This window comes from Diceros bicornis, chromosome 17 (genome assembly GCF_020826845.1).
Source record: "Diceros bicornis minor isolate mBicDic1 chromosome 17, mDicBic1.mat.cur, whole genome shotgun sequence".
Classification (NCBI taxonomy): domain Eukaryota; kingdom Metazoa; phylum Chordata; class Mammalia; order Perissodactyla; family Rhinocerotidae; genus Diceros; species Diceros bicornis.
The window spans coordinates 52,545,761-52,677,402 of record NC_080756.1 but is presented as its reverse complement, the minus strand read 5'-3'; the positions used below and the strand labels follow the sequence as shown (position 1 = coordinate 52,677,402).

Sequence of the window (131,642 nt, the reverse complement as noted above, 5' to 3'; positions counted from 1 at the left end):
CACCTAGGGTGCAAATTTAACGAGGCCTCCAAAAAACTCAGTAGTCAAGATAAATAATATTTAATGACACATGTGAAAAATAAAAGTCAATGCAAAAAACTGCAGGATGCCTTTCAAAAGTTCTAAACTCTTCCTGAAATATTTATCCTCCAAAGAAAGTTGCAAAATATGGTAAATGGAATTGTAAATGTGGAAAATGTTCCTGATTAGTACAATAGAAAAAGCAAAGAGCTAAAGATGAATAGACTACTCTTAGCTTAGCTCTAAAGACACTCATGAATATAATAGAGTTTCCACATGAGCAAAAGAATTTGAAATCTGCCAGAATTATAGAAAGTGGAGAACTTGAACTTGTGGAATTTCCTATCTTTCTAAAGGATTTTCAGGCATAGATTCTTAGAACAGGACCTTCGATGTGACCAAGTTGGACATTCTCCCATTAAAGATGAGAAAAGAGAAACTCAGGGATTTCCTCAAAGTCACTTACTGTAATCATGGAAGAATTGTACCATGTGCTCAAATTACTGAACAGTGGAAGCAGTCTCCTGGCTTTCTACCCCAGAAGATAAAAAGCATTTATTCGTAGCAGAAAGTTTTCATTCTGTGACTGTCATAGAGGTACACACTTATTCCTTAAAAATGACTGACAATTATGAAGTGAGAAGTAAGCATATGTGAGAGTTGAATAACCCAAGAAGAAAAATATGAAGCTTATAATTTATGCATCTTTAAGATGACGTGGGAAAAACAAAAAGGGTTGCTGTGTTTAGAAACGTATGAACCATTATTATGAAAATATATCCAGTATTCTTGGTAGTAATACTCTGAACTTAAGAGTTAAGATTTCTAAGATATTTCTTCTTATTTTCTTGCAAGAATTTAATTTGTAGAGTGAAGCACCAATGATAACCCACCATTATTTAGAAGATGGATGTATTACCCTCCTAAAAAATTCTTAAAGCCTTGAGTATGATATATCTAGTCAATAAAACTGGCCTAGGTTGATGATACCCTTGTATGCACCCTTTAGTCATTCAATTAAAATGTTTTTTAACTATCTATTTGGTAACTAACAATCACTTTCTTTAAGCTATGACACTTGGTTCTGCCACATACTTCATGTAAATTTTTAGGATAAACACAATCTGCCAGAATTACGGAAGTGTCCTGGGTCATCTATATAAAATAGTGATTCTCAAGTTTTAGCGTATATAAGGGTCACCTGAAAACTTGTTAATAATGTAAAATCCTGCCACATATACTCCTTCCCTTCTCAAGATGTAGTTAGTTTGAGGTGAAGAATGTGCCAAAAAAATCATCCCAGGTAATTCAAATGGTTCATGGACCACACATAAAGAAATACTCACAAAGCAAGTGAAAAGTATAGGGATATTTTAGAAAGATCAATACAGCTGGACACCAACTTAGGATGATTTGACTTATAATTTTTTGACTTTACAATGGTGCAAAAGTGATACATATTTAGTAGAAACCATACTTTGAATTTTGATCTTTTCCTCGGCTAGTAATATGCAATACAATACTCTTTCCTGATGCTGGGCAGCGGCAGTGAGCTGCTGCTCCCAGTTAGCCACACAATCATGAGGGTAAACAAGCAATACACTTAGAACCATTCTGCACCCATACAACCATTCTGTTTTGCACTTTCAGCACAGTGTTCAACAAATTACATGTGATGTTCAACACTTTACTATAAAATAGGCTTTATAGTATATAATTTTGCCCAACTGTAGGCTAATGTAAGTGTTCTGAGCATGGTTAAGGTAGGCTAGGCTAAGCTATGATGTTCAGTAGGTTAGATGTGTTATATGCATATTTGACTTCTGATATTTTCAACTTACAATGAATTTACCAGGATATTCTTACTTACTCCATCGTAAGTTGAGGAAGATATGTAGAGTGAACAGAAGTCTGGTGATCTAATTAGGGGATTAAAATAGAGCTTTTAGTGCACTGAAGTTTAATTTCAAGTCATGAAACATGACTGCGACTACTAGGAATCCACAATGACCATATTAAAAATAATTTATTTGAGGTAAGGATGTTCCCTTCAAACAGAAGCTTGCAAAAGCCTGTAAGCTGCAAAAATATAAATTGGCTATAAACGTAAACCAAAGAAGAGTCTTTGCTTGTCCATATGTAGTATGAAACATATTGATCGACCGTTGATAGTTTGTTATAACCATCTTCATAATCATCTCCTATCACAAAAGACCCTTATTATATAATCATTATTGTATACACATAAATTAAAGCCTTCATGAGAATTTATGCCTGTAGAATTTTTATAGTTATCTTAACTGATTAATTTGATCATCTAATCACCTAGAAGACGTTTTTGCAACAAAGTATATCAGAATTCAGGAATATACTGTCACCAATATATATATATATTATGTATATAACATATATACTTATAATATTTATATAGAGAGAGAGAAAGAGAAAGATTATATATACACACAAACACACATAATATATATGATATTAAACCTAAAGATTTCAGAGGGTGAATAATTACAAGCAACCCTGAGATTTAGGATGTGGCAACAGTAGAAATAATTTTGAGTAGCTCAAGGAAGAACAAAGACATATTTTTGACTACATCACCTATTTGACATTGAGCTTTGCTAGGTTAAAAGTGGGAGTTGGAGTGAAGAGAAAAATAGAGTAAAATATAACAAAGTTACTTTTGAATGTGAGGAACTACAATAGAGGCTGGAAGATGACTACAACGTGGAGAAAAGAGTGATAAGAAAGTGATAAGAGAATCATTTTGTGCAAGAAGCTGAAAATACAAGAGGCAACATGTCTCTAATCATGAGACAAGAGAATCCACTCTAGGCTTAAAATAGAAAAGAAAATGGTGACTTCAGCAAGATGGCAGACTAGGAAGCTACAGGCCCTCCTTCTCCCACAGAGACACTGAGTTGACAACAATATATAGACCAGAATACCTCTGTAGGAGCTCTAGAGACCAGTTGAGAAGCTACAGTACCCAGGCCATTGTAAAACCAAGAAGGAATTCCAACAAAATAGGATAATTCCCAGCATTTGGTGCACCTGTTAGTGCCCCTTCCCTTACATGGCATAGTGTGGAGACATCAGGGGGAAACCCTATAAAGAGGGGATCCTCCTTTGAAATGGAAACAAAAGAACAGATTGTGCATCCAACATTCTGGATTGTCTGGGGCTACTCAAGGAACTGGTTTCTGTCTTACCTGACTTGGAGTGCTTGTGGGATGAATGCAAGTCTGGAAGCCACTGAAAACTTAGGTGAGCAGCACACAGAGCTACAGTTCTGCAGACAGACATGAGAGGAGCAAGAGCTAAAAAAGGTTTGAGAAGTCCTAGAACCTCCAGCTGGGCTGATGGGTGAAGAAGCCAGTACACAAAGACTGGTAGAGGTGGTTGTTTCTTCAAATGCCTAAATCCTACCAAAAAAAAAAAAAAAATACAAAGCATAAAAGAAACAAGGTAACATGGCCCAATCAAAGGAAAAAATAAAACTCCAGAAATTGACCCAAATGAACTTCAGATCTATGAGCTGAATTTAAAACAACTATTATAGCTATGTATGGTGACCTATGTTAACTAGATTTATTGTGGTGATCATTTCACAATGTATACAAATATCACATCTTTATGTTGTACACCTGACTAACAATGTTATATGTCAATTATACCTCAATAAGAAAAATAAAATGAAATAACTGTTATCAACATGCTCAGTGAGCTAAATGATAATATAGAAAGACAACTTAATGAAAAGAATACTATGAACAATTGTACACCAACAGATTGGATAACCGGGAGGAAATGGAGAAATTCCTAGAAATGTATAAGGCTGAATCATGAAGAAATAGAAAATATGAACAGATCAACAATGAATAAGATTGAAATAGTATTTTAAAAACTCCTAACAAAGAAAAGCCCAGGATCAGGTAGATTCACTGGAGGATTGTACCTAACGTTTAAAGACAAATTTACACCAGTTTTCCTAGAAATCTTCCAAAAAACTGAAGAGTATAGAAGATTTCCAAGCTCACTCTATAAGGCCAGCATTACCCTGATATCAAAGCCAGACAAAGACACTACAAGAAAAGAAAACTATAGACCAATATTCCTGATGAATATTGATGCAAAAATTTTCAATGAAGTACTAACAAACCAAATTCAATAGCACATTAAAAGGATTATAAATCATAACCGAGTGGATTTATTCCTGGAATAAATGGATGGTTCAACATAGGAAAATCAGTAAATGTAATACACTACATTAATAGAAAGAAGGACAAAAACCACATGGTGATCCCAACTGATGGCAGGAAAAAATCTGACAAAATTCAAAACTCTTTCACGGTAAAAACATGCAACAAAGTAGGAATAGAAGGAAACTACTTCAACACAATAAAGGCCATTTGTGAAAAGCTCACAGCTAACAGTATATTCAATGGTGAAAGACTGAAGGCTTTTTCTCTCAGATCAGGAAAAAGACAAGGATGTCTGCTCTCGCCACTTTTATCCAACATAGTATTAGAAGTCCTAGACAGAGCAATTAGACAGGAAAAAGAAATAAAGATCTCCAAATTGGGGAAAAAAAGAAGTAAAATTATCTCTGTTCAAAGTTGATATGATCTCATATGTAAAAAACCCTAAAGACTCCACACAAAAAAAAACTGTCAGAACTAATAAATGAATTCAGCTAAGCTGCAAGATACAAAGTCAACACACAGAAATCAGTTGCATTGTTATATACTAATGATGAAAATCTGGAGAGAAAGTGAAGAAAATAATTTCATTATTAACAGCATGGAAAAGAATAAAATACTTAGGAATAAACCTAATTGAGGAGGTAAAACACTAGTACACTGAAAACTACAAAACATTGCTGGAAGAAAGAAAGAAGATATAAATAAATGGAAAGAAATATCATGTCCATGGATTGGAAGACTTAATATTATTAAGATGTGCATACTACCCACAGTCATCTACGGATTCCATGAAATCCCTATTAAAATTCCAATGGCATTTTTTTCAGAAACAGAAAAAAATCATCCCCAAATTTACATGGAATCTGCAGGGACCTCAAATGGACAAAATAATTTTTAAAAAGAAGGGCAAAGTTGGACTACTCACACTTCCTGATTTCAAAACATATTATAAAACTACAGTAATCAAAACAGTGTGATACCAGTGTAAAGACACACAGATAGACCAATGAGGTAGAATATAAAGCTCAGAAATAAATCCCCATGTATACAGCATGTGATCGTCAACAGGGGTGCTGATACTACTCAATGAGGAAAAGACAGTCTCTTCAACAAATAATGTTGGGAAAACTAGACGTCTACACACAAAATAATGAAGTTAGACCCTTATCTTACATAATATACAAAAATAAACTCAAAATGGATTAAAGACCTTATATAAGACCTATAACTATAAAACTCCTAGAAGAAAACATATGGGAAAAGCTTTATGACATTGGACTTGGCAATGATCTCTTTTATATGATACCAAAAACACAGGCAACAAAAGCAAAAGTAGACAAATGGGACTACATCTAACTTAAAAACTTTTGAGCATCAAAGGACACAATCAACAGAGTGAAAAGTCAACCTATAGAATGAGAGAAAATATTTTCAAATTATGTGTCTGATAAAGGGTTAATATCCAGAATATATAAGGAACTTCTCTGACTCATCAACCAAAAACAAAGAAGCTGATTTAAAAAATGAGTAAAGGACTTGAATAGACATTTCTCTAAAGATGATATACAAATGGCCAATAAGCATATGAAAAGATGATCAACATCATTAATCATCTGAGAAATGCAAATCAAAACCATAATAAGATATCCCCTCACACCTGTTAGGATGAGTAATAAAAAAAAAAAAAAAAAAAAGAAAATACAAGTGTTGACAAGGATGTGGAGAAATTGAAACCCTTGGGCACTGTTGATGGGATTGTAAAGTGGTGCAACCACTATGGAAAACAATATAGAGGTTCCTCAAAATTTAAAGTTCCAACTACCATATGATCCAGTAATCCCACTTCTAGGTATATATTGGAAAGGATTAAAAGCAGTGTCTTGAAGAGATATTTGCATACCCATATTCATAGCAGCATTATTCACAATAGCCAAGAGTTGTAAGCAACCCAAAAATATCCATTAACAGATGAATGGATAAAGAAAATGTGGTATATACATACAATGGGATATTATTCAACCTTAAAAAGGAAGGAAATCTCGTCACATACTACAACATGGATGATTCTTGAGGATACTATGTTAAGCGAAATAAGCCAATTACAAAAAGACAAATAGCGTATTATTCCACTTATATAAGGTATCTAAAGTAGTAAAATTCATAGAAACAGAAAGTATACTACTGGTTCCTAGTGGCTGGGGGCAGGGGGAAAAGGGGAGTTGTTTACTAGGCATAGAGTTTCAGATTTGTGAGAGAAAAAAATTCTGGAGATCTGTTTCACAGCAATGTGAGTATAGTTAACACTACTGAACTGTACGCTTAACTGTTATCAAGGTAAATTGTATGTTATATATTTTTACCATAATAGAAAAAAGAAAAGTTGTGTAACTGGGAGAAAATTAGTATTCAGTAATGACAAATAAGGGAAGGGAGGGTATATTATCTGAAAATATTCAAGATGTAAGGACAATGTTTTCAATGGAATATCTTTCCTCTCTCCCACCCAGAGAATTGGAAAATGGTCAATTGTTGGAGGAATGTAGTGGGACAATGGAGATGGGGGAGGGAGTAAAAGTAGGGATTAAAAAATGTGCAGCAGCATCACCTCACTTATGTTCTACCTCATTTAGCATTGACAAGTGAACCTGTGCTCACCATTAACTAGCTTATTCAGATATGCAATTATAAACAAAATGATTCCTGCTAAACTTAAACAAACAATACTTACTGCCTTCTAACAAAATTTTAAAATATTAGAGAGTTAGGTATGGTTTCAGAGAATTAAGATAAATTCTAACCACTAAAGAACTCATCATTTGTCTATGGGTGGTTATCTCTTTGCTTGGGCTTCTCACTCGGTAGCATCCAGCTGTACTGCTTGAGTATCAATTTTTTTGTTTAATTCTCAGTACTTCGATGTTCTGTAAAAACAGATACAATTAATCCCTTCTTCCTCTCTGTTTCTGCAGATTTTGCATGCAAAATATATTTATAATTGATTTGCAATATGGTAATATCAATTTGTCTGTTTTTGCTGTTATGGAAATTTTCCCTTGAACCACGACTATTTTTGTAATGCCAGAGAATAATTACATGGGTATACATTGAAGGAATGAATGAATGTGTAATGTTCTTATTGTGCTTATCCTATGCTTCATATTTGCACTGGGGAACTGATACGGAACACTTCCTCTATTAGTTTGCTAGGGTTGCCATAAGAAAATACCACAGACTGGGTGACTTAAACAATAGATACTTATTTTCTCATAGTTCTGGTGGCTAGAAGTCCAAGATCAAGATGTCAGCAGGGTTAATTTCTTCTGAGGCCTCTTTCCTTGGTTGTAAATGGCTGCCTTCTCTCCCCATCTTCACGTGATCGTCTCTCTGTATGTGTCTGTGTCCTAATGACACCAGTCATATTGGATTACTGCTCACCCAAATGGCTGCATTTTAACCTAATTACCTCTTTAAAGAACCTGCCTCCAAATATAGTTGATTCTGAAGTACCGAGGCTAGGATTTGAACATATGAATATTTGGGGGTGGGGAGAACAATTCAACCCATATTTCCTAATGAATTTTCCACATTTAAGTCAGGCTAATGGTTATATTTGGCTGCAAAAGATACTTTTGTGTGCGTATGACTGGGTATTATAACTGAATTTGCTGTTGTTAATATAAGCAGATCATACCACACAAATTAATGATTCTAAACACCAACTGAACTTACTGATTAACACAAGCCCAAATATAAACTCTTCCAAAGAGTAAATGCACTTCCTATGGCTTGTTCCATAATGAATTATACCAATATTCAGAACATTTTCAACGTTACGGTAAGAAGAGATACCACAGAAATTTTTTGTGTTGAAGGTCAGAAATTTCCACTGCAAACAAAATTAGGTCAGTTGCCTTTATGCACAGGAAATACTTACCACAAATATTTCGCTAGAAACATTAAAATAGTTATAGTTCTGGTCAATCAGTGTGTCAGTGGCTCTGTTAGCATTTGCCTGAAGTCCAATCACTAAAATGCGAATCAATATTGTTAAAACTCACTTTTATAATCTAAGAATTGTGTTTATTTTTATAGTAGCACAGTTCTCTTATCATTTCTTTTGTCACAAACACATCAAACACAAAGGATGTAGATGGAGGATGAGGCAGCTGCTAAAAAACAAATTCTCCAAGTCCTTCTTTTATAAGGTGATATGATATCATGAGATTACTCCCATTTAGTCATTCAGTCTATATTCATAAATATAGAACATATTTCTATGTTAAATTCCATATTATTTGTTGGGAGGGTTATGTAAGTAAAATTTAAATATAAAATACAAATACACAATGCAAACTTAGCAACAAAAAATGTAAAGTACTATCTAGGTCTTCAGAAATAAAAAAATAAAGAGTTTGTAAATTCTCAACTAATGTTGTGTGGGTGGTTGTGGTTTTGGCGATGGTGCTGAAGATAAGAGAATTTATCTAAATTAAAAAAAATATTAAAGCAAGAGGCCAAGAAACTTGGATTTTGAACACCAAGCAAGGTAGAAAATTGTGTAGAACAATTCTCAATAAATATTTACAGTAAATGCATAAAAATCATGCATGCAAATTATCTGCAGCAACCTCAGATTACATCTTACCTCTGGGAGAGAGGAAAGGAGAAAAATGTCTTTAGCTGTATCTGTAAATTTTATTTCCTCATTTTTTAACTTGACAAGAAGGAAATAAAGGCAGAAGTGTTAATATGTGTTATGTATGTGCCCATCTTATTTTGAATCACTATTTATCTGAATTTTTTTACTTGAATATGTACTAATTTTATTTTCAATATCTTTAGTCATTTTCCTTACATGCATTTCATAATCAGCAATTTTTATTTTATACAAGCATCAATTTCAACTAATACATGATTTATCCCATTTATTTATGTTGATATCAGATTGTCCATAATTTTATCTCCTTATTTTGTGTGTATGTGTGTGTTATAGTTATTTTTTGCTATATGATCTATGTTTTCTTTGTTTGTATAGTAGGTTGGTGCACATCCTCCTTTTATAATCTTATTAATGTTTTAGTGGTAACTTTTTATTTATTATTTATTTATTTATTGGATGAAAATTTACATTGCTTTTATTCTGAGTGAGGCTGAATACCTGTTCAATGCTTTAGAGCCATCTGTAGATCCTTTTGATAAATTTTCTGTTTTCGTCATTTGACTATTTTTATATTGAATTGTTAGAGGTTTTCTTAATGAATATTAACTTCTTAACATACTAAAGAAATCAGCCCTTTTAACCCAAATTTATTTGTAATAGTTATTTTGTATGCGCTCAAACAGTTAAAGGATGTTATTACTTGACTCAAGTTCATTCAGTACCTCTCTTCCAGTTTATAACCTTCATATCAGAGATCAGCAGATAGCAGGTTGATGGGTCAAATCCATCCTTCCACCTGTTTTTTTGTAGCCTGCAATAAAAATGTTTTTTTATTTTTAGATTTTTAATGATTGAAAAAATCGAAAGAGGAGTATTTCATAATATATGAGATTTATATATAATTGAAATGTAAATGTCCATAAAGAAAGTTTTTATATTGGAGTTTTTTTATCAAGATATAATTTAAAGTGTGCAATATGTTGATTTGATAATTTGTATATTGCAATATGATTACCCCCATAGTGTTAGCACTTCCATCATGTCACATAATTATCATTTCATTTTTGTGGTGAGAATATTTTAGATCTAGTCTCTTTTCAAATTTGAAGCATATAATGCAGTATTGTAACTACAATCACAATGCTGTGCATTAGATCTCCAGAAGTTATTTATCTTCTAACTGCAAGTTTGTAAACTTTGACTAACATGTCCCCAATTCCTCAAATCCCAGCCCCTCATAGCCACCATTCTACTCTCTGTTTCTATGAGTTTGGCTTCTTTAGATTCCAATAGGGGTGATATCGTACAGTATTCGTCTTTCTGTCTGACTTATCTAACTTAACATAATGTCCTCAAGGTGCATCCATGTTGTTGCAAATGGCAGGATTTCCTTCTTTCTCATGGCTGAATAATATTCCATTTTATATATATAAACCACATCTTCTTTATCCATTTATCCATTGATGGACATTTAGGTTGTTTCCATATCTTGGCTATTGTGAATAATGATGTATAAACATGGGAGTACAGATGTCTTGCCCCCCACCCCAGTTTTATTGAGATATAATTGACATATAACATTGTATTAGTTTAAGGTATATAACATAATGATTTCATATATGTATATATTGTGAAATGATTACCACAATGAGTTTAGTTAACATACATCACCTCACATAATTATAAATTATTTTTCTTGTGATGAGAACTTTTAAGATCTACTCTCTTAACAACATTCAAATACACAGTATAGTATTGTTAACCACAGTTACCATGCTGTACATTACATACCCAGAATTTATTTATTTTATAACTGGAAGTTGTTACCTTTTGACCACTTTCACCTATTTCTCCCACTCACATCCCCTGCCTCTGGCAACCACCAATCTGTTCTCTGTTTCTATGAATTCAGTTTTTTTTTAGATTCCACATATAAGTGAGATCATACAGTATTTGTCTTTCTTGGACTGAATTCCTTAGCACAATGCCCTCAAGGTCCATCCATGTTGTTGCAAATGGTAGGACTTCCATCTTTTTATGACTAAATAATATACCATTATCTATCATCTATCTATCTATCTATCTATCTATCTATCTATCTATCTATCTATCTATCTATCTATCTATATCATCACATTTTCTTTATCCATTCATTTGTTGATGGACATTTAAGCTGTTTGCCTGTTTTGGCTGTTGTGAATAATGCTCTAATGAACACGTGGGTGCAGCTATCTCTTCAAAATAATGATTTCTTTTTCTTGAAAATATACCCCAAAATGGGATGGCTGGATCATATGGTAGTTCTATTTTTAATTTTTTGAGGAACCTCCATACTGTTTTCTGTAGTGGCTGAACCATTTTACATTCTCACTAATAGTGCACAAGAGTTCTCTTTTTCTCCACACCATCGCCAACACATTATTTCTTGACTTTTTGATGATAGCCATTTTAACAGATGTGAAGTGATATCTCATTCTGGTTTTGATTCACATTTCCTTGATGATTAGTGATATCGAATATATTTTTATGTACCTGTTGGACATTTGTATGCCTTCTTTGGAAAAGTATTCATTCAGTTCCTCTGCCTATTTTTTAATCAGATTGTTTGGATTTTTGTTATTGAATTGTATGAAGTTTTTAATGTATTTTGGATATTAGTCTCATTAAATAGTTTACAAACATTTTTTTTCCCATTTTGTACATAACTTTTCATTTTATTGACTGTTTCTTTTGCTGTGCAGATATTTCTAGTCTGACTTGTTGATTTTTTCATTGTTGCTTGTACTTTTGGTGTCATATCCAAAATACCATTGCCAAAATCAATATCAAGGAGTTTTTCCTCTATGTTTTCTTCTATTAGTTTTACAATTTCAGGTCTTATGTTTAAGCCTTTAATCCATCTTGAGTTAATTTTTGTGAGTGTATATGATAAGGGTGCAATTTAATTTTAATTTTGTATGTGACTATCCAGTTTTCCTAGTACCATTTATTGAAGAGACTATCCTTTCCCCATTGCATTTTCTTGGCTCCCTTGTCAAACATCAGCTTATATTATGCGGGGAGGGAGTATTTCTGGGATTTCAATTTTGTTCCATTGCTCTATGTGCCTATTTTTATGCCAGTACCATACTTGTTTGATTACTATAGCTTTATAGTATAGTTTGAAATAGGAATTGATGTCTCCAGCTTTGTTCTTCTTTCTCAGGATTATTTTGGTTATTAGGGTTTTTTTATGGTTCCATACAAATTTTAGGATTTTTTTCTATTTCTGTGAAAAATGTCCTTGGAATTTTGATAGGGATTGTATTAGATCTATAGATGGCTTTGGGTATTATGGACATTTTAAAAATATTAATTCTTATGATCCATGAAAATGGGATATCTTTCCATTTATTTGTGTCTTCTTCAATTTCTTTCATCAAAGTCTTATAGTTTTCATTGAATAGGTATTTCACTTCCTTGGTTAAATTTAGTCCTAAATATTTTATTGTTTTTGATGTTATTATACATGGGATTGGTTTCTTTATTCCTTTTTCAGATATTTCATTTTCTGTGTATAGAAATGCAACTGATTTCCATATTTTGATTTTATATCCTACAACTTTACTGAATTCACTGATTAATTCCAATAGTTTTTTTGGTTGAGTTTTTAGGATTTTCTATATATAAGACCATACAATCTACAAACAAAGACAATTTCACTTCTTCCTTTCAGACGTGGATGTCTTTTATTTTTTTATCTTGCCTAATAGTTCTAGCTAGGACTTCCAGTACTAAGTTGAATAAGAGTGGTCAGAGTGGACACACTTGTCTTGTTCCTGATCTTAGGGGAAAATCTTTCAACCTTTCACTCTAGAGTATGATGTTAGCTATGGGCTTGTACATGGCCTTTATTATATTGAGATATCTTCCTTCTATAGCCAATTTGTTAAGGGTTTTGATCATGAAAGAATGTTATATTTTGTCAGCTGCTTTTTCTCCATCTAGTGAGACGATCATATGATATCTACCTTTCATTCTATTAATGTGCTGTATCATATTTATTGATTTGCATATGTTGAGCCATCCTTGCATCTCAGGGATAAATCCTGCTTGATAATGGTGTATGATCCTTTGAATGTACTGTGGAATTCAGTTTGCTAATATTTGGTTGATAATTTTTGCATCTATATTCATCAGGAATATTGGTCAACAGTTTTCTTGTAGTGTCCTTTTCTGGCTTTGATATCAGGGTATTGCTGACCTCATGAAATGAGATTGAGAATGTTCCCTCCTCTTCAATTATTTAGAAGAATTTGAGAAGGATTGACATTAAATCTTCTTTAAATGTTTGGTAGAATTCACCAGAGAAACCATTTGGTCCTGGGCTTTTCTGTGTTGGGAGGTTTTTGATTACTGATATAATCACTTCATTCACCATTAGTCTGTCCAGATTTTCTATTTCTTTGTGATTAAGTCTTGGTAGTGTGTATGTTTCTAGGAATTTATCCATTTCTTTTCGGTTATCCAATTTGCTGGTATATTCATAGTATTCTCTTATGATTCTTATATTTCTGTGGTTTCAGTGGTAATGTCTTCTTTTTCATTTCTGATTTTATTTATTGAATCTTCTCTCTTTTTTTTGGTTAATCTAGCTAAAGGATTGTCTGCTTTATCTTTTAAAAAACAGCTATTATGTTTCTTTATCTTTTCTATTGTTCTTATGGCCTCTATTTCATTTATTTCCACTCTCATCTTGGTTATTTTCTTCCTTTTCTAACCTTGGCCTTAGTTTGTTCTTTTTTTCTAGTTCCTTGAGATATAAAGTTACGTTGTTTATTTAAGATCTTTCTTTTTTCTTAATATGTGCATCTATCACTATAAACTTCCCTCTAAGAACTGTTTTTGCAGCATACCATTGATTTTTGTGTGTTGTGTTTTCATTTTAATTTGTGTCAAGGTTTTTAAAATTTCTCTTTTGATTTCTTTTTTGACCCATTCGTTGTTTAGGAGTGTGTTGTTTAATTCCACATTTGCAATTTTTTCAGCTTTCCTCAGGCTGTTGATTTCTATTTTCATACTATTGTGGTCATAAAAGATACTTGGTAAGTTTTCAATCTTCTTAAATTTGCTGAGACTTGTTTTGTGTCCTGTTATCTGATCTACGCTGGAGAATGCCCTGTGTGCACTTGATAATGTGTGTTCTGCTGCTGTTGGATAGAATGCTCTATAAGCGTCTGTTAGGTCCACTTGGTCTGATGTATGGTCCAAGTCCAACGTTTCCTTGTTGATTTTCTGTCTGGATGATCTATGCATTGCTGAAAGTGAGGTACTGAAGTTCCCTACTATTATTGTATTGTTGTCTATTTCCCCCTTCAGATCTGTTAGTACTTGCGTAATATATTTAGGTGTTCCTATGTTGGGTGCGTATACATTTATAATTGTTAGATCTTCTTGAGGAGTTGACCCCTTTTTCATTATATAATGACCTTCTTTGTCTCCTGTTAATGTTTTTGGCTTAAAGTCTATTTTCCGGTATAAGTGTAGCTACCTCTTCTTTCTTTTGGTTTATACTTTAATGGCATATCTTTTTCCATCCTTTCACTTTGAGTTTGTGTCCTTAAAGTGAAAGGGAGTGTTTGTAGGCAGCATACAATTGGGTTCTATTTTTCACCCATCCAGCCACTCTGCGCCTTTTGATTGGAGAATTTCAATCCATTTACCTTTAAAGTAATTATTGATATGTAAGGACTTAGTAATGTCATCTTATGAGTTGATTTCTGGCTGTTTTGTAACTCCATTGTCCTTTGTTTCTCTCTCTTGCTGCCTACCTTTGTGAATTGGTAGTTTTCCATTGTGTTATGCTCTGATTTCCTTCTCTTTATCTTTTGTGAATCTACTATAGATTTTTGCTTTGTGGTTGCCACGAGGCTTACATAAAACATCTTGCAGAAAAATAGTCAATTTTATGATGATAGCAACTTAGATTGCATACAAAAATCGTATGTTTTAGCCTCCCTTTTATGTTTCTAATGTCACAATTTACCTCTTTTTATATTTTGTATTTGCTAAGTAATTATTGTAGCTATAGTTAATTTTAATACTTTTTCCCTTTAGCCGTCATAATATAGTTAAGTGGTTAACACACCATCATATTACAGAATTAGAGTTTTTTGAATCTAATTATATATTTGACTTATCAGTGTGTTGTATATTTTAGTACATTTTCATGTTACTAATTAGCATCTTTTCATTTCAGCTTGAAGAATTTCTTTCAGCATTTCTTCTGAGGCAAGTCTAGTGTTGAACTCACTTAGCTTTTGTTTGTCTGAGAAAGTCTTTATTTATCCATTTCTGAAGGATAATTTTGCCAGATTGAGTATTCTTGGCTGGCAATTTTTCTTTTTCAACACTTTGAATGTATTACTCCACTCTATCCTGACATGTAAGGTTTATGCTGAGAAATCTGCTGATAACCTAACGGAGGTTTCTTTGTAGGTTTCAGTCTTTTATTTTTTATTCCTTTCTGCTTTTAGGATTCTCTTTGTTTTTGATTTTTGACAGTTTCATTATGTGTCTTGGAGAAGATGACTTTGAATTGAAATAATGGGGTTATCTATTATCTTCATGAATGTGGATGTCCAAATCTCTCCCCAGGTTTGGAAAGTTCTCAGCCATTAATGCTTCAAATAAGCCTCTCCTCTCTTCCCCTTCTGGAACTCTAATGATTGATATTGGTTCTTTTGGTGGTTTCCCATAGATCATGTAGGCTCTCTTTGCTCCTTTATATTATTTTTGCTTTGCTCTCTTATGACTAGTTTATTTCAAAGTTCCTAACCTCTAACTCACTGATTCTGTCTTCTGTCTGTCTGTTCTGCTATTGATGCTCTATATTGTATTCTTCATTTTATTCATTGAATTCTTCAGCTCCAGAAATTCCGTTTCATTCTTTTTTATGATTTCTATCTCTTTGCTAAATTTCTAGTTTTGTTCATGTATTGTTTTCTTACTTTCACTGAATTGTCTTTCTGTGTTTTCTTGCAGCTCGTTGAATTTCCTCAAAATAACTATTTTGAGGGGCCAGCCTGATGGTGTAGCAGTTGAGGTCACGTGTTCTGCTTTGGCGGCCCAGGGTTCACTGGGTTGGATCCTGAGTGCAGACCTACTCACCACTCATCAAGTCATGCTGAGGTGGCGTCCCACATAGAAGAACTAGAAGAACCTACAACTAGGATATACAACTACGTGCTGGGGCTTTGGGGAGAAAAAAAAGAAAAAGAGGAAGATTGGCAACAGATGTTACTGCAGGGCCAATCTTTCTCAAAAAACAAAAAAGGGTATTTTGAATTCTTTATCTGGTAAATTGCTGTGTCTTTGGGTTTGGTTATTAAAGGATTACTATAAACTTTTGCTGATGTCATATGTCTTTGATTCTTCATGTCCATTGGAGTTTTGCATTACTGTTTTCACATTTGAAATAGCAGTCAGCTCCTCCAAACTTTACTAGCTGCCTTCAGCTTGAGCCGTAGCATTACCTTCAGGAAAAGAAAAGAAAGGTACCAACAGCTGTCTTGGTGTGTTGTAAGATTGAGAAAAGATATACAAGCTTAAAAATTCTGCCAAAAGAGAGAGCAAGAAGTATGGAGCAGGTATACCCACACAGGGTTGGAGAAAGTCTTAGAATATAAGCAGGTCCAACAATAACGTATTCTTTACTTTCTTTTAAGCCCTCACTAATAGCATCCACAAAGTCTGGATTTCTACTAAAAATATGTTCCAGGGAATTTGGGCATTCTCTAACACGCTCCTCAAAAATCCTTCCAGTATCCGTCTATTCCCAGTTCCAAAACTACTCCCACATTTTTAGATATTTGTTGTGGCAACACATCCTTGCTACCTACTAAAATATGTAATAATTATCTATTGCTGTGTAACAAATTACCCCAACCACAGCATAATGAAAACAAAAAATTTATTATCTCAGTTTCTATGGCTCAGGAATCTAGGCACAGAGTAGTTGGGTGCCTCTGACTCAGGATCTTTTACAAGTCTGTAATCAAGGTGTTGACCAGGGTTAGTGATATCAAGGTTGACTGGAAAAGGATCTGGTGCCAGGCCCACTCATATGGAAGTCAGCTGGCCTCAAGGGGCCAGGCACATCACTTCTTTGCCAGTGGGACACTCCATGGGGCTATTCACAACATGGCAGCTTGCTTTTCCTAGAGAGAGGGCTCTTATAGTATTATGGGTTGAATCGTGTCCCTCAAAAAGATATTTGAATTCCTAATCCCCAGTACCTCAGAATATGATGTCATTCAGGAATGAGGTTATTGTAGATATAATTCATTAAGATGAGGTCATACTAGAGTAAGGTGGGCCCTTCATCCACTATGACTGGTGTCCTTATAAGAAGAGGGAAATTGGGACACTGACACAGACACAGAGGGAAGAACACCATGTGATGACTGAGGCAGAGATTGCAGTTATGCAGGTATAAGCCAAGGAATGCCAAGGATTCCTGGTGACCCCAGAATTTAAGAGAAAGGCATGGAACAGATTCTCTTCTAGATCCTTCAAGAGAGCATAACCTTCCTAATAACTTGATTTCAGAATTTTGTCCTCCAGAACTGTGAGAAAATAAATTTCTGTTGTTTTAAGCTGCCTAGTTTGTGGTAATTTGTTACGGCAGCCCTAAGAATCAGAGAGAGAGAGAGAGGTTGAGAGAGAGATTGAGAGAGAGAGAGAGAACAAGACAGAAGACACAGTCTCCTTTAACCTAATCTCAAAAGTGACATTCATGATTTTAGCCGACAAGGGGACAATATTACACAATGGTATGAATACCAGGATGCTAGGACAATTCCAGACCATCTTAGAGGGTACATATCTACATCTCTCATAAGATTGTTGAGGATAGGAATCAAGTTTATTCAACTATATATACACTGTTGCCTAAAATAATGGTTGGCAGATATACTATATTCTTAATGATGTTTTGATGTTCATTAATTGAACAGAATAGAATTTGCAAAATTAAATATTATCTACTTTCATAGTCAGAATAGTCTATAACACTGACCTAAAAACTCCCTCTATCAGTCAAAACAGTCTAAATTATGCTGTGACTCTGTGGTTTCATAGAACTGCAAGTCAGGCTAAATTTAGACATTTTTCGCATATTTTAGGTCTTATGAAAACATGCCCTCACTGTAAATATTGTTAGAATTTTCTCATAGATCTTGAAACCACATCAGATATTTTCAGAACTTGAGAAATAAATGCTGTCTTAGTTGAGATGTTTATCTCTTTGATAAGTGAGAAATAGAAGCCTTTCAACTGTTAAACCTGGTAGCAACTAATAATCTCCACTTCCAATATTTATTTTTTTCTCATGCTTCATGTCCATTAAGAGTTAACTGGAAGTTCTGCTTTGCATCTACCTCACTCCAGGAACCAAGGGCACAGAGAAGGTACCATCGAGGATGCTGCTGTCTACTATGGTAGGGGGAAAGAATATGTGGCAAATTACGCTTGGGTTTAAAACTTCCAACAGTAACATACATTGCCCACATTTCATTGACTGAAACAAGTCATATGGCCATGACTGAGTTCAAGGAGGCAGAGAAGTGTAATCCTACCATGCCCCTGGAAAGACGAAAACCAGAATATATTTGTAAACAGAACTAATACTACTAACACTCCCAGAGAACCTTTCAGACTCTAGAGCAATATAATCTTTAATACTTCAGAGTGTATGCTCAATGACAGCAATTTTAACCATACAAATAACATAATCTATGTGGTATCTATGAAACAAATAAGGAGAAAGGGATCTTTGTCCATATTGTTTATATTTGGGTCTAACGGTCTGAAAATTTTTAAGATTCTTGACGTCTTACCAATTGCTTTCCAGAAAGGTTGTGTCAATTTAATTTCATGCCAATTATGCATAAAAGTGCCAAGCCTCACCTATCCTTGACACCCCCAAATATTTTCTCTTTGTCTCTCTAATTTATTAGCTAATTTGATAGGTGAACATTGTATTTACTTATTTTTGTATTTTACTCTAGTTCCTTAGTCCTTTTTTTTCCAGGGCAAACTCATACATACTTTTGGTTCGAATGTACTAAGCCAGCCCACGGCAAAAAAGTGAGCATAGCTTTGGAGTCAGACCCACAGAACTATGCTTGAATCTTAGGTTTCAGTTAGTAGTTGAAATATATTGGGTCCTCCGGCTATCAGTTTGTGTCAACTCTAGAATCAAGATATGGATTCAAGTCCTAGCTTTCCCATTTACTTATTTTGTTGCCTTGGATAAGATATATAACCCTTTCAAACTTGTTTCTTAATCAGTACAATGTGGAGATAATGGTGCTTTGTGGAGACTGAGACAACATATGAAACAGGTTTAACAGAGCCTCTGGCTGGTGGTAGGCTCACTCCATGGTAGGCTCAATATATGTTGCCTACCCTGTCTATGTTAGATAGTCACTATAAAAATAAAGAATAAGTTATGCATACAAACTATATACAGCATTCTTTAGTCATTCAAAAAAGTATTATTTAAAAAAGTGCTATTATTTACTTTAAGTAATTTGTGAAGTACAAAGGAAAATCATTATTCTATATGTAAGACTTTTGACCTGGAAGGGGTTCTTATTTTCAGTTTTACACAAGAAGCACTAAACCTTATCACAGGGCATAAGGCCACATCAGAGCAGTCAACAACTTGATTTTTGTCTGTATGATTTGGAGGTAGGTAGTAAAGTGGACATATTATCCTGGACACTAAAATTCCTGCCTTCTCATGTGACCTGTTCCGCACAGATATTACCCCATGAACACCATCCCATGAACTCTTAATTCCCTCTACCTACTCTTCAAGTGAGTTTCCCTTTACCCGCCTCCCAGATATACCTCCCAGGAGGGAGGGATGAACCCTGAGCTGCTAACCGTCCTTCCTCACCTAACTCACTTTTCTAAAAAAACTCTTTTCCAAATTAGTCACTTCCCAGGTCTGTCTCAGTCACTTTCAAAGCCACTAAGTTGCTCCCTCGCCCTTTCACCAATACCAGGCTCAGAAGAAGTGGAGTTTTAGGAAGAAATATTCCTTGGGCTTTGAAGAAATCTGAGTAGAGATTCTTAAATCCACCCCAGGTAAGTGATCTGCATCCCTTCTTGTGCCTGAGTTTTGAGTAGTTAGGGTGGGGGGTGGGGGAGGGTGATGGGACCTGAAAACAAGAGCTGCTTTCTCTTGGGGGCTGGTTTCCCTCTTTAAGTTGTGTGGCACCCCCTTCCTTACCCAAAGCAAACTTCCCCTGATAACTCCCCTCCCCTACCTCCTGCTCTGGGAGAGGACTCTTCTAAGGACTGTGGGAACCTGCCCCTTTTACTAACCTGGAAGTGAGTGTTTCTGATTACATGCCAGGGCTGGAAGTTGCTGGAAGGTCCCACCACCAGTAGCTTAAGCCTTACCTGGGAGATAGTTAGAAATGCAGAACCTTGGGGCCCACCCTAGACTCAGTGAATTTGAATCTGCAGTTTAGCAAGATCTCCAGGGAGATTCATAGATGCATTACACTTTTGGAACCGCTGTAATGACACAGCTCCCTGATCAGTTATTTTCAAGTTTTCGTTCCAACATGCCCCTGGCTGCCTGTGTTGGGGAGAGGGTGGGGCGGACAGAAGACGCACATTGGTGCTGCTCATTAAGAGTTTGCACTGGATGTTTGTCTGCACATTTGAGAGTATTTGTACATAAAGAAATGGAGTAGTGATTGCTAGAATGAAACTTCTTTTGTAACTGCTCTAAAAGCCCGTGTACTTTTTATCTGTATGAGTTAATTTGCTAACAGTTCCCACCAGAGGGCGCTGCAACATCTTTCTTTTTTATTCTTAAAACTTCTGTATATGTACTGAAGTCAGAAAGTTATGGTAACTTTCTGACATAACATAAAGCATTAATTTAATAATGCTTAAATCCACATTATTTCATTTGATGTATCAATACCTGTGTTATCCAGGTATTATTTTCTTAACTTTATAGGTGAGTAAAGAGCAAGACTAAACTTCTGGTTCCTAACTCCAAAACCTGAGTTCTTTCTGCAACCTACAGTACCACTTGTTGCCGTTAGAGTACTAGAAACATCAAATTATATAGAGAAAAAAGAACTAACACAAAATTTTGCCTACCTCACAGTTTTGCCTAAGGCTGGCCATAGTACTTTAAAAGGTAGCTCTGCTCCTGGTGAAGTACTCTGGTTAAATTTAAGTGGATTAAAACAATATTTATTGGGTTGCTTTGGTACGTGTCTGTTAACTGTTTGCAACACAAAACGTAATCCATATTGTCTAGACTTTGCAAATTTAAATAAAATATTTTATTAGGTCTTCTGCTAGAAATTCAGAGGGTGAGTGAATATCAAGGTATCTCTGAACAAGATTTATATATATATATATATATAAAATATGATGACCTGGCCGGCCTTAATGTCTCCCTCAGCTTGTATAAACTTTAGACAGATTTCCTCCTGACTATGGGCCCCTGATCTCTCTTTCCTTATGTTACCGGGTCGGCTGGCTGGTTTTTCCAGGTTCTTGTTTGCAAAGAATTTGTGATCCAACACACAAAGATGAGCTCAAAGCAAGAAGGGATTTATTTGCAAGGCGAAAGTACATTCCAAGAGAGGGAGCGGGCAGGCTCGAGGTGAGCGTCTGCGCTGAGGTTTGGGTGGCTTGTGGATTATATAGGTTTTTATATAATATATAGTTCATTTGTGAGGAGGAGAAAAGAAGGGAGTTTTAAGGGATTCTACCCATTAGCTTGTTGTCCCCTCCTCCACGTCGGGAGGGGGAGTTTTTCTCCTTAGATGGTCTTTCGTGGAACTGTCATGGCTTCTATCCCCCGCAAGGGGGCTAAAACCTCAATGTAAAATTATTATGGTTAAGCAAAATGAGGGTGAAGTCAGGGCGCAGAAGGTGAAAGACAGCTCCGTGCAAAAGCGCTGCAAAACAGGACGTTGTGGGTGTTGAGGGCAGGCCATCCGAGGAGGTTTCTTCTTTTGTGGCTTTGTCAGCTTTTATCCCACCCCCTGCTCATGTCTGACTTACCTACCTACCTACAACACTTAGAGCATTTAATTTAGAACCCTAGCCATTGTAAATTCTTTCTGCGCCTCTGAGATGTAAATCTCCCAGACTCTTGCCAGTTTTACAACCCAGGAATGTCTTTCTCAAGGACCTGTAAGCCATCCCTTTGAAATATAATCAAAAAGAAAGATAGTTCCCCTGTCTCCCAGTTTCAGTGGGAAAGTAGCAGACTAATTTCCATATGTGCCAACGAGTCATTATTGTTTCACTTTGTTAAACACTGTCGTCTTTTAAGATATGTATATATATAGGATACATATGGCTGCTTTATATTTTGCGCTGCCTTTGTTTACTCCTGTAAAGGTAAAGTTTTGTTTGCTTTACCAGCTGCTATAATTTGGATGGTCAGTGTACTATTGTTACCTCTAACCCGGTGTCTTCAAGAAAAGGTTGTCAGTTGCGCTTGCTCATGGTCCTACCCCTGACCTTCTCCTTCACAACCTCTGTTGTCAGGGCACAGCCACGAGGCCGCCCCTGCTGCTGCTGTTTGTTTATCCCACAGCTGATTCTGATACACAAAGTTGGGAACCACTGCTTTGTAAGCTGTGCTGTGTTATAAAATAAACATCTTTAAAATTATATTTACCCTTCAGCAAGGGTAGATGGACAGATGGATAAAAACCAGCAGCCACCCTGAAACTGACCAAGCCTCGCCACAAGACCCACGCCTGCGACCTTTGCCTTATTTTTAATGCAAAGATCTCTGGGGGAGGAGCTTAGGCCTTATTATGTGGAAGCATGTTCTCCAACTGAGCCTGTGCAAGCGAATACCCGCCTCTCGCTTTTGAATATTCATTCCCAACCAAATAAAAGTCCTTGCTTTCCTTTGTCCGGGAAGTCATGACTTTGGACACGATTCCTCATCGCCTCCTATTTGCTGTAAATATACTTTATGAGACAACTTCTGCTGGGGTAGAGTCTTATTTCACTCACCAGGAGGCAAGCCCACTTGGTTTGGTATCAGATTCACATGAAATTTTAAGAAATAACAGAGAAACCCTTATAACCTTTAGTTAGTTTCCCCCAAGGGTAAATGTTTGATTATAAAAACTACCTTAACTAGGAGCTCCAGAGAGGGAGCAGAGAAGTGCGGACACAGGGGTCTCGGGGCTGCAGACCTCTCTGCTGCTCGCCAGGCCCGCGCCCTCCCAGTGGCGTCAGAGTTCTTCAGTCCCTGACCCGCTCACCGTCTGCGGAACTCCGCCAGGCCCCGGCTCCGCGGCTGCCAGGTCTCAACCTCCTGCCCAGTCCAGTTCTGGAGGAAGCGGCCACACCCCGCAGCCAGTGCCAGCGCCCAGGACGGCGGCGCCAGCCGGGGGCCCAGCAGAAGCAATTCATTTTCTGCCTTTCCATGCCACACCCAGGCCTGGTCTTTCTGGTGACTAGCCCTTGTTCAGGAGCCCACTCAGATCACCTCAGTAGAACAAAAGATACTCCTAGTGCTCTTATCACTTAGGAATTTACAAGGGTTTGAGGAGTCTGTGCCAGGAACCAAAGGAAGATATATATACGTATATATGTTCTATTATCTCACAATTTATTGGAGGGAACCAGGCCACCATTTAGTCTATGGCTAGTCGTTCCCCACTACTGAGGCAAGATGTTCTGAGTACTCATGAAATGCCCCATAAATGATGAGGTTTTCCAGTCTGGCTGGTTCTGAACATGCACTATTCCCATCTGGATGGGAACTCTGGATACTGTGTCCTCTAATCATCTCATGTTTTTCTCCTCCATCTTCTGGTAGTTTCCTCGTATACGTACTACTGAATACTCAAAGGGGCACTCTGTAGATCTCAAGTTCTCTCTCTGTACATCTTTCTCCTTTCTGATACTCTGAGGTTTGCTTACTCCTCTCACTGAATCTATTGGCATTTGCTCGGATTTCTACTTCTTAATCTACGCCTACAAAACTCTCTGAGCAGTAAGCTGAAGCAATTGTAAAGATCACCAATTTTTTTTTTCCAGAAGATCACTGCCCTTCATTGTGTGATGGCCAGTGTCTTGAAAAGGATTTTTTCATATATTTTATCTTTTTTTTTCTTTTTTAGTTGATTAAGGCAGAAGAATAAATCTGGTCCCTGTTATTCTATTTTGACAGGGGACAGAAGTCTGCGGAGTTGATCTTTCTAAGTTAAAAACACTTTGTATTTTAAAATTCTAAAACATTTATCAGCTTCACTTATTTTATTTATAGCCCACTTAACTTTACATGATATTCTCTATATTTTTCTGGAGTGTGCTTTCTCTCAGGGTCAGAGACTTGTCCTTTGTACATGGTTGAGGCTTAGGAAATATTAATGGTCTGACATATTTCTACAATCCACTTATACCGAGTGAATCTCATTTTAGGAAAGCATTCATTTAATCATGGAGCGGCTGGCTTTTACAAAGAAGATTCGGCAAGAATACAAATTCACAATTGCTTTCGCTTTCCAGTTCCTGCTTCTGGTATGTTTGTTTCAAATAGTACAGAGGATTTGTCATTCTGCTAAGCAGCAGAATGGCGGAGGCTTCACTGAAAATACTGCAGGCAGACCTTATTTTCAGAGATGACATGGAGAAAGGAGGATCTGGTAAGGTAAAACTGGTGAAATTTAAAAAAACTGAAAGGGAGGAGGGTAGCTTTTCTTCAACTGAAGCATGTTGGAAACTGCATTTCAGGAGTGTTAGCACTTCACAGTCAATCTCCACAGAGGGAGATATGTTTTGAGGGACTAGAGGTGGGTGGGAGGATAGGTGTATAATTGTTACGTTAGTTATTATATTACTGTGTGTGTTACTTAAGCATTTCTGGGGCAGGAGAAATGAACAGTGAATTAGATTACAAGAGGATAAGGGGAAAATGTTCTTTGTGTTTGTATTGGTAGTTCTAATATTTTTCACAGGTCCCTGGCAACTTGCACTGTGGCAAGTCACATTATGATTTTAAATAACAGCTCATTTATATCCCAGAGTGGTGACAAACCCAGACTCCAACAATTTTGTAATACATATACTAACAAAAGTTGCCTGAAAAAACTGGGACTTTTGGTGTATAGATCCTTTGTAATTTAAAAACAGATGTGATGGGTCATGGTGGGAGTGGGAGGCTGAACCAAACCACCAGCAAATCCCTTAGCATTTTTGGTTATAACAAATTTGATAAGAAAGAAGAAGAACATACTGGATGCATGTTTGTACTTAGTCCAGCAGAAAGGATATCTTTTTCTGAACCTCTTATTTTCTGCTTTTTAAAAAGCATGTATTTCATTCTTTTTCTTCTTTTCTTCTTCTCTCTCTCTGAATTTTATTTTTAATTTGCAGAACTGGATATTGGATCTCTGAAAAACAGTGTTTATATTTAATGAAAAGAAAAGTTTTTAAATGTTAATGTTTACCAGCTAAGCCAAGTGCTTACAAAGCTGAAACTATTCAACCAATCTGAAAGTTACACTTGTTAACACTGCCCAATCAGAATGTTACACATTGCAATTATGAAACCTGTTTTGAAATGCCAACGGTTTTATAAATTAAAATATTTACAAAATATAAAATATTACAAAATATATTTTGTAAATATTTTGGATTATGAAACTAAAAATTAAAATTAGACTAGTAATATGGTTAATATCTTTGTTCTTCTAAGAGATAATTCCTAATACCATTTTTCAACTAGAAATTTGTAGGTTATTGTGTTCAGAGTATAGTATAAGAGTCATATGAATTTGGAGGGAGACTGAAAGAGGACACACTATAAGAAAGGTAGAAGAAAAATAAGTAAGCCAGAGTGAGAAATGGAGCATGATACAAGGGAGGATGTTAGTAGCAGGAGCTAGCTTTAGAGAAATAAAGGAGAAGAGAAAAGGAGGCTTTTAGAAGATTAGTAAAACAGGCAAATAGGGGATTTATTGGGGAGATTTCAGGGGAGATTCACATCTTACCCTTCTAACAATGAAAAAGTCATGAAAGTCATGATATATGGAGTTTTTAAGACACTTTTGCTTTAATGCAGAAAGAAAGAATGAAAGTTGAGATTTTTATATGGAGCCAAAATCCAATTGTCATTGTATACTGTTTAAGACAATCCAATCCTACGGTTCTTCTTCTCTGCCTAGAATTTAAACTGCGGCTCCCTGTTATGCAGGGGGATATACATGAAATGAGTGAAATGTAGTGGTTAAAAAAAAGTCAGTAGGAACTTTTTTTAAGTATAATTTACACTCAGTAAAATTCATTCTTTTGATGTACATTTCTGTGAGTTTTGACAAACACATACAATCATGTAACCACTATCACAATCAAGATACAGAGTAGTTCCTCCCTCTCCCACTTTGAATATATCATTCCAGTCTCTCCTAGTCTGGAGGTTTCTGCTGAAAAATACACTGATAGCCTTGTGGGGGATCCATTATATGTGAGAAATTTGTTTTCTCTTGCTGCTTTTAAATTTCTCTGTCTTTGATTTTAGACAGTTTTATTATTGTGTGTCTTGGAGAAGATCATTTGGGGTTGAAATTTTTGGGTGATCTGTTAGCTTTATGAACTTAGATATGTAAGTCTTTCCCCAGATTTGGGAAGTTCTCAGCCATTATTTCTTTAAATAAGCTTTCTATTTCCTTTCTCCCTCTCTTCTCCTTCTGGGAGTCCAGTAATGGATAGATTATTTCTTTTAATGGTGTCCTATAATTCATATAGGCTTTCTTCATGAATCTTTTTCATTTTGCTCCTCTGACTGTATGATTTCAAAAGATCTGTCTTCTACTTCACTAGTTCTTTCTTCTGCTTGCTCGAGTCTACTTGATTGCATTGAATTCTTCAGTTTAATCATTGTAATCTTCAACTCTAAGATTTCTGCTTGATTTATTTTAGTGGTTTCTATTTCTTTGTTGAACTTCTTATTTTGTTCACACGTTGTTTTCCTAATTTCATTTAGTTGTCTATCTGTGTTTTCTTGTAGTTGACTGAATTTCTTTAAAAGGATTATTCTGAATTCTTTGTCAGACAGTTCATAGATCTCCATTTCCTTAAGGTCCATCATTGGAATTTTATTAGTTTCCTTTGGAGGTGGTGTCATGTTTCCTTGATTATTTATAATCCTTGTGGTCTTGTGTTGCTTTCTGCATTTGAGGAGGTAGGAACCTATCCAGTCCTTACAGAAGGGCTTTGGAAGGCAAAGCCCTTCACTAGTCAGCCTGTCCAGAGATTTTGGGTGGGCAGTGTAGTACTATTCATGGGTGGGCTTGCTGTTGGAGTCCTTGGGCAGCCTGATGCTGAGAATAGTCAAAAGCCTGGGGCAGCAGTGTTTAATCTGGTGCTGGGCTCCACAGGGACCTTGGGTCATAGCTACCCCCTGGAGCCTAGGTTCATGGGTGTTCATTGGGAGCTTGAGTTCACAGGAGTCACCCAGGGCCACGGGGGCCAACTAGTGCTGGGATGTGCCAGGAGCCTTTTAAGGCCACCTATTTGCTGGAGCCCACTGGGAGCTGCCTGGTGACACAGGATCTGTGAAGTGCTGGAGTGAACTGGGAACGTGGGTTCATGGGAGCCCACCAGGAGTCTGTTGCCACAGACCAGAAGCCTGGGGCCACTGGAGCGACCTGGGTCCATGGGAGCCTGCAGGTGATCAAGTGGATCAGGGGCCTGGGTTCATGGGAGCCCGTTAGGACCCTGAAGCTACGGAAGCTACCTGGAGCCATGAGGGCTCCCTGTGGGCCCTCTGTGGCCACTGAGCCACCTGAAGCTGCTGGAGCTAGCAGGCACCCAGGTGGGCCAGGAGCCTAAGTTCACAGATGCCCTCCAAGAGCCTGGGCCTGAGGAAGCTGCCTGGAGCCATGGGGCCGGCCTGGGACCGCTAGAGCCGGCAGGTTCCAGGGTGAGCTAGGGTCTGATTTCATGGGAGCCTTCCTGGAGCCTGGTGCCATGGGAACTGCCTGGGGCTGTGGGAGCCAGCAGGCACTAGAAGCCTGGATTCACAGGGCCCCTGGGTCTGCTGGAGCTGCCTGGAGCCACTAGAGCTGTCAGTTGCCTGGTGCAATGAGGGCCTGGGTTCTCGGGAGCCTGAGGTAGCCCTGCCACGGAAGCTGCCTAGAGTCATGGATAATATCTGGGGCCTCTGGATTAGGCAGGCACTGGGATAAGCTGATTTCTTGATTCATGGGAGTCTACACGGGAGCCACAGGAGCTGCCTGGGGTTGCTGGAACCAGCAGGCACCTGGATGAAAGGAAGCCTAGGTTCCCAGGAGCCTGCCAGGAGACTGATGGTACAGGATTCACATGGGTCACTGGAACTGGCAGACACTGGGGTGAGGAGGGGTCTCTGGGTTAGTGGGAGCCCACAAGGAGCCACCTAGGACTGCAAGAGTCAGCCTGGTGCTCGAGCAAGCCAGCTCTGGGGTCTGTAATCAAGTCAGGCGCTCATTTGGCTTTCCTTTTCCCGTGAGGGTAGTGTTTCTCTTCGTTGTGGGCTTCCCAGTCTTGGGGGATGGATATTGGAGCCTGGATTCCCAGAGTCTACCAGAAACCTGGTGTCACAGGAGCCAGCTGGGACTGTTAAAGTTGGCAGGTGCAGGGGTGAGACAGAGGCCTGGGTTCCCAAGAGCCCACAGGAAGCCCTGCTGTGGAAGCTGCCTGGGGCTGGTGGATCTGCCTAGGGCCACTGGAGTAGGCAGCCCTGAGATGAGGTGTGTGGGGAGGGCCTGGAGTCCTTGGCTCTTGTGAAGGTATTTTTGTGTGCAGATAGTTGTTTAAATTGATGTCTGGGGGTGGGGGGGTACGCGTTAACGTCACTTCTATAAGCACATTTGTTTCTTTCCAATCCAAATGCTTTTTGTTTCTTTTTCTTGCCTTATTGCCCCTGATAGAACCTCCAGTAAAATGTGAAATTGGAGTGGTGAGACCAGACATCCTTGCCTTATTCCTGATCTTTCACCTTTGTTCCTGAAGCATTCACTCTTGCACCATTAAGCATAATGCTAGCTGTACTTTTTCTGTAGGTGACTTTTTTGATTGGGTTAAGAAGAATCATTCAATTCCTAATTTTGGGGATTTGTTATCATGCATGAATATTAAATTTTTACATGCTTTTTCTGTATTTATTGAGATGATCATATACTTTCTCTTCTCTTATTCTGTTAATATGATGAATTACATGATTCATTTTCTCATACCTCTCTTAGTACTTCTAATCAGATCTCTTATTTATGGAGGTAAATCTGGATTGTTTGTATGTTTTCTTTTTCATCCTGATTTCTACTCCTTTTGTTTCTTACTTTTTCATTAACTTTTCTTTCAATAACTAGAAGATTCTCTAGGTGCAAAAGTTCAGTTTCTCTTATCTCTGGCCCTCTTTGGGCCATACCTATTATTTCTGGACCAGGACCTTTTGTGAAAGTGGTTGGAGGTAAGGGAGTTGAGGTACAGCTGACCTTAGAGGTTGATTCTGTGATAAAGTTAAGTTTTGTTTTCTAAGGCCTTCATAAGATTGAAATTATGACATTTGTATTTTATAGGTAAAACTCTTCAAAGAAAATGTCTAAAAATAATATTTCCTGTAACCCTTGCCAAGATTTATTGTTGCTTCGCCCTTATTATAGTCCTACTTGCAAGTGTGATTTTGCTGTCTGTTGCTTTGGCAGGTAAGTTACTTGTTCTCCAAACGTTACAACGTTCTCCACACATTTATGTTATCAATAAATATTTATTGAGCTCCATTACCAGTTCCAGGTACTGTGTGAAGTGCTTGAGGTATATTAGCGAACAAAACACACAAAAATCCCTGCTCCTGGGAACTCATATTCTACCAGGAAGACCCAGATACTATACTAAATGAAAGTAGGGGTGGGGCAGGTTTCAGTATACAGATAGTGGCCAAAGTAAGCCTCCTTGAGAAGATCACCTTTCGGCAAACTTTTGAAGGAGATGAAGGAGCCATGTGGCTACCTGGGGAAAGCTTTCCAGGGAGAGAGAACAAGCAGAGCCAAGGAGGAGCAAGTAGAGTAGATTCCTAAGGAGAAATCTCCCTGGTATTTTTGAGGAACAACAAGGAGGCTGCTGTAGCTAAAGCAAAGTGAGAATAAGGAAGTGTAATAGGATGGGGGCAGGGAGGTAATAGCCTTGTTAATCATTTAAAGACTTTAGCTTTTACTTTGAGTACAGTAGCAAAGATCAGGAAGAGGGAAGTTGTAGGAGAGAATGTCATGATCTGACTTTCGTTGTAGAATAATCATTTTGACTGCTATGTTGAGAATAGATTTTTAGAAGACAAGGGTAGAATGAAAGAGACTATTACGGCAATTCTGTAGAAATCTAGGTGAGAGATGATGACAGCTTCGACCTGATGAGAATGGTGGAGGCGGGGCAGAGTGGTCAGATTCTGGATATTTTGAAAGTTGAGTCAAGAGTGTTTCATAGCAGATTGGATATAAAGTTTTAGAAAGAGAAAAGTCAAAGAAAACTCAAAGGATTTTCTTCTGAGCCATTGCAAAATGTAATTGCCATCCTTGGTAGGAGAAAGGCTGTGGGTGTAGGAGTTCCATCTATGGAGCTACTACTTCCTGACATATCCTAATCAGAACTGCCATTTTGTTAAAGAAATACTCAGGTGAGATCTGAGTTTTTATCTTCTACTTACACAGATTGAGAATATACAAAAATATAGGAGAATCATATACTTAAAAAAATTCCTTTGTCTATAGAGACAACAGGTTCTTAGCATTGCTTGGCACACTAAGGTCTGTTCAGGAAGAAATAACATCATATTAGTATATAACTATTATGTATATTCTGATTATATTAGTGATTTTCAAAAGCTGTTTGTTTCTATAACTCCTAAATGTGACCTAAACATTTTGAAAACTAAACGTGCCCTGGCAAATTTTTGTGTTTTCATATAACATTTTTCATCAGAGATTTAAATAGTTGCAAATGATGTAATTTCCAACTCATTGTAAATGTTGGCATTTTAAAATTAATCTGTTATATTGTTCTTTTAAATGTATCTCTTGCAATCTGAATTCTGTTGTGATTTGATACCCACCATTATCCATTTAAAAAAAATACATGCACAAAAACTTTCTTAATCTTGGAAAATTTTGCTTTGTCTTCTTCAAATGCTTGTTTATATATTGTATTTCTACTTGAGAATTTTATCACCGTATAATATGTAATATCTTTGTATCCTTAAAAGTCATTTATCTTTTGTTATTTAATATATTTTTACATTTTTTTGCCATAAAATATTTATATATATTGAAATTTAATAAAAAAATCGTATAACCATAAACCTCTCTTAAAATAATTTCTTCTGGATTAAGTTAAAATTATGATTTTTAGTAATACTCAATATTTTAAAGTGACATATATTACAAATTTTGATAATTATCAAAATAAAAGTAAATGTATATATTTATTAATAAATTATAAAATGTGTGTTAATCTATATCTTGCTCTGAATAGTTTTCCATAATGTGGTGTCTGTCACATATAGCTAAAATTATGAGTTATTAGTTGGGGAGTATGACAAAAGCATGCTAATTCTTCAGTAAATGCCTACACATAGTGTACTTAACTGTACTAGTTGTTTTTTGGTATAATTAAACCAGAATAAATCTCAGAGATAACTCCATTAATAAAGCTAGACATCATGATGAAATTTTTCCTATGATTATAATGAAAGAGATGGTCTAATCTACTAATCTCCCCCACTTCAAAAAGAAAACAAACAACTTAATTGGTCTAGCAGTAAGCATCAAATTTTATTTTTTGTTAATAACAGAAAGAACATATTAAATATTTTATATGAGAACATAAGGTGAGAATTATAATTGGAGTAAATATTTCGTGATATTATTTGATAAAATTAACTTTAATACCTGAAAACAGTTCAGTTATATAAAAAGAAGCAGTGATAGTACATTTTTAGCTATTTGCTTTCACTACTTTCAACCCCGTGACTTACCCTAGGGGTAAGGATTGAGAATAGCTGTAAACAAATTGCTTCCTTTAAATATAAGGGGAACTAAAAGTCATCTTTAGTGTTCCGTATTTCTTACCAAATGTGTTTTTGTTTTGCCTTTCGCAAGACTTTCCAAGAAGCAATGCAGTTTTTCTTATGTTATGTTAAGATGTTATGTTAAGAGAGGAAAAGGTTAGGTTATAAAACAAAAATGTCTAATCTTCCCATAGCCTACATTCTGTAATCTTGCTGGTTTTAGAACAAGGACCAAAATATTTTTTATACATATTTAACAGAAATACATATAAAACAGAAAACTATAGGAAGTCCTACATTGTATTTTTGGTACCCAAATCAATATTTGAATTGTGTTATGTTTTGTTGACTGGAAGGTTTTGTACCCCCTAAGAAATGTACCATAGTAAAATCTAGGACAGCTAAGGAGTTTGCCTTTCTTTTGTCAAGAGGAAGAAGGGCTACTATTAAAGAGGCTGTGGGAAAGGAAGAATCTATGATACTAGAAAAGAGTCCTACTGTACTATGGAAGTTAAATGCTGTAGAAATTAACTTCCTTAAAACCATTAGTGTCCATGTACCCCTCAGAAAGTCAAGTGCCCAGGTGCCTGTTTGAAGACTGATGACTATTGTGCTTAGGATAAGACTCTTAGTGATGAGTTAGGAAAGCAGCAATCTAACGTACATACTTCGAAACTGACCTCAGGATGGTAAGTAGAAAAATAGATTAAAAGGATGAGAAAACTTATTTATTATAATTCATTGTGGTTGTCCAACTTTTAGTGAGAGAGGCGACACCAGTCCTAGAGTTCCCTGTGTGCGCTGCCTGCCCAAAACAATGGATTGGGTTTGGAAGTAAATGTTTTTATTTTTCTGAAGAGACAAGGAATTGGACATTCAGCCAAACTTTCTGTGCCTCATTAGAAGCTTGTCTTGCTCAGTTTGAAAACCTGGAGGAACTGGTAAGAAATGTTTTTGGTTTATGTTCTTTACTGAATACTCAGCCCCCTGAGAAAGGGAGGCTGTGTAGGGTTAAAGCTGAAAGATGAGGAAGGATCCCCTTCCAGGCAGACTCGGGGGTATGGGATGCAGATTAGTGCATAACATTTGTTGGGGATGTATTCTCTGCCTGGAACCCTGTCAGACATTTTAGATACATTCTTTCATATAATCCTGGTAGTTAACCTGCAAGATTAGATGAATTGTTCCCATTGTACAAAGAAATATGGTAGTCATATAATTTATCATCTAAATTGGGGCATTTTGGGGATGATAGTGACAATATTAATATAATGCTGGAACAACAGGCATAATCTGGGACTTTCCCAGTCAAATGGGGATTGTGGTCACTTTAAATAAAGTAATTTAGGATCAGAGACATTGAATGACTTAAGCTGAGAATTGGGGGATAGTCTAACTCCAAAGTTTAAGCTTCGCAATTATACCATGCTGCCATCCAAAAAGAGAAGGCTGTAGGGAAGAGAGATTCAAGAGTGATATGAGAGAAAGAGACACATGTTTTCATTTTCCGTGTTTTATAACAGAATTTCCTGAAAAGATACAAAGGCCCTTCTGACCACTGGATTGGCCTTAGCAGAGAATCATCACGTCACGTTTGGAAATGGACAGACAACAGTGAATATAACGTCTCGTACGTTTTGAGAATTCTTTTCCTTCTACTGTGTTTATGTGTGGTTATGTATGTGAGTTGTGTTTCTGAGACAATAAATTTAATTTCATGGAAAGCCTACTGCACTATGAGGGAAGAAATATAAATCTTTTTTATACTCTTCCATTTATTAGCTGTACCTTTAGAAAAACTTTGCTTACTGATTTCAGTTGGAATCTTTAACATGATGATATTTGACATAGTTCTTATACTTTCATCCACTGATTTAAACTTTGTTGAAATCCCTATTTAGAGTGTAGAGAGAACAGCTGATGCACGGCAGGGGCTCTAAAATCCTAGACATCCACTGAAGAACTGATATGCACAAGATTCTTAAGTCCACTCTTCTAGCTGCTGCGTCAATTCATAGAAGGAAGGTCTCCAGCAAACATATGGAAATCTCTCGTATCGTTTTATCTCCAGAAAGAAGGAACTTAGTAACGGTTCCTTGCATTGCGAACATTTTAGTGGGGGTATTTTGATTGTAGTCATTACATCGGAGCAGATAAAATGTAGGGGCTCAATCACTCCCATCAATCAAAGCTAAGTAAGCCCTTTTAGGATTTTGCAAGTAAGTAAATAGTTTTATTTTAACATATTGATGAAACAGTTCAGGAGAATACTGAAAATAATCTTCACTGAAGGCTACTGATGACAGCAGTTCGTTTGTCAACAACAGCAATCACTAGTTAAGTACCTAATCAACAACATAACAGAGTTTGGTATAGATGAATGAAAACTTGTGATATTCAAGCAGGGATCTTCAGAACATAAAAGGAACTAAATACAGAAATATTATATGTTACTAAGAAGCTATATTAATGATAAATTTTTACTTTCCTCTTAATTCACATTAAAAAAACCTGGAGTGGGGCTGCTGAAGATTATAGTGGAGGAATGAACATAGATGTCCGACCTATGAATTTTTAATATTTTTGTTTTTGGTTTTAGGTGTGTTATCAAAGGAACTGGAGAATGTGCCTACCTGAATGACAATGGGATCAGTAGTGCCAGGACCTACGCAGACAGGAAATGGATTTGTAGCAAGCCAAATCATACCTCTAAGTGCCAACATATTTCAAGCCCTTTTTAGCAATAGAAAAGATGCATTGTAAATTGTTATATACAGTTGCTGCTCCACTGCTTGATCTACCAAAAACATTACTAGTATGCATTCATAATATTTGTTGACAGTAAAGATGCAAACTCTCATGGAGTGTATAATACAGGGATTTGGAAGAGCATGATTCTAAATTAAACAGGTATTGAATGGCATTTATATTTTGAACACAGAGTATAATCAGTGAACTCCTCTTTCCCTATACAGATCTTCCTTTCTTTGCATACATGGAACCGTAAAAATGACCATGCTAGCTGGAACCATGCAAAACGATTTTAATAACCAAGGAGAAAATAACAATTGGCCTGTGACCTTTAAAAAATTTATTAGCACATTCAAAATTCTATTACTGCCAGTTACAAATATATAGGAAAATTTGAAAGTACTAAAACTAATATTTATTTTGTACTCTGTATTTTAAAACATAGAAACACTGACAAAGTGCTTTTTACATTTTAATTCTCAGTGTTTATGTTTTAAATTACAGTGCACTAAATAGATATTATACCTATGAACAAATACCATTCTTTATTTTACCCTTTATTGGATTTAAAATTCTGCTTTTATCCCAGATTAAATCACAAATAATTAATTACTTGAACTCTTTAAGCATTCAATACCAAATTTCAGAACTGTTTATATACTATTGAGTTTTAGAAACAAAATGTTTTCAAGTTTTATAGCATTAGCTACACTGTACTGATGAGTCCCAAAAAGGACGAAATAGCAATTTACAATGTATCTTTTCTGTGTGTACTTCTATTTCTCCTACTTGTAATTCTGTTAAATTTTATTGTATGTAATTTTTTCATGTACAATTTTGTGGCCAGTTTGCTTAAAAACATGTGTAGTCCTTTGTACTATGGAATATGCTTAATATCTTCTGAGTTTCTTGGCTTTAAGTCAAGGAAAGTGTAGCAATGACACAAACTCTCCCCAAAATAACCTGGAAACATTTGAGATGAAGAGTATCTATTCTGTAACACAGCAATGATGCAAATTATATTTAAACACATTTGAGGTCATCATTCATTATACTAATGTTATGATTAAGAGATAAATAAACTGGAAATAGATTTTGATGTTGTTCAGTGGAAATGAATGTACAATATATGTACAGCTGTTATTTTTCAATGTGTGAAATAGATTTAGTGCAGGTGTTTAAATCTTTTCAGTGGGAATCCCATTTGGGATGTTTAATTTTGCAGATTGGATGCTTTTAATATTTTAGTCAGAACTAGAATTGGGATTCTAGTGTCTCTCAGAATACGATGTAATGACCAGAGAGAACATTGAGACCTCAAGAGCAGAGATAACCAAAAAATAGGTGAAGAACAAGAAAGAGAAGGACACAAAGTAATAAAAAATAGAAAAAGAGAAAAGGCAGGACAAAAGAAGTGAACTTAGGTTAGATTTATCACAACAGGAATTCAGATGGAAAATGTGAGTGGGATCACAATTTCTGGTGGGATAAGCTGGGGTAGACTCATCTCTCCCTGATCTTCATCTGAAAACAGCACAAGGAACAACCAGTGGAGAATTTTTAAAGATGATAAGATGAAGGTGAGCTGGTTTGGGACCTCAGGACTAGAGAACTAACACGGTGGCAGGGCATCTCAAGTCCTCTTCCCGCTACACCCAAAAGAAGGTTACTATGACTCGATATTTCTTGACCCTCAATCTAACAATAAAAGGCAACCCAGGTAGATTCTTTCCTCACCCTGATTGGTGGCTTCCCACTGACAAACTAGGTGAGTCCAGCAGCACCAGCAAAGGGGATCCATTGGGACCCCCACTGACAATAAGCAGCCAAGGAAAGCACTCCTCCTTCCAGACCTGAGACTCCCCTCTACCACTTAAAGACACCACATGGTCAGGAAGACCAGCAGGGATGAACCCACCTAACAAGCACACTATCCAGGAAGCTTCCTTCATCTTTGTGGGCTGGAGACTCCCTTCTTCCACCTAGATGCATGAGGCTGAGCAACTTGGGAAAACGTGTTCTGCCCCCTCAAGCAGCACCGGCAAAGACCAGGGGAGTCCCTGCAGTACCAGATAAACCAAGAAGACCAAGATAACACTGTAAAGGCTCTGAAAATTAGAGTGTCTTTGGAACTATAGATCACCAAAGTAGGCCAGAACTTGCATGCTAAATCTAAATAGGGTGACTGCCCACTAAAAGAAAAATAAATAAATACTTTCCAGAGTCTCCAAACATAATAGCAAAATGTCTAGGATACAATAGAAAAACCACCCATCATATCAAGAACCAGGGAAACAACTTGACAAAAACTCCTAGAAAATTAAGAATGGGGGGAAGCACCTCAAAGCGATAAAAAGTATCTACAGAAAACATATAGCTAACCTCATATTTAATGGGGAAAGACTAAATGATTTCTCCCTAATATCTAGAACAAGGTATTATGTCCTCTCTTGCCACCAGTATTCAACATCATACTGGAAGTTCTAGGCAGTGCTAGAACAAAAATAGACAAAAATAGATAAATAAATAAGACATACAGATTAGAAAGGAAGAAATAAAACTGCCTCTATTTGCAGATCCCAAGACTGTCTATGTAGAAAACCCACAAAATATAAAAAACGAAACAAAAATCTTCTAGAACTAATAAGTGAGTTCAGCAAAGTTGTAGGTTACATGTTCGACACACAAAAACTAATCACCTTTCTATATAGTACCAACAATTAACATGTGGAAACAAAAACACAATAGCATCTATAACCATTCCAAAGAAAGTAAAATACTTACATATAAAATTAAATATATTCAGGATATGAATGTGGAAATTTTAAAATGCTGATAAAAAAATGAAAGAAAACCTAGATAAATGGAGGTACAAACTGTGTTCATAAATTTGAAGACTTAACATAGTGAAAATATTCCCAAAGTGATCTATAGATTTAATGCATTTTCTATCAAAATCTCAGAAAGATTTTTGTAGACATAGACTATAGACAAACTTATTCTAGAATTCAAATGGAAAGGCACAGGCCCTAGACTAGCTAAAACAATCTTGAAAAAGAACAAAGTGGGAGGAATTATTCTATATGATGTTAAGGCTTACTATATTGCTAAAGTAATCAAAATAATGTTGGCAGAATGCTGGACACGTAGATTAATACAACAAAATAGAGAACCCATGAGTAGACCTACATGAATATGACTGAGTTTTCACAAAGGTACAAAAGCAATTCAGTAAATGATACTGGAGCACTTGGACATCCACTGACAAAAAAATGAACCTCAACCTAAACCTTACATCTTAAACAAATATTAAGTCCAAAGGGACCATAGGCTTAAGTCTAAAACATAAAACTAGAAAAAAAACCATAGGAGAAAAATTTTTGGATATAGAGCTAGGCATGAATTCTTAAACCTGACACCAAAAGAAAAAATTGATAATCTGAACCTCATCAAAACCAAAAACTTTTATTCCATGTAATACCCTGTTAAGACAGTGAAAAGACAAGCTAGGGACTAGGAGGAAAATTTGCACACCAGATACCTGAAAAAGGACTAGTATCACTATATAAAGAACTCTCAACACTCAACAATAAAAAAATCAATTAGAAAATGGATGCAGTGACTATTTTTTTATCGCGGTCATAATAGTTTATAACATTGTGAAATTTCAGTTGTTCATTATTATATATTAGTCACCATACAAATGTGCCCCTTCACCCCTTGTGCCAACTCCTAACACCCTTCCACCCTGGTAACCAGTAAACTGTTCTCTTTGTCTGTGTGTTAGTTTGCCTTCCACATATGAATGAAATCATCTGGTGTGGGTCTTTCTCTGTCTGGCTTATTTTGCTTAACATAATATCCTCAAGGTCCATGTATGTTGTTGCGAATGGGATGATTTTTCCTTTTTTTAATGGCTGAGTAGTATTTCATTGTATATCTATATATATCACATCTTCTTTATCCAATCATCAGTTGATGGGCATTTGGGTTACTTCCACTTCTTGGTTATAGTGAATAATGCTGCAATGAACATAGGGATGCATAAGTCTCTTCAAACTGTTGATTTCAAGTTCTTTGGATAAATACTCAGTAGTGGGATAGCTGGGTCATATAGTAGTTCTATTTTAATCTTTTGAGAAATCGCCATACTGTTTTCCATAGTGGCTGCACCAGTTTGCATTCCCACTAGCAGTGTATGAGAGTTCCGTTTTCTCCACATCCTCTCCAACATTTGTTATTTTTTGTCATGGTGATTATAGACATTCTAATAGGTGTAAGGTGATATCTTAGTGTAGAGTTGATTTGCATTTCACTGATGATTAGTGATGTTGAACATCTTTTCATGTGCCTCTTGTCCATCTGTATATCTTCTTTGGGAAAATGTCTGTTCATATCCTCTGCCCATTTTTTGATCCGGTTGTTTGTTATTTTGTTGTTGAGTTGTGTGTGTTCTTTATATATTTTGGAGATTAACCCTTTGTCAGACACATGATTTACAAATATTTTCTCCCAGCTGGTGGGTTGTCTTTTTGTTTTGTTCCTGGTTTCCTTTGTCTTGCAGAAACTCTTTAGTCTGATGAAGTCCCATTTGTTTATTTTTTCTTTTGTTTCCCTTGTCCCACTAGACATCATATTTGAAAAGATCCTTCTAAGACTGATGTCAAAGAGTGTACTGCCTATATTTTCTTCTAGGAATTTTATGGTTATAGGTCTTACCTTCAAGTCTTTGATCCATTTTGAGTTAATTTTTGTGTATGGCAAAAGATAATGGTCTACTTTCATTCTTTTGCATGTGGCTGTCCAGTTTTCCCAGCACCACTTATTGAAGAGACTTTCCTTTCTCCATTGTATGTCCTTAGCTCTTTTGTCAAAGATTAGCTGTCCGTAGATGTGTAGTTTTATTTCTGGGCTTTCAATTCTGTCCCATTGATCTGTGTGTCTGTTTTTGTACCAGTACCATGCTGTTTTGATTACTATAGCTTTGTGGTATATTTTGAAGACAGGGATTGTGATTTCTCCAGCTATGTTCTTTTTTCTCATATTACTTTAGCTATTTGGGGTCTTTTGTTGTCCCATCTGAATTTTAGGATTCTTTGTTCTATTTCTGTGAAGAACATCATTGGGATTCTGATTGGGATTGCATTGAATCTGTGGATTGCTTTAGGTAGTATGGACATTTTAACTATTTATTCTTCTAATACAAGTGCATGGAATATTTTTCCGTTTCATGTCGTTGATTTCTTTCAATAATGTCCTATAGTTTTCATTGTATAGGTCTTTCATCTCCTTGGTTAAATTTATTCCTAGATATTTTATTCTTTTTGCTGCAATTGTAAGTGAGATTGTATTCCTGAATTCTCTTTCTGTTAGTTTGTTATTAGAGTATAGAAATGCAACTGATTTTTGTAACTTGGTTTTGTACCCTGCGACTTTATTGTAGTTGATTATTTCTAATAGTTTTCTGAGGGATTCTTAAGGGTTTTCTATATATAAAATCATATCATCTGCAAACAGCAAGAGTTTCACTTCTTCATTTCCTTATTTGGATTCCTTTTATTTCTTTTTCTTGCCTAATTGCTCTGGCCAAGACCTCCAGTACTATGTTCCATAGGAGTGGCGAGAGTGGGCACCCTTGTCTTGTTCCTGTTCTCAGAGGGATGGCTTTCAGTTTCTCCCTGTTGACTATGATGTTGGCTGTGGGTTTGTCATAAATGACCTTTATTATGTTGAGGTACTTTCCTTCTCTACCCATTTTATTGAGAGTTTTTATCATAAATGGATGTTGGATCTTGTCAAATGCTTTCTTTGCATCTATTGAGATGATCATGTGATTTTTATTCCTCATTTTGTTAATGTGGTATATCACATTGATTGATTTGTGAATGTTGAACCATCCCTGTGTCCCTGGTGTACATCCCACTTGATCATGGTGTATGATCTTTTTAATATATTGCTGTATTTGGTTTGCCAACATTTTGTTGAGGATTTTTGCATTGATATTCATCAGAGATATTGGCCTATAATTTTCCTTCTTTTTGTTGCCCTTGTCTAGCTTTGGTATCAAAGTGATGTTGGCCTCGTAGAATGTGTTAGGAAGTGTTCCATTTTCTTCAATTTTTTGGAATAGTTTGAGGAGGATAGGTGCTAAATCCTCTTTGAATATTTGGTGGAATTCTTCAGAGAAGACATCTGGTCCTAAATTTTTATTTTTCGGGAGGTTTTTGATTACTGTTTCAATCTCTTCATTTGTGATTGGTCTGTTCAGATTCTCTATTTCTTCTTGATTCAGTTTTGGGAGGTTGTATGAGTCTAAGAATCCATTTCTTCTAAATTGTCCAATTTGTTGGCATATAGTTTTTCATAGTATTCTCTTATAATCCTTTGTATTTCTGTGATATTTGTTGTAATTTCTCCTCCTTCATTTCTAATTTTATTTATATGAGCATTCTGTCTTTTTTTCTTAGTGAGTCTGGCTAAGGTTTTGTCAATTTTGTTTATCTTCTCAAAGAACCAGCTCTTTGTTTCATTGATCCTTTCTACTGTTTTTTTTTTCTTTCAATTTTATTTTTTTCTGCTCCGGTTTTTATTATTTCCCCCCTTCTGCTGACTTTGGGCTTTCTTTGTTCTTCTCTTTCTAGTTCTGTTAGGTGTAGTTTAAGATTACTTATTTGAAATTTTTCTTTTCTGTTAAGGTGGATCTGTATTGCTATGAATTCCCCCCTTAGGACTGCTTTTGCTGCATCCCATATGAGTTGTTATGGTGTATTTTCATTTTCATTTGTCTCTAGGTATTTCTTGATTTCTCCTTTGATTTCTTCAATGATCCATTGGTTGTTTGGTAGCATGTTGTTTAGTCTTCACATATTTGTGACTTTCTCAGATTTTTTCTCATAGTTGATTTCTGGTTTCATAGCATTGTGTTAGGAAAAGATGCTGATATGATTTTAATCTTCTTAAATTTTAATCTTAAATCTTAAAATAAATAGCCTTAATAGGCTAGCCTTGTTTCCCTACATATGGTGTGTCCTTGAGAATGTTCCATGTGAACTTGAGAAGAATGGGTATTCTGCTGTTTTTGGATGGAGTGTTCTATATATATCTCTTAAGTCTGTCTGGTCTAGTTTTTCATTGAAATCTAGTATTTCCTTGAAATCCACTAATCCACTTTCTATCTGGATGATCTATCCATTGATGTAAGTGGGGTGTTAAGTTCCCCTCCTATTACTGTGCTGTTGTTAATATCTCCTTTTAGGTTTGTTAATGGTTGCTTTATGTACTTTGATGCTCCTGTGTTGGGTGCACATATGTTTATAAGTGTTCTGTCTTCTTGGTGGAGTGTCCCTTTTATCGTTATATACTGCCCCTTTTTGTGTCTCATTACCTGTTTTATCTTGAAGTCTACTTTGTCTGATATAAGTATGGCAACACCTGCTTTCTTTTGTTTGCCATTAGCTTGGAGATTGTCTTCCCTCCCTTCACTCTGAGCCTGTATTTGTCTTTAGAGCTGAGATATGTTTCCTTGAGGCAGCATATTGTTGGGTCTTGTTTTTTAATCCATTCTGCCACTCTGTGTCTTTTGATTAGAGAATTCAATCCATTTGCATTTAGAGTGATTATTGATATACGAAGGGTTAATGCTATCATTTTATCACTTGTTTTCCGATTCTTCTGCATTTCCCTTGTTTCTCATCCTGTGTATTTCAGACTACCAATTCAGTTTGGTAGTTCTCTATGATAGTTTTCTTAGTTTTCTATTTATTTATCATTTGTGTCTCTGTTCAGATTATTTGTTTAATAGTTACCATGAGGTTTGTATAAAAAATCTCGTAGAGGAGGGCTGGCCCCATGGTGGAGCAGTTGGGTGTGCGTGCTCTGCTGCTGGTTGCCTGGGTTTAGATCTCGGGCACTCTTTGATGCACCGCTTGTCGGGCCATGCTGTGGAGGCGTCCCATATAAAGTGGAGGAAGATGCGCACAGATCTTAGCCCAGGACCAGTCTTCCTCAGCAAAAAGAGGAGGATTGGCATGGATGTTAGCTCAGGGCTGATCTTCCTCACAAAATAAATAAACTAATAAATTAATAAATTAATAAATAATAAAAAATCTCATAGATGAGATAGTCTATTTTCTGATAGCCTCTTATTTCCTTAGGTTAAGCTGATTCCATCCCTTTCCCCTTCACCTTCTAAGTTATTATTGCCACAACTTATTCCATCTTATGTTGTGAGTTTGTGGTTAAAATGATGAGATTCTATTTACTTTTGATGTTTTTCTTCCCTTTATCTTTAATGTTATAATTAAGTGTTTGCTAACCTGTTCTGATATAGAGCTGCAATTTTCTGATTTTGTCTACCTATTTATCTCCTTGCTCAAGTCTTTGTAACCCCCTTTTTTTTCAGGTGTGAGGGCCTTTTAGAGAATTTCTTGTATGACAATGGACTTTTGTTTATATGGGAAAGTTTTTCTTTCTCAATTGTATCTGAAGGATATTTTCACTGGATAGAGTATTCTTGGCTGAAAGCTTTTGTCTTTCAGAATTTTAAATATATCATTCCACTCTCTCCTAGCCTGAAAGGTTTCTGCTGAGAAATCCTCTGAAAGCCTGATAGGGGTTCCTTTGTAAGTTATTTTCTTCTGCTTTACTGCCCTTAATATTTTTCTTTATCATTGACTTTTGGCGGCCTTACTATTATATGCCTTGGAGAAGGTCTTTTTACATTGATATAATTAGGAGTTCTAATTGCTTCCTTCACTTGTATTTCCAGCTCCTTCCCCAGGTTTGGGAAGCTCTCAACTATTATATCTTTGAACAAGATTTCTGCTCCATTCTCCTTCTCTTCTCCCTTTGGAATAGCTATAATCCTTGTGTTGCATTTCCTAATTGAGTCAGATATTTCTCAGAGAATTTCTTCATTTCTTCTTAGTCTTAATTCTCTCTCCTCCTCCATATGGAGCATTTCTATATTTCTGTACTCTAGACTGCTGATTCTCTCCTCCATAATATCAGCTCTGTTATCCAGGGAGTCCAGATTTTTCTTTATCTCATCCATTGTGTTTTTCATCTCCTACATCAATTCTAAGGGGAGATTCTAAGGGAAGAGCTCACTCTGCCTTGATGCTCACGTCACTTTCCTGCAGTGAGTATTTTAAGAAAGATTTTATTTTTTTAGAGAAGTTTTGGGTTTACTACAAAATTCAGAGGAAAGTACAGAGATTTCCCTCTCAATTTTGTTGTAAACTCAAAACTTCTCTAAAAAAATAAAATGAACCTACATTGACACATTGTAATCACCCAAAGTCTATAGTTACCTTAGGTTCATTCTTGTATTGTATATTCTATGGTTTTGCACAGAAGTATAATGACATATATGCATAATTATAAAGTCATACAGAATATTTCCACTGCCCTAAGAATCCTCTTTGCTCTGCTAATTTATCTCCTCCATCCCCTCACCCGTATAACTTCTGATCTTGTTATTGCCTCCATAGTTTTGCCTTTTCCAAAATGTCATATAGTTGGAATCATACAGCCTATTCAGATTGACTTCTTTCACTTGGTAATATGTATTTAAGGTTCCTGCATGTCTTTTCATGGCTTGATAGCTCATATCATTTTTTTTTTTTTTGGCTTTCATAACCTCAACCCTTTGACCTCTTTATTTATTTTTCCAGCTAGTCCCACCTCTTTTTTTTTTTTTATTGTGGTAACATTGGTTTAGAACATTGTATAAATTTCAGGTGTACATGATTATGCTTCTATTTCTGCATAGATTACATCATGTTCACCACCCAAATGCTAATTACAATCCGTCACCACACACATGTGCCTAATCATCCCTTTCGCCCTCCTCCCTCCCTTCTTCACCTCTGGTAACCACCAATCCAATCTCTGTCTCTATGTGTTTGTTTGTTGGTGTTTTTATCTTCTACTTTTGAGTGAGATCATATAGTATTTGACTTTGTCCCTCTGACTTAGCTTAGCATAATACCCTCAAGGTCCATCCATGTTGTCACAAATGGCTGGATTTCATCGTTTCCTATGGCTGAGTTGTATTCCATTGTGTATATATACCACATCTTCTTTATCCGTTCATCCCTTGGTGGGCACTTAGGTTGCTTCCAAGTCTTGGCTATTGTGAATAATGCTGCAGTGAACACAGGGGTGCATGTATCTTTACGCATTGGTGTTTTCATGTTCTTTGGATAAATACCCAGCAGTGGAATAGCTGGATCATATGGTAGTTCTATTCTTAATTTTTTGAGGAATCTCCATATTGTTTTCCATAGTGGCTGCACCAGTTTGCAGTCCCACCAGCAGTGTATGAGAGTTCCCTTCTCTCCACATCCTCTGCAACACTTGTTGTTTGCTGTCTTGTTAATTATAGCCATTCTGAAGGGTGTGAGGTGATATCTCACTGTAGTTTTGATTTGCATTTCCCTGACAGTTAATGATGTTGAACATCTTTTCATGTGCCTATTTGCCATCTGTATATCTTCTTTAGAGAAATGTCTGTTCAGGTCTTTTGTCCATTTTTTAATAGGGTTGTTAGTTTTTTTGTTGTTGAGATGTATGAGTTCTTTATATATTTTTGAGATTAAGCCCTTATCAGATGTATGGTTTGCAAATATCTTCTCCCAACTGTTAGGTTGTCTTTTTGTTTTGTTGATGGTTTCCTTTGCTGTGCAGAAGGTTTTTAGTTTGATGTAGTCCCATTTGTTTATTTTTGCTATTGTTTCTCTTGCCCTGTCAGACACAGTGCTTGAAAATGTCTTGCTATGACCAATGTTGAAGAGCATACTCCTTATGTTTTCTTCTAGAATTTTCATGGTTTCAGGTCTTACATTCAAGTCTTTAATCCATTTTGAGTTAATTTTTGTGTATGGTGTAAGATAATGGTCTACTTTCATTTTTTTGCATGTGGCTGTCCAGTTTTCCCAACACCATTTGTTGAAGAGTCTTTCCTTTCTCCATTGTATGTTCTTGGCTCCTTTGTCGAAAATTCATTTCCTTTAAGCTTTGAATAATATTTCTTTTTCTGAATGTTCCACAGTTTACTTATCCATTCATCCACTGAAGGACATATTGATTGCTTCCAAATTTTGGCACTCATGTATAAAGCTGCTAAAAACATCTTTGTGAGGTTTTTATGTGGGTGTAAGTTTCCAAACCCTTTGGGTCAATACCAAGGAGTGCAACTGCTGAATCATGTGGTACAAGTATATTCAATTTTGTAGGAAATCACCAAACTCTTTCCAAAATGATGATATCATTTTGCAATCACACCAGCAATGTGTGAGAGTTCCTGTTGCTCCATATCATTGCAAGTATTTGGTGGTGTTAGTGTTCCGGATTCTGGCCATTCTAACAGGTGTCTAGTGGTATCCCATTGCTGTTCTAATTTGTACTTCCCTGATGACATATGATGTGGAATATCTTTTCATGTGCTTATTTGCCATCTGTATATCTTCTTTGGTGAAGTGTCTGTTAAGGTCTTTGGCTCATTCTTTAATTGGGTTGTTTATTTTCCTGTTGTTGAGTTTTAGGAGTTCTTTTTATATTTTGGATGACAGTCTTTTATTAGATGTGTCTTTTGCAAATATTTTCTCCCAGTTTGTGACTTGTCTTCTAATTCTCTCGATATTTCTTTTCACAAAGCAGAAGTCTTTAATTTTAATGAAGTCCAGCTTATCCATTATTTCTTTCAGGTATCATGTCTTTGATGTATCTAAAAGACATCGCCATACCCCAGGTCATCTAGGTTTTTTCCTATGTTATCTTCTAGAAGTTTTACAGTTTTGCACTTTACCTTTAGGTTTATGATCCATTTGAGTTAATTTTTGTGAAGGGTATAGGTCAGTGTCTAGATTCTTTCTTTTTTTTTTTTTTTGCATGTGGATTTTTTTTGTTCCAGAACCATTTGTTGAAGAGACTGTCTTTGCTTCATTGTATTGCCTTTGCTCCTTTGTCAAAGATCGGTTGGCTATATTTATGGTGGTCTATTTCTGGGCTCTCTATTCTGTTCTATTGATCTATTTGTCTGTTCTTTCACCAATACCATACTGTCTTGATTACTGTGGCCATACAGTAAGTCTTGAAGTCAGGTAGGGTCAGTCTTCCAATTTTCTTCTTCTTTAATATTGTATCAACTATTCTGGGTCCTTTGCCTCCCCATATAAACTTTAGAATTTAGTTTGTCAACATCCAGGTTTTGATCAGGATTATATTGAATCTATAAATCAAGTTGGGAAGAACTGACATCTTGACAATATTGAGTCTTCTCATCCACGAACATAGAATATCTCTCCATTTATTTAGTTCTTTGATTTTTTGTTCATCAGAGTTTTGTACTTTTTCACATATAGGATTTGTACATATTTTGTTAGATTTATACCTAAGTATTTAATTTTTTAGGGTACTAATATAAATAGTATTTTGTTTTAGATTTCACATTCTGCTTGTTCATTGTTGGTGTATGGGAAAGCAATTTACTTTAATATAGCCTCCTTCAACTCCCAGACATAGGGCTAATATCATGTGGCTCAAAGTCCCAACCCTTTACTCACCTGGTTATTTTTTCTTCTGTGGCTAGCCTCACTTTAGCATAAACTGTATAACCAGGATGCTTCTATTACTTCGGATCTTCCAAAGGTTTAGAGGTTATTTCCCAGGAGGTGGGGCAAAGGCTAGACATCTTTTTGGGTAGTTAATTCTTCACTACATAATGGACAAAAGACATGAGCAGATGTGAACAGAAGAGAAAATACAGACGACAAGCCCAAGGAAAGAGTTCAACATCATTAGCCATAGAGAAATGCAAATTAAAACCACAATGATATATAACTATATACCTGCCAGAATTACTGAAAAAGAGCGGCAACACTAAATTCTTTTTTTTTTTTTTAAAGATTTTACTTATTTATTTATTTTCCCCAAAGCCCCAGTAGATAGTTGTATGTCACAGTTGCACATCCTTCTAGTTGCTGTATGTGGGACGCAGCCTCAGCATGGCGGGAGAAGCGATGCGTCGGTGCGCGCCCGGGATCCTAACCCTGGCTACCAGCAGCAGAGCGCGCGCACTTAACCACTAAGCCACGGGGCCGGCCCTTGCAACACTAAATTCTGATGAGGATGCAGAGAAACTGGATCGTACATTGCTGGTGAGAATATAAAATGTTATAGACGTTCTGAAAAACAGATTGACAGTTTCATTTTTTTTATTGTAGTAATAACACTTAACAGATCTCCCCTTTTTACAGATTTTTAAGTGTACAATATAGTATGGTTATCTATAGGCACAATGTTGTACAGCATATCTCTAAAACTTATTTATCTTCCGTAACTGAAATTTTATACATGTTAATTAGCAACTCTCCATTCTTCCCTCCTCCCAACTTCTGGAAATCAACATCCTGATCTTTTCTTCTATCAGTTCAATTATTTTAGATACCTCATATAAGTGGAATCATGCGGTATTAGTCCTTCTGTGACTGGGTTATTTCATTTAGCATAATGTCCTCAAGATGCATCCATATTGTTGCATATTGCAGGATTTCCTTCTTTTCTAAGGCTGAATAATATTCCATTGTATGTATGTACAACATTTTAAACCGTTATGCTCATCCAAACCTCCATCTTTGTTCTTAGTGACCCCCAGGAGTTTAGAGTACTCCAGGTCCCATCAAGATTAGCATGTGCTGGGCCTTGTTAGCTCTCTGACATAGGCAAGTTAGAAGCCAGGCCCTTGCGTAGCAGCCAGAATATTTGTGGTTTGAGTGTGGTCCAACTCTTTCTAATGAGAAGCTGGGAGTGGCCTTTATTGCCTTCTCACTCTGCACTGAGCTGAGGGAGGAGCTATGAGAAGTGCACTCAGGCTCATTTAAAACTTCCCTTTTGTTCTCTGTAGTCCCCAGGGGATTAGTCTATGCCCAGCCTTGTCAGCTCTTTAAGACATACAATTTAGAAGATAGTTCCTCAGGTAGCAACTGGAAAAGTTGGGATACTAGATATGCTGTCCAAACTCTTTACTCCTCAGGGATACTCTGGGAGCTGGGCATCCTTCCTGATTATATGGCACGTATGGGGGATGGGGAGTATGACGAAAGAGTGTTGTCAGCTTTTTCTACCAGTTTCCATCTAGGCAATTTCACACTCACCCAGGATGCAGGAGCTGCTCAGCCAGTTTCTAGATTTCTCATAAAGGGAATTAATCTATATGTTACTGTTGAATTGGTATATCTGTGGTGGGGAAGAGTCCAGAGCCTCCTATTCTGCCATTTTGTTGTGACTCTGAGAGTTTCTTTTAAAACTAAACATGCAGCTTTATTTGTAGTACCCCAAACCTGTAAAAAACCAGATATCCTGCAATGGGTTAATGATTATACAAACACTGTTACAACCATACAGTAGAATACTACTCAGCAACAGAAAAGGAATGGACTATTGATACATGCAATAACTTGGTTGAATCTCAAGGGAATTATGTTAAATCAAAAAAGCCAATCACAAAAGGTTATATAATATATGATTTCATTTATATAATATTCTTGAAATGACAACATTATAGAGATAGACAGAAGGTTCTGGGGGTGGATGAGGGGAGAGAAAAGGAGAGTATGGCTGTAAAGGAGCTACAGGACAGATCCATGTGGTGATAGAATGGTTCTGTATCATGACTGTGTCAATGTCATCATCTTGGTTGTGATATCATAGTGTACTTTTTAAGATGTTGCCGCTGGGGAAAACTGGGTACAGGGGACATGGGGTCTTTCTGTAATATTTCTTACAACTGCATGTGAATCTATAATGATCTGAAAAATTTAATTAAAAAATAAAAGCTATACTAGATGAAGCAAAAACTAATTCATCCCTTTCATGCACACAGAGTCAGAACCCACTACATAAATTTAAGGGTCAAGTGCAACATAAAAATGTGGACAGCCTTGTTTAAAAATTATTAATAATTTCAATACACTGATGGTAGGTTATTAAACCAAGTGTGGGGCCCTCTTGAGCATGCAAAACCGTGCTACTGGACAGACTGCATGTCCATATGCTGGTCCTGCACGTAGAATCATTTTTTGCCCAGTCACCACTCACTAGTCACTGCTCATGCTCAGCGCTTTTGCTTCTTGAAGCGGGTACTTTTCTCTGCTGGGCTACTTAATAGTAGTTGCTTTGCTTAGCGGGCTTCACTCATTTCTCTTAGATCCTTTTCATGATGCACTAGGATGAAACATACCATTTCTCTTACTCTTGAAGAAACATTGATATTCAGAATATTTAAACCCAGGCACTGGCCAATCAGAACAGTGTCTGGCCAGTGTTGTACCTTCGGGGGAACCAGTTTTATCTGAGCTCCAGAGCGAAAGGTTGCGGGTATTCTCCAAATCAAAGCTTCGTCAGGAAGGTTTTAGAGACTAAAGTTCATGATATGTCCTTAAACAGGTGTGAATTATTAGTAACTGAATAATAACTATGTTAACAGCTGAAGTTTGGACACCTTTACCTAAATCATAGATTTAATTCTTCAGAACAAGGCTGTCACCATATAGATCTAAAGAATGAGAGAACTTAATTAATATGCTATAATAATTTGTATAATAAATTATCACAAATTAGCAGTTTAAAAACAACAGAAATTATTATCTTACAGTTCTGGAGGTCAGAGGTTGAAAACAGATCTGATTGAGCAAAAATTAAGATGTTGGTAGAGCTGAGCTCCTTTTGTGCTCTAGGGGAGAATCTGTTTCCTTGCCTTTTACAGCTGCTATAGGCCACTTGTATTGCTTGGCTTGTGGCCTCTTGCTGCACCTTCAAAGTGAGCAGCATAACATCTTCAAATCTCTCTCAGACTGTGATACTGCTGCCTTCCTCTAATAAGGACTCGTGATTAAATTGGGCCCACCCAGAAAATCCAGGATAAATCTAGGATAATCTCCTATCTCAAGATTCTTAACTTAACCATATCTTCAAAGACTTTTTTTTCATGAAAGGTAACATATCCACAGGTATTAGGGATTAAGACACGGCATCTTTGGAGGCCATTATTCTGCCTACCACGTATGTGTAAAGTCAAACTACCAGGCTACAAGAAGCATATTTGGGTTGGGCTTTTTTTGCTCCAAAGGCCATGTTCCTTCACATTATAGTATACTGCCTTTTTTATTCCTTTCTCACGGAATACATCTACTATCCATTCTGCTGTCAAAGGCAGAAAGGCCCAACGGAAGTGGGGCAGAGGTCAGTTAGGAGTAAATAATTTTCATGACTTTTTGCTGTTTCCTGTAACTTTGAGCTGTTCCAGTAAAAAAAAAATCCAAGAGCATAACTTTTGTATTAGTTACTTAAGATAGTCACTTCTATTGAGTAGTAACGGGTACCCTGAAGGAGTTTTTTCCTTTCCTTTCACATCCAGTCAATTAGTCACTCATTTCTGTCTCTTAAATATAGACCCAATTTTAACAATCTCTTTTTGGAAAAGAAAAAAAATCCTTTTGTTGAGTGAAATTAAAAGAACACTCTCTCTGTGTACTCACTCCCCTCACACTGCAACACCCCAGGGACCATGTAAACACATTTCACTGCATCTTACATATAGCATCAGCTGCTGACATAGGGTTGCCTAAGAAAGCAAACAGGATGACATGGCTTAGAAGTTATGAAATTCACATAGTTTAATATAAAGCCCTGTGTTAATTGGAAAGTTATTCTCTCACACTTCTCCTTTCACAGTTTGTGCTCAAGTCCTCTTAAATTTCAGGTTGTTTCCCAACTATACCATATATTCTCTTCTCTTTGGGCGTCAATAAATGCAGTTTTCTTCAACTGGAACCCTTCTCCCTCCATCTCAAATGCCTCACTTTTCTAGTTAACTCCTACTCAATTTTTCAGTTCATAAATTCAGTTAATACTTCCTTGAGAAAACTTTCCCTGAGATATGTATCCTCATTAAGTGCTTTCATAAAACTTATTTTACTGCCTTTTGCAACTTGTTACAATGAATCATGTATACCATTGGCTTTGTGGGTTCCTATTAAGTTCGTCAAAGGAAAGTACTATATCTTGCTCATTATTGTATACTCAGAGCACATCTGGCACCGTGGTTGAAGGTAGGAGGCTTTGAAAATACATGGCAAACGGCAAATGAGTATCCACGTCATTATGTCTCCAGGCACTTGTTTTTAAGTTTCCTTTTCTCGGAACCAGGAGCAGTTATAAGATTGTAGAAACTGAAAGAGTTGATATAAATAGACCATGTGACTAACCAACCACAAATGCCAAATGTGTCAACACTTGTTTTTACTGATTACTCAGAGCCTTAAGATTTCAAATTATTTTTCAAATAAGTCATTTAGTTGTAGACTTTATCACTAACTGTGTGAACTTGGGGAAATTACTCACTCCCTCACCCAAAGAGTTCATCTTAAAACAAAAGTAATAATATCAGCCTCATTATCTCGTTGTACCAATTAAATGAGTGCATATTTAAATCTTCTATCATAGTAAGTGATAATAAACTGTAGTTTTATGTTATCGTGCCACGATAATAATAGTAAAAGTAATCTTATTAGTTCTGCCACCTGTGTTGGAATTCCAAGATGATGGGAAATTTATCAAGGTTTATTTCTTGTCCTCTTTAAACTGACAACAAAATCATAAAAGAATGTCAAGAGGATAAATCTGAAAGTTCATATCCACTGCTGTCTATGATAATACAAGTTGAGAGATACCAAGCTCATCTGAGAACAGCTAGAAGAGCCAGATTTTTTCTTTTTTTAACCTCTTTTAACACATTGGAGAGCTTTGAAGGTAATGGGAGGAGCAGCAAATATTCTAGAAGGGGGACCACAGAGAAGTGAGTCAACATTTTAGAAGCCACTATTCTCCAAGAGGCATCTCAGCAATTGGTCACATGCTAAGAACCCGGGCAGAGGCCATGGCTAACCGGCCCTCTCCTAGGAGAGATACAGATCTGTGCCAATGCACTTGAAGGGTCAAAATCCCAAACAGAAGGGAGGGCCAAAGAAGTGAGATCAATGCTTTTCCCTCAAGCCATTTGCCAAATTATTGAAACTTCACAGGGAAAGAGACTAAGAAGAAAACTGAAAAGCAGAGTGGAGTTTGGACAGTCATGTGCTGTTGAAAGAAAAATTCAGATTCGGGCTCTGACAAGGAGAAGGAGCTTTAGTAAAAATCCGGGCTCTCAGATGGAATTAGTAGAGGGCTTCACCTTAGGTGCTAGGACAAACAAGCATTACATTGACGACATTTAAGCAAAAATTCCCTTATTGTACCAAGAGGTAAAACAAATAAACAGACAAATATAAATAAATAAGCAACAGACACACAGACGACCCAGGTATTAGAATTATCAAACTCAAACTTCAGAATCACTGCAATTAACGTGTTCTGGAGAATAGTTGACAAAAATGAAGGGTTTCACCAGTGAAGTAGAATCTCTAAATAAAAATCAAATGGAAACTTTATAATTGAAAAATGCAATAGGAATTGATGATGAAATAGATAGGTTTAAAATCAGATTGATCTCAGCAGAAGAAAGGATTAGTGAAATGGAAGATAGTTCAGCAAAAAATCCAGACTGAAGTACAGACAGTCAATACAGAAAATACCATACAAGATATAAGGACAATGATAGAAAGATCTAATGCAAGTGCCGTTGGGCGCTGAGAAGTGGAAAAACAGGAGAAAGGAAGAAAGTAATACTTTAAGAGATAATGGCCAAGAAATTTTCAAGTGAGACTAAAGACATCAAGCTACAAGTTCAAGAAGCCCAGCAAATTTTAATCAAGATAGATTTTAAAAATTACACCTAGGAAAATCATAGTAAAACTGCTGCAAACGAAGGCAAAGTTGAAAAGATAAAGCAGTAAAAAGAAGGAGGAATAGTAAGAATGACCTGTGCCTTTATAATGGAAATAATGGGAGCCAGAAGACCAGGAAATGACATTTTTTAAAGTGGTGAAAGAAATCAACAGAAAACCTAGATTTTTAAAACCGATGAAGATATGTTTCAGAGATCCAGTCAGCACAAAGACATTTCAAGATTTATCACCATCCGTCTGGCTGCATGCCCAGTTGGGTAAGCAGTGTGGGGTGAGCAGTTGCAGAAAGACGGAGGAAAAGACCCAGAGATGGCAAACAAGACATCTAGGTTTATTGGGAGTTATAGGGAATGTCCAGTGGTGGCTGGCTGCATGGAAGTGTGCACCACAACCGCCGGTGGGGAGAGGGTCGTTTATATAGGCAGGAGCACAACGGCTATATGCTTGTCAAGAGGCTCTGTCCCTGGTACAGCCAGCATTCCTGAGAACAATAGCTCCTGTGGAGGGGCTTTGTGTTCCTTTAAGACGCAGTGTTCTTTGAGTGAGATAAGATAAGATCCTGGCTGGCCAGGCTCTGGATCGTTACAAATCCCAGCAACTGGGCGTCCTGCCAGAAGGTTGGCGTCCTGCCCAGAAGGTTGGCGTCCTGCCCAGAAGAGAGTCAGAAGTACACATGGTTCTTAAAGGTTACACAGGCTAGTGCCCCTACACCACCGAGCCTACACTGAAAGAAATATTAAAAGGAGTTCCTCAAGCAGAAGGAAAACGATTCCAGATGGAAACATGGAAATGCAGAAAAGAAATGAAGAGCCATGGAAAGGGTAATATAAATGAATGTTGATTCTACAAAACAATAATAAAAATACCTTGAGAAGTGTAAAAATGAAACTAGAATCAAATTCATAACATCAATAAAAAATTGGGAAAGAAGTAATTTGTGTTAAAGCACTCTAGGGTCCTAGTATTTCTTGGGAGTGGTAAAGTGCTAAGATATATTAGAGAACATGAAGTCAAGGATACTATTTTAATCTTAGAATAATCACTAAAGCAATAGTAAAATAATGGTGAGCTGGTTGACATAGAGAACATGCTAACCAATAATGAGAATACACATTTTTTTCTAGGGGATTTGAAATGCCTAGTAAAATTGATTACATTCTAGGCTATAAAGCAAGTTTTAATATATTTTAAGGGATTGAAATAATTCAAAGTATTTTTACCAACCGCAGTGGACTTAAGATAGATATCAGCAATGAAAAGATAATTTAATAATTCAAATATTTGAGAGTTAAACAATACACTTCTAGATAACCCCTTGCCCCAAAATAGAAATTAAAAATATTTTAAGTGGATAAAATAAAAACAAGATACAGTTGAACCTCATTATTCATAATTGTATTGAAAATTCACCTATTGGCTAAAATTTATTTGTAACTCCAGAATCAATACTTGGGATGCTTTTGTAGTCATGTGAGGATGCATGCAGAGCAGTGAAACATTTGTCTCTCAACAAGCACTTTCCCAGTTGAGGTTGAACACGATAATGCTCCCCTTCTCAGTTCAGCCCTCATTCTGTAAATAGTTGTCCTTTTTGCCATCAAGTTAGTGCCATATTTTTTTTTCTTTTTCATTTTTGTGCTTTTTGTTGGTGATTTCACTATTTACAATGGTCCACAAGCATGGGGCTGAAGTGCTGTCTAGTGTTCCTAAATGAAAGACAACTATGATATGCCTTATGGAGGAAATATGTGTGTTACAGAAGCTTTGTTCAGGTGTGAGTGAGTTCTAGTGCTGTTGGCCGTGAGTTCAATGTTAATGAATTAACAATATATGTTAAATAAGGTGTCCTTAAACAGAAACACACATAAAGCAAGGTCATGTATCGATTGGTTGATAAAGACTCTGTGACTAGAGGATCATGGGAACCTAACCCTGTATTTCTTCTAGGAGTAATGGCTCAATATTCATTAATTCAGTGTTCTTGGAAATTTTATAGAACATATCTACCACAAATAATGACAATCAACCTATATCAAAACTTGCAGGATTTAATTAATATTGTGCCTATAAAGAACTTTATAACCTTAAATGCACATATTGGTAAAGGAGAAAGGATGAAAATCAATGAGCAAACTGTCTATCTCAAAAAGTGAGATAAAAAAGAGCAAACCGAGGGGCCGTCCTGATGGCATAGCCGTTAAGTTCACGTGCTCCGCTTTGGCGGCCCAGGGTTCACAGGTTCGGATCCCGGCATGGACCATTGCACTGCTGTCAAGCCATGCTGTGGCGATGTCCCATGTAAAGTGGAGGAAGATGGGCAAGGATGTTAACCCAGGGCCAATCTTCCTCAGCAAAAAGAGGAGGATTGGCAACAGAGGTTAGCTCAGGGATAATCTTCCTCACACATGCACAAAAAATAAAAATAAATAAATAAAACAGCAAATTGAACCCCCCAAAAAACAAAGAGGAAAATTTAAAGATCAGAAATTAAGACGATAAAAAAGATATGCAATAGAGAGAATTAACCAAAGAAAAAACTGGTTCTTTGAAAAAATAAATGAAATGGAAAAATTAATAAATCTACTAAAGCTCAGTATAAGCAAACCCTATCACTCAGCAGTTCCCCTCCCTCAGTATACACTCAACAGAAAGGTGTACATATGTTCACCAAAAAAACTTGCACACAAGTGTTCATAGCTGCTTTTTCCTAATAGCCAGAAAATAGAAGCAACCCAAATGCCCATTAATAGCAGACAAATACCCAGATAAATAATGGATAAGTAAATCTACTCAGCAATAAACATTAACAAACTACTGCTATGCCTAACAACACAGATAACTCACAGACATTGTGTTGAGAGACAGAATCCAGACACAAAAGATAGCATGTTGTATAATTCTATCTATATACAGTCCAAGACTAGCCAAAAATAATTTCTGGGGTCACAAGTTAGGACAGTGATTATACTTGGGGGTAATGAGTGTGACAGGGCACAAGGAGGACATATATGTTTTATATCTTGATCTGGGCACTTGTTATACTGCGTGTCAAATTTTAAAACATTTGTTCACTTATGATTTATGCACATTTCTTTAAGTTATATTTTACTAAAAAGTCTCCTTACAGAAGTTTATAAACAAGAAAGAGATAAATCTGCTAAGATGCTACTGTTAGTGAAGAGTCTCCTGGCTACTAATATTCCAGTGGGAGCACCTTTTTCAGCCAGAGTTTATATAAGAACTACATATTTTTCATGTCCATTTTTTAATAACATCGAGTTTGGGGAGCAGCTTTTGTAACAGCAACTTCTTGAAATATCTCAAAAAGTTCTAGAGTAGCTGGAGTTGTAGCCAAATTAGTAATGGCACTGCAACAAACCTGTAATTTCCAGAGCAGAGGAGAAAGATTTCTCTTGGGTCATTCATGCGGCAAAGGGCCACCAGTGAGTGAGGGAGGATGGAGACAGAGGCAGCTGCTGTGAGGGAGTTGAGTCTGTTGAGTCTGTTCACTCTTATTTTTAGTTTAATCATCACTCTACTACAGAGTCATTTTCTGACTCCTCCACACGAGGTTAGATTTCTCATTCTTGATGTTGTCACAATGACTTTTCTGTATGTGTCTTATAGGTCAATGATAAAACAGACTACTCAAGCATGCTGAGACTTAAGAAGTCTTTAGATAAAGACACTGCTTGTACCTCTTGAAAATGTTTTTTTGAAGGAGAGTGAGCTCTTGGGAATGAATTTTGAGATTAGAGTTGCCGTTCTTTTTATTTGTCTAATAGTCACTTCCTCTGAGAACCATCTCATTCCTCTCAATAAATTCTTATTTTCTTTGCTTAAATTAACAAGCATTTTTTTGTCTTACAACAAAAGTACTATTAGCGAATTAGCTTCAATGTCTACTAAAAAATCCTTACAAACACCAGTCTATTCTTTTAGCTTATGACTCTGTGGCCGTTTGCTTCACAGTGTTTCTCTTTCACTCCTACTCATATGTGGCTTAAAAGTTTGACATTTTTGGTTATTGAGGAAGTCTTAAAGAAAATTTTGCTGGTTTTTCTTTTTCAGATCGTTCTTGGAGTTGAGAATTCTTGTTGACTGTGGTTTCACTTGCTCATGAAAACTGAAGGCAAAATGTATAATACTAACAATGTGGAACAAGATTTCATACCAGGTGAATTTCTGGCAAATCGAGGTAGGAAGCTGGGCTGTATGGAGTGAGTGTGGGACCTGGGTGGTAAGGTATTGGTAGTGATGGGATCCAGTTCCTACACAGGAAAAATGGTAACAGATAAAGAGTTTTCAAGGATGAGAGATGGAGTGCTAGAGGTCATAAATTGGTTTATAGTTTGTGTAAAAATATGCACGTACTTAAATATTTGTCCTAACAAATAAGAAGAGGGAAATATTAGAGAAAGATGTAAGAGAACGGGATCAGGTTAAACTTATGATTGAGAATAAAAATGATTAATTTCACTGAAAAGAGCAATACAAACCATAAAGCATCACACAGATGCAAAGTATTGTCTTTCTTAAATAATACAGGAAATCAAGGAAGCTCATAGGAGAGAAAAAAATAAAAAGTGAGTAAAGGACATTTACAAATAAAAAAAGTAAACAGAAGTCCAAGGAAAAACTTAGTGGAGTGTTCGAATGGAATTATCTTACATTGGATGTAGTGTAAAAAGAAAAAAATATAAACATAAAAATATATATTTAAAATATTTTAATATTTAATTTAAATTTAAATTTATTTTTTAATTAAAATGTTTTAAATATAAAAAGAAAAATCACATATATAATATCTTATGTATTATATATTTATATGAAGCTTGAAATTTAAAAGAAACCTCTTGTATGTGAGAATTAATATGATGATTTAGTAAGTAAAAAAAAGATGATTTTGTACCAGTTGGGGAAAATTAAGGTGTCATAATTTAAGACTGAAAAAAATTTTTTGTCCTTGACAAAAATGGCAATGAATTTAGAAAGAAGGCAACTGAGATGAGGAAAAGATGATTTCTTATTCTTGTTAAATGACTTCCTTTATTTCTTCATTCATTTGGTATTTTGGGTATTTTCATACTAGCTGCTTTAAAATATTTTTCAGATGATTCCAACATCTGTGTCATCTCACCATTGGCTTCTGTAGCTTGTCTTTTCCCATACAAGTTGAAATTTTCATGTTTATTCATATGCTGAATAATTTTGGATTGTATTTTGGACATTTTGAGTAAATATTTTGTTACGACTCTTGACTTTGTTTAAATTTGGGGGGGTATATTGACACTTTTGGTTTTAGAGGCAATCACTCTGACCAGGTTCAGGCCTTCTTCTGTGGGCTCTGGTTCCAAAGTCAGTTTCATGTTCAGAGCCTTTGCAGTGTTCCTCTTTCTCTCATGTGCATCAACCAGTGCTCTAGGATCTGGACCTGGGCAATGTTCTACTCATTAGTTTAGGTCTCAGTATCTTTGGCAGTTTACTTAGGGTCAAATCTAGGCATGCACGGCTTGTGGGGTGGTGGGAGGGTGAGTCAAAGAGTTCACAAATAAGATTCAGTTCCCTTTCCAAAGTTTCTCTTTTTCCACCTTCTGCCTAATACTTAATGGTTCCCAGGGGCTTCTCTTTTCCATTCTCCAACCAGAAGACTCTAGTTACCCTGTTCTCATGTGCACTTCTGCAATTGTGGCTGCATCTGTAAGCCCATGTGACAGGAGAAAAAAGAAAAAAAGCAAGAGATTTGGCCTCACACTCTTAGAACCACAGCTCTGCTGAATGAAGAGGACAGTGCACCTCCCTCAAGGTTTTGGCTATTAGGTGTTGTCATAGTTTCCAGTGCCACTGCCATCATGAAATTGCCTGAGGTTTGAAGTGCACAAGAATGGAGAAGAGAGAGAGAAAAATGTGAGGTATTTTCATACTCTCTCTCTGTGTTAGGAGTTTACTTTCCCGCTCCTTAAACCAGAGCTAGAGTGCTTCTCCTGGAGCTCTCTCTGTTTGTGCCTTGATGGGTGCTCAATTCTAGGTTTCTGGGTACATTAAGTTTAGGGCATTGATATGGGCATGAGGAGAGCTAAATTCAACACTGATTTGATGGTACCTTGAATTCTGGTGTTCTTCATAGAATTGCTGCTACTATATAGTTTCCAGGGTCCTCAAATAGCTGTTCTCTGCATTCTGTCTAGATTTTACAGTGCATTCAGTGGGAGAGACAGGATGTGGCGTGCTAACTCCACTTCCATGGAACCAGGATTACCCATTCATTGGGTATTTATTGAGCACTTTCTTTATCGGCACTGATGATGCTGGAGATACAATGGCAAGCAAAAAGACAAGGTTCTGTCCCTTACAGAACATACAATAAAATGACACAAGGTTTTTATTAATCATCTTTTCTTTTATATCCCAGCCTATTTTGCCTTTGGTCTATGCTTTTTCAACTCAGGCCCTCAGAAATGCTCATAGATGCCTACAATTTATAGTTTAGGCTTAACCTGAGACCTCTGTTCTGTCCTGTACTATAAGGTATATCAATTTAGCACCAGGGCCTAACAGAGAAAACTATCTTCTAAAGGACTTTATATTTCTGGTCTAGCATGTAAGGCGTTTGGAAGTCATTGCTCTCATCTATAAAACAAGAAAAAAACTGGAAAACTGAAAATCCACATCTTTTCTTAGATCCATCAGAGAACTGTGGTTACATGGAAAACCACTACTCCAAAATTGAAGAGAGATACAGAGACCCACAACTTATCAGAGCAGGGAAAAAGAGGGACATTACATAATAATAAAAAGATTAATTCTCCAAGAAGACATAATGATTATAAATGTATATGTGCCTAACAACAGAGTGTCAAAATACGTGAGGCAAAAGCTGAAGGAGAAATAGATGAATCTGCAAGGAGAAATAGATGAATCCACCACTATAGCTGAAGACTTCAATACCCTCTATCAGAAATGAACAGATCCAGCAGGCAGAAAATCATAAGGACGTAGTTGAACTAACAGCACCATCAACTGGATATAATGTAATCGACATCTACAGACTACTTCATCTAACAACAGTGGAATACACATTGGTCTCAAGGTTATATTGAACATCCACCAAGTTAGACCACATTCTTGGCCATAGAGCACACCTTAAAAACATGAAAAAAATAGAAATCACACAATGTATGCTCTCAGACCATAATGGAATTAAACTAAAAGTTAATAACAGAAAGATAGCTGAAAAATCCAACATACTTGGAGATTTAACATGTTTATAAATAATATATGAATCAAAGAAGAAATTCCAAGAAAATTAAAACACCTTTCAAACTAAATGAAAATAAAAATACAACATCAAAATTTGTGGAATACAATGAAAGCAGTACTTAGAGGAAATTTATAGCATTGAATGCATATATTAGAAAAGAATAAACCTCTAAAATCAATCATCTAAGCTTTAACCTTAGGAAAATAGAAAAAGAAGGGGAAATTAAATAGAAGGTAAGCAGAAGAAGAAAAATAATAAAAATTTGAGCAGAAATCAATGAAATTAATGTCAGAAATTAATAGAGATAATCAATAAAACCAAAAGCTGGTTCTTTGAAAGATCAATATAATTGAGAAGACTCTAGCCAGCTAAATAAGGAAAGAATAGAGAAGACGCAAATTAATCATATCAGAAATTAATGAGGTGACATCACTATAGAAACCACGGACATCAAAAGGATAGTAAAGGAAAACTATTAACAACCCTAAGCCTATAAATTCAATAATTTAGACAAAATGGACCAATTCCTTGAAAGACACAATCTGCCAAAACTCACACAATAAGAAATAGACAATCTGAATAAGCCTATACCTGTTAAAGAAATTGAATCAATACTTAATAACCTTCTAAAACAGAAAGCAATAGGCCCAGGTGGTTTCATTGGTAAATTCTCTCAAACATTTGAGGAGAATATTATACCAATTCTGTACAAACTCTTCCAGAAAATAGAAGCAGAGGGAATACTTTCTAACTCATTCTATGAGGCTGGCATTATGCTAACATAAAAACCAGACAATGACATTACCAGAAAAGAAAGCTACAGACCAATATCTCTTATAAACATACATTAAAAAATCACCAATAAAATATTAGCAACTCAAATCCAATAATACATAAAAAGAATTATATGCTACCATCATTGGGATTTATCGCATATATGCAAGGACATTTCAACATTTGAAAATTCATTAATGTAATCCATTAGGCTAAAGAACAAAAATCCTGTGATCATATCAATGATGCAGAGAAAGCATTTGACAAAATTTAACACCCACTCATGGTAAAAACTTAGAAAACTAGGAATAGAGGGAAACCTTCTCAAATTTATTAAGAACATCTAAAAATACATCTATGGCTATCATCATACTTAATGGTAAGAAACTAGGTGCTTTCCCACTAAGATCAGGAACAAGGCAAGGATGTCTGCTCTCACCATTTGTATTCAACATTGTATTCGAAGACCTACCTAATGTAATAAGACAAGAAAAGATGTATAGATTGGGAAGGAAGAAATAAAACTGTTTTTATTCACAAATGATATCACTGTCTATGTAGAAAATCCTAAAGAATCAACAACAACAAAAAAACTCCTGGAGCTAAGAATTGAGTATAGCAAATTTTCAGGATACAAGGTTAATATACAAAAGAGTAATTAAATTAAAGACACAATGGAATTTTAAATTAAAGACACAATGCCAGTTACATTAGCACTAAAACAAATAAATTCTTGGATAAATTTAACAAAATATATATAAGATTTTATGAGGAAAACTATAAAACTTTGATGACAGAAATAAGTGAAGATCTAAATGGAGATATATTCCATGAACATGGATAGAAAGACTCAATATTGTCAAGATGTTAATTCTTCCCAACTTAATCTATTGGTTCAATTCAATCCCAATCAAAATCCCAGCAAGTTATTTTGCATATATCTACAAACTGATTCTGAAGCATACAGAAAGGCAAAAGACCCAGAATAACCAACACGATATTGAAGAATGAAGTTGGAGGATTGATGCTACTTGACTTCAAGACTTACTATAAAGCTACAGTGATTAAGACTGTGTGGTATTGGTGAAAGAATAGAGAGATCAGTGGAAGAGAAAAGAGACCCCAGAAGTAGATTCATTCATAGTCAACTGATTTTGATAAAGGAGCAAAGGCAATGGAGAAATATTAGTCTTTTCAACAAATGGTGCTGGAACAACTGGACATCCATATGCAAAGAATAAATCTAGACCCAGATCTTACACAAAAATTAAAATGGGTCAAAGATATAAATGTGAAATACAAATCTATAAAATTCCTAGAAGATAACATAGTAGAAATTTTAGGTGATCCTGGGTTTGGTGATGACTCTTTAATACAATGCTAAAAGCATTATCTATGAAAGAAAAAAATTAGTAAATTGGACTTCATTAAAATTAAAAAACTTCTGCTGTGTAAAAGACACCATTAAGAGAATGAAAAGACCGGGGAAAATCTGCAAAACATATATATGATAAAGGACTCTTATCCAAAATAGATAAAGAATGCTTAAACTCAACAGTAAGAAAACAAAAGCCCAATTAAAAAATGGATAAAAGATCTGAACTGACACCTCACCACAGAAGATATACAGAATGCAAATAAGCACATTATGTTCAATGTCATACATCATTAGGGGATTATAAATTAAACAACAATGTGATAGTGCTACATGCCTGTTAGAATGACTGAAATCCAAAACACTGACAACACCAAATGCTCGTGATGATGTAGAGCAACAGAAACTGTCATTCATTGCTGGTGAAGCGCAAAATAGTACGGTCACTTTGGAAGACAGTTTGGCAGTGTTTTACAAAACTAAACATAACGCTTACCATATGATCCAGCAATCACACTCCTTGGTATTCATTCATATGAATTGAAAACTACAACCACACAAAAAATCTGAACATGAATATTTATAGCAGCTTTTTTTATAATTGCCAAACCTGGGAGCAATCAAGATGTCCTTCAATAGGTGAATTCATAAACTGGTACATCTATACCCAGGTTATTATTAAGTGATAAAAAGAAATGAGCTATCAAGCCACAAAAACATATGAAGGAATCTTAAACGTTTAGTGCTAAGAGAGACAAGCTAATCTGAAAACGCTACCTTTGACAGAGAAGGAAGCCTACTATCCCGCTCAGAAGCCCTCCATGTAGTCTCTGCTGTTTGCTTTTCTCTCCTCCTAAGAATAACACTAATTCGACTTTTATGGTAATCATTTTCCTGCTTTAGTTTTGCCTTTTTAAAAAAATGCCTTTTAAATCCCTTTTAATCAATCGCTTGATCACTTTTTACAACTTACTTTACATTTTTTTTTTAAGGAATCAAGATAATTTATTATGTGGAATTTTCAACAGTCCGGATTTTGTTGATTTCGTCCGTGTAGTTTAATTGACATGATTCTCTCTCTCTTATATTTCTAGTAAATTGGTAGCTGGATCTGAAGGTTTAATCGGATTTGTATTTATTTTTTGGGAGCAGTGCAAGGTTACTTCATGTGTTGTATGCTCAGGATCAGTTTTAACTTGTGTGAACAATTTAACTCTGGAGACAGAATTTGAAATTCATAGCATGACAGGCCAATTGCTCCCTCTGGTGAAAAGGAAGAGATTAAGCGGAAGTAACATTTTGATGGTTAATGGTTAACGTTTCTAGTAGTCTGATGTTTGTATTTAATGTAAAAAGTAATGTCTTTCAATAATTTTTCCAGGTTATCTGCCTTCAAAAAAGCATTCCAGTAAAGTTATCCCAAATCTGCTCTTGGTTTTGGTCATGTGTCTAATAATAGCGTGTGGAGCGACTACTGCTTTGTTAGGTAAGTGAATTATAATCTTTGTTAATCTAGAGAATTCCACTTAGCAAAAGAAGAGAAGACTTCTTGGTAATTTTTCTGTTCTTTACGCTTCCTAGTAATTTTTTTTAATTTCACTAATTGAGTTAAACTCCAGTAACCATATAAGAGGGATCTAAAAATTTAATTGTGTAAGATAGGGGTCACGTTATTGCAAGTTTAATGGAATGACCAGAGGCTGCAGAAGGTAGAAACCAATTACTAGTCATATTATGCTTTAATTTATATTATTGCTAGGCTGTTTATCATGTGGTTTTACTGTATATATACATTTTTTCTCTCAGAAATTACATTTTCAAAGAAAATTACTTCAAAGTCATTATGCGTAGGTACTGATGGAGGTCATGTCAAAGTAGAGCAGTAGCAGCCTATGTATATGATTTATGAAATTGTATTTATGCTGAATATTGGACAAGAATTCAGTATGTATTTTTTAAACAGTATATTCTTTTAACAATATACAATCTGAGATGATAGTCAAAAGAAGAGAGGACCAAAAAAAAACATGGTGGCTTACAAAACATGGTCTTCTTTGACCCCTCAATAATCCTGAGATGAGTGAATTAGACTGTGGGGTTGCTCTTTTCTGTCTTGCTCTAGAATATCTTTGGCTTCTGCAGGATGTCACTATTAAGCCTGGGTTTCCTGAAGGAAAGGAAAAGAGTGCACTGAGGAGGGATGTGCTACATTTTAAGGCCTAGAACAGAAAGTGGCATACATCCCTTCCACCTGAATTTCATTTGTGGAAATTTAGTAACCAAGCCACACATAAATGAAAAGAAGTATGGGAAATGTGAATTTTCCCAAGTTCTGCTAACTTGTTATGGAAGGAGAAAAAAACAGATTTTGATAGACAACTTTAGTCTCTTCCAAAATCACATATAATTTTAAACTCTAATCATCTTCAAACTTTCCATAAATTCCCAGGAGAAGTAAAGACCTGCTTTTTGAAATAAGAAAAAGTCACCTCCACTAATTCACCATCCAGTGATCATGGTCTTATTTCTCTTTCTCTCATTCCATTCTACTATATGGAGACAAAAATATTTATTAACAAAAGACATTCAGAAACAGATATTAGGTCAAGAACTTGTAAACATTGATTATGAATGTAATTTAAAAAGAAAGCTCAGGAAATAACTGTAAGTAAGAAATTAAAAATTATCATAATCTACTGTACTGAGTATATCATTCCAGATCTTCCTTCTATGTTTTAGACTTGGTGGGGGCGCTTTTTCCTGTACTTTTTTTGATGTAGTAAAACATGCGTAACATAAAAATGACCATTTTAAGTGTGCAATCTAATTGCTTTAAGTATAGTTACCATATTGTCTAACCATAACCCCTATTCAGGTCCAGAAATTTTTCATCATTCCAGCAGAAAGTCTGTACCCATTAAACAAACCATCAATTCCCATTCCCCTCCTGCTTCAGCCCCTGGTAATCATTATTCTACTCTATATCTAATATTTTCTAATGTTTCTTGTGATTTCCTCTTTGATTCTTTGGTTATTTAAGAGTGTGTTGTTTAATTTCCTCATGCATGTGAACACTCCAGTTTTCCTTCTGCTATTGATATCTAGTTTCACTCTATCATGATCAGAAAATATACTTTGTCTGATTTAAATCTTTAAAAATTTCTTAAGATTTGTTTTATAGCCTAACATATGGTCTATCCTAGGAAATGTTCCATGTGCACTTAAAAAAAAAAAAGTGTGTTCTGCAGCTGTCCAGTGGAATGTTCTGTGTATGTCTGTTAGGACTAATTGGTCCATAGTATTGTTCAAGATCTCTATGTCTTTATCAATATTCTGTCTAGTTGTTCTATCCATTATTGAAAATGTGATATTGAAGTCTCCTACTATTATTGTGTTGCTGTCTATTTGTTTATTCAATTTTGTCAGTGTTGGCTTCAATATTTTAGAGCCCTGATATTTGATGTATATATGTATATGGTTGTTATGTCGTCTTGGTGACTTGATCTTTTTATCAATATATAATGTTCTTCTTTTTCTCCTGTAACAGTTTTTGACTTAAAGTGTATTTTCACTGATATTAGTATGGCAACCCCAGTTCTATTTGTGTGGAATATCTTCTTCCATCCTTTTACTTTGAATCTGTTTGTGTCTTTGGATCTAAAGTGAATCTCTTATAGAGATTGTGGTTTCTTTTTTTTTTTAAATCCATTCTACCAACCTATACCTTTTGATTGGAGAATTTAATCTCTTTACATTTAAAGTAATTACTGATAAGGAGAACTTACTTTAGCCATTTAGCCATCTTGTAATTTGTTTTCTGTATGTCTTAAAACTTTTTTCTTTCATTCCTTCAATTTCTGCTTTCTTTAGTGATTAGTTGATTGTGACACATTTTGATTCTCTTTTAATTTAATTGTCACACTTTATGTTATTGAAGTTATAAACTACATCTTTATACATTGTATTTTGAATGACATAGATTTATAAATTTTTATGCATTTATCTTTTGAATCCTGTAGAAAATAAAAAGTGGACTTACAAACCAAAATTACAATAGTATTGGATTTTATAATTGTCCATGCATTTACTTTTACTGGAGATCTTTACATCTTCATATGGATTCTAGTTTCTGCCTAGTGTTCTTTCATTTCAGCCTGAAGTATTCCCTTTAGCATTTTTTTGTAGGGCAGGTCTAGTGGTAGTCAACTCTCCCAGCTTTTGCTTGTCTGTAAATATCTTAATTTCTCTCTCAATTTTGTAGGACACTTTTGCTAGCTATAGAATTTTTGTGCCCCTTATTTTCTTTTAGCACTTTAGCTATGTCATCTCACTGCCTTCTGACCACCAAAGTTTGTGTTGAGAACTTGTCTGACAATCTTATTGAAGACCCCTTGTACATGGTGAATCATTTCTCTCTTGCTAAGTTAAGATTCTCTCTTCGTCTTTGACTTGACAGTTTGATTAAAATTTGTCTCAGTGTGAGTTTTGTTGTATTTATCCTACTTGGAGTTGGTTGTGTTTTGGATTTGTAGGTTCATGTATTTCATCAAATTTGGGAAGTTTTCAGCCATTATTTTTTCTAATAATTTCTCTTTCACTTTCTCTCTCTCCTCTTCTTCTGAGACTCCTATGATGCATATGTTGGTTTGCTTGATGGTTTCCAACAAGTCCCTTAGTCTCTTCACTTTTCTTCATTTTTTTTTTCTCTCTCCCTAAGACTTGATAATTTCAATTGTCCATTCTTCAAGTTCACTGAATCTTTTTTCTGCTGCTTAGATCTGTTGTTGAATCCGGCTAGTGAAATTTTCATTTTAGTTATTATACTTTTCAGCTCCAGAATTTGTTTGATTCCTTTTTATAATTTCTATCTTTTTTGATATTTTCATTTTGTTCATGTATGTTTTTCCTGATTTCCTTTAGTCTTTGTCCATGTTTTCACTTAACTCTTTTAGCATATTTAAGAGAGTTGATTCAAATACTATATCTAGTAAGTCAGATGTCTGGGCTTCCACAGAGGCAATTTCTGTCAATTTATTTTTTACTTTTGAATGGGCTATAATTTCCTGTTTTTTTGTATTCCCTGTAACTTTTTGTTGAAAATTGGGTATTTAAAAAAAAATCCCACCTCTCCCAGGCTTTGCAGATTGGTAGCCTTTCATCATTTATCTTGGATTTTCTGAGCCTAGGAATCAAGGTGAAGTGAAAGTTCAAGGTTTTTTCCAGGTCTTTTCTGATTGTGCATCTTTCCTGGGCCTATATGTGGCTTTCTAAATTCCCCCATATGCATAATTGCTTTTGAGTGTTAATTTTCCAAAGAGTCTCAATCTAGTTTCTCCTCAGGATCTCAGATGGTCTATTGTATTTCTCCACCTGCATTCTCTTGTCCCAGGCATTTATGGGTCTGTAATTCCCTTGCAGCTTTCACAAACAGTGCCTGTTGCTTTTTCTGTTTGATGCCCAGGTTAGGCAAAACAGAGACCAGTCCTTCAGGCCACACCCAGATTGGTTAGAACATTGCAAAAAGCTCTGCTCTCTCCATTTTGAAGGAAGGAACAGGGAACTGGTCTACCTCATTCTTCATGCCACCCTAGTCAGAGGGTATTGCAAGGGTGAATAAAAATACCACAAAATTTTCCTACCATTTGAAGATGGCTTTTTCTTGATTGAGTGTTTGCTTGGTTTTTGTAAACCTTTGACTATTTTCCAGAGGTCTTATAAGATTAGTTCAGCCAATTTCTTGGGTTTTTTTTGTTTTTTATAAAATGTTTTTGTGGAGGAATGAGGGCTTGGAGCTTGCTGGTCCACCATTTTGCTGCCTTCCAGTCCCAGGGGGCTGCTTTTTAGGAAGATACGCAAGTGCACACTCCCTGCAACTGTTTCTCTTTTTTGCTACAGTAATTTGTAAGAATTGCTATGATTAAAAAAGTCTATTGGATTAATATATAGTTTTATCAGGAAAAGGTCTGCTGTTGAGGTATAGCCCAGACAAACTTACGTGTCCCAGGAAACAGTGATAGTTCACACTAGGTCAGACTCCTTGATAAGTCTTGATATTAGTAGAATAATACAGAAAAGTGTAACCTTATAATTTAAAACAAAATTAATGATTTAATTCAAACACAGGTAATAACTTATTGAAACATATGCTCATTTCTGCCTATATTTTTATGTCTTTTCTCATCCTCACCACATCTAAATATATACTTGTTCATTCCTTATCAAATTTCTCTTAGGTCACCAAGTTGCCAGCCAAATTATAAATTCGTCAGAGTATAGAGTTTAAGAGCATAGATTTGAGTGTAGATTCTGGACTTAGACTGCTTGGGCTTGAATTCCAGATCTTTTACTTGTGAGGCTTTCTAACTTTGGACAACTCTAATAACTTTTCCATTCTTCAGTTTACTCAAAGTTGCAATGATTAAATGAATTTGCATATGGTTAAACTTGGACAACATTTGGAGCACAGTAAGTATATAGTGAATATCATTATTTGTCAGAAAATTGAAATTATTTTCAGTTAAAATATAATATTACAGCTATAAGCATATTGCTAAAAAAGTCAAAATTTTCTAAAATCACATGAGTTCATAATGTAGTGAAATTTGATGAAAATCAGAAATGGTTAAATAATTGTCCCAAAGTTATATATTTCATATATAGCATAGACAAGATTCTGACTCATTATTTTGAATTGACCAGAATTTACTCCCTTTTAAAGCAAATATATTTTCAGACAAATTTATAAAGTGCTTCTATTTTTTAGGAATAATATATTAATTAATACTGGTTGCACCCTTTGAATTCTTGTAGCATTATTTATTTTTTATTTACTTATTTATTTTTTTTTGAGAAAGATTAGCCCTGAGCTAACATTCATGCCCATCTTCCTTTCCTTTATATGGGACACTGCCACAGCATGGCTTGACAAGTGCTGTGTTGGTCCGTGCCAAGGATCTGCACCTGTGAACCCCTGGCAGCTGAAGTGGAGCACGCGAACTTAACTGCTACACCACCGGGCTGGCCTCCTGTAATTATTTATTTTTTTGTGTATCTTTTATGTTTGCTCTTACCAACTTGAGGGAAAAATATTATTTTTTCTGTATCCTTAGGCCTTAGCCCATTACCTGGTACAGAGTAAATGTTCACTAAATGATCACTGATTGAAAAAGTTTCTAATAGTTTATCTATTTAAATATCTAGGATTCATTTTCCAATTTTCCAACTTCTCTAACCATACTAACCATACTAAAATTTTGAATAGAGACTTTTCCTTCTACAAGTTAGAAAGGGATTGTAGTTGAGTGGTTAGGCACATACGTATTACACCACCAAACTATCTGTGTTCAAATCCCAAATCTGCAAATATCTGCTGTGCAACTTTGGGAAAATTCCTTCACCTCCTGTTCTTAATTTCTTCATCTGTCAAATGGGCATGATAAATCCACCTGATATAGTTGTTATGAGGATAAATAAGCTAATATAAAGTACATAGACCCATGCTGGGTATCTAATAATATATTTAAAAGACAATTTTTATGATTTTATGCTTTGGTTTTCTTTTGTATGTTCTATAAGACCATTATAGCTGATGTCTGGCAGGCAAATTTTCCAATCTTGTGTAGACTATACTATTTATTTATTTTTGTTCTTAATTTCTCATATTATTTTGACTGAAAACTTATTTTGGGACCTATGGTACAAACCACTCAGCATGATATGTCATGTAAATAACTTTCTAATAGTCCCTACCTTTACCTGTGACTTTTGCCCTTATTCAGCCATACTGTAAGTTTTGAAATCTGTGACTTTGCCTTCTGGTGTCAGTAAGAGATTATACAGGATTTCTTAGTTGAAAAGGTTCTGCTTTTCAGTATCTGGGTTGCAAAAGGCCATTAGCAGACAAGAGGCAAAAAACTTACCCTTAGCTCTATAGTGGAAAAGTAACGGAACAAGTAATTGCAAATTTAGTGTATTAAAATGCTATTAAGATTAAATAACTTGATGCATATATAGTTATTCGACCGTACCTGATAAAAATAAAGCCTTCAAAAACTATTTGCTGCTGTTTTTATTACCATAATCAACATTACCACCACCATTATCATCCTTAGTGGAAACGTTATAAGGTTACAGATAAAGAAAAGATAGAAGAGGTAATAATTAACCTATCATGGTCACCCTTGGTTTAAAGATTTCTCAGCGTGATATTTGCTCGAGATCAACCCTGGACAGAAACCCTGAGCAGAGTGATTACTCATCACTTTCTCTACCTAAACTGAACTTTGCAAAACAAATATCATGAAGAGAGAAGACTTGTTTGGATTTGGTCAAGATGTTAGTCATCTGGTATATGCAGCAGTCTCTTGTCTTGTCTGTCCTAGCTAAGGACAAAGATGTGATTTTACTTCCACAACACACATGCTGCATGAATAAGAGCAGATCAGACGGTTGGGGATGGGGAGAGAGGGAGAGAGAGAGAATGTTTTTTTGTTTGATAGATATAGCCAGTTTTCTTAGACAACAGATTCTTTCTTGGATCACATATCCTGGAAGCAACTTAGCTGTGAAGATGCCCTTGTAGCTTGAAACATGCTTGTACTACATCTGACATAAACTAACCTATGACACAAAAAACTACAAGGACATGTCTCTCAATTCTACCCCAATCTGGCCTCAAAGCCAACCCCCAGTTACCACATCCACAGGCAATATCATAACCGAGGCTTCAAATTCTGCTTACAAATCTTAGAGTTAGCCGTAATTGAACTATTCCATGCTCTAGGAGATCCTCATTTCTCTTGTAATATTTTTATGATTCCACAGAGGATGGTCTATTCTTGCCATTCTGTAACCAAAAATAAAATATCTTATACATTGATGAAGCAAAAATAAATTGTTAAGGTTGTAGAGATTTAAATCAACAGTACCTATTTAATAAAGGAAAAAAGGACAAACTGGAAGGAGGCAATTTTTTCTGTTGTAAATACCTCAATATTAATCAAAAAATGTTTTTTGAAACACATTTTAAATCTATAGCCCTCATTTCTTTAAATAATCATAAGAACTTAATCGATACTTGTGACTGCCTTCCTTCGTTACCTATACTGCATTTCTCTTCCTTTCAACTAGCACTTTAACTGGAAAAGATTCCTCATGAGGAGTCAATAGCTACAGTCATCTTCTAATGTGGCCCTCGTCTTTAAACTGGTTGATATAGAAGCAGAGATGGAACAGTAGGTATGCACAGATTTGGAGAAAGGCAGTCTGCCTTCAGGTATAGTCCTAGAAATTATACACCATCTCTGATAGGTATAAGTTGGTATCCTGCTTGTGGTGGGTCCCTTAGAATACATATTTTCCTGGTGTTATGTGATTAGACATTCAGAATACATAAATGATTATCCATAGCCAGAAGTTGTTTCTGATAGGAGGCAAATCTAAGGGGTCTCCATGGAAATTATGCTACGATTACACAATTCCTTACCTGCCACAGACACTGTCAAAGCTGTCAAGTTGAAACAGTCTTTCACAAATACTTCAAAACAGTCACTTGCTAGCAGCTCAGTAAAGACCATCTGGAAAGACTTTCCTTGCTCTGAATTCCACTTGAAGAGAGCATCTCTCCTGGTTGTATGGGAAGTGTATCAAAAAAGCCTGACCAATGGAGTATTGTTGGCTTCAAAATATAGAGAGCCTCACAAAATTTCTTTAGTTGAAAGAAGCTCCTTAGTAGAAGGCAGCTCAGGGTACAACTACTTATTTCATCTTCATGGGACTATTTACACATGTATCTGACCATTTCTTTTCAAGAAACTTTACTCACAGAAGGTATCTACACCTTATCCCTCATTTTATTTACTAAGGCTTCTAGAGCACTTGAAGAACTATCTGTTCTCTAAGGCTGACCAAATGTTGCTATTGATGTATCTGATATTTTAAAGAAATGTGGCATTGCTGAAATCCAAGCAGAAAGGTACTTGATTCAGAGTTTAAGGCATTATTAACTCCTTCTTCAGCTCATCCACTACTTAAGGCATTAGAGTGAACCTCAGCTTTGCCATTTACTATGTAATGTATGCAACAACTTTCAGCATCATATTCTTCATTTAAAAAGTGAGGATAATACATTTAGTATTTCACAAGACTATTGGGAAATGTATTAGAAAGTACTTGGTAATGTAGGGGATCAGAATTTGCCACTCCAAAATGTGTCTCTGGCATGAGGATTATTTTGGGCTGGTTACTTTTAAAAACTGCAGACAGAGGAAATGCTCTGAAAACCAATTAAAAGTAGAAGTTACCCTTTGTAAGAGACATTTACATTGTAAGGGAAATTTCCATTTGCAAAGGAATCTCCTTCTCTGTACCAGGAAAAAGGGCAGATGACTTTATCTCTAGAAACTCTTATCAATGTGGAAGGTGAAGATTTACATCTATATAATAATCTTATTCTTGTTTACTGTGCTTTTTTGGTAATCTTCCCTAACTGACTCCCTCCACTCCCAACATCCTCCTTTGTCTTTAGCTGAAGATGGTATTTAAGATGAGATCCTCCACCATTTTGACAAGTTGCTCAGTTTTCCTGAGTCTCTCCTATGTATACATGTTATAAAGCTTTGTTTGATTTTCTCCTGTTATTCTGTCTCATGTCAATTTAATTAGTAGCCCAGTCAGAAGGACCCAGAGTGGGTAGAGGATATGTCTTCCTCCTCTACAGTAATATATATAGGAAAATATAAAAGTAAGTTTTTTTATTTTCAGTAACTAGAACTATATGCAATGAAAAGCCATCAGAATGTCTTGAAGCTGCTTGCCCAGAAAGCTGGATTGGTTTCCAAAGAAAATGTTTCTACTTCTCTGATGACACCAAGAATTGGACATTCAGCCAGAGGTTTTGTGACTCACAAGGTGCAAATCTTGTTCAGGTTGAAACTCTCCAGGAATTGGTAAGAAAATAGTTCTTGCTAGGATAAAAAATTTGGCTCTATGAAGACACTATGTCATTCTATGTGAGAGTGTCTAAGATACAGGTTTAGACACTTGCCAGGCATTGATTTTTCAGCATAAAGAGAGGGGAATCCAGCAGGTGCTACATTCTGCAGTGGGCTATTTGCAGTTACCTTAACATTCATAGCAGGAAGATAGCCAGTGCCTTCTTTGACTTATCAGCAGGAACTGTGAAAATGGAGATCAGAAAATTAAAGGTGGAAACATAATTTTAAATTTGCACGAAGTTAATAACATCGCTTCAAAATAAATCATGTAGGAGTGACGTCTGAGAAGTTGGTGGAATGGAAAGCTCCTGAAATCTGTACCTCCACCTAAACAACTATTGATCTTGCAGAAACTCTCTAAAGTAACTAATTTGAAACTCGGGAGTCTAGCTGAACATTTGCAGCATCCAAAGGAGTACTTGATGAAGAGGTCAATAAATTTCAGTTAATTTCATTGAATCTCAGCCTTCCCACTCGGTAGTGGCTACTATTCCCCACACCCCACCATGGCAGGGAGTATGGGGACTACTTTTCATGTTCCTGCTATAGATTACTGGAGCCAGAGTGGGCAATAAAAACCTTGTTCTCCAAATATTGGGGTTATATGTTGTTATTCTAATTGCTACTTTTCATTGCTGAGGGGCAGGCAAGGAGGCAGGCTGCCATTTTTTTCAACCCCCACCAACTGAAGTGCCTTTTGTGGGATTTAAAGGAACAGCACTTGGTTTTTCTCCTTTTGGGAACTAGGAATTTAAGAAAATCTTTGGCAGATAACTGGCTGATCACAGAGATAACAGAACAGATATTTCAGTGACCACACAAAACAGGGAATACACATTATGCAAAAATAGTTCAGAAAAGTCACAAATAAATGGCTCCATACCTCAATAATCAAAATTCAACAATCTCTGAAAAGCAGGAGAATTAGATTCCCAGAGTTACCACAACAAAATACTCATAATGTCCAGTTCTCAACAAAAAATTACAAAACATACAAAGGAATAGGAAGGTATAGCCCATTCACAGGAAAAGATGTCTGACAGAAACTTTCCCTGAGGGAGGATTGACATTGGAATTATTAGTCAAAGATGTTAAATCTACTGTCTTAAATATGTTCAGTGAGCTAAAGGTAATAATAGACATAAATCTAAAAGAAATCAGGAAAATAATATAGAAATAAAATGAGAATATCAATAAAGAGGTAGAAATTATAAAATGGAACCAAATAGAAATTCCCGAGCTGAAAAGTACAATAACTGAAATGAAAAGCTCACCAGAAGGGTCAACAGTGTATTTGAACAAGATGAAGAAAGGACCAGCAGCCTTGAAGATAAGAAAATTGAAAGTATCCAATCTGAAGAACAGAAAGGAAAAAGAATGAAGATAAATGAACATATCATGAAGGAACTATAGTAAACCATCAAGTAGACTAACATACCAATTATAGAAATCCCAGAAGAAAAAGAGAGACAGGAGTAGAAAAAACACTTAAAGAAATAATGGCTGAAAACTTCCCAAATTTGAGGAAAGAGATGAATATACATGTCCAAGAGGCTCAAACAAATTCCAGTCAACATAAACTCAAAGAGAACCACATTAAGACAAATTAGATTCAAGCTGTTGAAACCCACAGAGAAGTCTGAAAGCAGCAAGAGAGAAGCAACTGGTCATGTACTTGTGAGCCTTAATAAGATTAACAGCTGATTTACCCTGAGATACCATGGAAGCCAGAGAGCAGTAGGATGTCATGTTTAAAGACCTGAAATAAAAAACTGTTAATCAAAAATTCTGACAAATGTTATTGCAATAAAAAAGTAAATTAATTATAAAACAAAAAAGAATTCTGTATTTCGCAAAACTGTCCTTCAGAATGAAAGAGAAATTAAGACATTTCTAGATAAACAGCAACTGAGGGAGTTTCTTACTGGTAGACTTATCCTACAAGCAATTATAAAGGCTAAAATTAAAGTACATTAGACAGTAACTCAGAGTCAAAAGAACAAAGAACACTCATAAAGGTTACCACATAGATAAATATACAAGTCAGAATTATTGTACTTTTAGTTTAGTTTGTAACTTCTCTATTTTCATATATAATTTAACAGGCAAATTCGTAAAACAATAATTATAAATCTATGTGAATGGACATAAAATGCATAAATATGTAATCTATGACAATAATATAAAGAGAGATAGTTGGAAATGTATGGGGCAAAATGTTTGTATACTATTGAAATCAAGTTCATATTATAAACTAGGTTGTTAAAAGTTTAAGGTATTAATTGCAATCCCCAAGGTCTCCACTAGTAAAACTACTAAAAAATATATACAAAAGGAAAGAAGAAAGAAATTAAAATGGTACATTACCAAAAAATCAACTAAATACAAAAGAATGCAGTGATACAGGAATTGAAGAATAAAAATCATATAAGATATATAGAAAACAAATAGACAAATGGCAGAAGTAAGTCCTTCTTTGTTAGTAATCACATTAAATATAAATGTATGAAACTATTCTATGAAAAGGCAAAACCTAGAGAATTGATTAAAAAAAAACAGAATCCACCTATAAGCTCTCTACAAGAGATTCACCTTAGATATAAGGACACAGAAGTTGAAAATAAGAGGATTGAAAAAGATTCCATGCCAAGTAACCGAAAGAGAGCTGGGTGGCTACATCCTTGTCAGACTTGTAGACTAAAGCAAAAAAGTTTACAAGAGACAAAGAAGGATATTACATCTTAATAAAAGTTTTGGTATAGCAAGAAGATCTAATAATTATAAACATATGTTTACCTAATAACACAACCCCCAAATAGATGAAGAAACATTTGAAAGAACTGAAATAAAAAATAGAGAGTTCTACAATAATAGTTGGAGACTTCAATACTTTACTTTCAATAATGGATAGAGTAACAATAAGGAAAGAGAGGTCTTGAACTGCACTCTAAACCAATTAGACCTAATAGACATATGTAGAATACTACACTCAACAACAGGAGAATACATATTCTTCTCAAGTGCACATGGACCATTCTCCAGGATGGACCATATGATAAGCCACAAAACAAGTCAATAAATTTGAAAAGATTGAAATCATACAAAGTTCCTTTTGCAATTATAGTGGAATAAAACTAGAAATCAATAACAAGGAAAACTGAAAACTTCACAAATGTGCAGAACTTAAACAACTCACTCTTAAACATCCAATGATAAAAAAAAAAGAAAAGAAAAAATCCCAAGGGAAATTAGAAAATCCTTGAGACAAATAAAATGAAAGCATAACATATCAAAACTTAAGGTATGCAGTGAAAGCAGTAATAAGAGGCAAATTTACAGCTGTAAATGCATAGCCTTAAAAAGAAGAAATCTCTCAAATCAATAACCCAATTGTGTACCTCAAGGAACTAAAAAAAGAAAAGTAAAAATAAAAGTCATCTTTATGACTTCAAAAAAAGTAAAGATTTTCCTAAGAAGTTACTAAATCCACTAATCATAAATGAAAATTATGCATTTAATTATATTAAAATTAATACCTATAATCATAAAAAGACACTATAAGTGTTGACAAGTGTAGCAAAGGAAACTGGTCCACACTGCTGCTATAAGTGTAATTTGGTACAATTACATTAGAAAAGTGTTTGGTATCATTTGGTAAAGCTGACAATAAGCATGCACTGCGGCCTAATACAGTCGTCCCTCAGTATCCACAGGAGATTTGTTCCAGGACCTCCCATGGATGCTCGAGTCCCTTATATAATAAGGAGTAGTATTTGCATATAACCTCTGCACATCCTCTCGTATACTTTAAATCGTCTCTAGATTACTTCTAATACCCAATGCAATGTAAATGCTATGCAGATAGTTATTATACTGTATTGTTTAGGGAATAATGACAAGAAAAAGACGTCTGTACATGTTCAGTACAGATGCAACCATTGTAGGCCTTTCGATCTGTGGTTGCTTGAATCTGTGGAAGTGGAACCCGTGAACATGGAGAGCCAACTGTAATTCTATTGCAGGACAGGTTCCAAGAATGTCATAATAGCATTCATAATAATTTGAAACTTGAAACAACCCTAGGGTCAACCAATAGTAGAATAGATAAACAAATTGTGGCATAATAATATAAAGGGGTACTACGCTGAAATAAAAGCAAAGTTATCAAGTATTTCTCTCAGTTTTGATCTTCTCTATGTATGTATGATAATAAAGCATACCTATCTTCTATGTATTATTACACAATACAAAATTAAAAAGAAGAAAATTACAAGAGCAGTTAAGACTATAGCATAGATGCAACATTTCTTCAGGGAGAGGCTAATGACAGAATAATGAATATCATCCTTGTGTTTTCTGAAAGGAGTTTCTATTGAGGTATAAAGGCCCCTCTGACCACTGGATTGGGTTGAGCAGAGAACAAGGCCAATCTTGGAAATGGACAGATGGCACTGAATGGACCAGATGGTAAGTTTTGAAAACATGGCAGCAATATTTGTATTTGAATTTACTTTGCATGAAACCTAGTGTTCTTCAGTTATATACTCTAAAAATTATTTTAAGATTAGTCATAAAGAAAGACAGTGCCAACTTGTATGTTGCAAAGGTTTTGCAAGCTCCTTGAATCAACCCACAGCCTATCACAGGAGGCATGGTGAGGTAGAATGACTAAGAACTTGATTCCAGCCTCATCTATGTCATTTACCAACTCTTTTGCTTTGAGCACAGCACACATCTTTATCTAAGTTTCTTACCCCTATAACAAAATCAATGGTACTTGCCCTATTGATTTCACAGAGTAGATGTGAGGGCCAGAGGTTTTGATGTATATGACTGTACTTTTCAAACTTTAAAATATTATATAAATGCAAATTAAATTACTATATACAACTACCATTGCATCAATCTTCAGCCATTTACAGGGGGATTATGAGTGATGGTAATAATACTTATTATTTACAACAAGATCATAGTTACAATGTTTAGGACAGGTAAAGTTTGACATTGTTGAGTTTACTTTCAATTGTATATGCATAAGATCTTTATATTACCGAAAAGATTTTGAATAATGCTGGGAAAGTTGGATTCAGACAATTTCACTAAATCACTGCTTGTCTGAGGACATTTTCATTTTTGATGATAAAGTAGTCAACATTGGAAAGATAACTTTATTTAGTGAAAAGGGCACTGGACTGGACATTGGTAAGTTTGAAATCTAGTTCTTACTCATTAGCTTTTTGAACTCTGACAGATAGTAAATTTTAGGAATCAAAGAGAACTTATATTTACACATTGTTGTATCTGCAGTGCCTAGCACATTGTGCATGCTTCATAAATATTTAGAATTAACCTCTATTTCTTCCTTTACAATACTGAAAAAGTAATATTAACTCCTTCTAATCCTCAAAGGGTTTTAAGGATCAAATACATTGTTAACTCTCCAGTTGTTGAAAACTGTTCATCACTATAAAAATGAAAAATATTATATTTATTAAGGCCTAGTATATTTCAACAATTAGCAATCATATCAGACTATCGCAATTTCATCAAGTAATAAGGAGACATTGACAATCTGAATGCTGACCCAAATGTCTGTGTCAGGCCATTTAAACTTGGCTGAATAGCACTGTAGTTTCAGGGAAACTACGAAACTAGCAGGGAAGTAGGAAGACTATGACGAAACATGGGGCTTAGAAAAAGCTGCTGAGGTCTTCAGTTATTTAAGGAAGCAGAATACTGCTGACACTGTGGAGAGAAAACAGATGTCTGACCTCTTCTATCAGCCAAGTGAGGCTTGGGATGTAGTTGAAATAAAACTATGCTTATGGACACAAAATAGTTTTGATTTACTGTCCCTATAGCTGATTTATTGTATCTCCAGCTAATCAAAGCCCATTGACTCGTTACTGATCAATACATAAGGCAGGAGAAAATCAGGGCCTAAGAACAACAGAAATTATCTGTAACATAGCAGCATTTTTTCACTCTTTTCTTTCCCAAAGAGAAGAAGGTGGAAATAGCCTAGGCCCTGCTGTTTTATCGATCCAGGTATGAATCCTAGTTTTACTTGTTATAGGATCTTGGGGAATTCAGTTTCTTTAGCTATAAAAAGGGATAATAATACATATCTCACAGGGTAATTTTTAAGGTTAAAGGGATGATACATATAATGCATCTTATATTGAGAAGCTGAAATAATGTTGGTTTCCTTATTTTCTCATCTTTATTCTCTCTGTTTTTGAAGAAGTGTCCAGTAGCCAACTGATTGATTCTGCTTCTTCTATTGCAGTTTTCCAATCACAGGAGGAGGGGAGTGTGCCTATTTGAATGATAAAGGTGCCAGTAGTGCCAGGCGCTACACGGAGAGGAAGTGGATTTGTTCCAAACCGGACACCTATGCCCAGATGAGGAGTCAAAGCCCTAACTGATATATGTATATGTATATGTATATATGTGTGTATATATATATATACATATATATATATATGTATATATATATATAATTTATATACGAGGGAGGGGAGACAAGAAGAAGACTTGTATTTCACTGAAGTGGAATCAAAAGATTGTACAATGAAATATTATTCACAAAATTATTTCTAGTATAATTCTGAGTAAACACCTTGACAGGCAATAAACATCAAATATGTTACAGTTACCTCTTGTTCCTTAGGGTTAATTCCAATTACGTAAAAGAGAATTGGCATTCTGTTTTCAGTAATTGCTCTTTTGAAATTAGTGTTTTACCACAATATGTGTGAAAATACTTTTAAAACTGTAAAGTGGCATATTATTAAAATATACCTAAATCAAACTAAAACATAATTCATTTTCTACTTTGTAGTATGTAGAATCAGATTGACATATGAAATGTGATATTTTATACCTTTGAAATCTTTAGAGGGATAGATGTTTCCAAAACTCAAAACTACTATTGAGAGACTGAAACACTGACCAATGTTAAAATTCTATTATCATGTGCAAGAAATATCAGAAATCAAAAATAGTAGCCTCTGGTAAGGCAAGAAGTAAGGAGGCCTGTCACTTTCTATACTACTGTGTAACTTATTTTTTTTAAATAAGTATGTACATGTACTTGCTATGTATATTTTTTTAAAAAAAGGAAAAATAGAAATTTTTACTAATTTAAAATCCATAGGTATCTGATTTCTTGGCTGTGCTAAGGTAAAATTCGATAGTACCAAAATAAACCTGTTTAGTGAAACTAAAGTATGTTTAATGAATTGGCTCTTGTCAATAATCACATATTTTCTGTTAAAAAAATTCCACAATTCAGCAGATACATGTGGCCCTTAATTCTGTGTTGAACATTAAAATATCAGGGTCATAGTTCAGAAATACATTCTCAGGTATTTGCCTTTTATCAACACTTTCTTTTGTTTTTGTATCAAAATCTGGTCACCAATGAGGGCTCACTTTAAATATATATATATCTCAGTAAGATCACCATATATCAAACAGTCAAGGCAATCTAATTTTCCTACAAGCCTAGTGTGACAGAGCTCCTCAACACATAAACTTTATAAAAATGTTTTTTTTCCTGAGATCTGGTATTTCATACAAGTGAGCCAACATTATATTATTCTAACAAAGCTCTCTTTTAGCTCTATTCTATTTGTTTATGGAAAACTAATAAAGAAAAATACATTCATTTTGGGCTTCAGATCTTAGCCTCTAGCTGAAGAAATTACGGAATCTTTATGGTATGGTGGTCGGTTACACAGTCTGTGGGCCACAGATTTAGCTACCACTGCCTACCTGTGTACACTCTGAGTGGAGAGTGGCTGCTTCCAGTTCTCTTGAGTATGTGTCAGGTTACAGAAAACATCTATTTTCACCAATGATCTTAAGATATGATGGTATGTTAGTGTTTGAAGGAGCCAAATAAATATTTACAATTAGTCTACCTTTCACATTTTTAGTCAAACGGTAGAGATTTGCAAAGGAACCCTACCACACATGGGGACCAAGAAGCCTTAATGAAGCATCAGCAAGAGTGGTGGCCTATAGCAGAGCCTGCTGCATGGCAAAGACTCAGGCGACCCTAGAGTTGCCTCACCAGAAAGCCGTCTCATCCCAGGAAATGAGTTCATAGTCAAAAATTAGCAAACGTATCAGGAGGATCAGCAACATGAAAGAAAGTCTACAATCTCCATCAACAAAATAATTGCACCCGAGGAGATAAAGCTCATCAACAATTTGTAAAAATAAATAAATAAATAAACGAACAAACAAAAGAAAAACAACTTCAATCTCCCCCCAAAAACTTTCAAAAGGATTATATTTATTCTTCCTGAGGAGATGAAGTACAGTATAAAACAGGCAAAAACAGTGTAAAAAAGATTTTTATTGCAATCTTAAAAGCAAAAAATTGAAGTATTGCTTGTATTGAAGTATACTCAATAGGAAGGCTAAATACAATGACCTAGCTGACAAACAAAATAAAGGAGTAGCAGATTGGGTTGAAGATTTCCCCGAGAATTCAGAATGAAGAGATGCAGCGTTGACAAATATGAAAAAACTAAGACACGGGTGATTGATGGAGAAACTAAAATATTCATCTACTAGGAGTGCTAGAAGGGCACAATAAAGAAAGGAGAGAAGGGCAACTGTCTGAAGAACTTACAAGGTGCGTCTAATACCATCACCGGGCCTGAACCATGGGTTTCTCAGGCCAATGTTGAGAACACTGTACTACCAGCACAGGGAATATATTTGCTATGATCCTCAGGAGACTATTTGGGAAAAGAGAAGAGGGAAAAAAAAAAAAAAAAGAGAAAGTGCATACAGGGGTTGATCGTAGTTGCTGCTGTAAAAACTATTGTTATGTGAAAACAAACATGGTGAAATAATTTCTGTTCACAGTAGGGTCTTCAATGTGGAAATTGGATAGAATAGTATGTAAAGTAGAATTCAAAATCATAAGCTTCATCCTACGGAATATGGGTGGCCAAGAAAACACATAGCTCCTATGATTTTATCAGTTTCAAAACATGCACAGTTTTATTTTTTATGGTTGATTGTAATGGTAGAGAAAGGGAATGAGAAACTAGCAAAGACTTTGAGCAATCTCTGATAAATTTGAAATGCTGCCTTATTAGCATTTGTAAACCCCATCTGGGAGAGTCAACAGAAGCAACAAACAGGAGGATGACTATCAGAAGAACCCAAGACCATGTAAGTAACGACCCGAAACAGTGTATTACAAAATAGAGGAAACAAGAACAGATGAATTTTTAAAATAACTAAATAGAACTTTTAGAAATGAAAAATCTAATAGTTAAAATTTTTAATGAATTGCATGAACAATTGATTAAATTAAACTGAAGAGATAATTAATATGCTGGAATTTAAACCTTAGGATAATAAAGAGATTAAAAAATACATAAGACATTTAAAAACCTTGGGTGATAGAATGAGAAATTCCAGAAAACATCTAATAAGAATTCCAGAAGAAATAAATGAAATAAAAAGATAAGAGAGAGGCAATATTTGAGGAGTCAATAACCTAGAATTTTCCAGAATCCTCATTATTGGCTAATAAAAATATAAAGTGTTTACAATTACGTTTAAGAAAAATTTGTCAATATCTAATAAAGTTGAAGAATGTGCTTATACTATAAGCTTGTAATCATACTTGCAGTTTTCTACTGGAGAGAAATTCTCAAGCTCCTATGCAGTAATGCACCTCGCAGCATTGTTTGTGATAGTGAAAAGACAGAACCATATTAACTGAGTCTTTCACAAGAAAAGTCTTTTGACATACTCTGCTTTTATACATTAGAAAATCTGCATTTAGTCATGAGGGACTGTATACTACTAAAAATTAAAACAGACAAAATTAATTAAAACAAATTTTATCTGGGGAAAAAGCTTGTTAATAGAGTTTAAAATAATATATATGAATTAATAAGTAAAGACAGATAATTTTATAAAGGTCTGCTGAAACAACATGCTCAGAATAAAGCTAATAAGTGCTATTCAGAAGAGTGTCCCATTCAGACCCTGATTCAAAATCAGTTATGTAGTTATATTACGTACAATTCTAATGGGTTTGATTATTTGGCTAGTTCACAAACTATAAATAGTAGATTAGAAGTAGGTATGAAAATGTGTCTAGAGAGGAACATGAGACTAAGCAGGAAGGGCAGACAGCTGAGAGAAAAAACAAATAAAAATAAGAAGATATATTTAACAAAAATCTTGTCACTTTGAGTCCCTTAGTTTGGAGGTGTATAGCAGTATGCATCTCTATTTTTCTTGAAGTCTTCACTATATTACAGTATTGTTTAAAAATCTATGTTCAAAGTGGATCGTTAACACAAATTTCATTTTGTTCCACATGCCCTGTTTACGGCAGTAGGTTGAGAAGAGTGGAATAAAGTGTGGAGACGATATACACACCAGTGAAGAAAGATGAAGGGAAAAGCTATACTGGTTACACTGACAGTTTGAACTCAAGGCATGGTGTTGGGTAGGATAACTTCAGCAGCCATATGCCCTAAAAGTGTTATGATTTTTCCCAGAGTAACACCTTGGGGTGGGGGTGAGATGAAGTTCTGCTTTAAAGAAATAAGAAATGACATATGGAGCGGATTTCGAGAGAAATGGAATATCTTATGCACTGTGAACTTCACCTTTAAGTTTCTCTGTAAATCTTAAGTAACACATATATGTCCTGCTAATGCTTTGGAACGAATGGATTTATTATGGTACAATGGTATTGAGTCCTGCTCCAAGGATGTCATGGAGTGAAAGTAAAAATTACTTGGCTAAGAGCTAAGTTCCAGCGCTTTGCCACAGGACTAAGGAGATATAGATCGAAGCCTTCTGTGAAGAACAGGTCACACTTCATTTGAGAAACAACAACAACAAAACTCTCCTAACTTGGGAAAAAAAAGCAAAATTAAATTCTTAGCATTTCTGATAGCATATTTGAGCAATTTTCTGACAGTCTTTTTGAAAGAAATAATCATTTAATATTTCTGCTAACTGACCCCTATGAAGCCTAGGAGATGATATTTTATTATACTTCTATCTAATAGATCTATGGAGTTTAAAAAAAACCTTCAGGATATGTTGGATTTCCTGGAAAAAGAAGGGAAAGAAGATTGTTCTATGGAAGGAGCTGTGGGACAGAAAGACAAAAAATTTTGTGTTAGAGCAATACAGGGTAAGGTTATTTGGAAAAGGAGATTATTTGGAAGCTACTTGACTTCTTCTCCCTGAGAAATCACTTCCAAGCTTGCTTTCCGGTTTTCTTTCATTTTAATAAAACAATGACTACTCACAACCAACCTATGAGTGATGAGACAAAAATACAGCTTCCACTTCTCAGAAAGCCCTCCTCCACTCCTCCATACCCTCCACCCCCTGTCAAGTTATGTTTTCTGGTTAATTCCTACTCACTTCAAATTTATCTTAGGCTTTACCTCCTCAGGTCAACTCACGCTGACCCTCCAGTGTAAGCACTTCCAATGGAGAGACCTGTCTGTTTTGTTTCCCAGGAGCCAAAAACAGTAACAAGTATGTAATCCCTCCATGAACGACTCAAAATACCCTTCTTACAATGGATTATTTGTTTTTTTGTTATGTCACAGAAAAGAACAACATAAAAATAGGATTGTAAAGAAAATTTCTTTCCTAACTAGTTAAATAAAGACTAGGGATATTTTCAGTCATGTATTCAAGTCCTCATCAGTTTCAATTTGGATCCTGAATCATGACTATGCAGTATATTTTTCTTTACAGATTGTTCTGCTTTTCAGCTGTACTTCACCTTTCTTTAAAAACTCGTAGCATGTTTTCTTGTAAGGCTTCATCTCTGACGGACAAAGTTGAGCTCTAGAGACCTCTGGTGGCAAAATGCAAATAAGATAATGAGAAGATGGTCAGCATGGTGTGGCTTGAGCAAAACTGCTAAGAATGTTGTGTGTTTCTGTTGCCCTTGAACACTCTTCCTTCCATGTTACTTTCAGTTTTGAGTACCCACTTCGAAACTCTGACGCTCCCGCCCTGCCTCTGTTGTCTTCTACCAGCCCACTCTTTTCAACAAGGTGGCTCTTATCATATTTTTCTCCATCATTAGCCATTCCATCCAAACTTGTTTTATACCCTATTCCCTAAGAGTTTGGCTCTTTGGCAGGAATAAAACAATCAATGGATTCAAGCTAACTGATTTATCTCCTAAATAAGTTAACATACAGTACTGCCTAGAAAAGTTAAGGATCCTTTTGGGTTAAAGATGAACTGCTATAATCATGATTGCACTGTAATTATTACAATTATCAGCTATTTTGGCGCTCCTTTTACAGCATACCTCTTCAAAAGAGATGTCTATAATGCCCGTCTTCACCTAACTCTCCTCGCGTTCTCTCTTGAACTCATTTGGATGTCTGTTTTTTGTTTTTTTTTTCCCTACCATTTCACCAAAACTGCTCTTGTCAAGGTCACCAGTGACCTCCATAAGTCGAAATCCAAGCTAACATCTCCCTCTCCCCCCTCCTCCCTCTGTCTCTGGCCCGCTGCCTCGCTGGCCCAGATGCAACCAGCCTCGCTCCCACCTCCAGTTAGTAGTTCGGAGGAGGTGGGACCAGGTCCTGAGCTCGGGGCAGGAGAATGGTTCAGGGCCTGGGAAAGGCCTCGCAGCGCCAGGAGAGCTACAAGGAACCCTGCCTGCGGGGCAAGGGAGGCGCTGGGCTGAACCAAGAAGTTTCTCATTTTCTTCCCCATTCGAGTCCCTGCTTGAGAGCAGAGCGGAAAGCGCGCCAGACCAGGAGGGGCGAGTGGGAGGAGAAGCCGTGGGAGAGCGCAGAGCCCTCGGCAGCAAATGGACTGTCCAGTCCCTGCGAGAGCAGAATGTCCCACCCACCTAGCCACCCCAGCTCCCGCACCTGCTGCACCCCCGCTTCCGCAAAGAGAAAAAAGCTGAAAGCCAGTGCACCACTTCCTCAAGCTGAGACCAAAGACGTTGTTTCTTCCGTTGACAATTCTGTACAATCTTCTACTTGTACAGAGACACTGATCTCTCTACCTGGAGTATGTTCAAATTTACTACGATTCATGGCAGTAAACCCATGATGGACTTGTTGATATTCCTGTAGGCACAATATCATTAAATCCTTCAGGCTGCACAGTTGATCTGTCAGTTGTAAAGAACTTCATTATCTCTAAGCCAAATACTCCAATTAGAATGTTGGAAGTGGAGAAAGTAATTTTAAAGTAAACGATTTTGGATTAAAGAAGAACCCCACACCTATAATAGGAGAAAACTGTGAGAGGAGTGATCAGTTTTAAGAAAACCCAGAAGTCCTGCCTCTGGGTGGATTGAGGTGGTGCTACCTCAGCCCAGAAAGGGGCAAATTTTGTAATTCTTTAACTCACAAGAGATACCTTTATAAAAAGTACCCCCTTCCCCAGGGGTGCTTTTTCTCATGTGTATAAAGGGCACTGCATGACTAGCAGTGGTCTTGTCTCAGGCCCTCAGGGCTCAAGGGAGTTGGTCTCACTCATAGTTAAGAGTCTCTCCAGTCATATCTGGCAAGACAGTTTCAAACCACATGCCCCTGGGGCTTACCCAAATGAGGTACACCAGCAGCAGCACCTCAAAATGTGAGTGAGGGGGCTGATTACGGAGTTTGAGCCTCTTAACCCTGGGAAGGCTCCTCTGACTTTGCTCAGAAGGCAAGTGGCTTTGCCAAGAGAACCAGCGTTCAGGACCAAGGGCAATTCCATGTGGCAGTTTAGCATTAAGGTGTGGGAACCAGGCTGCCTGATGGGAATCCTTGACTATCTGCTTTATTGCCTCTGTGATCCTGGACAAGCTACTCAGCTTCTTTGTCCTGTTTTATCTTCTGTGCAATGGGCAAAAAAAAAAAAATGAATGTGTAGCTGCCATCTACAAAGAGTTTTATTCTACTCTGACGCTTGTCTGAAGGGTCTGCAACCAGCTGGAGGTCAGAGTCTGTGACTTTAATGAGGAAGGACCATCTCAGAGGCCCACAGAAAAGAACTGCACCAGGCCCTTCAAATTCCCTACACTCCAAAGAATAGACTCTTGGGGACAAGCTTCTGATGGTTTTGCTTGGACGATGCTCAGACCTTTCTAGTGTGCTGATCAGGATTTCCACAACTCTTTTCAGTTGAGAAACAGACAATTTCATGAGATTGCTAACCCAAGATCCAGTGCAATAAGAATTAGTGACGTAAAGCTGAATGAACTGATGAGGGAAATTTTACTGTGGTTGTTTGGAATACTGTTCACGTTGTTTTAATGTTTGAGTTTCTGTATCCATAAGGACCCTCTTTCTCTTTGTAGCTGGCTGTAACTCTTAACAATCTGATAGATTCTTTGGTAAACTGAAATGAAATATTTTTAAATAATATCTGATTTTAAATGTCTGCCCTCACCCACTCCAGATTCAGAAATGTATATTACTTTTCATGGTAATGTAGTCATTGCAAAGTTTCAAAAAGAAAAGAAACCCAGCAGACAATAGTGAGAGTTAGTTCCTGTGTCCCTGTTATATGCAGCAAATGTAATTTTGATCAACCCATCCTATTGTTGAGGGATTAACAAGCTCAGGAGATTCTCTACTCCACAAAATCCCTTAATGACCTGGGCCCAAAAGAGTGGTATGTTGTAGATGTCAGCAAAGAGTCTTGCCCAACATCACAAAACCTAGGCATTATGAAAGAGAAAGAAAATAAAGGGTTTTCCAGCTTTTTCCAAGTTAATAAGAAAAAGCAGGAGCAAACTGCAAGTACCCTTCAATACTTCTAGTAAGTAAGCCTTGTCTGACTTTTATGAGTTTCAATATAATTTTCAAATTGCGTATTTCAAACTCCTGCCATCAGGTCCACCAAAGAAGACATGAGATCCATTGCCTTCAATGCTAGAGTCACAGAGTGCCCCACAGGAACTTGCCCACACCCCGGGAGACCAGCTTTTTGTGCAGTGCATTCTATGAGTATTGATGAAACAAATTAGGGTCTCTGTGGAGCAAGTATAGTGAGAGCGGGCTCCCTGCAGCTCAGTACCACATCTTTTGGAATTCGTCTTTGAGAAGAACAAAGCAAAAAGCACCATCTCCACCCTCTAGAATATTCCCCACATAAAAGTGATGAGAAGAGCCACATGAATGCTCTGCAGTCAGTAGAAGCTGTTGATGCAAATAGCACTCAGAAACAAACTCTGCTAGAAACCACCCAACCCAGATGCCTCCTTGGCCATGGGCTTCCCAGTCATGAACAGTGCCCTGTCCCCCAACTAACAGGTGAGACTTCTGTCTCTGATTGCCCAGAAATGACTGATGCAGCCATAGTATCACTGAAATCTGGAATAAGTTCTTAATCCAGGCTTGAAGAGATAGATAAAAATGAGTTGAATGCAATGCTTTAAGAGGCTGAAAATATTTCTCTGAAGTCACAAGACATTTCTTTTGTATCTACTGAAGTAAGACATATGCAAAAAATGATCCTGACTCAGCCCCTGGCAGTGATACTGGAAAGTCCTCACAAAACTCCATGGAATAAAACAAGAAACTAGAAACACAGATAGAGAAGGACCACATGTTATGACATACCATACAGACAATGACGGGATGACAGTAGGCTGAGTAAGAAAACTGAAGTCGTTGGGCCCAAACCAAGAAAATGATAAAATGAAATGTTTCTTTCCAATTAACACAGAAGATAATATGACACATGGAGTGCGGAGAACAGAAATCAGTGTAGGAGATGTTAGCAAAAATAACAATATGGTCATTGAAGTTGACAGACTATCAAACTACCAGGCATGTACAACTCATATCACACACATTACAAGGAAAATGCTCTAACATCTTCATTAGTATTGGATCAAAAATTGAATCAACCCAGTGCAGAAAGGTAACAGGCAAGATGCACAGTGTAATGATGATCTTTTGATTCCTTTAGATGAGATTGATAAAAATTCAACTTCTTAGATAAAGAATCATACACTTTATAGACAACACTACAAACCCAAGTCAAAACCTTCAAATGAAATTACAAGACAGCATATATTCAGAATTGGAAAAGCTACTCACTTAAACTGAAATCTCCCCTGGGAGTGGCGCAACAGGTGCACAGTGCAATGAGCATGACTGATGGTGCAGTGGCTAATCTTCTGAAAGCTACTTCCAGATCTATTAGAGATTCTGGTACAACTCCATTTATACCAAATTTGGAAGACATAAACAATATCTTGGAGTTAAAACTTAGATCAAATGTTTCAAATCCCCAGGACAAATCAAGTTCTTTTTTCTTGAAGAAGCAGAAAAGACTAAGTGACATCTGCAGCTGCCAAGAGTGTCGACGTTGCTCCTAATCCTACTCAAAATGAACAGTAAAATACAGAGGTGTAAAGGAATACAGTCTTGTGTCCCTTAAAGACAGGGATAAGTTCTGAGAAACGCGTTGTTAGGCAATTTTGTCATTGTGTGAACATCATAGAGTGTAGTTACACAAACCCAGACTGTACAACCTATTACACACCTAGGCTATATGGTACTAGTCTTATGGGACCACCATCACATGTAGTTCATCATTGGCCAAAACATTGTTATGCGGCACATGACTGTACGTAGTTTCCCCAAGTAAACTCTTTCTCTCTTACATTAATCAGCTAACTTTCCTCCCCAGCCTCATATTAAAAAACAAGAAAAACAAAAAAACTGTGAGTTTGATGACATCAGTTGGAAACATAGATGTCTGTACTCCTCCAATAATTCTGAAAACTGTTCTTCTTCTTGCTAGTCATTTAGAAGCACTAAATCTGAAGACTGAAAATTTTCAGCTCCCCTGTCCAGACTTGAGTTCCTCTTCAACTTTTACCCTTACTGTAGTGGAAAGATCACAGTCTTACAGTAAAACAGGTACTATCCCTAATGAGTCATCCAGTGAAGGTGCTTCTACCAGGCATCCAGTGAACACAGAGGAAGGGAAGACTAGTTCTGTAAACAAACCAGTAGACATCCTACAACCCAGAGAAAACAACTCTGATTATAATGAACTGAAATCTCAATTACTGTGCCCAACTGCCCACCCATCATTCACTTTTAAGAGCCAAACTTCTTTAACATTCCAAAGACCTGACCCAGAGCAGAACTAAAAGTTTTTTGACTGCAATCTGTTCTGAACAGGTTGCTGTCAAATCAAAAAAATTTGTTGTTCCTTTAAATGTGTTCCTTTAAATACTATTCCTTTAGATCTATGAATTGATGATTATGATTCATGCCCCCTGATGCACAGAAGAGCTGTTAAATGTTGCCCCTCCACTTTGCATACCAACTTCATAGTACTGCAGAATATTTGCAAAGTGTGTTTATATATAAATCTTAAAATTTAAGAATTTGTGCTAGGGCTTTTAATGCCAGAAGAATTGTAAGTATTTATATTTTTTGTCTTAAAAAATAAATATCCTTTAGAACATTAAGAAAAAACTGCAAATTACTTTCTTTTTTAAAAAATGAGAGGGCTGGCCCCATGGCTTAGTGGTTAAGTGCACGCGCTCCGCTACTGGCGGCCCAGGTTCGGATCCCGGGTGCACACCGATGCACTGCTTCTCCGGCCATGCTGAGGCCGAGTCCCACATACAGCAACTAGAAGGATGTGCAACTATGACATACAACTATCTACTGGGGCTTTGGGGGAAAAAAAGGAGGAGGATTGGCAATAGATGTTGACTCAGAGCTGGTCTTCCTCAGCAAAAAGAGGAGGATTAGCATGGATGTTAGCTCAGGGCTGATCTTCCTCACACAAAAAAAATAAAAAATAAATTAAAAAAATAAAAAATGAGAAAAAATCACTTTTTGTTGACTTCAATTGCTGATTTTGTTGATCGGCTTACATACTCTACAATGGTGACCCTGACAAAGGATAAATTAGGCTTATATTCATATGGCACATTAATAACTGGGTGAGCATACATCTGATATTTGCTACCTCAAAGCTACTCTTTAATTAGAAATGTTTATAAGTTATGTTAAATATTTACGAGTTATACTATACTAAAAAGAGGATCTAGAAAGCTAGTGATATTGAAAATATGTTTAGTCTAACACATTTTTAATGATGAATCATTTAGTATGTAAGACATCTTGTACTTTTTATGTAATTACAAAATCAGTGCCAAGTTAATAGGAAGGTTGTATTATTTTAATATTTTATTAACATGTGACTCTTGGTTTTTACATATCTTTAGAACTTAAATTGCACAAGGAGAATTTCAAATAAATATTTTCTCTATATAATTATGACATTATTGTTTCACAAATATTAGACATTCCATGTGCCCGAAGTTTTAAAGAACTTCTTATGAAAATGTTACTACATTGTGACAGTAGTTTCACAGTTGATATGTAGAGAAGAAGAAGGGTTGATTTTTGTCCATTTGAAAAAATTTAAAGACTATTGGGAGTTCCAGAAATCGTGGTTTTCATTCTAGTAAAACGATAACATAAAATCATTTTATAGAGTTGCAATGAATGTCAACCAAGAGTTCTGGCAAATATTACAAACTTAGTCATTATGAAGGAGAAAGAGAATAAGGAGTTTTATATAAATTTGCAATATTAGCATCTAAACCTACATAGTAATTTTATTTTACTATTTCATTAGAATTACAACCACAACTTCTGGAACATACATAGGTACATTAAAGCTAGAACTGTTAAGAGAAATAAAGCCTAATTTGCTAGCTTATACCTTATAGACTTTTGGAGTCTATAAGTTGTTGGTGTTCTGTTCCCACCTTAAGAATTGAAATGGTTACTTACGCTAAGAGCTGATCGTGAAGTTAAGTTGGTTTTCACTAAAAGTGCTGGGAACTTCACTAGTCAGCTTCACTAAGCCCTTTTGGAAAATGTGTTGGTTATTTCCTGGCTTAGTAAAAATAAGTTATTTTTTTAAAAAGTGTATGATGATCACATCTCAGTTGTCATTTTACTCAACCATCAGCAGCATTTAACTTATTTGATTACTACCTCCTTGAAATTCTTTCTTCAGAAAACCAAAATTTTTTCCTGAATTCTTCTGCTTTTATCATTGGTCCATTTCAATTTCCTTGCTGGCTACTTTTCCTCTTTCCACTCTCTCAGTGTTGGAGTACTCCAGTTCTTGGACCCTTTTTTATCTGCACTTATTTCCTAGGAGATCTCATTCAGTCTCATCTTCGGTCTGATGATAGCCACATTTATATCTCTAGACCTAGTCTCTTACCTGTTCTCCAGCCTAATGTATTCAACTAGATTCCTGACATCCCTGCACTGATATATTTTTGTGTGTGTGTGAGGAAGATCAGCCCTGAGCTGATATCCATACCAATCCTCCTCTTTTTGCTGAGGAAGACTGGCTCTGAGCTAACATCTATTGTCAATCCTCCTCCTTTTTTTCCCCAAAGCCCCGGTGGATAGTTGTATGTCATAGTTGCACATCTTTCTAGTTGCTGTATGTGGGACGCCGCCTTAGCATGGCCAGAGAAGTGGTGCCTCGGTGCGTGCCTGGGATCTGAACCCGGGCCACCAGTAGCGGAGCATGTGCACTTAACTGCTAAGCCACGGGGCCAGCACCTTCAATGATATTTTAATAGGCACTTCACATTTAACATGACCCAAACTGAAAATGTAATCCTTTACTCTATACAGGCTTCTTTCTGTCTTCTCATTAATTATCAAATACATTCTACTGGTTGTTTTTTCTCTCATATTTCATATCTAATACATCAAAATAAATCCAGAACACATTCATATATTGTCTCCCTTCAAGATATATCTACCTTAAAAATAGATATCAATCCAGTCTCACCTGATTATTGTGGTGGGCTCTTGACTAGTGGCCTTGTATCTATCTCCTCATCCCCCATAGTCTATTCTGCACAAATCAATCAGAATGTTTTCATAAAAATGTAAATCTGATGATATAAGCCCTGATGGCAAAATTTAAGTTGCCTTCCTATGTCACAGAGTAAAACCTGAAGGTTTCCCTGTGGTTCACAAGTTACTATACGATCAGGCCCCCATCTACAGTCCTACTTCAAATTTGTATCTTACCACAGTTCTCCTTGTTGCCTGTGGTAGTCACCTTGTCTTCCTTGAGCCAAGTGTTCTGCCTAAGGCCTTTGTACTTGTTTCTTCTGCTTGGAAAACCCTCTCCCCAGGTTCCAACATGGCTTGTGTCTTTATTTCCCTCAGATGGCTCCTCAAATGCCATCTTATCAAAAGCACTTTTCTGATAATCTTTCTTTTCTCTATAATCACCCAAACCTGTTTTATTTTTCTTCAAGATATTTGTAGCTTGACGTATAATATAGCCTGACATATAACATACATTTTAAATGTCTTCTGTATCCTCTTTCTAGAGTGGAAACAGAAATTTGGCTTTTTTTTTTTTTTTTAAACTGATGTGTTTGTAGTACCTAGAAATGTATCTGGCTTATAGTAGATGCACAATAGTGAATGAGTGAATAATTGATTTAAAATCCATATTATGGATTTTGTCACATATTATTGTCACATATAAGACTAGGAAAAGTATTTATAATTCTGTATTGCACAATCAATGGCATAGAGACTATAGCATGAATTTTTCCACTCTATACTAGACAACCTCTCATCAAGACTTAGGGAGTGGCAGGTTCCTGTACAGGGAATTACAAACTGTTGAGTCACCGTTTGAAGGGAAAATTGACATTTTCACTTTTCAGAACTGTGTCCTGATATTTCCTTTATGTGATTTTTTTTGTTACAAAAATAATCTTTTAAAATTTGTCTTTGATTTTTATTTTTCAAAACTTTTATTTTGAGATAATTCACATACAATTGTAAGAAAAAATACAGAAAGATTCCATAAACCCTTCACTCGGTTTTCCCTGATGTCATTTTGTCATTTTTAGGATATATATCTTATAAGCATGTTGTTAGATTTGTACTTAAGCATTTCATTTTCTTTGGAAGAATTGTAGATGGTATTGTCTTTAATTTTGGTTTGCACATGCTTGTTGTTATTATATACAAACAGTTGTATATGTGTGTGTTGATCTTATAATGCAACATATTGAATTCATTTATTAAGTCTAAGTATTTTTCTTTTTTTGAGATTCCTTAGGATGTTCTTCATAGACAATCATGTTATCTGGAAATAGGGCCTGTTTTATTTCTTCCTTTACAATCTGTATGCCCTTTTTTTATTTTTCTTGTCTTATTGCACTGGCTAAAACTTTCAATACGATGTTGAGTAAAAGTGGTGAGAGTGAGTTTCCTTGCCTTTTTTCTGATCTTAGGGGAAAAGCACTCAAGTCTTTCACTATTAAGTATGAAGTCAATTTCATAATTGTAAGTGGTCTTTATCAAGTTAAGGTAGTTCCTTCTCTATTCCTAGGTTTATGAGTTTTAATTACGAACGTTTGCTGCATTTTGTCAACTGCTCTTTTTGCATCAATTGATATGATCATATAAAGCTTCTGGTGTAAGTATAATTAAAACCCAGAATCAGAGGACTAAAGAGGATCCTGCCATTGATTAAAATATTTAAATAAATTAGTAGCCATAAAAGAAATAAAAACCCTGCAGCAGCTCATTTCATATTACTATTTCACAAGGAAAATGGAGTTTAATAAAGGAAATGAAAATCTCCACCTAAAAGTCACTAATGTAGGTCTCTGTTAGAGCATATTAAACAGACACACAGGAGATATCATCTGCCTCCAGATCCTCTGGATGTAAACTGGGGAAAGGATTAAAGGTATTTCAAAGAAGCTTATCACAATGTGTTCGCTTTTTTCTGTTGACAACATTATTTAATAAACTATAAACCTAGCTTAGTGTCTTTTGGCTGCAAAGGAGTCATTTAAATACAACATATACAGTGAAAGCCTAGCTCTTTAGTACTTGTGTCACAAGTTAGAAAAACTATAGAACTGCTTTAGATCATTGTCACTTGAATGGGACAATTTCAATTTCAACTTTTTCCAGCATTGCCCTTAGCTTGTTATCAGGAAAACTGTAACAGACTTATCCTTTTGGTCGAGGTAGGAAAGATTATCCAGTGGGTAAGACATATCATGAGATTGTTAAATCAGCTTGGACTAGTTCTTCAACTGTGTCTTTCACAGACACTTGGTAAGTATTCTTTGTTCAAAGACAACTTTGAGCTTCTATAAAAAAGCAAATTAAAAAGAAGTATTTAAATCACTAGAAGTGACACCCTTTTCCATTAACGAATTAAGTTATTTCAGAATATAAGCTGCTGACGAAGTCCTTAACTTTTGGAACACTACATTTGGCTTATTTTGGACCTTAAAACATGGTTTGAATTAAAGACTACACATTTTATGTGAAGATGATTAATCACTGATATTTAATAACTATCAAATGCCTCATCATATGTATTTTTTCCTTCTTAAAAGTTATAGAAATATATAAAAGATCTGTAAGCCAAAAAAAAAAGACAAATGTAAAATTCTACTATCCTAACATAAACACTATTGCCATTTCCTGCCACTTATATACCTATTTATGTCATTTTTAATGACCCAGGTAAAACAAATTAATGTTTGTTTTTATTTTGGTTTATTATTTTATTATAATTATTATTGGTTTATTATTATTTGGTGACTTTTAAACTTGAGATGAGGAGGAGGAGATTGTCCTTTGAGAGGTGGACTATGACGTAAACATTTAGATCATAAGCAAAAAATTTTAAGTAGGAGTTTGAAGAGCCTCCTTCAATCAAACAATTAGAGTATAGCTCCAGGCAAATTTGGACTTTTGTCATGAAAAAATATGTTAAAACTAACTTATCCAACATTTAAGGAAAAGAAAAACAACACAGAAGAGGAGAATAGTCCCGTGAGAAAGTAAGAAAATACATAAAATTTGGTTGGTGGTTGATCAATATTTTCTAGGGAAGAGGGAGTCCAAAACCAAGGAACTGTATTATCGCAATCTTATTGGTGAGTCTCTTTGTATATATTGGCTGAGGGACTTTTAGTAAGATTCTCAGTTCTTCTTTGCTTTGATTGACCACAGAAAGAGAATTCACAGTGGAGGAGGAATTAGGCTTTTGGTTCTTATGACAGTCCTTCAGTGTAAATATCAGTATAGTTGCATTTCCATGTGTACCTGCATCTTATGTTTATTTTAGTTTCCATAAATTAGATTCCCTAGACCCAGACAAACTTCAGTATTTTCAAATCAGATGGGCAAATTCTTGATTTGGGTATCCAGTTCAGTTGGAGCCAGCTTTTCTCTACATATGAGAAGGAAAAAACCTGCCCCTGACACACGGGAACTGGCCCGCCACTAACAGCCAGGACTTGAAGTTGCTAGGAGCTGACCAGGCATTCAGTCAGGCTTTGGCATTTTCCTGTTGAACAGATGGAACATCACAGGATACCAACCTCAGTCAAGGCCACTCTGTGAGTGTAATAAAGTAAAACAAAACCTCCAAAACAAGCAGAGAAACAAACAACAACAAAAAAGCCAAGAACATCTCATAATTTTCTAAGCACAACAAAACAAGGTCACAAAACCCGTAAAAATACCAAATAACTCCCCTCTCCCTGCTAACATGACTGACTACTGCTTCTTTACAGATTACAGCTTTAGTCTCACTTCATTCTTTCCTCCTGGATCAGAATCCTTAAGATATCTAAACACAGAATTATCCTCCCTTCCTGACAGGTTCCAATTTAAAGCAAAGCCTCACTTTCTTCAACACTCCCCTGAATCAGCTAACATAAACCCAAATTCTGAAGAAGTCTTTTCTTATATCCCTTTACTGAGAAGCCCATGGTTCCCCATGGAGTGGAGTCTCTCTCACTGCAAGGAGAAGTAAAGCAACTTCGTATAATTATTAGTGTATTCCTGGTCTTCTTCTGCTATTAAGTATTGACACATGGTATCATATGACTTTACTCTCTAAATTTCATCACTCTATTATCCGGGGAGAAAAAGGCTATCTTGTTCCATGTTCTTTATTATTATAACTATAATTTTATTGGCTGCATTATACTCTATCAGTTGAATTTTCCATAGTTTAGTTAACAATTCTCCTATTGTTGGATACAAATCATTTTCAGTTATTACTGAGGCCATAAATATACCTGTGGAAATTGTTTTTTATATTTAAGAATTTTTAAAGATATAAATTCCTAAGAGTGCAACTACTTGGTCAAATTATTTAAACATTTAAAATCATAAGTAAAAAATGAATAACCATTACGTATTACCTAAATAATAAGTGATGATATGTTAACATTTTAGTTATTGCCAAATTGTTTTTAAAACTTACATGACCACAAACTATGTATGACTAGCCTTTTCAGACAATTTAAAAAATATTATTATCATTTTTATGTTAATTCTATAGGTAGAAAATTGTAGGTAGAACTTCATTGTAGGTTTGATTTTAGTGTCTTTGATTATTAATCTATTAGTTAAGTTGAATAACATCCCATATATTGAATTATTATTTATATTTTCTGTTTTACTAATAATCTCCCAATGTTCTTTTTCATAAATCTATTGAGGTATCGATCTTTTTTCTTTTCAATTTGTGTCCGTTATTTAAAAATCTTGTTTTGAGGTCCAGAAGAGGAATGCTAATGTGGAAGGACAGAGCATTAAGATTAAAGAAGGATCCTTTTCTAACTCAGAAAACTTCTTCAACCAAGCATACGTCTTTGGGAGGGATATCATGGAGCAGTGATAAACAAAAGGAACAATTGTTTGGGCTTCCAGATTGGCCAAAATGAATCTTAGCGAACAATAGGTAGCTGATGCCACAGCCAGAGCCCCTTCATAGCCTATATGAGTTCTTTATATAATTAATGTATTTATTATTTGGAGTATTCACTGAAAATATTTCAATATTTATTATTTTAAAATTTAGTTATTTTTATTTATAGAGTTAAGTATAAATTGAGGTTAAATAAGACATTTTTTCCCATTATTGAATTTTCAATATGTTTTTAGCTTATGAGGGCACAGTATTGGTACTCATAGAATATTCCATTTAGATTCATATATGCATACATATTTCATTCATCTAGAATATATTTTGGTGTATAGTATAAAATAAAATAATTTTTTTCTACAAAATTGTCCCCCATTTGGGTTCAACACCTTTATTGAGTGATGTGTTTATTCTTCATGGATTATTTTGCTATCTTTAAAACAGATCTAATACTTTTCCATGAAAATATATATTTATAGATTACCTATTTTGTTTAATTTGTCTGTATTATGTCAGAGTCACACTGGAAAAATTAAGTTTTGAAATATGTTTGATATTTGATAAGAATATTCAATCTACTATTATTCTTTTCAGAATTATTTTTGAAATTTTTGCTGTTTATTCTCTTTATCTCAAGTGTTTTGAACACTTGTTTAATATATTTTAAAATTTTGAGAGTTAAATGAAGTAAATATTTTTCAGAGTAATATATTTCTTCTGTTTCTTCTCATAACATTATTTTTCTTCTGCACAGAGGATCGTGTTTATAAAATGCATATCTTTCTGTTCTCTCATCACTGGAGAGAAAATCCTCTATGGATGGAGACATATGCTACTACGGAACAAGATATCAACAAATGTGAACGTATAGCCCTTGGGTTTTGGACGTTTTCATTAAGGAATTGAAAACTTTCAAAATACCTATCTCTAAGGTAAAATTGGAGAGCAGTTTGGTCATATAGGGATATTATAACTTCTAGTACTTGACAGTATTACCACATGCTGCTACTCTTTTCCATGGGTAAACCTAAGTAGCCCCTTGAGGTCAGTAGAAGACTACAAAGTGCACTTGAGGTTCAGAAGAGAAAGGTGCATTCAAGGCAGACAGGCCCGAGTCTTGTGTTACCGCTGTTGCTAAGATTCTTAGAAATGCTGCTGATACAAACCAAAGGTGATACAAATGGGCTTTTTGCTGAACTTTTTATTCTGGCTCTCTAGGTGGAGGTGTGGCTATCTTCTACCTTTAGTTGTGAGAATTCTATGGCTCATTTATTCCATATATAGAGTTGTGGTGCAGGCAGTGTGCAAAAGTCAAAGGAATCCTCGTCTCAAGTAGGGGCTCTTCGTTGGCCTCCTGCACTCTTCCTGATGTCATTTCCTAAGCTAGTGTAGGATTGCTCATCTGTGCAGTTTCTCCTGTTCTCCAAGCCTGTTTTAAAGACGGCCGTTAGAAGTGCTCAAAGGCTACTTTTTAATCCCTTCCCAGTTCTCTATCTGTCATGGCTCAGGAAGTAAAACTCCTTCTGGCCATTAAGGAACTTACTTAATTCTATTCTACCAGTTGCTGTAGTTGTAGAACTGTCTTCCGTATTCTGACACATGTTCATTTTATAATATACTTAGGTGTCATTCTGGACTTTCCTCAAGTCATGTATATTGAAGGGTATTTTAATGAGAGATTGGAAGAAATTACCCTTCACCAGATGTCTCTGTCATTTTTAGACATGTGCCACCATTTGTTTTAAAGGTATCTGTGCTTGATCTCAGTAAAAGTTTCATGAATGAACACACTTGGCATCGCTCCCCTATTCTCTGTAAACCTCGTGATCATATATCCAGTCTTGCTTCACTTGGATCTTAATGTCTACACTTCTTACAAGCACACACTTTGAAGAAGGATATTGTTCACAATTGCCTTAAAATGTATTGACATTTATATGGTTCATTGTTTGAAAACAAATTAACTGGAATTCTTTTTGTTCAACATCTGGAAAAAAACTGTTGTCTTTATTCTAGACCAGCACTGTCCAAACAACTTTCTGCAATAATGGAAATAGACTATATCAGTGCACCCAAAATTGTAGCCATTATCTGCATGTGGCTACTGAGCACTTGAAATGTGGCTAGATTTTTAATTTTATTTAATTATAAATAATTTAAATTAAATTTAAATAGTCACACATGATTAGTCATTAATTAATGATATGTGATTGGTGATTAGCTACTATATTGGACAGCAGCTCTAGAGCTGTGGTTTGGATCTAGGCATTAAAGCATTTTGAGAAGAATTTTTTCACTATCAATTTCTTTGTCAGGAGTGGAGTGGCAAAATTAATACATATTTCAGAACAAGCACGTGGTTACTTCTTGTGAAAAAGTGATACATTTATGGATCATAGGCATTAATCAGATATTTATTTGTTATGCTTACACAAATTATGACCCAAACAAGGTATTAATCAAGGATTGATTTTAAAAGATCTGAAGCTTGTGGTAGTCAGAATATATTGTGTTGGGAAACAGGAAACAGTGAAAGAATAGAGCCTCAACAAAGTTCTTTTTTTTTTTTTAATTTTATTTATTTTTTCCCCCAAAGCCCCAGTAGATAGTTGTATGTCATAGCTGCACTTCCTTCTAGTTGCTGTATGTGGGACGCAGCCTCAGCATGGCTGGAGAAGCAGTGTGTCGGTGTGCGCCCGGGATCTGAACCCGGGCCGCCAGCAGGGGAGCGCGCACACTTAACCGCTAAGCCACGGGGCCGGCCCATCAACAAAGTTCTAATTAGGGAAAAGCTATAGTAAACTACAGGAAGAACTATGGTAGGGAGTGTAATTCATGCTTACAAGGATGGACTCTAGAGAAGAACAGGTGAATGTGAGTCTTGGCTTTGCTGCTACTAGCTGCAGTATATTGATAAGTTACATAGACTTTACAAGATTTGTTTATTTCACTACTAAAGTAGGAATAACAGTAATAGTTCCATAACTTTTAGGGTACATAGTGCAATGCCTGGGATGAAATAAACATTCTATGTATGTTAACTATTCATATAATTAACTCCTCCCACGTCCAAAGCATAAAATTAAATAAATTCAGAAAGATCAAATACTGAAAAAGAGCACCTCTTGTATTCAGAAAAAAATAATTTGATGATGGACATGCAGATAGATCTTCAATCTTCCCAAATCCTTAAGAAAGGGAAACAATATAACTTTATTTACAAATGCCTTTGAATACCAGTTGGTACCACTGGGCGACAGCATAATACATTAGGTAACACAGAATCTTGGTGCAGGAACAGATTTGGGTACGAGTCTCAGCTATGTTATTCAATGATTCTGTAACCTTGAACAAATCATGCAAGCTTTCCAAGTCGAGTGTTGAGTGGAAATAATAACGTCTGTCTTGACTACATCACATTAGAGCTGTGAGAATCACTTAAGAATTGTGTTAAATCACCTTTCACTTGAACCTATTATGCAGAAGGGTCTCATTCTCCAAACTTTCATCCACAGAATCACTGCAGTTATGAGGTTACGTAAGAAGCAATAAAGACTAAAAGCAATGTTTTAAGCAAAATAATTCACTGATGAACTGACAATTACAAAACTGGCTCCCACCCACCCTCTCTTCCAACCTGGCATTAGCTTCTATCTCTGGGCATCAAGGACATTGTGAACTGTCTTTCAACAGCTGTCAGATGCTAAAATTTGATAATATAGTGCAAATATAGTGTAATAGTATTAGCCACATGTGACTACCAAGAACTTGAAATGTGACTGGATTTTTAATTTTATTTAATTATAATTAATTTAAATTAAATAATTTAAGTAGTCACTTGTGATTAATGGCTACTATATTGGACAGCAGCTCTAGAGCTGTGATTTGGATCTGGGCATTTAGAGAAGAATTTTTCACCATCAATTTCTTTGTCAGCAGTGGAGTGGCAAAATTAATACATATTTCAGATGTATTAACATAATGTTATTATTTATCAAAAAATAATACAATTTTTAAATTTGCATAGGCAAATCAAAATTGCTTTCAAAATATTTAGGATTTTATGAGAGTCAGGAAAATAATATTAGGGATATGTTTAAATCACAGGCAAAGTCGCTGACAAATGGGAGAATATCAGAGTTACACAAGTTAATGATTTAAATATGGAAAATCAACAGAGAAACTAAGAAGATTGGTAAATGCTTCAAAGGAGAATGAATTGAAGAATGAAGCATCAAGTGACACTCTTGGGAAAACTAAAATCTGGAAAGTATTCTTTTTTTTTTTGTAAAAATGACGTGATCATATTACAAAAGTCAAACGTGAGGTACGGTTGTGCTGTTGTGCTACTATAAAATGATGTTGAAAAATAATGGCCCTCTAAAGATCTCAACACTTGATGCTTTCCTCACTCTAAGAATTACTGCATATACACAATTGTAGCTTAAACTTCAAATATAGGATAAACTTACTTTCAAAAACATTTTGCCGTATTTTTCAAGATAAAGCCTACATAACTTCCCTCCCCCACCATTTATTATGAAATGTCAGTCCTTCTTTTATGTTAGTTTATATAAGTAGCCTTTTTCCAGTACCAATCATACTTATATAATGAGAACCTCTAGTACATATTAAGGTGATTTATTTAGGAAAAATTAAAATCGGATTTGGAAATTTGTAAACGAATTTGACATGATCAGATACATACTTTGTTTTCTCCGCTTTTCGCCTTTGCATCAATTGTGCCTCCTCCCACATTTACCACTATTCTGAATATATAATACATAAAGTTATTAAAAAATTTTTTAAATAACGTATGGTCAAAATATAAAGAAAAGCAAGAAAAACAAAATCCAGAAAAATTATAATAATATTCAGAATATACATATATAGTGACTTTCTTGTTTCACACAATGTTATGTTTGTGAGATTCAATTTTGTTGTTGACATGTAGCTATGTAGATCATTAATTTTAATCACTGCAATAGTAATTAAATCAATTCTGCTTTGGATGGACATTTGAAGTGTTTCCTGTTGTTTGTGGCTTTAATGAAAACAGCTGCAATGAACATTCTTTACATGTATCCTGGTAAATGTAACCACAAGTCCTTTACTAGTTTCTCTAGGAAAAAGACCTAAGAGTAGAATTTGTTGTTCCTTGGGAATGTTTATCTGCTACTTGACTAGATAATATTAAACTGTTTTTCAAAATGGTTGTACATTTCCATCCTTGATGGATCCTTGTTGCTGTTGCTTCATAATCTCTTTGATATTTGGTGGTGTTAGAATGTACTAAATTTTGCCAATCTAAACACTATAAAGCCATTTCATGGTGGTTAAATTTTGCTTTTTCTTCTGATTATGACTGAGAATAATCACTTTTTTTTATGTGTACTAGTTATTTGGGTATCCTCTTGTTTGAAAGCTTTTTCAAGTTTTTTGCCCCGTTTTGCTTGTGGGTAGTCTATATCCTATGTTTTGTTGATGTTTATTAATTTTAATATACTTTGATGCTAGTCCATTGTCCATTGTAAGTGTTGCAAATATCTTTTCTGATTTTTCCATCTATATTCACCAGGGACATTAGCCTATAGATTTTTTTTTCTTGTAGCGTCGTTATATGGCTTTGATATTAGGGTAATACCGGCCTTGTAAGATGAATTTGAGAGTGTTCCTTCCTCCTCAATTTTTGGAAAGAGCTTGAGAAGGATTGGCATTGATGCCTCTTTAAATGTGTGTTAGAATTCACCAGTGAAGCCATCTAGTCCTGGGGTTGTCTTTGTTGGGAGGTTTTTTGATTACTGATTCAATCTCCTTATTGTGTTGGTCTGTTCAGATTTTCTATTTCATCATGATTTAGATTTGGTAGGTTGTATGTTTCTAGGAATATATCCATTTCTTCTAGGTTGTCCAATTTCTTGGCATATAATCTTTCATAGTTGTTTCTCATGATCCTTTGTATTTCTGTGGTATTAGTTGTAATGTCTCTTCTTTCATTTACCATTTTTATTTATTTGAGAACTCTTTTTTTTCTTGCTATGTCTAGCTAAAGACTTGTCAATTTTATTTATCTTCTCAAAAAGCCAACTCTTAGTTTTATTGATCTTTTCTAATGTTTTTCTATTCTCTATTTATTTCTGCTGTGATCTTTGTTACTTTCTTCCTTCTGCTAACTTTGGGCTTAGTTTGTTCTTGTTTTTCTGGTTCCTCGTGGTGTAAGGTTAGGTTGTTTATTTGAGGTCTTTCTTTTTTCTTAATGTAGGTATCCATCCCTATGAACTTTCCTCTTAGAACTGCTTTTGCTGTATCCCCTAAGCGTTGGTAAGATGTGTTTCCATTTTGTTGTTTGTTTCAAGATATTTTTTGTTTTCTTCTTTGACCTTCTGGTTGTTCAGGAGTGCGTTGTTTAATTTCCACATGTTTGTAAATTTTCCAGTTTTCTTCCTGTGATTGATTTCTAGTGTCATACCATTGTGGTTCAAAAAGATATTTGGCAAAATTTTAAATCCTTTTAAATTTGCTAAGACTTGTTTTGTGACCTAACATATGATCACATAGCTCTGCAAAATGTTCTGTTTGTGCTAGACAAGAACGTGTACTGTGTTACTGTTAGATGAAATGTTCTGTAAATGTCTGTTAGGTCCATTTGGTCTAAAGTATACTTCAATTTCAATGTTTCTTTATTGGTTTTCTGTCTGGATCATCTATCCATTGTTGAAAGTGGGGTACTGAAGTCCCTTACTATTATTGTATTTTTGTCTATTATCTCCTTCAGACCTGTTAGTATTTGCTTAATACATTAGGTACCTCAATGTTGGGTGCATATATATTTAGAATTGTTACATCCTCTTGGTGAATTGACTCCCTTATCATTATATAATGACCTTCTTTGTCTTGTTACAATTTTTGACTTAGTATCTATTTTGTCTGATATAAGTATAGCCACCACTTTTCTTTTAGTTTCCATTTGTGAGGAACGTCTTTTTTCATTCCTTTGAGTCTGTGAGCGTCCCTGAAGCTGAAGTGAGTCTCGTGTAGGAAGCATATAGTTGGGCCTTGTTTTCTTATCCATTCACTAGTTTATGCCTTTTGATTAGAAAATTTAATCCATTTACATTTAAACTAATTATTGATAGGTAAAGACTTACTATTGCCATCTTGTTACTTGTTTTCTGGTTGTTTTGTGTTTCTTTTGTTCTTTTCTTCCTCTCTTACTGTCTTCCTTTGTGAATTCATGCTTTTCTGTAGTGGCGTACTTTGGTTCCCTTTTCTTTATCTTGTGTGTATTTACTATGGGTTTTTGTTTACAGTTACCATGAGAATTCCTCAAAATATCTTATAGATAAATAAGTCTATTTTAAGTTGATAACAATTTAACTTTGATTGTATACAGCAAACTCTACACTTTTACTCTTGCACACACATATTTTATGTGATTGATGTCACCATTTACATCTTTTTATGTTGTGTATCCATTAAAAATTATTGTAGTTCTATCTATTTTTAATATTTTTGTCCTTTATCCTTTACATTAGAGTTAAGTGATTAGCACATCACCATATTATAGCATTAGAGTATTCTGAATCTGACTATATACTTACATTTACCATTGTGTTGTATATTTTCATATGTTTTCATGTTAGTAATCAGAGTCTTTTTTTTCAGCTTGGGCTCCTTTCAGCATTTCTTGTAAGGCAGGTCTAGTGGTGATGAACTCCCTCAGCTTTTGTTTGTCTGGGAAAGTTTTTATCTCACCTTATTTCTGAAGGACAACTTTGTCGGCTAAAGTATTCTTGGTTGGCAGTTTTTTCCATTCAGTACTTTGAATATATCATCCTGTTCTCTTTTGGCCTGCAAGATTTCTTCTGAGAAATCCAGTGATAGCTTTATGAAGGATCCCATGTATGAAAAAAATTTTTTTTCTCTTCCTGCTTATAAAATTCTGTATTTGTCTTTGATATTAGACAGTGTTATTATAATGTACCTTGGAGAAAATTATTTGGGTTGAAATTTTGGGGTGACCTATTAGCTTCATGAACTTGGATGTCCAAATCTCTCCCCAGGTTTGGGAAGTTCTCAGTCATTATTTCTTTGAATAAGCTTTCTGTCCCTTTCTCCATCTCTTCTCCTTCTTGGACTCCAATGATGTATACAATATTTCTTTTAATGGTGTCTCATACAGTCCTGTAGGCTTTCTTCATTCCTTTTTATTGTTCTTTTTTTTTGCTCTTCTGATTGGATAATTTCAATTGATCAGTCTTTGAACTCACTGATTCCTTCTTCCAATTGTTCAATTATGCTATTGAAGCTCTTTTCTGAATTCTTCCATTCAGTCATAGTATTCTTCAGCTCTGAAATTTCTGTTTGGTTCTTTTTTATGTTTTCTATCTCTTTATTGAAATTTTCATTTTGTTCTTGTATTGCTTTCTGATTTTTTAAAATTGTTTATCTGTGTTCTTTTGTAGTTCTTTGAACATCTTTAGAACAATTATTTTGGATTTTTTGTTGGGCAATTCATGGATCTCCATTTCTTTGGGATCAGTTACTGGAAGTTTGCTGTGTTCCTCTGGTAGTGTCATGTTTCCCTGATTCTTTGTGATCTCTGTAGCCTTCCATAAGTATATGCACATTTAAGAAACACTCACCTCTTCCAGACTTTACAGACTGACTTCAGCAAGGAAAACTTTCACTTGTGGTGGAGGCATACTGGCGTGTACTCTGATCCTGGATCTAGTGGTGCAGGGCACCAAGTGCAGGGGCACCTGGTGGATCAAGGTCCCAGGGGTGTGATATCTCTGTCTCAGATGACTGGGGAGCACAGGATCAACAACTGTATTGTCCTTGGTGAGTGTGCAGGGGTCCACAGTGGCTGCAAGAGCTGTTGAGGTCCTCAGAAGTATCTCTAGGTCCAGTGGCTAGGACCCAGGGCAAGCAGTGGTTGTGGCTGTGGCCAGTGGTGTGTCCATATTTGGCTGTGGGGGCTATCTGCAGGTCCCTGTGCAGTGGCAGGGGCCAGTTGCAGACACATACATAGTGGTGGGGGCCAGGAGCAGCAACAAGAGCTGCAGCCAACTATGGGGGCACTGGCAGCTGTGGGAGCTCTGGCTCTCAGTGTGTACTATGAGGTCTCACCATGGGTGCACAGCAGTGGACACTGGTGTTGGGTCAGGCTAGGGGCATGCAAGTACACGGCTAAAGGGGTTAGCTGCAGTAAGCCTCATGGTGCGAGTCAACGACAGTAGTCAGAGTCAGATCCAGGACAACAAGCAGCTGTGGGGGCCTTGGCTGTCAGCATGTACTTCCTTGGCTGCGGGATCTTACCATAACATTAGTGGAGGCCAGTGATAGGAGTCAGGCTGGTGATGTTCAGATGCATAGCTGGAGGGGCTCACCCTGAGAGCACACACGTTTGTAGGAGACAGCTATGAGAGTCTAGGCTGGTGTTTTGCTCTCAGGCAGCCAAATAGGACTGGGATGGCTGCCTGGGTGGGTCCTGGGCTCCTACAGGGGTAGAGAGGGAAAGAGGGAGCCAGGAGGGACTCAAGGGGCTAGAATCTGCCAACATGAATATCTGTGGGATGAAAACCAGAGAAATGTGCAGTGGGTCCTTGGTGATTGTGCTGGCCCTTGGTTTCTTCAGTGGTGAAAGTTGCTTGGGTTCTCTGTAGAGCAGGTCACTAGAAACTGCAGTCACTCCCATGTGTGGTTGATACTAGTAGCCCCTGCTTTTCTTCCCGTTACGTCCCAAAGGGGGTCATCTGCCTGCTGCAAGACATGCCAATATTCAAGAGGCAAGGTAGTGGGAGAGAAAGGACTTTATTACAGCTTGCTAGCAAGGGGGAAGATGGCTAACTAATGTCCAAAAGAAGCATCTTACAGAACAAAAACTACAGGCCAGTTATATAAGGGGCTAGTCTCCAGGTGGGGGAGGCATCTGGTTTTGGGGTAGGGGCAGATACCTGGTCTTAGTTTCTGATAGTCTTTTGTTTTGGTGGATATGCATTAGAGACTGGAGTAATGCCCTATACCCTGATTTTTCAGTTGTCATTGATGATGGCTATCAGCATAGATATCTGCCGGATGGGGGGGGGCAACTCATTCCTAAAGAACTCAAAAGAACAAAGTTATCAACTTATAGCAGCTGGGAGGAGCCACAAAATCTACAGAGCATGTCTGGGTTAGTTAATCAGAAGTCATTCAAAGTTACAATATAGTTTCTTTTCTACAATATGGCTTCCATTATGTAACTTTGTGTTGAGCCCATATCATTCCTTGTTCCTAGCTGTCTCCACAGGTTTCAGCTTTGCCAGTCTCTGGGTAGGGTGAAACCAACACAGTTTCTTCTCATGGTGCCCCGAAAGGCTGAGGAATCTAGTTGCTCACTCTACTCTTCCTCTCCTAGTGAGGGGAACTCTAGCTGGGAGTTCCCTTTGGTGCTGAGCAATGCTAGCATGGGAAATGGGATGATGCTGATAAAAGCTAGCTATTTGCTTCCCTTTTTTTGTGGTTATTCACTGAAATTTCTTAAGTGGACTCCAGATCTCACCAAGAGCTGTTTTTGTTCATGGATAGCTGTCTAATTGCCGATCTTTGTGGAGGGACAGGGGCTGGGGTCTCCTCTGCCACCATTTGGGTGACCAGGTCTCTGCTTTCTTACTAGATATAAGTTGAGGGCCATTCCCAGCTTTCAGAAACTGCTGTGTTCCTTGGCTTATGGTTCCCTTCCTCCATCTTCAATGCCAGAAAAGGGTGGGTGAAGTTCCATCTCTTCTCTTCAAGGACACATGTGATTAGATTAGTCCCAGCCAGATGATCTATGATAATCTCTCAAGTCAAAGCCCTTAACCTTAATCACATCTACAAAGCCCCTTTTACCAAAGAAGATGACATATTGTTATTAGAGGTTTGGGGATTCGATCGGAGATGTAAAAGGAACTTTCCACTCCAAACAAATGGACTGAAGGTATATTTTATTGTCTAGAGGATAGTAAAGGCGATAGTCTGCAAACAGATCCGAATAGGCCAAATAATAAGAGGGAAAAAACACCAGCTCTACTGGAAAGGGAAAACATCCACATCGGCTGAGATAGCAGAAGATTCGAATAGATCATATAATAAGAGGGAAAAACATCAGATCGATTGGAAAGGGAAACACCAGATCGACTGAAGGGAAATGACGCAAATCAACCGGAAAGAGAAACACCAGGTTGACCGAAAAGAGAACACATCAGATCAATTACTTCACAATAAATCAATTACTCACAGCATCCACGCCCCCCTGCTAGGAGACTTCTGTCAATTGACACGGCTGGGTGGGAATCACACGTCCTGGGCAAGGTGTCCCTTCCACAGATGCAACTCTCACCAGGTCTCAGTCTCCAGCAGTTTTTTTACAGCATCAATAATTTCCAGAGTAAGCAGTTACAGAGCTTTTTTTCAGAGCAAGCATCTAGTGTTCCCATGCACAAATGGTTATCAGTGGGTACGTGCACTGAGCCCCCTGGCTATCATCCTAGCCCAGTAGTTGTGTACGTGCATTGTTTACTCTGCTTATCGTCCCAGCCCGGCACAGATGGCCAGTCTGTCCCAGGCTGCGGCGCCCAGAGGGCCTTGAAATTTTTACACATTGCAACTATCTCCATGGGAGAAGGGCCAGTTCCCACCACACTGAAAGCGGCTTTTATATTTCTTTTTGTGCTTGTGGCTGTAGGTTAATGGAGTGGCCAAACGTGGCTGTACTCATGTCAAGACACATATTCACAGGTTCCAGGGATTAGGGTGCAGACATCACTGGGGGCCCTTACTCTGCCTCCCACAGCAGGCCTTTTTTACTGTCTCTCATTAAACTTTTATTATTTTCCTTCTTTAGCTCTTGCACATGTGTTTTTTGTTTTCAGATTTATTCTTATGACTTTATATTCTTTCTTTTTTCTATGAGGATGATTAGTCCTGAGCTAACATCTGTCGCGAATCCTCCTCTTTTTGCTGAGGAAGACTGGCCCTGGGCTAACATCTGTGCCCGTCTTCCTCTACTTTATATGGGACGTCACCACAGCATGGCTTGACAAGTGGTGCGTTGGTGTGCGCCTGGGATCCGAACCAGGGCCACCGCGGTGGAGCTCGAGCACTCAACCACTACGCCACTGGGCCGGCCCAAATTTATATCGTTAATATTATTTACATTGAAAATAATTTGCCCATTGTTGCTTTTTTTTTTTTTAATTTGGCAAATTCTTTAAGCTATTTGTTTTTGCCACAGTATTTCCTCTGTAATCCTCTCTGATTCCCTGCAGCAGATTTAGGAACATTCCCTCATGTTCGGATCATATTTAATTCATGCCACAACTAGAGCACTCTCATTTTGGGAGGTATTTGTTTTTAGCCTCTCTCTGTCAGTTTACTAGGTGAATTTCTTTAAAACAAGAACTCAGCTTTTCATTTTTATAGCCTCAGGGCCTGGGGTAACGCCTGGCACATAATAGATACTGATTAAATATTGTAAGAATTTTTTTGAATGAATAAAAAACTATTTTTTCCTATGTCACAATCATAAAAATTGTATCAGTCGTTATCATTAGATAAATTAAAGCATTGTGAAGCAGAAGGGAATTTCTTTTTTACTATCATAACCTTGGATTAATTTGCATTCCAAGTTCTGAAAAACTGTTGAACTAAGCTGTCACCCCACTGCTGTTGGTTTTTAGTTGGATTGTTTAAGACTGAGCAGCTCAGATTTTGAAAAATGTACTAATTTCATACCATTGTATGTTGGTGTGAATGACCATTTCCATGGTTATCCAAATTAGGGTGGAGTTCATTTATGACATTCTTAGAAAGAATGTCTTCCATTTACATGAAAGAAAACACTCTCCTCTCTTTGAAGCCTGGATATTTTGGCTCATCCCACAGGGCTTGGAGATGGCAGCAGCTCTTTCAGTGGTTGGGGGTGTAGGAGGAGGAGGAAAGCTGCTTACGATAGACACAGGGGCAGATTGGCGAGTCATTCTAGGATGGCTCTAGCTCTGTGTAATTGCTGTAAGAGTTATCTTGTGGTCTACTTCCCATCCAATATTCTAAAAGTTTTTAATGAATGTTACCAAATTTTCATCCTGTTGTCTGCTGTGTCACAAGGAATTAATGCTTGAGGACAGGCTGTATAGGGAAAAACAGCAACAACTAGAAGAAGCCAATTGATGAATGGTTCAAAAAAAAAGGAACTGTGGACATACAGGGTCTGTATCTAGAGTCATCCTGGCTGAAGGAATAAACAACATTTAATGCATACTTGTAAAAAAATGTGAAAATCTCCCTGGAATTATCAGAGATTTGGGAAGAGGAAACTTGTAAATACTGACTTTCTTCTGTAACAATGGGCTATAGCTTAGAATATCATGATTTGGGCAATAAAGGAAATATGACTTGGCATATGACATAGCTAGTAAAGTTTGAGATATTTAGGGTAATAAAAATAACAAGATACTCAAATTTACTTAACTTTTCTTATAAGCTATCAATTTCATTTTAGTCAAAATACATTTATTTAAAAAAAACAGATTACTTTTACAATAATATATGCAGTAATTAATAGACTAATATTGTATGCTAGGCAGAATGCTAGAGACAGAATCAAGTATGCCGTGTTCCAGTTTCTTCTTGATTATAGTTGTCTCGGTGAACAGTTATCATCTCAAGATTTATTGTTTCTTTTCTTTTCTTTTTCAAAACTGAACTGTTAGTTTAGATCAATAGCTCAAAATTATGATGTGTGTCATAATAATCTGGAGAACTTTTTGTTTAAAATATATATTCCCATGTACTGTCCCAAGTCTATTGGATTAGAATCTTTGGGTTGGGGACAAGGAATCTGCCCTTTTTAAAAGCTATGATGACAAATTTGGAACAATGCTTATAGCTGTGGTTGATTTCAGCTCCAAAGTTACAAATTTGGTTCATTTCATTATCTCCTTGCACATTCAAATTCTATGATTCATAGTTTTGTATTTCACTAGTTTCAAAAACACTCTTTACAACACTGTGATTATTTTTACATTGTTTCAATATATATTGCCATATGTCACTTTCTAAAGCATGCCAGGGTCAACAACTCAAAATTTTATGTTAACTGATTATTACCAGAGAAATTATGAGGCACAACCCTAAAAAATGCTTTAGTTCTGTTAACTTTTGGTTTAGTTTTGATTGTGTTAAGTTTTCATCAGTGCAAAAAAAAAAAAAGAAATTTTTACCACATATGGTGAGTGGCAGTGACCAATCCTGTATAGCTTGTGGCTAAACTCTGCTGTTCTCTGATGATCAGGTAGAAAACACTATCGGATTACGTGTGAACAGGAGGTCTTTCCTTTTCACAGAAATTATACTTGATTTCTCTGACTAGTGCTTCCTTTCTTTAATATCCCAGAAATCAATTCTTTCATTCAGAATTAGTATTGTTTCAAAAATGATCACAGAATTATCTTTCATAAGATCATGGGGAATATGTGATAACGACCAGAGAACACAACTGAGATTATTTGCACATTTGCTCAGAAAAAAAGTGTAAATTAATAGTTCAATTGCTCATTTCTGATCAGAGACTTGTAATTTTTTTCTTCAAATAATAAGACGATTATTGAGATGTATCAAATATCAAGAATCTGAATGATCATTTTAACTAAAATTAAAAAAAGTGCATATATTTCTGTCTCATTTTACATATTTCCTCACTGTAGACTAATAATTAAAAAGTCATTCTTTCTATTTGAGTGATGTGAATTGGCATTCATCAAAGGAAAATAAGTAGTAAATATTTTTAATAAATTTATGAGACGGAAGGCATTTAATTATTTTGACTGACATTTATAAGGAATAAAAACAATTTTAAGATACACACAGGTATCAAACTCTGTGGTCATCTGATTAAAATTTTAAAAAATAAAACAAGTAAATGAATGGAACATAATCTCAATGTTAAAACAGTAATATGATGAATTTCTCAGTTCTCAAATTATAGATAAACTCTCATGGAGATGAGCAATTGGAGCTTTAACTTCTCTGGAAATTCTGAAATCTAATATAAATTCAGTGATTCTCTTGGTACATTGGCTCACCAAATCTTTAATTGATCTTGGCTCCTATTCTATTACTTCTTCTACATAAACCACCAGCAACAAATTTTTATTTCTGCTTAAGAATTAAAAAGTTTCTCTAAAGACTTAGCTCATACATTCTTATACTCTGTAAGCCACTTTTTTAGTCTCAAGAGCAGCAGATTATTCCCTCCTATGTTTGTTTTCTCCTCCTCTGTGCGGTTGGCTTTCCCTATCACAAACATAGACATATACTTTTCTCACACTGTCATGACCTCAAAAAGCATTTGTTAGTCGTTTTCTTTGATATTTATTTCTTTTACCATCTTTTAGATTTGTTCACAGTGACAGTGTTTCTCATTTTTCAATGTAATTCAGATTCCACTTCCAGCGAAGATGCAGCAAGAGGGAATGGATTCACCCCCCTATTTGAAACAACCGAAAAACCAGACTCAGGAATACTGCACATCGGGCAATGAATGATAGTCATCTCTGAGACATGGGAAACAAATGAGGTATGCCCTATGATTGCGCAAGCTTACGGACATGAGGACGTTTCCAGGTTACAATGAAGTGAGAACCCGGGCGGAGCCCATCCTGGCAGTGTCTCTGAGTTGAAAAGGAGCCTAGAGATCAGAGAAACCAAGGCAGCCAGAGTTCTAAGGACAAGAAACGACAGTGCTGCTGTTAGGTTCTTAATGTCCATGTTTATAGGTGCTATCCTGAACATGTCTTTTCATGTGCTTGTTAGCTATTTATATATCTTCTTAGGTGAAAAGTCTATTCTTATATTTTGAATATTTTTAAATTAGTTTCCTTATTTTCTTATTGAGTTGTAAGTGTTCTTTACCCATTCTGAATAAAAGTCCTTTATGAATTATTTAATTTACATTAATTGGCATGTATGGAACATTCCATCCAACAACTGTGGAATACACATTCTTTTCAAGGGCATGCAGAATGCTTAACAGGATAGACTATACTCTGGGCCATAAAACGAGACAAGTCTTAATAGATATAGAATTGTTCGAGTAATACAAAGCATGCTGTTAGATCAAAATGGAAATAAATTAGAAATTAACAACTGAAAGATACCTAGGAAATCCCCAAATATTTGGAAATTAAGAAGAAATCAAAAGAAAATTTAGAAACTATTTGGAAATGAATACAAATATAATAATTTGTTAGGGGCCGGGCTGGTGGGTTCACGCGCTCTCCTTCAGCAGCTTGGAGTTTGCAGGTTCGGATCCCAGGCACAGACCTACACACCACTTATCAAGCCATGCTGTGGCAGATGTCCCACATATAAAGTAGAGGAAGATGGGCACTGGTGTTAGCCCAGGGCCAGTCTTCCTCAGCAAAAAGAGGAGAATTGGCAACAGATGTTAGCTCAAGGCTAATCTTCCTCACTCACACACACACAAAAATTTGTTAGACAAGAGTAAAGCAGTACTTATTCAAAAATTTATACCTCTAAATACATATTAGAAAAGAAGAAATGTGTTAAATTAAGAATTGGAGTTCGTATCTTACAAAAGTAGAAAAAGAAAAGCAAATGAAATCCAAAGTAAACAGAAGAAAGGAAACAATTAAGATAAAATTGAAAAATCAATGAAATAGAACGCAGAAAAATAATACAAAAATCAATGAAAGAAGAGCTGGTTCATTGTAAAGAACAAGAAAATTGATAAAATTCTAGCTAGACAGATGACGAAAAAAAGGTAGAAGACACAAATTCCCTGTATGAGGAATGACAGAGATGGTATTACTACATATTCTACAGACATTAAAAAAATAGTTAGGGAATAATATGTACAACTTTATGCTAATAAATTCAACAACATTGATGCAATGGACAAATTCCTTGAAATATACAATCTACCAAAGCTTACTGACTAATACGTAGATAACTTGGATATCCCTATACCTATATTTAAAAAATTGAAATTGTAGTTAAAAATATCCTCAGCAAGAAAGTCCAGCCCCATATGCCTTTACTGAGGACTTTACCAAACATTTAAGAAAGAGATAAAACTAGTCCTTCCAGAAAACTGAAGCAAAGGGAATACTTCCCAACTCATTTTATGAAGCCAGCATTACTCTAGTACCAAAATCAAAGACATTACAAAAGAAGAATAACAGAAACTATTATTCGTCATGAGCATAGATCAAAATTTCTTATCAAATTGAATATGTAGATATAAATATAGATAATACATCATGACCAGAGTTTATGCTTAATGCAAAGCTTAATACTCAAAAATTAATAAATGTCCTTCGTCTATTGTTAGACTAAAAAAAGCAAAAACATATGATCCTTTCAATAAATGCAGAAAAATCCTTTGACCAAATCTAACATCCATTCTTGATAAAACTTCTCAGCAAATTAGGAATAGAAAGGGGTTTTCTCAATCTGGTAAGGGGTATCTACAAAGAAACCTACACCTAACATCATACTTATTTGTGAGAGACTGAATACTTTCTCCCTCTAATCAAGAGCAAAATAAGAATGTCTGCTATCATTACTTCTACCAAACCTTGTACTGGATGTTATAGTCACTGCAGTAAGTCAAGAAGGAAGAAAAAAAGGTCTCCAGACTGTAAAGGCAGAATTAAAACTTTTTCACACATGACTTGTAGAGAATTCCAGAGAAAATAGAAAAAAGTTGCTACAATCAACATTGAGTTTAGCAAAGTTGTAGGGTATCAATATGCAAAAATAATGAACTTCAGTCTGCAACTCATATCATGTACAAATAGTAACCTAGGGGTGAAGACAATTATCTCTAAGTTAATCTATAATGGGTCATAGATGGAATATAAAGTCTTAAACTATAATATTTCTGGCATAAGGCATAAGAAAAAATCTTTGTGAGTTTGGGTTAAGTAAAAGTATATATTTTTTTAGACCCAACCCCAAACACATGATACATAAAAGAAAAAAATTACAAAGTGGACTTCATCAAAATTAAGAACAAGTCCTTGAAAGATGCTCTTAAAGAAAGGAAAAGGCAGGTCATTGACTAGAAAACCATTTTGAAAATCACATATCTCATAAAGGAGCTGAACAAATATATATAAATCACTCAAAACTCAATGATAATAAAACAAACAATTCAGAAAAAGACAAAAGATTTGAAAGGCACTTCACCAAAAAAGATATATGGATGGAAAATAAGCACATGAAAAGATGAGTATCATCATTAGTCATCAGGAAAATGAAAATTAAAGCCAAATTTAGATACCAGTACACATGTATTATAATGTACAAAATCAAAAAGTTTGCTGACATCAAGTGTTGGCAATGATATGTAGCTATCGGAATTTGTATGCTGTTGGTAGGGGAACAGAAAATGGTACAAACTCTTTGGAAAACAATTTGGCCACTTCTTATAAAGATAAGCATTGTGCCAAGTGAAAGAAACCAGCAACAAAAGACCACATATTATATGATATTATTTACATGGAATGCCCACAGTAAGCAAATCTGTAGAGATGGTAAGTAGATTAGAGGTTGCCTATGGTTTGGAATAGGTAGGGAAGGGGGTGGAGAGGAGGAATGAGTGATTGCTAATGGGTACAGGGTTTTATACACGGTTGCACAACCCTATAAGTATACTAAAGAACATTGAATTGTACATTTTAAGCCGATGAACTTTATGGTATATAAATTATATCTCAGTAAAGCTATTTACAGATACCATATTACTGAACCATTCCACTCTTAGGTTTTTATTCAAGAGTAATGAAAGTATACGTTCACACATAGACTTGTAAACAAATGTTCATACCAACTTTATTTGTAATAGCCCAAACTGGAAAGAAGTCAAATGTCCATCAACAAGTGAACTGGTTAAAGAAATTGTGTGGTATATTTATGGAAGGAAATACTATTCAGTGATAAAGCAGCAATGACAGCTGATATATAAAACACCATGGATGAATTTTAAAATAATTATAGTTAATGAAATAAGCCAGGTAAAAAAAGAGTGTGTACTTTATGATTCCATTTAAATAAAATCTAAGAAAATTTAAACCTAACTATAGTGACAGAAAACATAGCCCAGTGATGGAGGTGGGGCAGGGAGAGGCATTTGGGAGGATTACAAAGGAGAAGAGTAAATTTGAGGATGATAGATATGCTCATTATTTTAATTGTGGTGATGGTGTCAGGCGTATACATATATCAAAATTTATCAGTTTGTACTCTTTAAACATGTGCATTTTATTTTATGTTAATTATACTTCAACAGGCTTGTTAAAAATTTTTATATATAATTAAAAATATGATTAATCCACTAATATACAAAAAGTTGTGTTTCATGCAGTTTTGTGGGATACTATAATCTTTAACAGTATGTAAGTTGTACTCTAAACAAATGGAGAGACAGTCAATGCTCTCAGATGGGCTATTCATACATATAAGATTTTGTTATGGTATACAAAAATTTTACATTTGATTATCAATAAATCTATTGATGTTTTCTTTATTGTTCATATCTTTTCTAGACAGTTATAGAAAATCATTCTCTACATAACCTATTTCTCTTTTTGAATCTTTTGGTCCAACCTCTTCATGACTAAATTGTTCTATGGCTGTCTAAAGACCACTTTGCTCTATTCCCTCAGTCTTGGAGACCCTAAAGTTCTCAATGCTTATTTTGGTTATTTTACCTATCAAAATGTTGCTTTCTCAGTAATATGTGATTAGGAGGATATTATTCCTGGTTGAGCCAAATTCACAGTAGGTGATTATAAAGATGATTTTCACACATTAATACGCACTAGTAAAATTTCTCATAGGATAAAGGGACATTAAGTAAAGACTTTTAGGTGGTATAGAAGAGATATCTTTTGGAAAAAAATTTTTTTGAGATTGATATAGCCGTATGTTTAAGGGTCTAGGCTCTGCATGAGACTGCACAGATTCAAATTCTAGTTCCAACACTATATTAAGTAACTTGTTCTCTCTGCTGTTCAGTTTCCTCATCTATAAAATGGACATAATAGCCCTCATAGAATGGTTTGAATGGTTAAATGAGATTATATTGTCCCTGAAATATTGTAAGTACTCAATATTATTTTAAAATAATATTTATTATTTAAATAAGTAATATAAGTCATAAAAAATGCATACTTTTGTTATTTCCAAATAGGTGAATATTCCTCTCATCTTTTCCATTTGTTGCCTCCAATCATATGTGTGTTTATGTAAACAAACAGCACTTTGCATCCACTGGGCTTTATCAACCCCATTTACGTATTTGCTTATTCAACACTTTTTTTTTCTTTTTTTTGTGAAGAAGATCAGCCCTGAGCTAACATCCACGCCAATCCTCCTCTTTTTGCTGAGGAAGACTGGCCCTGGGCTAACATCCATGCCCATCTTCCTCCACTTTGTATGGGACGCCGCCACAGCATGGCCTGACAAGCGGTGCATCAGTGCGCGCCGGGGATCCGAACCTGGGCAGCCAGCAGGGGATTGCATGCACTTAACCGCTGTGCCAGGGGCCGGCCCCTCAACACGTGTTTTTTTAAAGCTACATTTGTCAAGCATTCTGCTAGGTGATGTAAATCCAAAGATGAAAAACAGACTATCCCTGATACTTACACAGATAACTCCAATGCTCATACAGTAAGTACAAGGACAGAAAAATTCATACAATTATGGAATGATCTTGAGGCCACTGTAGCTTTTTACTCCGCTTTTTTAATTACTATATATTCCGTTGTCATAATATTGTTATTGTTTCCTTTCCTTTAAGCTACTATTTTTTTCTTCACTTATTTGCCATATTCTCCCCTCTACTTCCTCAACTTCCTTCCAGCCCCTTGGAGAATAGTCTCTTCAAGTAAAGATACTGTTGAAGGATCTCCTCCTTTAATTCCAAACCTTCTCTGTTTCATAGCAATTCTTCTGATAATATACCTGGCTCCTAAGCAGTCAGTTTGCTGTTTCATATCTACTTACTTGCATGCTGATCTGAATTATTATTTTTTGTGCAAAATTTCAAACAAATCAGGAACCACAGGACACACGTAATAAAATTTTCGGTAAACCGCAGTCTTCAAAATATCTCCAAGAAATGCCATACTCACTGCTGAGAGGAAATAAACTGCCGGCAAAGAAAGAGATTGTGGTTGTCCTCCCACAGCTGCTTGTCTTTGAGAGAAAAACAATTTAGAGATCTGTGCACAACTCTGGGCAGATGAACCAGCTGTGTCTAGAATTCAAAGCGTAGAATAATCCTTGTTCTATGCACCAAGAGTATCCATTTAAAACCTTTATCTCTACCATTACAGTAGAGATAATATCTTTGCTTCTATAAAAAGCCAACCCAGCCACTACTTTCAAAACACCACTTCTGTAATTCTTCCTCCTCCACCCTTCTCTTGCAGTATCAATTTTTCCCTTTTCACTGATTCATTTCCATTACCATAAAAATGCTCTAGGGCCCAGCTATTAAAAAAAATTCGTCTCCCTTGACCTTACATATTCCTCCAGCTACTATCCCATTATTCCTCTCCCTCTCAGAGTATACTTATCAATAGGTTTGGCTACATGCACACTCTCAGATTCCGCACTTTCCGTTTTCTTTTCAACTCTCTCCATTGTCTTCTCTCCACAAAATCAGTTCTGATCAATGTCACTAAGGACTTCCACATTTCCAAATTCAATGGCCATTTCACTGTCCTTGTATTTCTTGACCTTTCTGGAGCATCTGACACATTTGACCACCTCTTTCTTAATAAAGACTTTCTTCGATGGGTTTCTGAACATGTCTATTTTTTCCTTCTACATCCTTAGATGCCCCTTCTCAACCTCACTCACTGGCTTCCTTGCCTCTGTTTTAGCTCTAAATGTGGAACTTCCTCAAGGAACAGTACTCAGCCCTGTATATGCACTCCTGTCCAGGTGAGCTCATTCTGCTTCATGCCCAGTTCTTTTTCCTGAGCTCCAGATACAAATATCTAACTGCCTATTTGACATTTCCATTTGTATGTCTAATAGGTGTCTCAAACATAGGTCCAAAATCAGCTCACTCTTTTTTTCCTGATATGTCTCTGCAATTCTTTCGTCCCCAGTCTTTTTTATTACAGGAAAGACATTTAATCTCTCTTATCCCAGATTTACTCCTTCTGTAATTTCCTTGTAATTTTCTTCAAAGATAGATTTCAGGGGCCGGCGTGGTTAAGTTGGCATAGTGGTTAAATTCACATGTTCTGCTTCAGTGGCCCGGGGTTTGCATGTTCGGATCCCGGGTGCAGACCCACGCACCACTTGTCAAGCTATGCTGTGGCGGCATCCCATATAAAGTAGAGGAAGATGGGCACAGATGTTAGCCCAGTGCCAAACTTCCTCAGCAAAAAGAGGAGGATTGGCAACGGATGTTAGCTCAGGGCTAATCTTCCTCACAAAAAAACAAAAATAGATTTCAAAGATAAGAATAACCGTCTAATATTCAAAAACACCATTATTATGCTTCTAGATGTTAACGCAAAGGTGTGAACATTTCATGGTTCATGTGATAAATGAAGATACATTTCTCTAGATTATCTTTAAGTGATTTTAGCTTATTCTTAGTTTCATTTCTCCATTTTTTTTCCTTTCAAATATTTGATATTTTATTGTGGAAAAGAATAACTGTGCTTGAGATGTTTAACAAGGGTCACAATCTTCTCTCTGTTCCTTGCAAAAGAGCACTCTTCACATGATTGGCTGAGTCACTGAGGAAGATTCTTAACAAGCTGAGATCTCTGTACATACAAAAGAGCCTCAGAGAATGTTGCATGAATAATGTGCAGAAATGAATGGAAAACACCTGATTTGTTTAAAGGTAAAATCTATGTTTAGAAGATTTTAAGATATCTAAGATTTACCACACATGTGCTATACTATAAAGCTTCATCAAACACATTCTCTTCAGGTATCACGGTGGTCTTCAGAAAGTACTTTAATTGACAAATCTGTTTTATTCATATTCTGATTTTTTCAGCATTACTAGGAAAATAAAAAGTTCTGGGATGTGGATTATATTCTAAAAGTAATTTTTCCAAAATCTCTTCTGTGATATCAAACCATTTTTTCCTTTCCTTTGGCAGTATCAGGCACTAAGTATAAAATGAAGTTCCTCTTGATTAAATTGACATTTATAGAGCACTATCCAAAAATAACAGAATGCACATTATTCTTGAGTTCACATAGAAGATTCTCCAATACAGACCACATGCTGGGCTATAAAATACACATAACACATTTAAAAGCATGCAAAGCATGTTGTCAGAGTGAAGTAGAATTAAACTAGATACCAAGAATAGAAATATTGCTGGAGAATCCCCAAATACTTGGAACTTAAATAATATGCTTATATACTCATGGATCAAAGAAAAATTCTCAAGAGAAATTTAAAAATATTTTGAACTAAATTAAAGTGAAAATGCAACTGATAAGTTTTTGTGAGAGACAGTGAGGCAGCACTTAGAGGGAAATTTATATCATTAAATGAATATACTAGAAAAGAAGTAAAATCCAGGGGGCCGGCCTCGTGGCTTAGCGGTCAAGTGCGCGCGCTACGCTACCGGCGGCGGGCGGCCAGGGTTCGGATCCCGGGCGCACCCTGACGCACTGCTTCTCCGGCCATGCTGAGGCGGCATCCCACATAAAGCACCTAGCAGGATGTGCAACTATGACACATAACTATCTACTGGGGCTTTGGGGTGAAAAAGGGAAAAAAAAAAAAAGGAGGAGGATTGGCAATAGATGTTAGCTCAGGGCTGATCTTTCTCGCAAAAAAAAAAAAAAAAAAAAGAAGTAAAATCCAAAATCAATAACCTAAAATTTTCCTTAGGAAACTAGAGAAGGGAGAACAATTTAAACATAAAAGAAGCAGAAGAAAAGAAATAATAAATATTAGAGCAGAAGTCAATGAAATTGAGAATTGGAAAGCAACAGAGAAAATCAAGGAAACCAAAAGCTTCTCCTTTGAAAATATCAATAAAATTTATCAAACTCTAGTCAGGCTAAGAAAAAAGAGAGAAGAGAAAAATTACCAATACCAGAAATAAGATATTTCATGGAATTAAAAAGATAACATAGGAATACCACAGACAACTTTAGTCCCACAAATTTGGTAACAGATCAAATGAACCAATTCCTGGAAATACACAAAATACCAAAATTCACACAAGGAGAATTAGATAAATTGAATAGTCTACATCTATTAAAGTAATTGAATCAATGATTAGTAACTTTCCAAAGCAGAAAAAAGGGCCAAATGGTTTCACTGGTGAAATCTATCAAAAGTATAAGAAAGATATATCAATTCTCCACAATCCCTTAAAGGAAATAAAACAGAACACTTCTCTAACTAATTTTCTGAAGCCAGCATTACTATAATTCTGAAAGCATAAAGACATTAAAAGAATGTAAAACCATAGATTGATATCTCTCATGAACACATCAACAAAATCCCCAACAAAACACTAGAAAATAAAATCCAAAAATGTATAAAAGAAGTATACATCACAAACAAGTGCGTTTTATTTCAGATATGCAAGGCAGATTCAACATTCAAAAATCAACGAATGTAATCCACTATGTAATCCACAGGCTACAGGAAAAAATAAGCATAAGATCATGTCAACCGATAAAGGAAAAAAATGTGACAAAATCCAATACCCATTAATGATAAACACTCTGAACAAAGAGGGGAACTTCCCCAACTTGAGAAAGAACACCTATAAAAAAAACCTACCACTAACATCACATTTCATGGAGACAAGATAATTCCCCATAAAGGATCAGGAGCAAGGCAAGGATATCCACTCTCACCACTCCTGTTCAAAATTGTATTAGAAGTCCTAGCTCATGCAACAACACAAGAATAAGAAAGAAAGGTACACAGATTGGAAAAAAAGAAAAAACAAACTAGGCAGATGGCATGATTGTCTAATTAGACAACTGCAAAGAATCAACATAAAAAATTCTTGGAACTAAAAAACGAGTACAGAAAATTTGCAAGATACAAGGTAAACATATAAAAATCAATTGCATTCATATATACCAGGAGTGAACAATTGAAATTTAACATTTAAAAACACCATTTACAATAGCACAAAAAATTGAAATAGGTATAAATCTAGCAAAATATGTATAGGATCTGTATGTGGAAAATATAAAACACTGAAAAAATGAAAGAAATCAAAGATCTAGATCGATGGAGAGATAGTCCATGTTCAGGGATTGGAAAACTCATTATTGTAAAAATGTTGATTCTTTCCAACTTTATCTATAGTCTGCAGTCCCAAACAAATCTCTTTAAACCATTTGGTAGGTATTGACAAACTTATTCTAAATATATAGAAAGGCAAAAAATCTAGACTAGTCAACACAATGCTGAGGAAGAAGAATAATGTTGGAGGATTCACACTATCTGATTTCAAGACTTACTGTAAAGCTAAAGTAACCAAGACAGCATGGTATTGGTGAATAAATAGACAGATAAATAGAACAGAATGGAAGTACCCAAAGTAGATTCATTTTAATATAGTCAACCCCCTTTGAGAATGGCATAAAGGCAAATCAATAGAGAAAGGCTGTATATACACATACACACAAATGGTGCTGGAACAACTGGATATCCACATGCAAAAAAAAAAAAAAAGAATCTAGACATAATCTTTACACCCTTAACAAAAAATAACTCAAAACAATCATAGAACTAAATGTAAAATGCAAAACTCTAAAACTTCTGGAAGAAAACAGGAGAAAATCTGCATTACCTTGATTTGGTGAGGAGTGTTTAGATACAAGACCAAAAGTACAATCTATGAAAGAAAAATAAGTTGGACTTCATTTAAATTAAAAACTTCTGCTCTGCTAAAGACACTTTTAAGAGAATGAAAAGGCAAGCCACAGACTAGTAGAAAGTATTTGCAAAACACATATCTGATAAAAGGACTTGTATTCAAAATACACAAAGAACTCAATACTCAACAATAAAAAAACAAACAACTCAATTGAAAAATTGACAAAAGATCTGAAAAGACATTTCATCAAAGAAGATACACAGACGGACATTTAGCACCTGAAAAGATGCTCAACATCATTTGTCATTAGGGAAATGCAAATTAAAACAACAGTGAAATACCACTAGACACTTATTAGACTGCTAAAATCCCCCAAAATTACAATACCAATTGCTGGTCAGGATGGGGAGCAATAGGAACTCTCATTCATTGCTGGTAGAAATGCAAAATGGTACGGCCACTTTAAGAGACAGTTTGGTAGTTTCTCACAAAGCTAAATATAGTCTATCATGTGATCCATAGCTACCCTCTTAGATATTTACCCAACTGATTTGAAAACATAGCCACACAAAAGCCTGCATATGAATGTTTATAGCAGATTTACTCATAACTGCCAAAAACTGGAAGCAGCCAAGACGTTCTTCAATATATCCATTCAAGGCGAATGGATAAACAGACTATGGTACATTTATATGATGGAAACAGCAATAAAAAGGAATAAGCTATCAAGCCACAAAAATATATGAATAAATCTTAAGTGCATATTTCATATTGAAAGAAGCCAGTCTGAAAAGGCTATATTCCATATAATTTCATTTATGTGATATCTAGAGAAAGTAAATATTGTCAGCATTTAGGAGAGGGGTGGGGTTGAAAAATGAGGCACAGGGGATTTTTAGGGCAGTGAATCTATTCTAGATCAGTGAAGGGCAGTGAATCAGCTAGATTCATGACATTATGCTTTTGTCAAAATCCGTGGAATTTTATGACAGAAAGAGTGAATCTTAATGCATGCAAATTAAAAAATATTATTTTGGAGACTGTGGATACCAGTATGGAATGCAGAGACTGCCAAAAGAATCTAACTTATTGCGGATGTATGAAATAGCCTCACTGAAGAGTATGGAGATAAAGTTTGCGGATCTAAGTAACCTAGGGAAATGAGTAGTCTTACCTTGTGAGACTAATGACAAAAGGACCTGTGCATAAGCACTGTACTCTAGTTGATAAAGTAGTTTCCCACGAGGTACAGGATAACAATTCTGAAACTACTAAATATGTACGCTGGAACTGAACAACTAAGTAAATAAACAGTGATGGTGGTAGCCATGTTTCTCACTTTGGAGTGGGAAGTTATAGAAATGAAGGGAGGAGGCTAGCATGATCCATGTTGTAATGTATTAGAGTTGGATTACATTTTACCAAGAGATACTGTTAACCTTGAGTAATCACGAAGATAATATTCTCTGAAGAAGTATATATTCTCATTTATTGATTTCTCAAACAGAGAGAAGCTTGAGCAGCACGGTTCAAACCACTCCATCATCCGTCCCCCAAATTTGTACTATTCTTATTGTCTGTTATGCAATAGGTCCTTGGCATTCACAAATAGAACACTGCTAGTTCAGACTGTTTACTCGTAATCTTGATGCCCCTCATATGATGGTCTGAACATGAAATCTTTTTATTACTGTTTTATTTTTTGCTGTGAGGTTGGTGTGTGAAAGAGATTCATTTAGCTATTAACACATTTAAACACTATTCTTGTGTTTGAATTACACTACATTCATTAGTGAATCTCATAAAGTGATACAAATATTGCAAAACCAAAAGAAAACCAATAACTGGTATTGATAAGGAAGCTAAGGAGACAGTGAAAACATATGAGTTCTTTGAAAAAAGTAATTTTAAATGACAATAGTCTCAACTCATATGATTAAATATCTTAAAATTTCATTTAAATTCTTATTCATATTTTAATGTATTACATATCAGAAATTTTATTCTATAAGAGATTTTGGAAACTTTAAATATGTTGGGGTGTATACTTCTTGAATGTCAAGAATGTAATAGATTTATAAAAAATGGATTTAGTGATTTGGAGTGAAACATCAATGAAAATATTGAAGCATGAATTTCATGTACTTTTATATTAATGTATTACATATCTTTCAAAAAGAATAAAAAATACATTTTATGTAAAACATCTTAAATCTTTGATGTCTTAACTTCTTGGTATACACGTGTCTGGTTTGCTGCAAATCCATTTTCTAACCAAATGGGTACTGGCACTGCTAATCCCAATTTTGTGTAGATGGGCACATTCTCCAATTCCAATTGTTTTAAATCTAAAACAAAATACAGGAAAAAAAAAGGCCACAGAATGAGTGGACACTGATTGGGAGAGTTAGAGAAAACATTCCCTCCACTGTGAGCTTTTACTGTAAGCCAATACCATATTGTTTGAATTAAAGCAAACTAAATTCATATACTTTGCTGGCCTAAAATGTAGCTTTATAAACTCAAAAAATCTATAACCTATATGATGGAGAAGTACAGGATTTATTGACAAATACATTTTAAATATGTGTTGTAAAACATTATAATTATTCAACATCTTTAAACATCAATTTTTTCATCTGTAAAATGGAGATACATAACCCTCCCTCCTACAGTTGTTGTGGAAGTCAAAAGATATAATGATTATGAAGCATTGTGTTTGGGATATTATAGGTATTAAATAATTTGTATTACCAGTTTTTCTCTGGGCTCATTTTACTCTCCACCACAAAGGAAGCTTTCAGGAGAATGGTATGTATGGATTATAACTCAGATCTCCCCATGGTGGGAAAGGGCTCTGAGCTCCAGCTTTAGATGTGTAAATTATATAGCCAGGGCTTAACCAACCATGTGGTTCCATCTATCCACTTCCAGGTCTGCCCTGGTTTTTTGCTCAGTCCTATCCAATATTGAGAATGGTCAGAATTTTGCTTCAAGAAATCCTTTAGTAAAGTATATTTACAGGATGAGTAGCAAATGCTTCACTTTCTTTTTTCTAATTCATTATATGCTATAAAAATATAGACTTTCAGATTTGGAAATGATCTTAGAGGTGACATTGTCCTTATCTGGTTCATGGGTTAGTTCATGGGTTGTGTTACTTCTGTAACAACTTCTGTAGTGAATTGCATTGGGTAGTTTTCTGTCTTTTGTATTCTCTAAAAGAGTTTTTATAAGACTGAAATTATCTGTTCTGTGAAGTCTTGGTTAAATTAGCCAGTAAATCTTCCTGGGTTTGGTGCCTTTTAGGATGGGAGAATTTTAGCTAGCAGTAAAATATATTGAAGAGTTACTAGTTCATTCAGGTTTTATATATCTTTGTAATTTATTCTGATACATTATATTTTCTGATGTTATTACCTCTATACTTTTTTGTTTGGTTTGGTTTTGGTTAGTAATTGATTTGTATATCTTTTTCCTTTCACTTTAACTTTTGTGTGTGTGTGTTTGTGTGTGTGCATGCACTTAGGTACGTCTCTGTAAGTAGCAGCATGTAACTGGACTTTGTTGTTCTTTTAAAACTAATCTGATAATTTTTGTCTTCTAAGAGATAAAAACATTTACATTTTATCATAATTGCTATTATATTTGGATTTATCAATGTTGTGTTTTCTGACTACTATCTTTTTCTTCTTTTATCTTTTCTGAATTCTGTTGGATTGATACTTTTTGTATGTCTTTGGTTTATTTAGACACTTTAGTTTATTTAAACATTTTTTATTCTTTGATGCTTACCATCTAATTTTTAAGAAATATGCCTATCTATACATATTCCAATTTTTGAATTGTCTAAATAATTGTTTAACGTCTCCATTTCTTTAAAGTTTTCAAATTTATTGTCATAAAATTATTTGTAATATTTTATGCGTTTAAATCTGTGCTGTTTGTAATTATATTTATTAGGGTGAGTATGAGTTTTCTTTTTTCTGTGATCAGTCCTGTCTATTTAGAGAACCAGTTTTGCTTTTGTGTATCCTCATTTATTATTTTGTTGTACTCTCTTTTTCCATTTTTTTCTCTTATTTTTATTCCAAAAATTATTTAAATGACTATGTTTTTTAGTTAAAATGTTTCTTCTCTTTGCTCCGTTTCCATATCCATCTGATACTTTCTTATTTTTTCCCCTGCTTTAGTTTCTCAAGTTATTATTCTATAGAATGGAATGTATGACTTCATTTATATTTTTTAGCCATCCTAATGTACTCATTTAAAAACTTTGCCAAAATGTTCCACAAAATTAATTTCAACTTAGGTCAATCCTTCCTCTGTCCATTCCTGGTAGAGTAAGTGTTCAATAAATGTTAAATATACTCCTATGCTCGTTGACTTTTCTCTTTCTTACCACCTCTGGTATTTTACTTCTCCATTATTTCTGTTTTTGAGCAGTTTGTGTTGTGCGCTTTTAAGTTTCTCCATTTACCCTTTTCTGTGCCCCAAAGCTCCCAGATCTTCTTGGTTATACTGACTCATTTATTAATTCTTTACAGTATCTCTAACTAATGGTTTGTCATGACTCTCTGCTTATTATATTTTTTTAACATAGTCTCACAAAAGGCAGCTTTCCTTTGGTGCAAAATAGGTAGGTGAACAAAAGTTCATTAGTGGGGGCTTTATTATGGCTTCCCAGGTCTGAACTATGGAAAAAATTTTGGACTTTCCCTAGATTTTGATGCTGTATTTTCACTTGAAAATGTAGAACTAGGTAATTACATGGTTGAACTTGGAAGAACAGGTGAGGTCTTTCTGGTGGGCAGTGATATATAAATTGCTCCACATAGGGCAAAGGGAAAATGTCTAACATGTAACTGGTTTCTAAATACTCCTATGCCCAGTTGAAAAGTCAAATGGGGGAAGTCATCTCCTAAAAGTTGCCTAATAATTTGTACCATGAAGGTTAATCTGACCTGACCTGTGAGGTGAATGTGGTCTGACCCCGATGTGAGCTTTCTATGGTCCTTTGAGTTGATGTGGAAAATAGGGCCTCCTTTATGCTGGGTGAAAGGGTCTTTTCTAGACCATTTCCATTTCCAGTATACATTCTCCATATTAACTATAACCTCTAAAAACATAATTATAGTTTGAAAGTCTTGCCTTACCAGCTGTTTTGTTATGTGGAATACAGCAAGATTTGCTGCTGTCCCACCCAGGCCTCTCATCAGAGATCTCCTATATACAACTACCTAATAGACACCCATTTGCTCAATAAAAAAATATTTGTGTGTACACACTATGTGCTAAGCACTGTTGTATATGTTTATTATAGACATGGTCCCTGCCATCATTGTGCTAAGAGTCTAGTGGGGCAGATAGATATTGAACAAATAATTGCAAATTCAAGGAATGACACAAAAAGAATAGTGATAGATACTAAAATGTGTTGAGGAGACCTGATCTAGTTCAGGCGTAGGGATTAGAGTAAATTTTTAAGCTGACACTTTGAGGATACAGAGAGATATCTAGATGAAAAATAAGGAAAGCATATTCTCAGCAGAGAAAGTGAATGTGCGAAGGCCCTGGAGTGAGAGACCTTGTCACTTGAGAAAGGAAGAAGATCAGTATGACTGGTGTATAGAGAAAGAGGAAGCATGATAGGAACTGAGTTCAGAAAGGTGAGCAGGAGTCAGAATTATACAGATAGTAAGGTTTTAAATCTTACACTAAAGGATTGTTTCAAAATTAGCGATAGATAATGATATATGTACTATGTACTAGATCGATGGCATATTGATTTATGAAAATTATTGTTAGAAAAAAACAGATTTGGGAAAAAGACATGTTCAATTTAAAGTGTATAAAGCAACTAAGTGCGATATATCTGATCAAGTTATGCATATGCTGATTCTATGCTTAAACTATGCTTACAGTCTAACTTGTTTGTTAAACTTTAATGAAAAATACCATCAGGATTTGATCTCTGTTTACTACTGTAGCTTTATTTTTTCTGTAGGCTTTTTGTTTCTCTATCTAATTCCTTGCATACCAAACTTCTTATAGTCCTTGTACATGTCATATTACTTTCTGTAATATCTGGGCCTTTGCGCATGCTGATCTGTGTTCTCCAATGCCATACTCCCACCTTGAACTAGCAATCAAGAACTCCATCTCTGTCCAACTGGAAAGAATCTACTTGTATTTAAATCATCTATTCTGTTAAAACATAAGTTCCTCTATGAATCTCCTCCACCCCACCCCAGTGGAATTGATCATATTCTCCTTTCCATGCTCTCTGCTTCTAATAAACTATCAAATTTAATACATTATAGTTATAATTATCATTTTGCCTCTTCTTTCTCTATCGCAGTACCTAATGATTATTTCATGCCTGTTTGCTGCATAAGTCAATAAAATACATAAAAATTATACATTTATATCTGTGTATATGTGTGTTTATATATAGATATAATTACATATATAATATATATATATATAACTTTTGTACCATATATAAAAATTATGTATATATGTAATATATATATATAAAATTATGTCACTGCTGGATAACTATCATGCATCTCTAAGAAAAATCCACACAACCCTTTTTAAGTATGCCTAAGTGGAAGAATAATTTTTATTCCAGATCTGATTAGATCTTTGACTTATTGTGTTACAAGCTGTTTTCATATCAATATCTATTAAATAGGAAAAGCCTATTTTTATACCAAAACATAAAATTAGTCATCTGATCTGGGTCATCTGAGTTTAGTATGTTTATTTTTCCTCCTAGTGATTGTGTCAAGTGTTCCTCACTTTTGCTTAATAGCTTTAGGAAATCTGAGAGTTTTAGCACCACGAGTGACCTTAAAAATTATCCAGTCCAATTCCGTGTTGTATAGATAGGGAAACTGAGATGCTCGATGCTGGATGACTTAATTAATCAATGACAAAACCTGGAAATGGAATTCTGATCCCACGTTTAATAT

The 131,642-nt window shown here is 35.7% G+C and overlaps 2 protein-coding genes and 1 pseudogene across 8 annotated transcripts; all 3 read left to right on the top strand.

Moving 5' to 3' along the window:
• Nucleotides 1–24,353: 24,353 nt before the first annotated feature.
• On the top strand, nt 24,354–35,843 carry LOC131416359 (C-type lectin domain family 2 member H-like). The gene is made up of 5 exons (XM_058558834.1): nt 24,354–24,599; nt 29,514–29,639; nt 32,756–32,934; nt 33,517–33,623; nt 34,593–35,843. Exons 1-5 carry the CDS (start codon nt 24,527–24,529, stop codon nt 34,732–34,734), a joined length of 627 nt encoding a protein of 208 aa, XP_058414817.1. The 5' UTR covers nt 24,354–24,526; the 3' UTR covers nt 34,735–35,843.
• A 9,192-nt stretch (nt 35,844–45,035) lies between these two features.
• Nucleotides 45,036–81,202, top strand: CLEC2D (C-type lectin domain family 2 member D). 7 transcript variants are annotated; one of them, XR_009222589.1, is made up of 6 exons: nt 45,036–47,904; nt 57,661–57,787; nt 64,381–64,485; nt 69,915–70,026; nt 72,129–72,236; nt 73,761–73,843. XR_009222589.1 is itself a non-coding variant. In XM_058558833.1 (6 exons), the coding sequence occupies exons 2-6, from the start codon at nt 57,709–57,711 to the stop codon at nt 80,419–80,421; spliced, it is 591 nt and encodes a 196-aa protein (XP_058414816.1). In that variant the 5' UTR covers nt 45,369–47,904; nt 57,661–57,708; the 3' UTR covers nt 80,422–81,202. The 7 variants fall into 7 exon arrangements, 4 of the variants coding, with proteins under 4 accessions (XP_058414816.1, XP_058414812.1, XP_058414815.1 ...); XM_058558833.1 differs by lacking the exons at nt 69,915–70,026; nt 72,129–72,236 and adding exons at nt 78,357–78,460; nt 80,283–81,202 and having other exon boundaries at nt 45,369–47,904; nt 57,661–57,766; nt 73,761–73,945; XM_058558829.1 differs by lacking the exons at nt 69,915–70,026; nt 72,129–72,236 and adding exons at nt 78,357–78,460; nt 80,283–81,202 and having other exon boundaries at nt 45,371–47,904; nt 73,761–73,945.
• Nucleotides 81,203–87,093: 5,891 nt separating this feature from the next.
• LOC131415595 (cordon-bleu protein-like 1) lies at nt 87,094–114,336 on the top strand (annotated as a pseudogene).
• The last annotated feature ends 17,306 nt before the right edge of the window (nt 114,337–131,642 follow it).

Coding starts and splice junctions, on each gene's coding strand:
- LOC131416359 (XM_058558834.1), top strand. CDS start 24,527: ATGGCGGAGGCTTCACTGAAAATACTGCAGGCAGACCTTATTTTCAGA. Junction 29,640..32,755: donor GCTGTCTGTTGCTTTGGCAG/GTAAGTTACTTG, acceptor TCCAACTTTTAG/TGAGAGAGGCGACACCAGTC. Junction 33,624..34,592: donor AACAGTGAATATAACGTCTC/GTACGTTTTGAG, acceptor TTTTGGTTTTAG/GTGTGTTATCAAAGGAACTG.
- CLEC2D (XM_058558829.1), top strand. CDS start 57,709: ATGAAAACTGAAGGCAAAATGTATAATACTAACAATGTGGAACAAGAT. Junction 73,946..78,356: donor TTGAAACTCTCCAGGAATTG/GTAAGAAAATAG, acceptor GTTTTCTGAAAG/GAGTTTCTATTGAGGTATAA. Junction 78,461..80,282: donor GGCACTGAATGGACCAGATG/GTAAGTTTTGAA, acceptor CTTCTATTGCAG/TTTTCCAATCACAGGAGGAG.